The following is a 144,179-nucleotide window of genomic DNA, read 5'->3' as shown; positions in this document are numbered from 1 at the left end:
TATGGCTGTGAATGCGCAAGGAATGAGCCTACACTTTCTGTCGTTTCTCCAAGGTGTTTGCAGCATTGTGACGTATTTGTAGGCATATCATTGGAAGATTGACCATAAGAGACTACATTTACCAGGTGTCCGCCTGGTGTCCTGCGTCGAAATTGGTGCGTTATCTCCAGCTGCAAGTATTCTTCCATGTGATTCAGAGGAGAAACCAGACTTCCACGAACGATATATCATCGAAGAGATATGTGAACAACACCTTGAGGATTGATTCTAAATAACGTTTGCCATGTTTCAGTCGATATTATGGAGTTAATTTGGAAAAAAGTTCGGTATTTTGATGACTGAATTTTCGTTTTTTTTTGGTAGCCAAACGTGATGAAGAAAACGGAGCGATTTCTCCTGCACAAATAATCTTTTTGGAAAAACTGAACATTTGCTATCTAACTGAGAGTCTCCTCATTGAAAACATCTGAAGTTCTTCAAAGGTAAATTATTTTATTTGAATGCTTTTCTTGTTTTGGTGAAAATGTTGCCTGCTGAATGCTAGGCTTAATGCTATGCTAGGCTATCAATACTCTTACACAAATGCTTGTTTAGCTATGGTTCAAAAGCATATTTTGAAAATCTGAGATGACAGTGTTATTAACCCTTTCACACGTACCATCACACGGGTGTGGTCGTTCTACAGTGGTCCCTGAAGCGTACGATCACACCGGTGTGTTTAGAACACTCATTTAGAATGCTCGTTTAGAACGGCCAGTTTCGAATGACGCAACAATCAGCGTTTGAGCTGGCCACACTTTTTTCAGAAACTATTTACACAAACACAGTCCTTACAAAGTTATGTCCAGAATGTCAGCAGTTTATTTTTGGATGCATTGTTCAGATATTCACAGAAGTAAATATAGCATAACACAATCATCCTAACCGGAAAAATGTAGGCTACATTTGTCCTAGCGCTGAGGAAAGATTGACCCAACACAAGCAGTCATATTTTCTAACTCTCGGCTGACATAAACTACCATATGAATTAGCTAATAGCAATATATAATTAATCACATCACGGGTGAGCTCACCATTGATCGAAATAACTAGGTAAAACACTTTATAGAAATCGAAAGTAATCCGACGATTAGTTTCAGCGCGCAGCCATGCATTTTTTCCTCACAGAAACCGAAGATAATAAGAGAAGACGAGATGAGTTTGGTCTGTTTATAGAATGCATGTTGAAGGGGCGTGTCATCTACCGTCATTCACATCCCACTATTAATTTCCGGAAGTCCTCAAATAATTTGTGAACTCTTACTCACCTCATTTTGTTATAACATCTTTGGTCAAACAGACGTGAATCCCAGAATGCATTGTATGTCAACAAACATGGCTACACAGCTGGAATTAGCTTAGCTCATCATAATCAGTACAACCTTCAAAAAAGTATTTTACACACATAATATGTGCCCATTACAATCTGTGCAAGAATCGGAATGCATGATTTGTCACCTAGAATTGAAAACAAGTGAATAAAACCGTAAATACACAAATAATTGCCACACAAAACATTTTCTGATAGTGATTTATTGATACAAGTGGCAGTCAACCACGTAACCTCCCACTCTGCGCCATTCAGTGTTGTTGTTTATGTATGTAGCTAGTGAGCTAAGCTGTAGCATTAACAATGTCTTTCAAAAGGAGACAACTCACAAATGTGGAAATTCTGGAGATTTTTTTAAAATTCTGACAATGAGTCTGAGACATTATGAGGGGCTTGGGGTTGTCGGGTCCGTGGTGATGACCATGCTGGCTCCTCATCTCGGCAAGGGACACACTTTGTACGTGGACAATTGGTACAGCAGTCCCACACTCTTCCAGCATCTGCTCTCCAACAGCACAGGGGCCTGTGGCACAGTCAGGTCGAACCGGAAGGGGATGCCGGCATTCGGATGCAGGAAGATGCAGAGAGGGGAGGTGGAGTTCCAGGAGAACGGTCAACAGCTGGCAGTAAAGTGGCATGACAAGCGAGACGTCCATGTCCTCGCCACTGTCCATACAGCAACCATGTCGGCCACAGGGAAGGTGGACCACCTGACCGGAGAGAGATTGATCAAACCAGATTGTGTGCTTGATTATAACCTCAAAATGGGGGCCGTGGATAAGGCGGACATGATAAACAGCTTTGTGGAATGCACTCGGAAAACGACCAAGTGGTATAAGAAGATATTTTTCCATCTGATCGACACTGCTGTCCTCAACGGCAGCATAGTTCACCGCCAACTAACAGGTGAGATGATTACTGAACAAGGTATTTTTGTAATTGGATGTACAGTTCACATACAAATCCATTATGCAACTATAGTGACAATATCTCACCCACCTACCCACTGCCTCATCATCCTCTAACTTTCCTCATCCTCCCCACTCCCTCATAGGTAAAGTAATTACCTACCAAAAATACAGAGAGAACCTCATGAGAGAGCTGCTAGAGGAGCACCACACCCCTCGGCGCCCATCCACTGGGGGCCGTCCTGCTGCAGACAATCCCCTACGCTTCACTGCACGGCATTTTCCCTGCAAAGTCCCTCAAACTGCTTCTCAAGGTAGTCGCAAAGTCTGCCTGTCTGGCGCCAGGAGAAGTAAGCAGAGGAAGATGACAAAATACATGTGTTTAGCTTGTGATACACCTCTATGTATTTCACCATGCTTTGAGGAGTATCACATGCTCAAGCATTATTGAGCACATCTGCAGCAATAAGTGACTGACTGACCTGACAGGTGACCTGACATGTGACTTGCCATGATACTATGCCTTAAGAGATGGGGGTGGAAATGCAGTTGTTGTTCAGTCACTGCATGAATATTAAATATGGGTTATGCATATTCAGTTTTTTGTCCTCTAGTAAAACAAGTTGTTGAACCAACTACCAATACTGCAATAAAATAGATGACTATTACATATTGGCATATGTGTTTTCTTGCTGGGTTTTCATCCAGTAAAACTGTTAAAGAGTGTACGTTAGCATACAAAAGCTGTCCTCATTCTTCAGCTCCAAAGATGTCCAGCTCCAGTTATGATATTGGCAAATAATGTTTCTGGTTTCTGAAAGTACAGAATAAAGAGGAATTATTCATTAGAATACAATATAAGAATATAGCAATAAAACAATACTACAAAGAAGTAACATAATAAACACTGCTATAAAAAATAGTTTATTGCATTGACAAAATCACAGATTTGAGTTATAACAGTAAGAAACTAACTTTTGAGCTCCACAAGGGGGCAAGGCAGGGCAGAACAGAGCTATGCTGAATAGACCAAATAAACAAACCATGGTCATATTTTGTATTTATTTAACTAGGCAAGTAATTTAAGAACAAATTATTATTTACAATGATGGCCTACACCGGCCAAACTCGGACAACGCTGGGCCAATTGTGCGCTGCACTATGGGACTCCCAGCTGTGATACAGCCTGGATTTGAACCAGGGTGTCTGTAGTGCCATAGACCGCTGCGCCACTTGGGAGTCATAAGGCCAGGGTAGCTTCAAAATACAACACAAGCTAATAGTTTTCTGACGCAACTAGCATTGTTTTACAGAGCTAATAGAATAATGTAGCTAGGTAAGCATGATTGACAATAACACCATAAAGGTTATAAAATGTGTAACGTTACCTCACGTGTCCGCAGTTATAAGGAATATATTATGATCTACAGCTACAGCAGAAACGGCATACGGAAACTATTATTATAACTATTATAACGTAATAAGGCACTTACTTTGATAGAAACGCAGCCTGGATTTGAACCAGGGAGTCTGTAGTGACGCCTCTAGCACTGATGTGCAGTGCCTTTGACCGCTGAACCACTTTGGAGTCATAAGGCCATGGTAGCTTCAAAATGCAACACAAGATAATACTTCTCTGACGCATTTAGCATTGTTTTACAGAGCTAATAGAAGAATGTGGCTACATAAGCACGATTGACTATAACACCATCAAGGTTATGCAATGAGTAACGTTACCTCACGTGTCCGCGGTGATAAAGAATATACACAAATATATTATGCTCCATACATGCAGTACGCTACAATAGAAATGTGGAATGGAAAATGTGAACACGTGTGCAGATCCTGTTCTGACGGGAGATGAGCTGCAGACGTGAACTGCACAAACAATTGGGAAGTGCTTGGGGAATTTTGTCCGTGTCAGAAATGTCCCAAAAATTGTATTATCCGCAAAAGTAAAAATGACTATTTTTATGTGAATGAATGAGGAGGCGGAACACACCTAAATTCTGTTAGAAAATCATTTGAAATTGAAGTTAAAACAACCTATAAATATAAACAGGCTGCGTGCTTTAGTTTGAGGGCAGCACGGATAAAATGTACTGTTACGTATCAATCACATTCTGGAATGGAGAGGACATTCTAACATCACGTGCATAAAAAAACTCACGCTGGGGCGACCGTTAGAGATATTTGGAACTCACGCATGAAAGGGTTAACAAAAGGCTAAGCTTGAGAGCAAATATATTTATTTAATTTCATTTGCGATTTTCATGAATAGTTAACGTTGCGTTATGGTAATGAGCTTGAGGCTATAAATAGGATCCCGGATACGGGATTGCTCGTCGCAACAGGTTAAACAGCCACCACTAACATTGAGTGGCTGCTGCCAACACACTGACTCAACTCCAGCCACTTTAATAATGGGAATTGATGGGAAATGATGTAAAAGATATCACTAGCCACTTTAAACAATGCTACCTAATATAATGTTTACATACCCTACATTATTTATCTCATATGTATATGTATATACTGTACTCTATATCATCTACTGCATCTTTATGTAATACATGTATCACTAGCCACTTTAACTATGCCACTTTGTTTACATACTCATCTCATATGTATATACTGCACTCAATACATTCTACTGTATATTGTCTATGCCGCTCTGTACCATCACTCATTCATATATCTTTATGTACATATTCTTTATCCCCTTACACTTGTGTCTATAAGGTAGTAGTTTTGGAATTGTTAGCTAGATTACTTGTTGGGTATTACCGCATTGTCGGAACTAGAAGCACAAGCATTTCGCTACACTCGCATTAACATCTGCTAACCATGTGTATGTGACAAATAAAATTTGATTTGATATGTAAACATCCAACTTCATCTGTATAGAGTGTGTGGGCATGTGGGCTGAGCAGACATTTTCCTTAAACACAACAAAAAACATAAAGCAAAGTATTCTATGCCTTTTTAGCTCATACTCCTTTCTGAATGTACCCCCAAAAAACTGGAATCATACATTGTACACAATTTGAAGAAACACTGCTGAAATACTGTGGTTGGTTTGTATGACCTTTTAAATTAAGGTGTAGTGGCTGGTGGTGTCTACTTGGGGAGATCTGAGAAACTGAAATGGGATGAGTGGTGGCCTGACACACACCTTAGAGAAGTGTCTGATGCCCTCCCAGTCACACCATCCCAATTCACTGGATATAGCCCCTGTCCGATCGCACCAGTAACCACCATTAAATCTTAGTTGTAATGACAAACAAGGAAAAATTGTAACAAGTGCGCTGAGAGTCAGGTAGCAACTTCAGGGAGTGAGTGTTTTAATAAATGAAAGAAACAATGAACACGAAACACAAACAACGTACCGACATGAAAACAGAATCAATTACACCTGAGGAAAGAACCAAGGGGAGTGACAGATATATGGAAGATAATCAAGGAGGTGATGGAGTCCAGGTGAGTGTCCTGAGGCGCAGGTGCCCGAGACGGTGACAGGTGTGCGGGATAATCAGCAGCCTGATGAGGTCGGAGAGGGAGTGTATGTGACAAGAATAATGATTTGACATCCTTTCCTAATCCATCCAGAACTCTTGTTCATTTTACAACAAGTTTACAAGTCATAAATTAAAATATATTTATATATTGGAGTATAATTCAGTCTTCCCTTCTTCTCTCTCTCTCTCTCCTTACCAAACCCGTCCCTCTACAACCCCCCCCCCCCCCAAGCGAAGCTTATCACCACCTCCCCTCCTTGCCCTCCCTTACCCACCCAGGCCAAGTTTATCCCAACCTCTGTTTCCCCCCCTCCTTCTGAATCACATTTACACCCCTTGTACTTACTCATCCATTCTCCTTCATTCACACACAACATACTGTAACGTATACGCTGGGAGTCGGAAAGCAAGTGCAGGTGGTGAGTTTAATAACAGACGGAACATTGAACAATATAACAAACACGAGTAGCGTATAGAGATGAAACACATAAACAATACTGACTGGGGAAAGAACCTAAGGGAGTGCCAGATATAGGGGCGGTAATCAGGAATCCAGGTGAGTGTCATGAGGCGCAGGTGCACATAATGATGATGTGCGTAATGATGAGACAACTTGCGACAACGAGCACCAGAGAGGAGGAAAGAGAAAAGGAAAGGGAAAGGTGGATATCTAGTCAGATATATTGCAAGATGGCGCCGACAGAGATGGTTGCCTCGCTTCAGGTTATTAGGAAACAATGCAATTCGTTTTTTTTACGTATTATGTTATGTATTATTTCTTACATTGTTAGCCCAGGAAATCTCAAGTGCTATTACATACAGCCAGGAAGAACTATTGGATATAAAATTGATGATAACTTAACCAACATTTTGACCAGGAATACGTCTTTCCCAAAGCGGATCATTTGTTCGAACCTCCACCCTGGACATGGGATCTTATTCACGACACAAAAAAACGTGGTCACCGCATGAGAGGAAGACGGAGCGGCCTACTGGTCAGACTCAGAAGGCGAGCACACCATCCACCTCTCCCGAGCACATTACTCGCCAATGTCTAATATCTAGATAAAAAGGTGAACGAAATTAGGGCACGAGTTGCCTTCCAAAGAGACATCAGAGATTGTAACATTCTCTGTTTCACGGAAACATGGCTCACTCGGGATATGTTGTCAGAGTCGGTACAGCCACCCGGTTCTTCATGCATCGCCCCAACAGAAACAAACATCTCTCTGGTAAGAAGAAGGGCGGGGGTGTATGCCTTATGGTGTAATCACAACAACATACAGGAATTCAAGTAATTTTGTTCACCTGACCTAGAATTCCTTACAATCAAATGCCGACCGCATTTTCTTCCGAGAGAATTCTCTTCGATTATAGTCACAGCCGTGTATATCCCACCCCCAAGGAGATTCCTTGTCAGCCCTGAAAGGACTTCAATGGACTCTATGTAAACTGGAAACCATAAATCCTGAGGCTGCATTTATTGTAGCCGGGGATTAACAAAGCTAACCCGAGAACGAGACTTCCTAAATTCTATCACCATATTGAATACGCGGCACGGGCTGAGAGCATTCTGGATAATTTCTACTCTAACTTCCGTTGTGCATACAAAGCCCTCCCGCGCCCTGCCTTCGGGCAACTCTTAACATGACTCCATTTTGTTGCTCCCAGCCTATAGACAGAAACTAAAACAGGAAATGTCCAACTATCAGATTCCATGCTTCAGGATTGCTTCGATCACATGAACAACATTGATGAGCAAGTATATTAGCAAGTGCATCGGAGATGTCATACCCACTGTGACTATTAAAACATTCCCTAACCAGAAACTGTGGATTGATGGCAGAATTCGGGCAAAGCTGAAAGCGCGAACCATCGCTTTTAATCATAGCAAGGCGACTGGAAACATGACCGAACACAAACAGTGCAAGATACATTTTTTTTAACCCTTTCTCAATTTTCAAGCAAACGAAATGAGCAGCAGCTACGTTTGGCTACATACGTTAGTTGAATTCCCGCGAGAGAGTAACGGTTAAGTGGTGGTTAAGAACAAGTGTATCTTTAATTATATGTGAAACATGTATCTTTCATCAAAGTTTATGATGAGTATTTCTGTTATATGACGTGGCTCTCTGTAATTACTCCGGATATTTTGGAGGCATTTCTGAACATGACGCCAATGTAAACCGAGATTTATGGATATAAAAATGCACATTATCGAACAAAACATCAATGTATTGTGTAACATGGTGTCCTATGAGTGTCATCTGATGAAGATTATCAAAGGTTAGTGATTAATTTTATCTCCATTTCTGCTTTTGTAATTATCTTTTTGCTGGGAAGAAGCGGAACGTGTGCCCTAGACAGGTTAACCTACTCATCTGTGAATTCTTACAAGGTACCACGCCCTCCTCCCCCTTTTTCTCCATCTTTTCTTCATGCTGATGATGGGGATTTGGGCCTTGTTTTGACAAAGCAGTATATCCTTCGCGTCGGACCCATTAAAGAAAAAATCTTCATCCAGTTCGAGGTGAGTAATTGCTATTCTGATGTCCAAAAGCTATTTTCGGTCATAAGAGATGGTAGCAGCAACATTATGTACAAAATTGTTGATAAACAATGCGAAAAAAATGACTACAATTTCACTGTTGGTTCGGAGCACTTAAAACGGCAGCCATCCCCCTCCAGCGCCATTATTATATTGGCTCTATTTTATACTGTGCGCTTCCTGCCTCTGTTTGAAGAGAACTCTGATGTCTTGTGTTGCACCGATGAGTGTCCAAATTGTGTGTCAACTGCTTGAACAGACAATTCGGTGTCTTCAAAGAGTGAGGGAGAGACAGCATGGACATAAGAGAACAAATAAGAGAACAGGTGTGAAGGAGAGAAAGAAGGATGGGGAGAATAAAATAGTGTGTGTGAGAGAGAGAGAGAGATTTTATTTGATTTTTTAGGATCCCCATTAGCCGTCAGCTAGTCTTACTTGGGTCCGACACATAACGAAAAAGACATTACAGACAAAATACTTTACAATTTATGTACATTTAAAAACATTGACATGTAGTGTGTGTGTACGTGCATCTACCAGTTACACATACATTTCAGTACATACACACAATAAGTAGATCACATGGGGGAGAGGCGTTGTGCCGTGAGGTGTTGCTTTACTTGTGTTTTGAAACCAGGTTTTCTGTTCACTTGCGCTGTATAAGATGAAAGGGAGTTCCATGCCCTCATGGCTCTGTATAATACTATGTTTCCTTGAATTTGTTCTGGACCTGGGGACTGTGAAAAGGCCCCTGGTGGCATGTATGTAGGGGTAGGAGTGTGTTTGTAAGTTGACTGTGCAAAAAATAATGTTTCTTATAAAAACAAGAACAGTCAGTCTTTCCTCAACTCTTACCCAAGAGAGACTGGCATGCATAGTATTAATATTAGCCCTCTGATTGCAATGAAGAGCAAGATGTTCCTATCACATTTTAGGTATGACTCAGATGCAGACAGTGTCGTGGAAACAAACGTTTATTTCTACTACAGGGGCAGGTAAACGACAGGTCAAAGGCACGCAGGGGTCAATAATCCAGAGAGGGTCAAAGGGTCCAGAATGGCAGGCAGGCTCAGGGTCAGGGCAGGGAGAACGGTCAAAACCGGGAAGGACTAGAAAACAGGAGCAAGAAACAGGCAGGAGCAGGGTAATAAACGCTGGTAGGTTTCACAAACAAAACGAACTGGCAACAGACAAACAGAGAACACAGGTATAAATACACTGGGGATAATGGGGAAGATGGGTGGCACCTGGAGGGGGGTGGAGACAAGCACAAAGACAGGTGAAACATCAGGGTGTGACAGTTCTCCTCTGTTCTGGTCTAGCTGGGTCTTTCTTTGTGACATTTGACCATATGACTGGACAATAATCAAGATTAGATAAAACTAGAGCCTGCAGGACATGCTTTGTGGAGTGTGATGTCAAAAAGCAGTGCATCTCTTTATTTCTTTATTATCATTTCTCTCCATCTTTACAACCATTGAATATGTTTTGACCATGAGAGAGAGAGAGAGAGAGAGGAAATAAAATAACAAGGCTGAAGGAGAGAAATAGAATGGGAAGAATGGAAGAGAGAGAGAGGTGGGAAAAGTAGAAATATGTCTAGAGAAGGATGGGAAGAGTGAAAGAAAGAGAGAAAAAGAAGGAGAATGGGATGACGATGGCCTCAGGGCCCCCAGCAGAGCTCAATAGCTTTTCATGCTTCATTAGTTTTCCGAACATTATGAGAAATATTTGTCATACGGTCGCTGCCCCTGGGCTTGTTGCTTTACAAGCCACCTGATGGAAATAAGTATTTGACTTCACATGGAATTACGTGTGCTGTGATCTCCATCTTCTTGCCTTTTTCTCTAGGCTGCGTTATTTTCCTTTTTACTTCATTGTCTTACATGAAATTCAGTTGGATAATTTAATAAGTAGGCTTTGATGTTACCAATGGCAACTGTATGGACCTCTGGCATGATAGTTCAGAGATGTTAGGCTTTGACATTTGTCATAGTCACACAATGGCAGGAAGGATATTATGGTTTCTCTAACAAAAGGTGTAATTTCTTTAATAAATCCATGTCACAAAGGGACTGAGCTTTTCTTTTCTTTTCTTGTGTGTGTGTGTGTGTGTGTGTGTGTGTGTGTGTGTGTGTGTGTGTGTGTGTGTGTGTGTGTGTGTGTGTGTGTGTGTGTGTGTGTGTATGTGTGTGTGTGTGTGTGTGTGTGTGTGTGTGTGTGTGTGCGCGCGTGCGTACGGGTGTGTGTATGCGCGTGTGTCCCTTATAGAAAAGTCATGCGAAATTATCATCTTGTCTTTTCCCATGTAAATTACAATTTTCACATGTGAAATGTCAAAAGATCACAAGCTGCTACATAAAGTAATGACCAAGAATCAAGACATGCCTTTCATTTTAATAACCCAATTGCCTCTGTTACTGTATCCCTGGAGATTTAGAATATTTATCCACCAACTTAAACATAATGACATATCCTTTGTTTCTGTCCCCGTTGATCTATTATTTTCTACGGGCCACTCATGCTGGGAGTCATAGATACAGAGATAATCTTTGTACATAGACGCATGTATAGGTAGCAATATAACATTTATAACAGTCATAACAGTTAGTGATCATTTATGGTGGGACTCTATTTTCCCTCTGAGTAAGCACTGCATAGGATTATTAGCATTGTTCTAAGTCGCTCTGGATAAAAGCATCTGCTAAATGACTAAAACGTAAATGTAATAAGTGTATAACATTTAGAAGCAACAATATTTAGTAGTGACGTTATACAACGCCTAGCTACCTCACTAAGAGATTTGAGGCTCTTGGTGTAATGTTCCTACCAAAGCACAGCCTTCAATCAAAGTTTACTTGGAAATCTGTCCTGAGGACCATATTTGGATGTAGGGAACGGATACAGGGAGGGATGGATAACCCCCTTTTCATATGTGAAAGTGGTAGGGGAAAATGCGCAGACAGAGGCAGGCCACATAAAGGGCAATTGTCTTCCTAAAAACTGTGTGCAGTGTTCTTGCGTAATACTTGGGAGAGTCCCACATGTAAAAACCCCTTAGATTGAGGTTGTGTTCAATCTCCCCCTTGTTCGGCAGTTTAGTGTGTTGGGTTAGGGTTTGACTGGACTACATTACCTAGAGGACACAATTTCTGATGTACCAAATTCAGCTAAAGATCAGAATGTTTGAATATGGTGACAAGACGGGGGGGGGGGTAGTAGGTCAATGTCATAGGGTGGTGACATTGACCTCCTACCCCCGTCTTGTGAGCTGTTCAAGAATGTCATCTTTAAATATGAATTATGCTGTATAAAACAAATATGATTCCAGTTCCAGATCCCACTTTGGCTAGACTTAACCAGTTAATCTGAATATCTCGCTTAACTGGTTGAAATTTAATTAAGTGAGGCCAATATTTCTCTAAAATCTGCAAGTGAACAGAAATCACATCGGCATAGATAGGAGTGTGTGAGAGACAGAGAGAATCTCTATCTAGATGCCAGGACGTTATCCCCATCCCACAGAATGGGATTGATTCTGTAAAATGGAGTATGGATCTGTCTTTATCCACTGCCGTTTGTGTGAGGCATACTAACACTTTTGATGGATCTGTCCTTTGGGAAAGAAACAGTTGGAAAGTGATTTTTGTGTAGTTTGGGGAGGGGGGATAACCATAATGTAGTCTGATGTAGTCTACTTGTCACAGTAAATCATCAAATACATTTGATGGAATTCTAAATTGAATCCATGTCTGCTGTGAATACACTAGAACAGGGATCATCAACTAGATTCAGTCGCGGGACGATTTTTTATTGAGCGGACGGTGAGGTGGTCAGAAAAGAATTACAAATAAGTTGTAGACTGCAAATTGACCACAAGAAGCCCAAACAGATATGTTTGACTAAAACAATAATTTTAAACATTGCTTATATTTGTATACGATCAAGTCTCTCTATTATGTGTGGGAATACTTGGGAACAGATTTCCAAAATAAAAATAACTTGGAGCTGATTTCCTGGTGTTTTGTCTTTTACCATACATTTGGAAAGTATTCAGACCCCTTGACCTTTTCCACATTTTGTTACATTATTCTAAAATGGATTACATTTTTAAAAAACACACACAATACCCCATAATGACAAAGCAAAAACAGGTTTTTAGAAATGTTTGCAAATGTATTATAAATAAAAAAACAGAAATACCTTATAACATAAGTATTTAGACCCTTTGCTATGGGACTTGAAATTGAGCTCAGGTGCATCCTGTTTCCTTTGATCATCCTTGATGTTTTTACAACTTCATTGGAATGCACCTGTGATAAAATTCAATTGATCGGACATGATTTGGACAGGCACACACCAGTCCATAAGGTCCCACAGTTGACAGTGCCTGCCAGAGCAAAAACCAAGCCAAAGGAATTGTCTGTGGTGCACCGGGACAGGATTGGAGTACCGCATGAAGCTGGTTGAAAGAAGGCCAAGAGTGTCCAAAGCTGTCATCAAGGCAAAGGGTGGCTACTTTGAATAATCTAACATCTAAAATATATTTTGATTTGCTTAACACTTTTTTTATTTCCTAGTTTTGATGTCTTCTTGAATAGTAAAAATAAAGAAAAACCCTTGAATGAGTGTCCAAACTTTTGACTGGTACTGTATATATAATTATTTTTTTCAACAGAGCGACATGTCTATGTTTGTGCTCAGCCACACAGGGCTAGACATTAGAAAACAAGGGGAATTGTACACTGGCCCGCTGGGCAGTCATTAAAGTCGAATGCCACACCAATACAGAGAGTACATAATGGGGCAATGGCTTCAGTTAAAAACTTAAATTTAATTTCATTTATCGTTTTGGATTTAATGTTTATTTTCATAATTGGTCTAAGGCCTGGATTTAATCCGATCACGCTTGTAGAAAACACAGCTTTTAAAGGCAATGTTACAGCATTTGTGGAGATTGCATTCAAGGTAAATGCTAAAGATGTGAGCTCAATTAGAAATAACCTTTAGGCCTCCCAAGTGGTGCAGCTGTTTAAGGCACTGCATTGCAGTGCTTAAGGCATAACTACAGACCCGGGATCCAACCCAGGCCGTGACCGGAAGATCCATGAGGTGGCGCACAGTTGGCCCAGCGTCATCCGGGTCAGAGGAGGGTTTGGCCATCACGCTCTAGTGACTCCTGTGGCGGGCCGGTGCATACACGCTGGCTTCGGTCACCAATTGTACGGTGTTTCCTCTAACACATTGGTGCGGCTGGTTTCCGGGTTAAGTGAGCAGTGAGTCAAGAAGCAGTGTGGCTTGGCATGGTTGTGTTTCGGAGGATGTATGGCTCTCAACCTTTGCCTCTCCCGAGTCTGTACGGGCATTGCAGCGATGGGACAAGACTGTAACTACCAATTGGATATCACGAAATTGGGGGAAAAGGGGGGTAAGGTACCAAAACAAAATACAATTTAAATGTCAGATGCGCTATAACACGGATCAGAATGAATCCCATACTAAATTACTCATTGTGTCATTGTTGCCCATCCACTCAAAACTGTATGGAACTGTTATAATATAATACCAGTAGTTTAAGTCAGCCCTGAAATTATTATTACTGTTATTTTTCAGAGTCATTTTCAATAAAACAGGCATAAGACACAATGATCTGTGATTGTGATTTGAGTTGAGTTGATATCAGTTGATACTGTCTCTGTGGGTTATCCTGTGTTGTATCGCCATCTACTGGTACGTGGAAACACAACTGGAAATTCAAAGCAGAAGCAGTCATGTATTTACAGTACCAGTCAAAAGTTTGGACACACCTACACATTGAAGGGAATTTCTTTATTTGTACTATTTCCTACATTGTAGAATAATAGTGAAGACATCAAAACTATGAAATAACACATATGGAATCATGTAGTAAGCAAACAACTGTTCAACAATGTTATATTTGATTTCTTCAAAGTAGCCACCCTTTGCCTTGATGACAGCTTTGCACACTCTTGGTATTCTCTCAACCAGCTTCATGAGGTAGTCACCTGGAATGGATTTCAATTAACAGCTCTGCTTTGTTAGCAGTTAATTTGTGGAATTCCTTTCCTCCTTAATGTGTCTGAGCCAATCAGTTGTGTTGTGACAAGGCAGGAGTGGTATACAGAAGATGGTAAAAGACCAAGCACATATTATGTCCAGAACAGCTCAAACAAGCAAAGAGAAATGACAGTCCATCATTACTTTAAGACATGAAGGTTAGTCAATCCGGAACATTTAAAGAACTTTTAAAGTTTCTTCTAGTGCAGACGCAAAAACCATCAAGTGCTATGATGAAACTGGCTCTCATGGGGACCACAACAGCAAAGAAAGACCCAGAGTTACCTCTGCTGCAGAAGAGACAGTTTATTAGAGTTAACTGCACCTCAGATTGCAAATAAAATAAATAAATGCTTCAAAGAGTTCAAGTAACAGACACATCTCAACATCAACTGCTCAGAGGAGACTCCGTGAATCAGGCCTTCATGGTCAAAATGCTGCAAAGAAACCACTACTAAAGGACACCAATAAAAAGAGACTTGCTTGGGCCAAGCAACACAAGCAATGGACATTAGACCGGTGGAAATCTGTCCTTTTGTCTGATGAGTCCAAATTTGATATTTTTGGATCCAACCACCCTGTTGTTGTGAGACGCAGAGTAGGTGAAAGGACGATCTCCACATGTGGCGCATTTTTTGATTCCCACCATGAAGCATGAAGGAGGAGGTGTGATGGTGTGGGGGTGCTTTGCTGGTGACACTGTCAGTGATTTATTTAGAATTCAAGTCATACTTAACCAGCATGGCTACCACAGCAATCTGCAGCGATACGCCATCCCATCTGGTTTGCGCTTAGTGGGATTATCATTCGTTTTTCAACAGGACAATGACCCAATACACCTCCAGGCTGTGTAAGGGCTATTTGACGAAGAAGGACAGTGATGGAGTGCTGCATCAGACGACCTGGCCTCCATTCACCGGACCTGAACCCAATTGAGATGGTTTGGGATGAGTTGGACCGCAGTGTGATATGCTCAGCATATGTGGGAACTCCTTCAAGACTGTTGGAAATGCAATCCAGGTGAAGCTGATTGAGAGAATGCCAAGAGTGTGCAAAGCTGTAATCAAGGCAAAGGGTGGCTACTTTGAAGAATCTAAAAAAATGTTGATTTGTTTAACACGCCGAAGTTGGTCCCTCTCCTTGTTCGGGCGGTGTTCGGCGGTCGACGTCACCGACCTCCTAGCCATCACTGATCTCTTTTTCATTTTCCATTGGTTTTGTCTTGTCTTCCTTCACACCTGGTTCCAATCCCATCAATTACATGTTGTGTATTTAACCCTTTGCCCCTCCGACTGCCCTGTCGGAAGCTGGGTCCACGGTTTGTGGGGTCATTTAAAGTCCTGAGGAGAGTGAACAAGGTATGTTACAGGTTACAGATTTCCCCCGATTACCGCACTGTGTCTCTCCTCAGGCCGGTGGTGGCTGTACCGCTCCAGGAGTCTGAGGTGTGGGAGGTTCCTCAGCCCCCCTCTGGACATTGAGGGGGCCCCGGCGTACTCCGTTCGTTCCTTACTTCAGTACCTCGTGGACTGGGAGGGGTATGGTCCGGAGGAGAGATGCTGGGTTCCGGTGGAGGACGAGTTGGATCCTTCTATGCTGCGAGATTTCCACCGTCTCCATCCGGAACGCCCTGTGCCACGCCCTCCGGGTCATCCCCGAGGTCGGTGCAGACGCGCAGCTGGAGCCGCGCAGCAGTCCCTCTCCTTGTTCGGGCTGTGTTCGGCAGTCGACATCACCGACCTTCTGGCCATCACTGACCCATTTTTCATTTTCCGTTGGTTTTGTCTTGTCTTCCTTCACACCTGGTTCCATTCCCATCAATTACATGTTGTGTATTTAACCCTCTGTTTCCCCTCATGTCCTTGTCGGAGATTGTTCTATTGTATGTGATTGTGCTAGTATGTGTTGATGTGCGACGGGTTTTGTACCCACTTTGTTATTTTTATATATTTTGTTTTTTGGAGTTTGGTCAGCACTTATTAAATGACTCCGTTTATACCAAGTTCGTTCTCCTGCACTTGACTTCCCTGCCACCAAAACGCACCCATTACAGGTTACTTGATGAGTCCATATGTGTTATTTCATAGTTTTGATGTCCTCACTAATGTTCAATCATGAAGAAAATATTACAATTAATGAAAAATGATGAGTAAGTGTACAAACTTTTGACTGGTACTGGTACTGCATTCGGAAAGTATTCAGGCCCCTTGCCCTTTTCCACATTTTGTTTTACGTTACAGCCTTATTATAAAATTGATTTTTTTTTAAATTCCTCGATCTACACACAATACGCCATAAACAGGTATTGTTTATGGCGAAAACAGGTTTGTAGAAATATTTGCTATTTTATTACAAATACAAAACTGAAATTCTACATTTACATAAGTATTCAGACCCTTACTCAGTACCTTGTTGAAGCACCATTGGCAGCGATTACAGCCTTGAGTCTTCTTGGGTATAACGCTACAAGCTTGGCACACCAATATTTGCGGAGTTTCAACCATTCTTCTCTGTAGATCCTCTCAAGATCTGTCAAGTTAGATGGGGAGTGTTGCTGTACAGCTATTTTCAGGTCTCTCCAGAGATGTTCAATCGGGTTCAAGTCCGAGCTCTGGTTGGGCCACTCAGGGATATTCAGAGACTTGTCCCGAAGCCACTACTGCATGTCTTGGCTGTGTGCTTATGGTCATTGTCCTGTTGGAAGGTAAACCTTCAACCCAGTCTGAGGTCCTGACCGCTCTGGAGCAGGTTTTAATCAAGGATCTCCCTGTACTTTTCTCCGTTCATCTTTCCCTCAATCCTGAATAGTCTCCCATCCCCACAGGATGATGCTGCCACCACCATGCTTCACCGTAGACATGGTGCCAGGTTTCCTCCAGACGTGACGCTTGGCATTCAGGCCAAAGAGTTCAATCTTGGTTTCATCAGACCAGAGAATCAGCCTACTCAATCACTTTTTTGCTACTGTTCCCTGAATTCCTATCGGACCTTGTAGTCATAGCAGATAATATTCAAATTTTTGGTGATTTAGGAAAAGTCCACAGACCCACTCCAAAAGGCTTTCGGAGCCATCATCGACTCAGTGGGTTTTGTCCAACATGTCTCTGGACCTCCTCACTGTCACAGTCATACTCTGGACTTAGTTTTGTCCCATGGAATAAATGTTGTGGATCTTAATGTTTTTTCTCATAATCCTGGACTATCGGACCACCATTTTATTACATTTGCAATCACAACAAATAATCTGCTTAGACCCCAACCAAGGAGCATCAAAAAGTCGTGCTATGAATTCTCAGACAACACAAAGATTCCTTGATGCCCTTCCAGACTCCCTCTGCCTACCCAAGGACGACAGAGGACAAAAATCAGTTAACTACCTAACTGAGGAACTCAATTTAACAATGCTCAATACCCTTAAAAACTAAAAACATTTGTCATAAGAAACTAGCTCCCTGGTATACCGAAAATACCCAAGCTCTGAAGCAAGCTTCCAGAAAATTGGAACGGAAATGGCGGAAATGGAAATCTTTTTGTTCTAGGTTTTGTATTTCTATGTTTGGCCTGGTATGGTTCCCAATCAGAGGCAGCTGTCGATCGTTGTGTCTGATTGAGAGCCATACTTAGGTAGCCTGTTTCCCACTATGTTTTGTGAGTAGTTATTTTCTGTTTAGTGTTTTTCGTCACCTTACAGAACTGTTTCGGTTTCGTTTCATTCTCTTTGTTATTTTGTTTAGTGTTCTGAGTTTAAATAAATATGATCTTGAACACTCACCACGCTGCGCTTTGGTCCTCCTCTCCTTCCACCGACGACAACTGTTACAGTATTCCTCCAAAGCTCAGTTGTCCTGAGTCTGCACAACTCTGCCAGGACCTAGGATCAAGAGAGACACTCAAGTGTTTTAGTACTATATCTCTTGACACAATGATGAAAATAATCATGGCCTCTAAACCTTCAAGCTACATACTGGACCCTATTCCAACTAAACTACTGAAAGAGCTGCTTCTTGTGCTTTCCCATCCTATGTTGAACATAATAAACGGCTCTCTATCCACCGGATGTGTACCAAACTCACTAAAGGTGTTAGTAATAAAGCCTATCTTGAAAAAGCCAAACCTTGACCCAGAAAATATTTTTAAAAATATCGGCCTATATCGAATCTTCAATTCTTAAAAAAAAAATTGAAAAAGGCAACTCACTGCCTTCCTGAAGACAAACAATGTATACAAAATGCTTCAGTCTGGTTTTAGACCCCATCATAGCACTGAGACTGCACTTGTGAAGGTGGTAAATTACCTTTTAATGGCGTCAGACCGAGGCTCTGCATCTGTCGTCGTGCTCCTAGACCTTAGTCCTGCTTTTAATACCATCGATCACAACATTCTTTTGGAGAGATTGGAAACCCAAATTGGTCTACAATGGACATGTTCTGGCCTGGTTTAGATCTTATCTGTCGGAAAGATATCAGTTTGTCTCTGTGAATGTTTTGTCCTCTGACAAATCAACTGTAAATTTCGGTGTTCCTCAAGTTTCCATTTTAGGACCACTATTGTTTTCACTATATATTTAACCTCTTGGTGATGACATGGGAAAACATAATGTTAACTTTCACAGCTTTGCGGATGACACACAGCTGTACATTTCAATGAAACATTGTGAAGCCCCAAAATTGTCCTAGAAGCCTGTGTTTCAGACATAAGGAAGTGGATGGCTGCAAACTTTCTACTTTTAAACTCGGACAATACAGAGATGCTTGTTTTAGGTCCCAAGAAACAAGGAGATCTTCTGTTGAATCTGACAATTAATCTTGATGGTTGTACAGTCGTCTCAAATAAAACTGTGAAGGACCTCGGCGTTACTCTGGGCCCTAATTTATCTTTTGACGAACATATCAAGACTGTTTCAAGGACAGCTTTTTTCCATCTACGTAACATTGCAAAAATCAGAAACTTTCTGTCCAAAAATGATGCAGAAAAATTAATCCATGCTTTTGTTACTTCTAGGTTAGACTACTGCAATGCTTTACTTTCCGGCTACCCGGATAAAGCACTAAATAAACTTCAGTTAGTGCTAAATACGGCTGCTAGAATCTTGACTAGAACCAAAACATTTGATCATATTACTCCAGTGCTAGCCTCCCTACACTGGCTTCCTGTTAAGGCAGGGGCTGATTTCAAAGTTTTACTGCTAACCTACAAAGCATTACATGGACTTGTTCCTACCTATCTTTCTGATTTGGTCCTGCAGTACATACCTACACGTACGCTAGGGTCGCAGGCCTCCTAATTGTCCCTAGAATTTCTAAGCAAACAGCACGGTGTCCCTGGTGCGCAGGCATACCCCGGTGCGTTACATCGCAGCGCCTCGTATTGGCCGGGCTAGAGTGGGCATCGAGCCAGGTGCCATGAAGCCGGCTCAGCTCATCTGGTCTCCAGTACGTCTCCTCGGGCCGGGGTACATAGCACCAGCCCTACGCATGGTGTCCCCGGTTCGCCAGCACAGCCCAGTGCAGTCTCTTCCACCTCGCCGCACTGGTCGGGCTACGGGGAGCATTCAACCAGGTAAGGTTGGGCAGGCTCGGTGCTCAAGAGCTCCAGTGCGCCTGCACGGTCTGGTCTATCCAGTGCCACCTCCACGCACCAGCCCTCCGGTGGCAGCCCCCCGCACCAGGCTATCTCTCTGTCTTCTGTCTACAGGGTCTCCCACCTGTCCAGCGCTCCCAGAGCCTTCCTCCTCTCCAGCGCTGCCAGAGTCTCCCACCTGTCCAGAGCTGCTAGAGTCTCCCGCCTGTCCAGAGCTGCTAGAGTCTCCCGCCTGTCCAGAGCTGCTAGAGTCTCCCGCCTGTCCAGAGCTGCTAGAGTCTCCCGCCTGTCCAGGATCTTCCAGAGCCGCCAGTCAGCCAGGATCTGCCAGAGCCGCCAGTCAGCCAGGATCTGCCAGAGCCGCCATTCAGCCAGGATCTGCCAGAGCCGCCAGTCAGCCAGGAGCTGCCAGAGCCGTCAGTCAGCCAGAAGCTGCCAGAGCCGTCAGTCAGCCTAAGCTACCTCTCAGTCCTGAGCTACCTCTCGGTCCTGAGCTACCCCTCGGTCCTGAGCTACCTCTTGGTCCTGAGTTACCCCTCAGTCCTGAGCTGCCCCTCAGTCCTGAGCTACCCCTCAGTCCGGAGAAGTTTGTTTAGTCCAGTAGGGCCCTTTAGTGGGGTTGCCAATCCTAGGTTGGCGGCGAGGGTCACCGTACCTAGGAGGAGACTAAAGCGGACAAAGACTATGGTGGAGTCAGAGCCGCCACCGTGGACAAATACATCTAAATATTACCTCTTACGTATTATATATGAAGAGTTTCCTGGAGTGCACACAAAAAAACACACAAAAAAACATGATTTAGGTAATAATAATAATAATAATAATAATAATAATAAATACAAACAGTTTTTGCAAAATAACCCCTCAAATATGTTGTACAGTTTAATCGTGAATCATATTTAATTGGATCTGTAATTATTAAACAATACTTGCATGTTATGAAATGTATTCTCATAAATAATAAGGTGAACAGTAGGAAAAATTATTTTTAAACTGATGCCGTTTTTGATGCCTCAGTCGGGCAGGTGCGAGTGCACAGTTTCATATATTGTTATCACATGTTCGTTGAGCAGAACTGTCAATGTGATAATGGCCCTGTAAGTTACAATCAGGGTAATTACCACACCTGAAGGTGTAACGCAATTGAGTAGCTTTGACAATCAAATGGGTGGGTATAAAAAGGCATGCAATTACAATGCGTAATGACACACAATGGCTGCTTTGGCACTGTAGGAAGATTTGGCAAATGGAAGATTTCAGAGAAAGTGAATTTTCAGAGACCAGCAAGATTTAATGGCCAATGATGATAAGTGGCTTATGAACCGGTTCCAATTACCAAAAGCTGTTCTCCTGGATCTCCGTGCTGTAGTGGGCCCAGCATTACAGAGAAGCACCCGCAGAATCTAAGCCATGCCTGTCCCACATCAACTCCTTGGCAACCTCGTTAATAGCGTCAATGGTGTCTCTTTGCGTTTGCAGTACTGCATCTGTGAGGACATGGCCGCTGGAGAGTTGTGATGCACGAGGTGCAGTAGAGACGCTGGGGCTGGGCACACTCGGCTCCTGCTCATCTGCAGCCCCACCGACCCCGCTGGAACACGCAGCGGCTAAAAACAATAGAAAATGTCACAATTGTTTGTGTAAATAAATGTTTAAACAACTTGAATTTATGTGGTTTACTGTTTTGAAATGAGGGAATACTAATTACATACCTGGATCATCAGGTGCGTCTTGCATGTCCGTGTCCCCCTCCACCACCGTCACTACTCCACTCAGGAGGTATTCCCCCAAAATACTGTAAAGTCGCTCATCAAGGGGGTTGAGCTCCGGTGTCCCTTTTCCCCCACCTGTGGCACAAACACTTTGTCTGTGTAAGGCTATGCTCCTTTCGGCCTCCACTTTTATGTCAGACCACTTCTTTTTTATTTCTGATTGGGTCCGACCTTCTGAGCCAGCAGCATTCACAGCGTCCGCCACATGCTGCCATTCTAATGCCTTTTTGGCATTTGTAATGCCTACACTGTGTAATGCCCACACTTCACCTGGACCGCAGAGTGAAGGAAAAGCAGTCAACAAGTGCTTAGCATATTGGGAACTCCATCAAAACTGTTGGAAAAGCATTCCAGGTGAAGCTGATTTTGATGTCATAGTTTTGATGTCTACAATGTAGAAAATAGTAAAAAATAAAGAAAAACCCTTGAATGAGTAGGTGTTCTTAAACTTTTGACCAGTAGTGTACATCTGGTGTATTAGCAGCAATTATTGGTACCACGATTGTCTTCTCCGATTGACCACGAAGATTGCAATTGTTCCATTCACTATAATGGGAGATCCTGTTTTCTGCAAACCATGCCAACATAACCACAGTCGGCCTTGAACTTCCGTGGCTTCAATGAGTATGTTGAAATGCACACTAAAAAATCTATATTAAACTGTTTATGGCAGAAGGTCGAGTATAGCATTAGTCATGTTAACACCTTACTCTGCTTATCTTAAATGGCGTAAAGTCATAATTGAAGTAAGCATACGCCGATTAAAACGTGTTTTTCTGAGAAATCTTTCAAATTATTCCAAATCAAATCAATATTTATGTGTCACATGCGCCGAATACAACAGGTGTAGACCTTACTGTGAAATTCTTTCTTACAAGCCCTTTTAACCAACAATGCAGTTCAAGAAATAGAGTTAAGAAAATATTTGCCAAATAAACTAAAGTAAAAATGTAAATTCAAAGTAACACAATAACATTACATAACAATAACGAGGCTATATACAGGGGGTACCGGTACCAAGTCAATGTACAGGGGTATTTTGGATCTGCCCGTGTGCCAACAGCGGTAGGGGGAACACAGACTTTGTTTGTTTGGTTACGTTCTATGTGTTCTATGCTTCTTTATCCTTGACCATCATTTTGAGCCTAGGAGTATTGGAAAATATATAAGAGTATTGGTAGTAGTGATCATTTGTCATACAATGAATATCTTGTAATTTGTCATAGAGTAAAATAATTTGACTGGATTTCCTGAATCAGAAATGCCCTAAACTAAACTGTTGTTCTGGTCTGACCTCTCTCAATGTTATGGAGAAGGTGACCACAAATGGTGTCTAGATGCATGGAAGGGATCATTTGACCAAGAACAGTGTGAACCTGTTCTTGGTCAAATTATCCCTTCCTTGCATCTAGATGAATATACTGTATGTCAATGTAAATGTACATTCTGCCAGTGTGTGCTAAGTTGAGGGTTTTAAATTAAAGTGATAGAACCAATGTGAGGCACTAAAGACTGTCATTCTAAATTTGGGTTGGATAATTTATGAACAGTGCTAAAAGATTTGGAAAGACGAGGCTTCCTAAAATGTGAGGAGAGCCACTAGATTGTAGCTTGGGCTAACCTTGCCCCAGTCTCATTCATATCAAGGTTGGTGTAAAACTGTTGTAACATGTGTTCTCTCTCTTACCTATTAAAGTCAATATTCATCTGCCCTAGACCACATTTGGGAGATCTCGAAAGACGTGAAGATAATTGGAAATGCTAAAAGAATTGCGTAAATTGGCTCTGCAAAACAGAGAGGTTCTTGACTATCTTTTGGCAGGTCAAGGGGGCACTTGTGCAATCATTGGCGATGAATGTTGTACTTTTGTCCCAGATCACTCTTCTAATATGACTGGTCTGGCCAAATACATTACCACTGTTGCTAAGGATAATTCCCCACAACCAGAGTGGACTCCTCCCTGTTTTTTTAAGGGATCCAAAATTGCCACATGGGCTGCAGCATGTATTTTTTCTTAGTTTGTCTAAATTGTGTTATTTAATAGAAATATGAAAATAGAAGCTAAGATCAAAATACTTACATGAAAATGTAATGATTATTATCACTCAAGTGATAAGAGGATGGAATGTGATGGACATTTTTATGTTTGTACTTTTCTAAATAACCCATTTCTGTGTTCTGTTTGTGTTTTTCTATAAACCAATTTCTGTGTTCATGCAAGTGATTGAACTCCTGTGAGAAATTCTCACTGTAATATCTTCAATTTGGCAGTAGGCCCAGACCCTTGTTTTGAGAATGATATCTCAGTTTCAAGGTCTCAGCTTGGAAAGAAGAAGCCTTGTGAGGTATTGGTCTGCCACATGCATGAACCAGTATTGGTTGGTCACATGAATGAAGCAAACGTTAATTAATTCTAAATTCTATATCATAGTTTAAAGAGAACATAAAAAAACAAGGGATGATGATATATTGCATAAGTTGAATGAATGTAGACAAAAATTTGATTAGATATTGATTTACAAAGTATAAGGGGCAGTTAGATTTACTAATCAAAGATATTATGAGGTGGGTAATAGAGCCAGACGGTTGTTAGCCTTTCAGCTACAAAAATCCCAGGCTAGCAGAGTAGTCCCTAAGATAATTCATCCCTTCTCTAAAGCAGAACCAAGAGACATTGCAGAGGCATTTGGAGCATATTATAAAGACCTTTACGATTCATCAGAACAAGACCATAAACAAGAACAAAATAGAACCCTTTTGTCTAACTTAAATCTCACTAAATAATCAGAGGAAGAGGGGGCCGAAATGACACGGACAGTTACAGATAGTGAGATTGAGGAAGCCATTAAGGGATTGAAAAATAATATCACCAGGGACCGATGGATACCGAAGTGAATTTTATAAGACCCCAGTTCTGTGCAGAGTAAATACTGTGAATGTGAATTATCAAAGGGAGAGCAACCCAAAACGTGGTAGGAGGCAACCATTACAGTAATCCATATGAAAGGTAAAGGTCCTTCCCAGTGAAGCTCATTTTGGCCTTTTAGTCTTCTCCCCACGGACCTGAAATTGTTATCCACAATAATTACTGAGAGAATTCATAAACATATAGGGAAAGTGATTAACCCAGATCAGACAGGTTGTATACCTGGCAGACACATTTCCAACAATATTAGGAGAGTATTAAACATTCAATCACTGACAAAGGGTAGACAACAAACATTTAATACATCTCAGCTTAAATGGATTTCGTGCATTATAGTTGATTGGTTATACCTAAAACAAACACTATTGAGTATGGGATTCAGCCCATTGAAAGGTTACAGCTCACAATTCTTCAGCCTGAAAAGAGGAACTAGCATAATGTTCTCTAAATATTGAGCCACTGGCAGAAATGATGATGAACCCACAAATTTAAGGTAGAGTGGATGAAGGTGTGACACACAAGATATCCCTCTTTGCATATGATATTTTGCTGTATTTAAAAAATCCCTTATCCTCTATCCCTAAACTCTTACACGGTTTGAGGCGCTTTGAAGAACAGTCTAGGCATAAAGTCAGTGAAGCAAAGTCAGAAGGTATGATGATTTCAGGAAATTGGCCCTCTCAGTTGAATAAAGATGTGTCCTTTCATTGGTCTAGACAAGGGTTTAGATATTTGCATATTATTTTTAACACCCTGCGCATCACAGCTTTACTCAGGAAACTATACTAAACGGATCTCACAGATTAAGACAGACTTGGGAAGATCTGCCACTTTCTTTAATTGGTAGGGTGGAAATGGTAAGAATGAATATGTTGCCCAGATTGCTCATTCCATTTCATGCATTACCCATTCTAGTCCCTGTGTCTACCTTCAAGCTGTTTCATAAGCTTATTTCCAAATTCATATGGCAAAACAAGAGACCTAGAGCAAGACTCAAAGTGCTTTTTTTTTACCCAAAGACAAAGGTGGCCTGGGCTTACCCAATTAAAAAAATTACTTTTGGGCCACTCAATTAAAAGCTTTGGTGGCCTGGATTAATATCTATATTCTGAGAACAGTCATGGCAACCATGTTCTGCATATGTTTGGTGGGACTTTGATGGAATATTCTCCTAACCCTCAGAAAACTGGACTTGAGAAAGTTCCAATGAAATGTGTCTAGAAAATTAAAGGGCAATTCCACCACTTTCAACCTCATATTCATTATCTCCAGCACCATACCAGTGTTTACATAATACGAAAACTGCACATTTCTATGATCTGTGGTTAAAAAGAAAAGGACGTAAAAAAAACGCTTCTCTGTGACATCACAGGGTAGGATTAAAAGTAAGAAAAACTGTGGTTTTCAAAACTTGCAACAAGTTTCTAGCCAATATTTTCTTGCTCCCCACATCACTGCGAATTTCATAGTGTTTGAAAATCACTGTTTTGATTATATTATCGTGAACTTGTTAACTTTATATTTCTTTCTACAAAATGTAGAAATGCTCCCTTTTCACATATATAGTCGCTGGTTTTGTGCTAGATAATTAAAATTAAGTTGAAAAGTGGTGAAATTGCTCTTTAATATAGGATTTTCTGAGAACATGGCATCACATTTAATCTGTAACGCCAAAACATGCTAAATAGGTTCTCAGGAATTTTTGCTAGCATACATAGAATGTTCCCCTAACTAACAGAAAAGTGGGCACAAACTGGATACAATCAGGAGAACATTACAGGTAACATTACAAAAACGTTCTCTACCTAGAATTGTTTGCCGGGTTTATTGATGGTGCTAAAAAACTAACACTACAGTGGAACAAAATAGAACATTTTCACTGTAATCGTCTCCTGTAACCCACTGTGAAGACATTTCCGGTTTATATAGGCCCTACAATTCAATGTCTTCAACAACATTGAATTGACATTAATTCATTAATGAATGTTTCAAATAAAAATATATATGATAAAAAAAGTCCAAATCAAATAAATAAAAGAGTTTGGAGTGATGCAACAAAACCCCAATAATTTATTAGAAAATGATTAATGACGTATCGCTGAACATACTCAGGATAACTACTCACCCTGAATCGCCAATTGACCCCTAGTACCTCCTCCCTAGGGTACGTTGAAGCAATATGGCGAAAACACCACACAGTCTATAGGAAGGCAATTTAAAGTTATTACCATATTGCTTATTTAAACCTATCCCATTTTCTTAGCCCCTCTAGGGGTAGGGGTTTATTTTAGTTAATTTTTTATTTAACCTTTATTTATCCAGGAAGTCCTATTGAGGTCAGAATACATACGTATTTTATGAGGGAGACATGGCCACGAGCGCATTTCAATTAAAAAAATGTCATACTTCATACCACTTCATACTTAATCGGCCTTCTTTTCTGCCGGATTCTTCGCTTTCGTCTCAGTCTTCTTGTCTTCCCCAGGACCTTTGAGCTGCTTTGGCTCCACCCTCTCCCCAGTTATTGGTTCCTCGTCCTCTGTGTCTCTCATCGACTCTGTGTTTCTCATTGAGCGCCAGGCCATGCATAGACCGTAACACAAGGCACTTCCGCCGCCGCAGAAAACAACGACGAGGAAGGCGCCCAAAAGGGGCGCATTGGTAAATATATTCTGAGAGAGAGAGAGAGAGAAAGAGAGGTGTAGATTGGTGGAGTTGATCTTGTGGTCAGGGCACAGGGTTAAGGCAAAGCCATACTTTGCTATACAAAAAAATATCCATTATACAACAGCACTGATAAAATGTAATTACAGTTGAAGTCGGAAGTTTACATACACCGTAGCCAAATACATTTCAACTCAGTTTTTCACAATTCCTGACATTTAATCCCAGTAAATATTCCCTGTTTTAGGTCAGTTAGAATCACCACTTTATTGTAAGAATGTGAAATGTCAGAATAATAGTAGAGATAATTATTTATTTCAGCTTCCCAGTGGGTCAGAAGTTTGCATACTGCTCTATTAGTATTTAGCATTGCCTTTAAATTGTTTAACTTGGGTCAGTCCCACCTGCAGCAAATCACCCCCACAACATGGTGCTGCCACCCCCGTGCTTCACGGTTGGGATGGTGTTCTTCGACTTGCAAGCGTTCCCCTTTTTCCTCCAAACATAACGATGGTCATTATTGCCAAACAGTTCTATTTTTGTTTCATCAGACCAGAGGACATTTCTCCAAAAAGTACGATCTTTGTCCCCACGTGCAGTTGCAAACCGTAGTCTGGCTTTTTATGGTGGTTTTGGAGCAGTGGCTTCATCCTTGCTGAGCGGCATTTCAGGTTATGTCGATATAGTTTTGCTGTGCATATAGATACTTTCGTACCTGTTTCCTCCAAAATCTTTACAAGGTCCTTTGCTGTTGTTCTGGGATTGATTTGCAATTTTCGCACCAAAGTACGTTCATCTCTAGGAGACAGAACGTGTCTCCTTCCTGAGCGGTATGACGGCTGTGTGATCCCATGGTGTTTATAATTGCGTACTATTGTTTGTACAGATGAACATGGTACCTTTAGGCATTTGGAAATTAGACTTGTGGAGTTCTACAGTTTTATTTCTGAGGGCTGATTTCTTTAGATTTCCCCATGATGTCAAGCAAAGAGGCACTGAGTTTGAAGGTAGGCCTTGAAATACATCCACAGGTACACCTCCAATTGACTCAAATGATGTCAATCAGAAGCTTCTAACACCATGACATCCTTTTCTGGAACTTCCCAAGCTGTTTAAAGGCACAGTCAATTTAGTGTGTGTAAACGTCTGACCCACTGGAATTGTGATAAAGTGAATTATCAGTGAAATAATCTGTCTGTAAACAATTGTTGGAAAAATGACTTGTCATGCACAAAGTAGATGTCCTAACCGACTTGCCAAAAATATAGTTTGTTAAACAAGAAATTTGTGGAGTGGTTGAAAAATGAGTTTTAATGACTCCAACCTAAGTGTATGTAAACTTCCGACTTCAACTGTATGTCAAAGTGAAAATGAAAGCCTCGTGCCAACATGTTCTGTGACTTACTGTAACAGTCGTTTTGGTGTTGAACGCAATCCTTATAAAGCATTGATAGTATCCATTCCCTCCCTGGGACTGATTGAAACAAGATTATTCATGTTGTTAATGTTGGATATTACAAATGTTATTGGGTAATATACAATGTTTCGATGGACACTACACATTGCATCAAATGTATCATATTTGAACATGCTTCTCTGTGTTTTACATTTTTTAAACCTGTGTTTGTTTGAGCTTTAATGAAATTGACAGGGCTTGCACTTTGGAACAATTCTAATGTTTATATTGTGCTGGGCAAGCTTAATCAGGCACAGGTAAAGTATTTCAAAGATTTCAAATACAATTTCATCCCAGGTCAGATTTAGGTTTAGTTAGACTGACTTTAATCCGGCCCTTCGACACTCCATCGATGAACTTCACCAGCTGTTCCTTTGTCTCCACTTTGTTGGGCGGTAGGAAATATCCATCGTTAGACACGTTGAGCACGATAATAGAGGGCATGGCCAGTTCTCTGTCAACACATAGGGTTTAGGGTTAGTTGTCAACACGCTGTGTCAGTGGCAATTTCAGTGAAGCCACTACACAACACAACAATAAACAATACATTAAATGCACCATTACAGTGACAAACGGTGCCCACAAACTGCTAGGGCCTACATAAAGCTGTCCCAAAAGCAGAGCTTTCTTTTTAGCACCAGAGAGTGAATCGTTGCCACCGCTACACATGGCTATCAGCGGAGCCTTGTCTGGCAGAAAAACAGTTCATCCAGCCTTTTTTTTTAAACATAGCTGATATGGCTGACTTGCTTAAATAAATATGGTCTCTACTGACTCCTTGTGTATTCATGTAACTCGACAAGAACCGTATTCTCCCTCAATAATAAAGAATGCCGACATTTGTTTTGACTTTTGAACCATACACCAACATTATTACATTTATGTTCAGTAAATTCATCATGTTTGTTATTTTATCATTAACACAAGTAGCTCAAACTATAAGCAAGTGCAAACACATGAACTATTATAATACCCAAATTAAGGAAACCAATGAAATGCATCATTCTAACATTGCCTAAAATGATGAATAATCCTAATGAGACGTATCTAAGCAACATAACAATGAAGATGTACAAACTACGGCATAATGGAACGATGAGCAGAAAATAATCAAGCCATAATTTTGATTAAGACATGAGCTGAGACGGACGGTAGCCTAAAGTAAATTCGGAAAGTATTCAGACACCTTGACTTTTTTCCACATTTTGTTACGTTACAATCTTATTGTAAAAAGGATTAAATACATACAAATTCTCATCAATCTACACACAATACCCCATAATGACAAAGCAAAATGTGTTTTTTGAACATTTTTGCAAAAGTATTAAACATTTGGAAAGGCACACACCTGTCTATATAAGGTCCCACAGTTGACAATGCATGTCAGAGCAAAAACCAAGCCATGAGGTGGAAGGAATTGTCCGTAGAGCTCCGAGACAGGATTGTGTTGAAGCACAGATCTGGGGAAGGGTACCAAAGTGCAGAGATATCCTTGATGACAGCCTTTCCAGAACGCTCAAGACCTCAGACTGGGGTCACCTTCCAATAGGACAACGACCGTAAGCACACAGCCAAGACAAAGCAGGAGTGGCTTTGGGACAATTCTCTGAATGTCCTTGAATGGCACAGCCAGAGAACGAATTTGAACACAATCAAACATCTCTGGAGCAACCTGAACATAGCTGTGCAGCGACACTCCCCATCCAACCTGAAAGAGCTTGAGAGGATCTACAGAGAAGAATGGGAGAAACTCCCCAAATACAGGTGTGCCAAGCAAGTAGCAAAATATTCAATAAGATTCGAGGCTATAATCGCTGCCAAAGGTGCTTCAACAAAGTAGAGTAAAGGGTCTGAATACTTATGTAAATGTAATATTTCAGTTTCTTATTTTTAATACATTTGCAACAAAAAAAATCTAAAAACGTGCTATTGCTTTGTCATTATGGGGTATTGTTGATAATGGGAAGAAAAAAAAACTTAATTAATTTTAGAATAAGGCTGGCAGCGAAACAGTTCATCCAGCCTCAATTACTGCCTGGAACCTAACAAAGCGGAAAAAGTAAAGGGGTATGAATACTTTCCGAATGCACTGCTATATCCTTATTCGTTTAGCCACACAATTTAATGCATGCTATAATTTTGGCAAGCACATACCTATTCTCCTCCGTTTGTTGGTTGTGAAGGTTGATTGCTCATCTATATGCGGTGTCTAGCCACAATGTTTGGTTTCCCCAGAAGTCCCAGTTTATCAACGTTATCTAGATGTGATGCACAATTCTCATATTTTGAGTCCCTTTCAGACAGATGTTCTAAATCTTTAAACCCAGACATGGACCACCCACCCTCTCCACCAAATAGCAGGCAGGTGAAGCAAAATAGTGATTGCTTTGCGATGCTCACAGTTAGCCACTGCTTCCTTCCAACACCCTCATTGTTGAATTTGCGATTTCCAACTTGTGTAATATTTATGCCCAATGAGCACTGAGAAGATTTCTCTCTAATTTATTTTTATATGACAAGGAAAAGTATTTTCCAGTAGATAATTGATGTGATTTATGATTTCGACTGCTTATCTAGCTAGCCAGGATTTTAAAAGTATGATGTTGACATTATCAGTCCAATCAAAACTACAGCAGAATTTAACGTGATTTGACATAATTTTGTCTGTGGCCAATGACCTTTAACCTTCTTGGATGGGCATTTCTACTGTAAATCTATGGCTCTACCCCACCTGTTCTGAACCACTGTGCCACTGTGCTGTGTATGGAAGGCACTACTAGGCAGGCCAGGTCCTGGAGAACCATTGCCCGAAACAAAGATCCTAACCACACTTAACACAACAATCGCTTATATTATGTATTGATGTCAATTGTGGATTTGTGCAAAAACTCTAGCTACTTCTGAATTTTAAATAAGGGCAGAAAAGAGATATGACCACTCACTCCATGATGAGGCCATTGATGTACTCGTTTCCGTCCATGTGACCAAACTGGAATTCTCTGAGAAGACATCAGGACCATATTCATTATGATACATCGTAGCAAAACTTATTGCAAAATAAAACAAAAACAGTAATTTCTTATTGGTTCAGATAGTTCAGATAGTAACTCCCCGTTTCGCTCTGTTTCAGATAAACTCACTTGCTATAGAGGTCCTTGTATTCACTTGCCACTCTTTCCACCATGGTCTTGTAACTGGGTAGGGAGGAATATTTGATTAATAAGAATAGGCTGTTAATATGTTTTGAGTGCAATATTTATCACATGAACAAAAGTTGATTTGTAAGGGTGATCTTGTCCTAATGGAAACTTGAGATCTACATGTGTAACTTGAATTGTAGCACATATGAAGTAAATGTGTAATTCAGGTGAACTACCCCTTACATTATATTGGGATAAAAGAGATACTCATACCGGATGCTCTCCTCAGTAGGGTTTCTCTCATCCACTATAGCCAGAGCCACCAGTTTGCCTATGGTGAGGAACACACATAAAACACCAACCATTTCCTATGGTGAGGAACACACATAAAACACCAAAACATATCCTATGGTGAGGAACACAAAAAAAACAATTCTAAACACAGAAAAAACACACATTTAACTTCACTTCATAACCATCATTCACATTGGATTTTATTCCTATCTGATTCATTAAAGCCACACTGTAAGAATTAATATCAATGTAATGCACTAGTTCATACACTCACTGAATATTGAACACTGTTGCTTGCCCCCTTGTGGTAGACAAGTAGACACACAAAGACATCTATTCTATTGAAATCTTCTAATTCAAAGTTATTTACTGGTAAAGCACATCCTCTACCATGCTTGCTGTGTGTGTGTGTGTGTGTGTGTGTGTGTGTGTGTGTGTGTGTGTGTGTGTGTGTGTGTGTGTGTGTGTGTGTGTGTGTGTGTGTGTGTGTGTGTGTGTGTGTGTGCCTGTGTGTGCATGAGAGAGTGTAACATACTTGTATCTCCCATTTCATACAAAGTGTAGCTGTCAATCTGGAGGTAATTAAGGAATCGTTCACTATTGATCCAGGATGCGAGGTCCCCATCATGTTGTTCTAAGAGACAAGAGAAAGAATATAAAATATACACGTTTGTAGTCAGAGAATACTAATGTTATCCAGAGGCTGCTGAGAGTGATTCAACAACCCAAAAATACACTTCCAGACTTTCCCGATTGATCAGCAACAGCCTAAGTAGGCTACAGTATAATGAACAACTTTTAGCAAATGATCCGTTCCAAAAGATATTGTAGCTGACTATATTCTAGGGCTGCGGTGAGATTCTCTACCCTTCCCCGAAGTGTGCAATCACACACTTCCCTTCATGGATTTATAAGGAATGGACAGAGGAAAGGAATTTGGTGGAAACTCCCTCCGGACATGGTTGCACCAATCCAAAGCTTTTAACTGTGTGAAGGGGAGTGAATGAGTGGACACTTCTTGGTGAAGGGGAAATAATTGCAATCCATAGCCGTGGGAAGTTGTTTTGATCGAAAATGTTGGTGCTGATCGAAAAATAAATGTTTTAGGGAGATCTATGCAGACTAACAATAAAATTAAATTCCTAATGTGATGAGTAGCTAAGCATAGGACACGATTCAGTAACAGTATCACTGCAGCCTAAGTTCCTTTAAATCATGGCTGTTTGCAAAAAAAAGCCTGCTGTAAACAGTGCATACATTCTTTGCACTGCATAATAACAGGTGTGTCAGAGAGAGAAAACAAGTGTTGTAAATAAATTAGGTTGTTTTCACAAATAGGCCTCTTTAAAATAACCAATCTCAGTCCTCTTTAATGTGAAATTTGGGGTAAAAAAAAGCAATATACATACGTAAGTCTTTGTATTCACACTGCCCTTGCCTTTGAATGAGGACTCAACTCTTTTGCCAGTTCACTTCACCTATTTTGTGGGCCGAGTCCTTTTCCATCGTGACCAGTGAACTGAGATAAGGCGGAACTTTACCTAGCATGGACTTGTAGATGACCTGGAGCCAGTGGGTCTGGCGACGAATATGTAGCGAGGGCCAGCCGACTAGAGCATACAGGTCGCAGTGGTGGGTGGTATAAGGTGCTTTAGTGACAAAACGGATGGCACTGTGATAAACTGCATCCAGTTTGCTGAGTAGAGTGTTGGAAGCAATTTTGTAGATGACATCGCCAAAGTCGAGGATCGGTAGGATAATCAGTTTTACTAGGGTAAGTTTGGCGGCGTGAGTGAAGGAGGCTTTGTTGCGGAATAGAAAGCCGACTCTAGATTTGATTTTCGATTGGAGATGTTTGATATGAGTCTGGAAGGAGAGTTTACAGTCTAGCCAGACACCTAGGTACTTATAGATGTCCACATATTCAAGCTCGGAACCATCCAGGGTGGTGATGCTAGTCAGGCGTGCGGGTGCAGGCAGCGAACGGTTGAAAAGCATGCATTTGGTTTTACTAGCGTTTAAGAGCAGTTGGAGGCCACGGAAGGAGTGTTGTATGGCATTGAAGCTCGTTTGGAGGTTAGGTAGCACAGTGTCCAAGGACGGGCCGGAAGTATATAGAATGGTGTCTTCTGCGTAGAGGTGGATGAGGGAATCGCCCGCAGCAAGAGCAACATCATTGATATATACAGAGAAAAGAGTCGGCCCGAGAATTGAACCCTGTGGCACCCCCATAGAGACTGCCAGAGGACCGGACAGCATGCCCTCCGATTTGACACACTGAACTCTGTCTGCAAAGTAGTTGGTGAACCAGGCAAGGCAGTCATCAGAAAAACCGAGGCTACTGAGTCTGCCGATAAGAATATGGTGATTGACAGAGTCGAAAGCCTTGGCAAGGTCGATGAAGACGGCTGCACAGTACTGTCTTTTATCGATGGCGGTTATGATATCGTTTAGTACCTTGAGCGTGGCTGAGGTGCACCCGTGACCGGCTCGGAAACCAGATTGCACAGCGGAGAAGGTACGGTGGGATTCGAGATGGTCAGTGACCTGTTTGTTGACTTGGCTTTCGAAGACCTTAGATAGGCAGGGCAGGATGGATATAGGTCTGTAACAGTTTGGGTCCAGGGTGTCTCCCCCTTTGAAGAGGGGGATGACTGCAGCAGCTTTCCAATCCTTGGGGATCTCAGACGATATGAAAGAGAGGTTGAACAGGCTGGTAATAGGGGTTGCGACAATGGCGGCGGATAGTTTCAGAAACAGAGGGTCCAGATTGTCAAGCCCAGCTGATTTGTACGGGTCCAGGTTTTGCAGCTCTTTCAGAACATCTGCTATCTGGATTTGGGTAAAGGAGAACCTGGAGAGGCTTGGGCGAGTAGCTGCGGGGGGGGCGGAGCTGTTGGCCGAGGTTGGAGTAGCCAGGCGGAAGGCATGGCCAGCCGTTGAGAAATCCTTGTTGAAGTTTTCGATAATCATGGATTTATCGGTGGTGACCGTGTTACCTAGCCTCAGTGCAGTGGGCAGCTGGGAGGAGGTGCTCTTGTTCTCCATGGACTTCACAGTGTCCCAGAACTTTTTGGAGTTGGAGCTACAAGATGCAAATTTCTGCCTGAAGAAGCTGGCCTTAGCTTTCCTGACTGACTGCGTGTATTGGTTCCTGACTTCCCTGAACAGTTGCATATCGCGGGGACTATTCGATGCTATTGCAGTCCGCCACAGGATGTTTTAGTGCTGGTCGAGGGCAGTCAGGTCTGGAGTGAACCAAGGGCTATATCTGTTCTTAGTTCTGCATTTTTTGAACGGAGCATGCTTATCTAAAATGGTGAGGAAGTTACTTTTAAAGAATGACCAGGCATCCTCAACTGACGGGATGAGGTCAATGTCCTTCCAGGATACCCGGGCCAGGTCGATTAGAAAGGCCTGCTCACAGAAGTGTTTTAGGGAGCGTTTGACAGTGATGAGGGGTGGTCGTTTGACTGCGGCTCCGTAGCGGATACAGGCAATGAGGCAGTGATCGCTGAGATCCTGGTTGAAGACAGCAGAGGTGTATTTGGAGGGCCAGTTGGTCAGGATGACATCTATGAGGGTGCCCTTGTTTACAGATTTAGGGTTGTACCTGGTGGGTTCCTTGATGATTTGTGTGAGATTGAGGGCATCTAGCTTAGATTGTAGGACTGCCGGGGTGTTAAGCATATCCCAGTTTAGGTCACCTAACAGAACAAACTCTGAAGCTAGATGGGGGGCGATCAATTCACAAATGGTGTCCAGGGCACAGCTGGGAGCTGAGGGGGGTCGGTAGCAGGCGGCAACAGTGAGAGACTTATTTCTGGAGAGAGTCATTTTTTTAATTAGTAGTTCAAACTGTTTGGGTATGGACCTGGAAAGTATGACATTACTTTGCAGGCTATCTCTGCAGTAGACTGCAACTCCTCCCCCTTTGGCGGTTCTATCTTGACGGAAAATGTTATAGTTGGGTATGGAAATCTCAGAATTTTTGGTGGCCTTCCTGAGCCAGGATTCAGACACGGAAAGGACATCAGGGTTAGCAGAGTGTGCTAAAGCAGTGAGTAAAACAAACTTAGGGAGGAGGCTTCTGATGTTGACATGCATGAAACCAAGGCTTTTTCAATCACAGAAGTCAACAAATGAGGGTGCCTGGGGACATGCAGGGCCTGGGTTTACCTCCACATCACCCGCGGAACAGAGGAGGAGTAGTATGAGGGTGCGGCTAAAGGCTATCAAAACTGGTCTCCTAGAGCGTTGGGGACAGAGAGTAAAAGGAGCAGATTTCTGGGCATGGTAGAATATATTCAGGGCATAATGCGCAGACAGGGGTATGGTGGGGTGCGGGTACAGCGGAGGTAAGCCCAGGCACTGGGTGATGATGAGAGAGGTTGTATCTCTGGACATGCTGGTTGTAATGGGTGAGGTCACCGCATGTGTGGGAGGTGGGACAAAGGAGGTATCAGGGGTATGAAGAGTGGAACTAGGGGCTCCATTGTAAACTAAAACAATGATAACTAACCTGAACAACAGTATACAAGGCATATTGACATTTGAGAGAGACATACAGCGAGGCATACAGTAATCACAGGTGTTGAATTGGGAGAGCTAGCTAAACAGTAGGTGAGACAACAACAGCTAATCAGCTAGCACAACAACAACAGGTAAAATGGCGTTGACTAGGCAGGGAGGGTTGGATTAACTACACACAGAGCCTGAGTGCGGCTGGGGCCGACAGATAAAACATAAGCAAGCAGAATGGAGTACTGTGATTAATGGACAGTCCAGCATGCATCAGCTATGTAGCCAAGTGATCAGTGTCCAGGGGGCAGCGGTGGATGGGACTGGCGAGTATTATCCAGGTAAAAAAATAACTGGCTGGCTGTGCAGAAGGTAAAGCCGCTAGCAGTGGCTAACAATTACTAAATAGTTTGTAGCTAGTTAGCTGGTTAGCTTCTGGAGGTTCTTGAATGTGTTCTAAAAATTAAAAATAATAGCGATTCCGTATCACATTGGGTGAGGCAGGTTACCGGAAGGTATAATCGAATTAAAAATCGAAAAGAGATTGAAAGTAAATATGGGTCCAGTGAGTGGTTGGGCTGGCTGGGGACACGGCGATTCAGACAGTTAGCAGGCCTGTGCTAACAAGCTAACAGTTAGTAGGCCAGGGCTGAGCAAGGTAGCAGTTAGCGGACCGGGGCTAAACAAGCTAGCAATTAGCAGGCCGAATTAGCAAGCAAGCAGATAGCAAGGGCTAGAAAGTTAGTCTTTGGGGGACGTCGCGATGGGGTGAGTATGTTTATGCCTCTTCATGCGGTGACATAGATAGACCGGTCGTGGGTCCGGATATTGTAGCCCAGGAGTATGCTTCGGTGGTAGCACAGGAGCTCTGGCCGGGCTAGCTTCAAGCTAAGTGGATGGAAACGCTAGCCAGGAGTAATCATCCGGGGTTGCGGTTAGCTAGTTAGCTAGTTGTGAAGATCCAGCTGAAAATGTTCCGTTTGCGGTGGGAATCCGGGGATAAAAAATTAAAAAATAGGTCCGTTATGCTCTGGTTAGAGTCGCGTTGTTCGAACTGGCGAGAGCTTTCCGAGCTAAAGGTTAGTTGATGACCAGTTAGCTGATGACCGCTAGCAATGGTTTGCTGGTAGTTAGCTGGCTAGCTTCAGTTGAGGGGTTCCGGATCCGAAGTAAATATAAGTACTTTAGAGAAAAAAAGCAGATCCGCGCTACATTGGGTGAGGCGGGTTGCAGGTGAGTATTTCGAAGTTGAGGTTTAGCAAAATGTTTTAAAAGATATGCGAAGAAAAATATGTAAAAAAAAAAACTATATATACAAGGGACACGACGCGACGTCCGACTGCTACGCCATCTTGGAATCATTTTAACCTGTTGAGTGTAGGGGGCAGTATTTTGATTTTTGGATGAAAAACGTACCCAAATTTAACTGCCTATTTCTCAGGCCCATAATCTAGAATATACATATAATTGTCAGATTAGGATAGAAAACACTCTAACGTTTCCAAAACTGTCTAAATATTGTATGTGAGTATAACAGAACTGATATTGCAGGCGATAACCTGAGGAAAATTCAACCAGGAAGTGGCCTCTATTTTGAAAGCTCCAAGTTCCATTGAATGCCTTCCCTCCATTTAAAGGGATATCAACCAGATTCCTTTTCCTACGGCTTCCCCATGTTGTGAACAGTCGTTAGACATAGTTTCAGGCTTTAATTTTGAAAAATAAGCAAGAAAGATCACATCGCGTCAGTGGATAGCTGGGTGTCCCCAGAATTTTACTTGCGCAACAGTTTGGAGCAGCCATTGTGTCTCTCTCTCCTATTGAAAAAGCTAAATTCCCAGTTGATATATTATTGATTATATATTGAAAAAACAACCTGAGGATTGATTATAAAAAACGTTTGACATGTTTCTGTGGACATTACGGATACTATTTTCCGTCTGCGATGTCGTGACCGCTCGCGCCTGTGGATTTCTGAACATAATGCGTCAACCAAATGGAGGTATTTTGGATATAAAAATAATCTTTATGGAACAAAAGGAACATTTATTGTGTAACTGGGAGTCTCATGAGTGCAAACATCTGAAGATCATCAAAGATAAGCGATTTAATTTATTGCTTTTCTGACTTTCGTGACCAATCTACTTGGCGGCTAGCTGTTTGTAATATGTTGTCTACTGAGAGAGATGTTCTTACATAAACGCTTGGATAGCTTTCGTCGAAAAGCTTTATTGAAATCTGACACGCCAGGTGGATTAACAACAAGCTAAACTGTGTTTTGCTATATTGCACTTGTGATTTCATGAAGAAAAAAAATATTTAATTTGAATTTGGCGCGCTGCAACCCAGCTGATGTTGACGTAAATGATCCCGCTAACGGGATGGGTGCATCAAGAAGTTTTTAACTCACTCGGCTTTGGGACACTTGTGCAAATGGTGGTACACTGTACTGACTATGGTACAGCAGAGACTCCAAACTAGAGGTTGACCGATTAATCGGAATGGCCGATTAATTAGGGCCGATTTCAAGTTTTCATAACAATCGGAAATCAGTATTTTTGGGCGCCGATTTTGCCCAAAAAATAAAATAATTTACACCTTTATTTAATCTTTATTTAACTAGGCAAGTCAGTTTAGAACACATTCTTATTTTCAATGACGGCCCAGGAACGAGGCAGAACGACAGATTTTTACCTTGTCAGCTCAGGGGATCAAATCTTGAAGCCTTACAGTTAACTAGTCCAACGCTCTAACCACCTGCCTCACGAGGAGCCTGCCTGTTAATGCAGTAAGCCAAGGTAAGTTGCTAGCTAGCATTAAACTTATCTTGTAAAAAACAATCAATCAATGATTGTCGTTGCTCCAATGTGTACTTAACCATAAACATCAATGCCTTTCTTAAAATCAATACACAAGTACATATTTTTAAACCTGCATATTTAGCTAAAAAAAATCCAGGTTAGCAGGCAATATTAAACAGGTGAAATTGTGTCACTTCTCTTGCGTTCATTGCACGCAGAGTCAGGGTATATGCAACAGTTTGGGCCGCCTGGCTCTTTGAGAACTTATTTGCCAGAATTTTACGTAATTATGACATAACATTGAAGGTTGTGCAATGTAACAGGAATATTTAGACTCATGGATGCCACCCGTTAGATAAAATATGGAACGGAATAAACGTTTTGTTTTCGAGGTGATAGTTTCTGGATTTGACCTGAGGCTCGTATTTCTGTGTGTTTATTATAGTTAAGTTTATGATTTGATATTTGATAGAGCAGTCTGACTGAGGGGTGGTAGGCAGCTGCAGGCTCGTAATAGTCAAAGGTATATGGTTTAGAGAGAAATAGTCGACGCGTTATAATTCCTGTAATAACTTGCGGCTGAACTTGAAAGGGGTTCCTTCGTTATTTTACCGTTCATGTCTTCCATAGAGAATGTCTTGATCTACTTCAAATAAAGTCTGTGTTTTGTGCAAACTTAAACCACCTCGGCGTTTTGATACCCGTGTAAATCTCACTAGGATAAGGTAGCGTTTGTCAAAATATTTTCAGAAATCCACTCTACAAAAAAAATGATCTTCGCTTATATTTAGCCAATATTGATCAGAGTTACCTTGTCCTATGGATATCTACACAAGGTGGTGTAAGCCTACACGAAACACAGACCTTATTTTAAATTAATCTAAAAATATCCTATGGAATAAATGCATGAAGGAACTGCTTTTCAGATTTTGCTAGAAGGTGTCATGGGAAATATGACTCGCACTTTGGTAGTCAATTCTTACCATGTCCATTATTAAAATAGGATTTCCTGCATATAGAAATTACAGTTTTTTTTCCAACATTCATCACAGGTAACTTAAACTCTATTTTTATTCAAACAGTTGAGAGTATTTGTCTCCTAAGCAGACTCTTCAGTATCATTGTCAATTCAGAGCTGTGTGTGTGTTTTACAGATGGCAGAGAAAAGGACTATTACATGGAATTGGCACCAGGGAAAGCAAGGTGTCTTATTTGTGATAAAGATGTAAGCATGGGGTCAGCAACGGCTAAATCAAAAAATACCTCCAACCTGTGGAATCACATTAAGAACATTAAGAACACCCATCCAAAAGCCCATAATATGTATTATATTAAGTTAAAATAAAAGTGTTCATTCAGTATTGTTGCAATTGTCATTATTACAAAAATGTGTGTGTGTATATATATATATATATATATACATATATATTTTTTTTTTGAATCGGCCGATTAATCGGTATCGGTATCTGCGTTGAAAAATCATAATCGGTCTACCTCTACTCCAAACCCCATAAATCATGAGCGCACTGCTTACAAAACAGAGCTGAGAGCTCTCCGTGCAGAATCCGGCTGTTGCCACCCAACTAAATCCAGCAAAATGGACTCATTTATCACCAGAACCTCCCAACAAAGCACACAATCCTTGGAAATAATTGCCCAACAAACAGAACACAACAACTGCGATGAAATGTGTTTCAGACATAATTATGCACCATAGTGGTATTTTTTCATTTTCTCACCGGAATAGACAACCAATGACGTCATTGGTTGATTGAGCCTGCTGTCTGATATAAAAATGAATTGAGTCATGTTTTGTAGCAATTATTGTGGCCTTTGTGTTTCGCCAATTGCACGTTGACGCTAGCAGCGAGGAGATATGGTTGTCCTTGTTCAATTGAAATATTGGACTTTTCTCAACAATGTTCCTATTTTCCACGACATTGCATGTTATCTAGGTCGACTCATTTTCCCTGGCTTTGTAAAGACTACTTCCTGACAGGAGCCCTACTTCCTTGTCCAATTTTGTCCCCACCCTCAAAGGCAGGCCTTTCAAAACAGGGGCTGTACTAGTTTCTACAGGTTCATGGGAGCTATGTTACTCTGCACTCTATACGAGATTGCCAAATAATTACAATGGCTGCTTCTGATAATTCTTCTTTCCAAGAGCTGGTCGCTGAAAACGTTTTTGATGTTCTTTTACATAGGGACATACAGCCCTATTAATTTGAGCCAGAAAACACTGAAGATGAGTTGAGACAGTGAGAACAAGAATTGCGAGACCAGCAAGTAGCGATACGGTGACACAGACTCTGACTGGTGGTGCTTATGTGAATGTCGACAGAAGAGGAATGTCTGTGCCGCCACGAATTTGATCATGGACAATTGAAGTTTTGACGCACATGTGGATAGAGGGGTGCTGCTCCAGCATGTTTTTATGAACCTGTTAAGGGAATTTTTATCAATAATGACTAATTATGTATACATTTCAATCAGGACTGACTAATCAGAATACTATTATGTTACTGTATATGTATGAATTTTCTTTTTAATCCTAGTACTGAATATAATGTGTGTAAATATAATCAAGAATTAGAACAATGACATTTCTACCATGGTAGAAATTAATGAACTTATAGCCAGACTGGCTAAAAGGCTTATCTACACAAGCTGGCCTTGGCTCGGTCATAAATTATCTTAATAGGGAGAGACGATGTGAGAACCATACAGCCATTGTACTGGAGCGGAGATGAGACGGGCTAGTACTAAAACTAATGACGTCATTTTCAGTATATAACCTGTGGTAAAATGTGTAATGGGCAGTACTCTCGTGAATAAACGCTGCTGATTGACTTTAAGACTGGGCTCTGTCCATTTTATACAAATAAGAGTCATACAAATTCTTATGAATTGACAGAGTGTTTAATTTTAATTGGGTATTAAAACAGAGGAATTTAATTCCTGTAAACAGAACCTCCAAGATCAACTAGTGGTGGCAGCCTAGACCATCTGGACCAGGAGGGCAACTGACAAATGAGTACGGTGTTTTGCTCTCGTTAGCTTGCTAGCAATTTATGCTCTCTTTTTACACAAGGCAGTGTCCTTCAGTACAAAATAATTTTGTAATCGATTCAGCCATAACGGGCTTGCTGGTACTACTACAAGCCAAGCTAGCCAGCTTTGTTTGCTATACCCAACATGTACTGTAGCCTAATGATATAGCTAGTTAGATAAAGTTAGCTAGCTTTAGTGCATCTCATCAGGAGCAAAACTGGATCAATATTTTTTGTTGATGATGACAAAGAGAAAATTAATGACTTTGGCTTTATGATGCATATTAACTATACATGTGTGTGGTAGCTAGCTATCTAGCTAACGTACAGTACCAGTCAAAAGTCTGGACACACCTACTCATTCAAGGGTTTCTTTATTTTTTACTATTTTCTACATTGTAGAATCTGAAATAACCCATATGGAATCATAAAGTAACCAAAAAAGTGTTTGACAAATAGCCACCCTTTGCCTGCATTGTTTATATCAATAATGCAATGGAAAAATAGTTTAATCTATTTTTCTTGCAACAACACATTCTTCTGCAAGGGGTGCTGCCGTTTTGCCATTTTACCACAGGGGGTGCTGCCGCACACATACTTCCTGCGGCCATGAATGCAACACTGGTCTCTTACCATCATAAAGGAAGTAAGTGCCATCCTTGAACACTGCCACAGCCGGGTATTCCTTGAGAGTAACTGCCTGAGAATGACCAGAAAAGAGAGAGAATACCTCAGTCACAAAATATGATTGGAGCTCAATGTCAAGGCCCCTGGAGGCAGCGGTTCAATCCCCCATACCACCCCTCACTTTCTGTGCTGTAACCTCCTGATTTATCTCCCCATCTCCTCCTAAACCTGCCAATAAAACATCAAAATACCCTAGTATATGTTTTTATATATGTTTTTAACGCTAATGTTCAAAAGTTTGGGGTCACTTAGAAATTCTTGTGTTTTTGAAAGAAAATTAAAATAACATCAAATTGATCAGAAATACAGTGTAGATAGACATTGTTAATGTTGTAAATTACTATTATAGCTGGAAACGGCTGATTTTTTTATGGAATATCTACATAGGTGTACAGAGGCCCATTATCAGCAACCATCACTCCTGTGTTCTAAAAATGGCTTTTCTTTCAAAAACAAGGACATTTATGTGACCTGAAACTTTTGAACGGTAGTCTATATACCCAATTTCTAAAACGTACCTTGGGTAAAATGTTCCTTGCAGCAGAGAAGAAGTAAGTATGCACAATCAGTTCCTTGGCCACAGATATGTATTTCTCCTTGGGGGACAAAAGGGAAAAGGAGGAAACCTCAGACAGACTATGGCACAGATGCCGCAATAATCATTTGTTTATTGTGTCCCGTGTGATTGTGCACGCGTGCGTTCGTACGTGTGCCTGTGTGTGTGTGCGGGTGTACTCATACCTTCAAGTCGGACGGTCCACCAACGTATACAAAGAGAACATCATGTCTACTCATGACATTCTGAAATAACTGCTGACTTGGCAGTGCTCTCACCACAGGTCTAAAACAAAGGAGGGATGGGGAGAGAGATGGAGAGAGCGTATAAGGGACTGATGAAGGGAGTGAGAGACAGATGGGCAGAGATGGAGAGAGTACATCTTAAAGTAACTGTCCAATGAAAATCTTATTTTAAAGATCATAATCTGTCAATTTATACCGAAATCATGTTTACACACTTTTTGCCAGATTTACAAACGATCAAAGGTAAGACCCCACTGTAAAAAGTGCGTCGGCGCTGTCGTTCATCTGAAGTGCTTTTACTGATTTGTGCACGCTCTGGTTAGTTTAACTATTCTATTAAATTTGTCTGAAATCAAACAATGAATTTGAAAGATCAATATTTTTTTTAATTGAATGAAAGTTTCTAAATTGCTTTCAACACCTCATACACATTTGCATTGCTTAGCGGTGAAGGTAGTGTAGCGGAGGCAGCCTATGAGGAGGCATGGCTTATTTGGGCCGTGGCTTTCAGTTTGTTCTTTTAAGCCACACATCAAGTTAATTGGTTCTGTTGTATTCACCATGCAGAGTTTGCTTGTACACTAACAGCCCGCCGTCTAATAATACTTGCATAAGGGCATGTGATACTTTGAATAAGTGGCTAAATGCTAATCCTGGATGTTGTGTATCGCATTCAACCAATCAGGTTGCAGCAGTCTGTTTTTTCACCCTTAACCTAACGCAGCGCTGTATCACATTAGTGAAAACCAACACTGTTCTCATGACGGTTTTGACTACCAGAAGTGACTTTTCGTAGCAGGTCAGGAGAATTTACGCAGCAGGTTAGGAGAATTAACGTGGTAGATTATGAGAATTAGGTTCAGATTAGGAAAAGGGTAAGGATAAGCTAAAATGCAAAAATGGTCTCCGACGCGACTCGAATATATCTAGCTACAACCAGATCTGCCCTTAGAACATTCTTGGTTTCCACTAATGCAATGCTGCTAATGCGGCAGGCATAAAAGAAATGCAACCCCTGGTCTGATAGTTTTAACCTGATTGGCTGAACGTGATACATACCATCCGAGATGAGCATTTAGCTATTCTAGCATGGTGGTGGAAAATTGTGTTTCATAAGGAAAGAATGTATACTTTATCCGTTTTTTTCCCGCCTTCTCGTCAATAAATAAAGTTAAGGAGGATGTTAAAGCCTATGCAGCCTGAATGGAGAATATTTTAGGTACAAACCGGTCCACAAGGGATACTAATGTTTTTCTGGCTGCATACAATGCGTTTGGCCAGTAAGAGTTAACATCTCAATATCGCCCTCTGACGGCCTTTGGGCTGGTGAAAGTGTAAACAAAGACCATTTCATGGTGAAGCTACCTTTGTTATTCTAATATTTGTTTCACCCTCAAAATAATAGGGGCAAAATTTGAACATGCTTAGTAAATCTAGCCCTTACTGGTCATGCATACTCTGTTAAAGCCCCACTCCTTAATTTGAAAAACAATAAAGCAGCCAGCCACTTGGTTTGCCATAAAGTTGAGGGATGGGGCTGGAGAAATGTAACCAAATATCACAAAGTGGGCCTTTAGAAGTAAAATACAAGCTTTTTACAGACCATGAGCAACAACTAAACTGCCATCCTCAGTCTTACCCAGATACTCTGTCTGCAAACTCCATTATGCCATCCTTGGTTCTAGGACCTCTGTAGTTGTATTTCAAGTCATCCTTCAACCTATCCAACAGAGAATGGTAAGTTAGAATAACAAGAGCTGGGTTATGTGTTCAGTAGGGCAAATCTCAGTTCCATGTACCAACAATGAAAATACAGCTAAAATGTTCACAACTCACAACTTTATAGCGGGATAGCCTCCAACTCGAAACTCTTTTGCAAAATCTGAAACACAAATGTAAATAACTTGATATGGCTGAGGGCAGTATTGAGTAGCTTGGATGAATAAGGTGCCCAGAGTAAACTGTCTGCTACTCAGGCCCAGTTGCTAATATATGCATAGTATTAGTAGATTTGGATAGAAAACACTCTGAAGTTTCTAACACTGTTCGAATGATGTCTGTGAGTATAACAGAACTCATATGGCAGAAAAAAGCAGGCAAAAAAAATGCTTCTACTGTAAAGGAGGGGGGGATGGGAGCTGAATGAGTCAGAGGTCTGTCAGAGTGCCATGAGCTGGTCACTCGCGTTCACATGAGAGTTATCTTGCATTCCATTGTAATTCTACAGACAAAGGAATTTTCTGGTTGGAACATTATTGAAGATTTATGTTAAAAACATCCTAAAGATTGATTATATACAGTGCCTTGCGAAAGTCTTCGGCCCCCTTGAACTTTGCAACCTTTTGCCACATTTCAGGCTTCAAACATAAAGATATAAAACTGTATTTTTTTGTGATGAATCAACAACAAGTGGGACACAATCATGAAGTGGAACGACATTTATTGGATATTTCAAACTTTTTTAACAAATCAAAAACTGAAAAATTGGGCGTGCAAAATTATTCAGCCCCTTTACTTTCAGTGCAGCAAACTCTCTCCAGAAGTTCAGTGAGGATCTCTGAATGATCCAATGTTGACCTAAATGACTAATGATGATAAATACAATCCACCTGTGTGTAATCAAGTCTCCGTATAAATGCACTTGCACTGTGATAGTCTCAGAGGTCCGTTAAAAGCGCAGAGAGCATCATGAAGAACAAGGAACACACCAGGCAGGTCCGAGATACTGTTGTGAAGAAGTTTAAAGCCGGATTTGGATACAAAAAGATTTCCCAAGCTTTAAACATCCCAAGGAGCACTGTGCAAGCGATAATATTGAAATGGAAGGAGTATCAGACCACTGCAAATCTACCAAGACCTGGCCGTCCCTCTAAACTTTCAGCTCATACAAGGAGAAGACTGATCAGAGATGCAGCCAAGAGGCCCATGATCACTCTGGATGAACTGCAGAGATCTATAGCTGAGGTGGGAGACTCTGTCCATAGGACAACAATCAGTCGTATATTGCACAAATCTGGCCTTTATGGAAGAGTGGCAAGAAGAAAGCCATTTCTTAAAGATATCCATAAAAAATGTCGTTTAAAGTTTGCCACAAGCCACCTGGGAGACACACCAAACATGTGGAAGAAGGTGCTCTGGTCAGATGAAACCAAAATTGAACTTTTTGGCAACAATGCAAGACGTTATGTTTGGCGTAAAAGCAACACAGCTCATCACCCTGAACACACCATCCCCACTGTCAAACATGGTGGTGGCAGCATCATGGTTTGGGCCTGCTTTTCTTCAGCAGGGACAGGGAAGATGGTTCAAATTGATGGGAAGATGGATGGAGCCAAATACAGGACCATTCTGGAAGAAAACCTGATGGAGTCTGCAAAAGACTTGAGACTGGGACAGAGATTTGTCTTCCAACAAGACAATGATCCAAAACATAAAGCAAAATCTACAATGGAATGGTTCAAAAATAAACATATCCAGGTGTTAGAATAGCCTATTCAAAGTCCAGACCTGAATCCAATCGAGAATCTGTGGAAAGAACTGAAAACTGCTGTTCACAAATGCTCTCCATCCAACCTCACTGAGCTCGAGCTGTTTTGCAAGGAGGAATGGGAAAAAATTTCAGTCTCTCGATGTGCAAAACTGATAGAGACATACCCCAAGCGACTTACAGCTGTAATCGCAGCAAAAGGTGGCGCTACAAAGTATTAACTTAAGGGGGCTGAATAATTTTGCACGCCCAATTTTTCAGTTTTTGATTTGTTAAAAAAGTTTGAAATATCCAATAAATGTCGTTCCACTTCATGATTGTGTCCCACTTGTTGTTGATTCTTCACAAAAAAATACAGTTTTATATCTTTATGTTTGAAGCCTGAAATGTGGCAAAAGGTCGCAAAGTTCAAGGGGGCCGAATACTTTCGCAAGGCACTGTACTTCGTTTGACATGTTTCTACGGACTGTAACGGACGTTTTTGACTTTTCGTCTGGCCTGCGCGTCATGAATTTGGATTACTGGGCTAAACGTGCGAACAAAAAGGAGGTATTTGGACATAAATGATGGACTTTATCGAACAAATCAAGCATTTATTGTGGAACTGGGATTCCTGGGAGCGCATTCTGATGACAATCATCAAAGGTAAGTGAATATTTATAATGACATTTCTGATTTCTGTTGACTCCACAACATGGCGGATATCTGTATGGCTTGATCTGATAATTGCATGGTGTGCTTTTTCGGTAAAGCTTTTTTGAAATCTGACACAGCGGTTGCATTAAGGAGAAGTGTATCTATAATTCCCTGCATAATAGTTGTATCTTTTATCAATGTTTATTATGAGTATTTCTGTAAATTGATGTGGTTCTCTGCAAAATCACCAGATGTTGTGGAACTACTAAACATAACACGCCAATGTAAACTATGAACTTTATCGAACAAAACATACACGTATTGTTTAACATGAAGCCCTATGAGTGTCATCTGATGAAGATCATAAAAGGTTAGAGATTTAATTGTATCTCTATTTCTGCTTTTTGTGACTCCTCTCTTTGGCTGGAAAATGGCTGTCTGTTTTTCTGTGACTAGGTAAAAACCTAACATAATCATTTTGTGTGCTTTCGTCGTAAAGCATTTTTGGAATCGGACACTATGGTGGGATTAACAACAAGTTTATCTTTAAAATGGTGTGAAATACTTCTATGTTTGAGGAATATTAATTATGACATTTCTGTTGTTTTGAATTTGGCGCCCTGCACTTTCACTGGGTGTTGTCATACCGATCCCGTTAGCGGGATTCAAGCCATAAGAAGATAAGTAAGTAAATAATATCAATAAATATTTCTGCTGTTAATTTCAGCACTGCTGAAGGAGTGAATGCAATCATGTTGATATCCTCTATTATAATATCACATACACTCCCTATATTAATTTTAATCTGTATTAATTTGGACAGTGAAGCTAAAATGTTTTATTTGTCTTTATACTCCAGGATTTGGGATTTGAGATTAAATGTTTTATTTGAGGGTATTTTCATACATACAGCGCCTTATTCCACATTTTGTTGTGTTACAGCCTGAATTCAAAATGGAAAAAACAGATTTTTTTTCTCACCCATCTACACACAATAGGTGAACACGTTTTTTTTGTGCAAATGTATTGAAATAAATAAAGAAATATCTAATTTACATAAGTAGTCAATAATAATAGTCTCTTAGAGCTTTCCACACCTGGATTGTGCAACATTTGCCCATTATTCTTTTCAAAATTCTTCAAGCTCTGTCAAACTGGTTGTTGATAATTGCTAGACAACCATTTGCAGGTTTCGCCATAGATTTTAAAGTAAATTTAATTCACAGCTGTAACTTGATTACTTGGCCATTTTGCCTGTGCTTAGCTCCATTACGTTTAATTTCTATCCTGGAAAAACAGTCCTTAACGATTACAAGCATACCCATAACATGATGCAGCCACCACTATGTTTGAAAATATGGAGAGTGGTACTCAGTAATGTGTTGCATTGGATTTGCCCTAAACAGAACACATTATATTCAGGGCAAAAATGTAAGTGCTTTGCCACATTTTTTGCAGTATTACTTTAGTGCTTTTATTCTGTACAGGCTTCCTTCTTCTTCTATGTTAGTATTGTGGAGTAACTACAATGTTGTTGATCCGTCCTCAGTTTTCTCCTTACATAGCCAATAAACTCTAAATGTTTTAAAGTCACTATTGGCCTCATGATGAAATCATTCCTCTCTGGCAAATGAGTTAGGAAGGACGTCTGTATCTTTGTAGTGATTGGGTGTATTGCTACACCATCCAAAGTGTAATTAATAACTTCAACATGCTCAAAGGGATATTTGATGTATGCTTCATTTTTTTTTTACAATCAACCAATAGGTGCCCATCTTTGCGAGTCATTGGAAAACCTCCTTGGTATTTGTGGTTGAATCTGTGTTTGAAATTCACTGCTCGACTAAGGGACTTTACAGATGTATGTATGGGGTATAGAGATGAGGTATTAGAAAATGTTAAACACTATGATTGCACACAGAGTTAGTCCATGCAACTTATTATGTGACTTGTTAAGCAACGTTTTACTCCTGAACGTATTTAAGCTTGTCATAACAAAGGAGTTGAATACTTATTGACTGAAGGTATTTCAGATTTTCATTTTTTATTGATTATAGAATTGATTATGGTGTAGGCAAGTGACTGAAAAAAAAATCTAAATTTAATTCATTTTAAATTCAAGCTCTAACACAACAAAATGTGGAAAATATGTGAATACTTTCTGAAGGAACTATATCTGTTTTACTGTTTAGAAATGTAAAAGACTTGATGTATCTAGTCCCCCCCCATTTGAATCTGTTATAGGTATTTGGACATATTCACTTATTTTATTTATTTATTTCACCTTTATTTAACCAGGTAGACTAGTTGAGAACAAGTTCTCATTTACAACTGAGACCTGGCCAAGATAAAGCAAAGCAGTGTGACACAAACAACAACACAGAGTTACACATAGAATAAACAAACATACAGTCAACAGTCACAATAGAAAAAGTCTGGAAGGAAAGGCGGCCAAAGGGGGAATTGGCTTTGGGGGTGACAAGTGAAATATACCTGCTGGAGCGCGTGCTACATATAGTTCCTAAAACAGATATAGTTCCTTCAGAAAGTATTCACATATTTTCCACATTTTGTTGTGTTAGAGCTTGAATTTAAAATGAATTAAATTTAGATTTTTTTTTCAGTCACTTGCCTACACCATAATCAATTCTATAATCAATAAAAAATGAAAATCTGAAATACCTTCAGTGCTGCTATGGTGACCAGTGAGCTGAGATAAGGTGGCGCTTTACCTAGCAAAGACTTATAGATGATCTAGAGCCAGTGGGTTTGGCGACGAATATGAAGCGAGGGCCAGCCAACGAGAGCATACAGGTCTGGTGATAAAATGGATGGCACTGTGATAGACTGCATCCAATTTGCTGAGTAGCATGTTGGAAGCTATTTTGTAAATTACATCGCTGAAGTCAAGGATCAGCAGGATAGTCAGTTTTACGAGGGTGTTTGGCAGCATGAGTGAAGGATGCTTTGCTGCGAAATAGGAAGACGATTCTAGATTTAATTTTGGATTGGAGATGCTTAATGTGAGTCTGGAAGGAGAGTTTACAGTCTAACCAGACACCTAGGTATTTGTAATTGTCCACATATTCTAAGTCAGAACTGTCCAGAGTAGTGATGCTGGACGGGTGGGCAGGTGCGGCAAGCAATCGGTTGAAGAGCATGCATTTAGTTTTACTTGCATTTAAGAGCAGTTGGAGGCCATGGAAGGAGAGTTGTATGGCATTGAAGCTCGTCTGGAGGTTAGTTAACACAGTGTCCAAAGAAGGGCCCGAAGTATACAGAATGGTGTCGTCTGTGTAGAGGTGGATCAGAGAATCACCAGCAGCAAAAGCGACGTCATTCATGTATACAGAGAAAAGAGTCAGCCCGAGGATTGAACCCTGTGGCACCCCCATAAAGACTGTCAGAGGTCCGGATAACAGGCCCTCAGACTTGACACACTGAACTCAATCTGAGAAGTTGTTGGTGAACCAGGCTAGGCAGTCATTTGAGAAACCAAGGCTGTTGAGTCTGGCGATAAGAATGTGGTGATTGACAGAGTCGAAAGCCTTGGCCAGGTCAATGAATACAGCTGCACAGTATTGTCTCTTATCGATGGCGGTTATGATGTCGTTTAGGACCTTGAGCGTGGCTGAGGTGCACCCATGACCAGCTCGGAAACCAGATTGCATAGCGGAAAAGGTATGGTGGGATTCGAAATGGTCGGTGATTTGTTAACTTAGCTTTCGAAGACCTTAGAAAGGCAGGGTAGGATAGATATAGGTCTGTAACAGAGTGTCTACCCCTTTGAAGAGGGGGAAGACTGCGGCAGCTTTACAATCTTTTGGGATCTCAGACGATACGAAAGAGAGGTTGAAAAGGCTAGTAATAGGGATTGCAACAATTTCGGCTGATAATTTTATTATGTCTAGCCCGGCTGATTTGTAGGGGTCCAGATTTTGCAGCTCTTTCAGAACATCATCTATCTGGATTTAGGTGAAGGAGAAATGGGGGATGCTGGGGCAAGTTGCTGTGGGGGGTGCAGGACTGTTGACCGGGGTAGGGGTAGCCAGGTGGAAAGCATGGCCAGCCGTAGAAAAATGCTTATTGAAATTCTCAATTATCGTGGATTTATCGGTGGTGACAGTGTTTCCTAGCCTCAGTGCAGTGGGCACCTGGGAGGAGGTGCCCTTATTCTCTATGAACTTTACAGTGTCCCAGAACTTTTTGGAGTTTGTGGTACATGATGCACATTTCTGTTAGAAAACGCTAGCCTTTGCTTTCCTAACTGCATGTGTATATTGGTTCCTAACTTCCCTGAAAAGTTGCATATCGCGGGGGCTATTCGATGCTAATGCAGAATGCCACAGGATGTTTTTGTGCTGGTCAAGGGCAGTCAGGTCTGGAATGAACCAAGGGCTAAATCTGTTCCTGGTTCTACATTTTCTGAATGGGGCATACTTATTTAAGATGGTGAGGAAACCACTTTAAAAAAATAACCAGGCATCCTCTACTGACGGAACGAGGTCAATATCCTTCCAGGATACCCAGGCCAGGTCAATTAGAAAGGCCTGCTCGCTGAAGTGTTTTAGGGAGCGTTTGACAGTGATGAGGGGTGGTCGTTTGACCGCAGACCTATTACGGACGCAGGCAATGAGGCAGTGATTGCTGAGATCCTGGTTGAAGACAGCAGAGGTGTATTTGGAGGGCAGGTTGGTTAGGATGATATCTATGAGGGTGCCCGTGTTTACAGATTTGGGATTGTACCTGGTAGGTTCATTGATAATTTGTGTGAGATTGAGGGCATCAAGCTTAGATTGTAGGATGGCCGGGGTGTTAAGCATGTCCCAGTTTAGGTCACCTAACAGCACGAGCTCTGAAGATAGATGGGGGGCAATCCATTCACACATGGTGTCCAGGGCACAGCTGGGGGCAGAAGGTTGTCTATAGCAAGCAGCAATGGTGAGAGACTTGTTTCTGGAAAAGTAGATTTTTTAGTAGAAGCTCAAATTGTTTTGGCACAGACCTGGATAGTATGACAGAACTCTGCAGGCTACCTCTACAGTAGATTGCAACTCTGCCCCCTTTGACAGTTCTATCTTGTCAGAAAATGTTATAGTTAGGGATGGAAATGTATATATTATAGTCTATTGAAGTATTCAAAAGTGTAGTATTTGGTCCCATATTCCTAGCACGCAATGAATAGATAAAGCTTGTGACACTACAAACTTGGTGGATGCATTTGAAGTTTGTTTTGGTTGTGTTTTGGATTATGTTGTGCCCAATAAAAATGTACGGGAAAAACAAATCAAATGCTATTTGTCACACGCACCGAATACAACAGGGGTAGTACACCTTACTGTGAAGTGCTTACACACAAGGCCTCAATCAACAATGCAGTTCAAGAAATAGAGTTAAGAAAATATATACTAAATGAACTAAAGTCATATTTTTAAATAAAAAGTAACAATAACGAGGCTACCTGTACCGAGTCAATGTGCGGGAGTACAGGTTTGTCGAGGTAATTTGTACATGTACAGTACCAGTCAAAAGTTTGGACACATGTACTCATTCAAGGGTTTTTCTTTATTGTACTATTTTCTACATTGTAGAATAATATATGAAGACATCAAAACTATGAGAAAACACATATGGAATCATGTAGTAACAAAAAAGCATTAAACAAATCAAAACATATTTATATTTGAGATTCTTCAAAGTAGCCAATCTTTGCCTTGATGACAGCTTTGCACACTCTTGGCATTCTCTCAACCAGCTTCATGAGGTAGTCACCTGGAATGCATTTCAATTAACTGTTGTGCCGTCTTAAAAGTTAATTTGTGGAATTTCTTTCCTTGTTAATGCGTTTGAGCCAATCAGTTGTGTTGTGACAAGGTAGGGGTGGCATACAGAAGATAGCCCTATTTGGTAAAAGACCAAGTCCATATTATGGCAAGAACAGCTCAAATAAGCAAAGAGAAATGACAGTCCATCATTACTTTAAGACATGAAGGTCAGCCAATCCGGAAAATTTCAAGAACTTTGAATGTTTTGTTAAGTGCAGTCGCAAAAACCATCAAGCGCTATGATGAAACTGGCTCTCATGAGGACCGCCAGAGGAAAGGAAGACCCAGAGTTACCTCTGCTGCAGAGGATAAGTTCATTAGAGTTATCAGCCTCAGAAATTGCAGCCCAAATATATGTTTCATAGAGTTCAAGTAACAGACACACCAGCATGGCTACCACAGCATTCTGCAGCGATACGCCATCCCATCTGCTTTGCGCTTAGTTGAATTATAATCAGATGACCTGGCCTCCACAATCACGTTTGACAGTGATGAGGGGTGGTCGTTTGACCGCAGACCCAATTGAGATGGTTTGGTATGAGTTGGACCGCAGAGTGAAGAAAACGCAGCCAATAAGTGCTCAGCATATGTGAGAACTCCTTCAAGACTGTTGGAAAAGCATTCCTGATGAAGCTGGTTGAGAGAATGCCAAGAATGTGCAAAGCTGTCATCTAGGCAAAGGGTGGCTACTTTGAAGAATATAAAATATATTTTGATTTGTTTAACACTTTAGTAAAAACAAATAAAAACCCTCTTCACGACTGTCTTGGTGTGTTTGGACCATAATAGTTTGTTGGTGATGTGGGAACTATCGACCCGCTGCACTACAGCTCCGTCGTTGTTAATGGGGACCTGTTCAGCCCTCCTTTTCCTGTAGTCTACGATCAGGTCCTTTGTCTTGCTCAAACTGAGGGAGAGGTTGTTGTCCTGGCACCACACTGCCAGGTCTCTGAACTCCTTCCTATAGGCGGTCTCATCGTTGTCTGTGATCAGGCCTACCACTGTTGTGTTGTCAGAAAAAAATTAAGATGGTGTTGGACTCGTGCTTGGCCATGCAGTTGTGTGTGAACAGTGAGTACAGGAGGGGACTAAGCACACACCCCTGAGGGGCCCCAGGGTTGAGGATCAGCATGGCAGATGTGATGTTGCCTACTCTTAGCACCTGGGGCGGCCCGCCAGGAAGTAAAGGATCCAGTTGCAGAGGGAGATGTTTCGTAAAATCATTAATTGTGTCAGTTTGTGCGGTAAATAATGCAATTGACTTCAATGGCTAAATTCTCAGAATGGGGCGGAAGAAAAATGTCTTGCTGAAATGACATGGAAAGACTTCAAATGAATATTGAAAGGAGTGTATGTAAATATTAATGACCTATTCATCTTCATGAAGCCATTGTTATAGTAAAGTTATGGTTTTATATGACTAAATATCTCAAACATTTTGACATAGTTCAGTACATGTACAAGGTAAGATAAATCTAATGTAATGGCTGACAGGTTTAGGCCAACATGGCGAGAGAGATCATTCTTCAAAATGTAATCCTGCTACTTAAAAAAATATTCACAATGAGAGAGAGAGAGAGAGAGAGAGAGAGTAGCTAACCAGTTAACCTACTCCACTCCCTCATACAGGAGCAGATAATAGGGGATTTGAAGGTTTAACAAAGCCGAACAGCACTGAAAATGCTCACTACACTGTTAGCCCATCTGGTTTGCATGGCTTACCATCTGTTGCACAAAACACACGTACATACACACAAACATGCACACAGTTGGAAGGGCTTTTAAAGCTTCACTAAGCCTATTAGTGTGAACAGACTGACCTAATCCTGGCTCTGTGGGCCTAAATGTGACAGGGCACTGTGACTGGTTGCCTTATTGCACAATTTGGTAAACCCTTCATCTATGATGAACATAAGAAAACTTTCTCAGAGACCATTTATATAATGGATGGATCAAGTGGTGATAAGTGACAACGATATAGGATAGTGGTTATTAAGAGAATATTCGGTCAATAGCAGTTGACAAGTCTGTATTTCAGCATAGTTTCGGTAGGCTAAGCCTTCAGAATAACTACAAAATACATGCAAAATGTATTATACAGATTATTATATTATTACAAGATTTTTAAATATGCAGATATTCTGTCACTATTGTATATTGACCAACCAGCAGATGTCAGTGCTGCCTGAGACTGATTTAAAACCTTCCTTGGTTTGGTTTTGGTTTGGGATGCATTTTGCTCCAGTAACTTTTCAGCAACTAAGAAACTATTTGGATGAATTCACACTTTCTATCCCAGTCCTTATGATCTAAACAGTAAAAGCAGGAGTACTTGTTGTAGTATGATGAACTACAGTACCCATAATGCCCTGTATCAGATATCCAATTTTATCTTTAAAAAGATGTTCCTGAAGCTATGTCAATGGTGTCCTGTCTCCTTACCAATACATGGTGTCACAGTGGGATCCGAACAGAGAGACCGTACCAAAATATCTGTATTTTCTTAAAGCAGGCTCTGAGAAGGCATTAATTGAAGAAAACTAAATACTAATGGCTAATTAGGTGTTAGATATTCCTCTATTTTTCAACACAGTTTTCCTGTTTTATCCTCTTCCTCTTCTCCAGTATCTTTCTCATCAGTACAATACTTATTCCGCCAGGCAGTCAGTTTTGTATTCTGTTAGTCACCTTATATTGCTGTAATGTTGTTTATTTTTTAAACTGTTTTTTAACAGTTTTTTTTACTGTTGTTCTGCCATATGTCTTGTCTTTTTGTTCTGTCTTAACTTAATGTGCAAATCAGATAATTCGACTCACTGGTGTGGGCTGTGGCGTCGACCTTGCCCACGTTGACTGGAGACCCCATACTTTTCAGCTCAGCCCCGATTTCATACCACACTGGGTCCAGCTGCTTGCAATAGGTACACCAGGGAGCGTAGAACTGACACCAAACATGTGGGGCACAATCACCACAATTTAAAATGCATTTATATTTCTGCTCTCAAATTGTCCCCTCTTGCATTCTCTTGATGTTTCCCTAAAGTATACAATCCGTTTTCACATATTATTAGGGGTTTTCTTGTGTATAAAATTGCATCCATACTTACTTGTATAAGCCATATCTCATCAGGCATTCGTGTGTCTTTAAACCTGCAAATTAGTAAGAGAAATCAACAACCATTGGTAAATCTAAACAGTGAAAATGCATTTTATGATAAACTTTTCACAATCCTTTCTAGGTACGGGTATGTAGCCTTAACATTTTTAAGGACCATGGACAGAGGATGACATGTGTGCCTTGTCAAGTGGTGTGGGTAACAGCAATCTACTTTCATATTTCGTTATTTGGCGGATTTTTTATTGTTATGGAATTCACAGACCAAAACGTATAGTCTGCCATTTCAGCATTATTATCAAAGCAATAACTAGCAACATCTTTCTAATTAATAGAAATAACTTACGTGTCATCGAGCTCTTCAACGAAGGCTGAAACCGTAGCTATACTCAACAAAAACGTCAAAGAAACTAGAGGCATACAGAGTAAATATTACAATAAGGACACAACTGACACAAACCAACTGGAACAAATTAAAACAGGCTATTATTGCTCGTTAAGAACATTAAGCAATTAACTGGACCGTCATGATAAATTCGAGTAACCTACAAAATACACGGTCGCCTAATCAACATCGCAAGTTTGTATTGACATTAATTAGTAGCCTACCTGTACACAAGACGACAAACTTTTTATTTTCCATCATTTTCACGCAATGATTTATCCAATAAATAATCAATCAGCGATTTCACTAGTGAAGCACTGATCCGGTTCGGTTTCTCCGCTGCCGTTTGTCTGCTGCGCTTAGATTGTTGAGCAACAAGGCCACAAATCCTGGAACAGTCTGTCAGAGTAAAAGCCCCCTTTAAAATGGAACGTTCTTGGATGGTCAACCTGGTCTCATAGCCTTTCGTATTGCTCTGTACATAAATGCATTGTACTTAATTTTACTACGATATTAATAGTATTAATTTGTGTATGTCTATCACCCATATCGTATGATCTGTTACAAATCACAATTCATATTATATGTTACGAATTTGCATAACGTAGAATATGTTGTGAATTTGTAAATGTACTATATATTACAGATTTGCAAAACGTATGATATGTTACGAATTCTAGCTAGGTGGCAGCTAGCTAATGTTAGCTAGGCTAGGTGTTAAGGTTAGGTTCAGGAGTTAAGTTAAATAATTAGGTTAGGGGAAATGTTGGCTAAAAGGGTTAAGGTTAGGCGACGGGTTAGCTAACATGCTAAGTAGTCGCAAAAGTAGTAAGTAGTTGAAAAGGTGCTAATTAGCTAAAATAGTCTGTGATGTGATTCAACCTTGCAACTTTTGGTTGCTAAACATTCGCATCAAGTAACCATCTGTCTTATGTAACCATACCACCCTTAACATATCATACTAATTTGAGTGTCTCAGGTGTACATTTATTAAGTTACGTCTAGTCTATGAGACCAGGCTGGAATGGGTGATCTCACTCGGATGTAGGCCTGTTTGAAAGACCGTGTATTGGATTTGACATTGCATAGACTGCAATGTAATTTTTCGCTACACCTGTTAACATTTGTATTGGTGGGTCCGCAAATGTTAAAGCTTACAGAGTGGCTTTACATTATTTCCAGGACTTTTAATAATATGACATAGGTGGCAGCAATAAACTAAGTGTAACACAATCTTGCCACCCTTCATTTGGATATGGATGTGTTAAATGGTTCATCAAAAACTTCATCCTACCTTGATTCAAACAGAGTAGTGAAAGAATACAAATAATGTGGTTCACTCTTTATTCAAAATGTAAGTCTAGTAATTTATTTGAAATATCTATCAGCAAACTATCATCAAAATAAAAATAGGCCTATAAATACATTGAGAAAAAAATTGCAAACAATAACAGAAATGTTAAAGAAATATCCATATAGAAAAACATTGTGTAGCAATCTAATAAAGAGATTATGACAATTTTCACAATACAATTACAGGGAATAATAGGAAACATAGGCTTTTAGCGTTTTTGTTTTTGTCGTTGCCTGTTTTGCATGTTATTTTGGCATTAATACGTGTCACATATCAGTTTGCAAACAATGTAAAAAATTAATGAGTTAATAAAGCTGCATACAAACATGGTCTCTTTTTTTTGCTTTCTTGAGTAAGGCAGCTCCAAAATGCTTTCTGTGGTGGTGGGGCAGCCAGCAGAAAATACGGAGCATAGGAGTTGGTCATGTTCTCTAGTTTCACAGTGATTGGCTCAGTGTTCTGTCACTCATGGGGACACTACACACAAAATCTACGGGGAGAGCTCGGAAAGTCAAGCCATAGAGTTACATTAGAAGTGCCCATCCAAGAAGGCTCAAGGTCATTGGCCACAGATAAAATTACGTCAAATCACATTATATCTACCGTAGCTTTGATTGGCATGATCATGTCAACATCATACTTTCAAAATCTTAGCTAGAAAGCTAGACAAGCAGTCATCATCATGAATCAAGTTGACAATCTACTGGCAAATCATTTTCTATCCTTGTCATATGAAGAGAAATTATAGATAAAATGTATCGGTGCTCATCGGCCATTGGACATAAACATTACACAACCAGTTGGAAATCCCAAATTCAAAAATGAGTGGTTTGGAAGGAAGTGGCTAACTGCAAGCGTTCCAAAGCAATCACTAGCCTGCTATTCAGTGGAGAGGATGTGTGGTCCAAGTCTGGGTTTAAGGGTCTCTTTTCCAAGCTTAAAAGGATAAACACTCAAATGCTAGCACCATGGGTCAGAAAATGTTGAATACATTGGCCATGCTGTCAATCCAGCATGACTTCTGCCGTGTTCAAAACAACTAGATACTCGGAACTGGGAAATCTCAGACTTCAGTGAGTTCAAGACAACTGGGGACTTGGAACAAAATGAGCTCTGACTAGGAAAATACATTTTGAACGGTAATCCAAATCGGAATTCCAAGTCAGGAACTCGGGTCTCTTTCTAGAGCTCCAACCTGAAGATCACTGGGGTCATGACTCAACCTTGTTTTTTTGTTGTCTTGAAAGCACCATACATCCAGAGAATGCCAGACTTTGATGACAAAGTTTGCTGACAAAATTTACCCACAAGAAGTATCGCCGCGCCAACAAGGTGAGTCCAAAAATGTAATGTATGCTGCTGCATAGATTATGTAATATACCAGAGAGATATATATACAGTAGCTAAGAAAGTAATACTAAGTGTATGTTGTGTAGTAAGCTCTTAGTAGCCCATGTGTCTCACACTAATAATTTGGTCTATTTACCCCTCCTAACTTAGCCTACGGTTCTGACTTGGTGTAACCTAACCATGTAACCTATAGCCTGTTTTAGAGAAATATCATCATCGAATATTGTAAGAGCTTTCATTGTCTTCTTACATGCCCCATTATTTATCCTACGCTTCTGACTTGGTGTACAGGGAGAATACTGTCGCTGTACATTTCGAAATTAATGAACAAATAGTTATATTGACTACGTCCATCTTATTTCACTCATTAATGTCTTAATTGAAATTAAGGATTGCCTCTTATCCGCTTATCATTCCCGTATGCCATATTTTGTATATCTCAATTGTCAGTAGAAACCACATTTGTTTAAGCAAGTCAGCCATATCAGCTATGTTTTTTAAACTTTTTTGTAAATGAGGATGATTTAACTGTTTCGCTGCCAGACAATGCTCCTCTGATAGCCAGGTGTAGCTGTTGTAAGGATTCAATCCAGGGTGCTGAAAAGAAACCTCTGATGTTGGGACAGCTTTATATAGGCCCTACAGTTTGTGGACACCGTTTGTCAATGTTATAATGCAAGTAATGTATTGTTTAGTGTTGTGTTGTGTAGTGTAGTGGCTTTCCTGACATGCAGCTTCTCAGTCAGTGAGCGAGCACTGCAATTCCTCTTCCAACTACATACAGTCCCCGAACCCACATCAGATCTATATTGTACATACTGATCAATGCATTTCTAGGTTGTTATTGATCATACCTCTGACTGCTCTATTTTCATACTCTGGTTGGCACTGGTTGTCTCTGTTGTGTTGTGTTGGTGGTGGCAACTCATCAATGAAAGATAAAAAACTGTAATTGACATACCAAAGGGATAGTTCACCTACATTACAAAATTACAAAGTAATTTAATGCAGATGCTACCATGATTATGGATAATCCTGAATGAACCGCGAATTATGATAAGTGAAAAAGTTAGACGCATAAATATCATAGCCCCAAGGCATGCTAACTTCTCACCATCGCAATAACAGGGGAGGTTAGCATTTTTGGGGGGGTGTGCCAGAACCCCGGAGTCGCCTCTTCACTTTTGTCATTGAGACGGGTGTTTTGCGGGTACTACTTAATGAAGCTGCTAGTTGAGAACTTGTGAGACGTCTGTTTCTCAAACTAGACACTAATGTACTTGTCCTCTTGCTCAGTTGTGCACCTAGGCCTCCCACTCCTCTTTCTATTCTGGTTAGAGCCAGCAGTAGACAGCATTGTACGAGTTCAGTTTCTTGGCAATTACTCACATGGAATAGCCTTCATTTCTCAGAACAAGAATAGACTGACGAGTTTCAGAAGAAAGTACTTTGTTTCTGGCCATTTTGAGCCTGTAATCGAACCCACAAATGCTGATGCTCCAGATACTCATAGTATAAAGGCCAGTTTTATTGCTTCTTTAAATCAGAACACGAGTTTTCAGCTGTGCTAACGTAATTGCAAAAGGGTTTTCTAATGATCAATTAGCCTTTTAAAATTATAAACTTGGATTAGCTAACACAACGTGTGATTGGAACACATGAGTTATGGTTGCAGATAATGGGCCTCTGTATGCCTATGTAGATATTGCATTAAAAATCTGCCGTATCCAGCTACAATAGTCATTTACAACATTAACAATGTATACACTGTATTTCTAGACCCACTCCCATTTGCATACAACCCCCACAGATGATGCAATCTCTATTGCACTCCACACAGCCCTTTCCTACCTGGACAAAAGGAACACCTATGTGAGAATGTTATTCATTGACTGCAGCTCAGCGTTCAACACCATAGTACCCTCAAAGCTCATCAATACCCTGGGACTAAACACCTCCCTCTGCAACTGGATCCTGGACTTCCTGACGGGCCGCCCCCAGGTGGTAAGGGTAGGTAATAGAGGTCGACCGATTATGATTTTTCAACTCCGATACCTATTCCGATTATTGGAGGACCAAAAAAGCCGACACCGATTAATCGGACGATTTTTAAAAAATGTATTTGTAATAATGACAATTACAACAATACTGAACACTTATTTGAACTTAATATAATACAACAATAAATTCAATTTAGCCTCAAGTGAATAATGAAACATGTTCAATTTGGTTTAAATAATGCAAAAACAAAGTGTTAGAGAAGAAAGTAAAAGTGCAATATGTGCTATGTAAGAAAGCTAACGTTTCAGTTCCTTGCGCAGAACATGAGAACATATGAAAGCTGGTGGTTCCTTACCACATGAGTCTTCAATATTCCCAGGTAAGAAGTTTTAGGTTGTAGTTATTATAGGAATTATAGGACTATTTCCATCTATACCATTTGTATTTCATTAACCTTTGACTATTGGATGTTCTTATAGGCACTTTAGTATTGCCAGTGTAACAGTATAGGTTCCGTCCCTCTCCTCGCTCCTCCCTGGGCTCGAACCAGCAACACAACGACAACAGCCATCATCGAAGCAGCATTACCCATGCAGAGCAAGGGGAACAACTACTAGAAGGCTCAGAGCGAGTGACGTTTGAAACGCTATTAGCGCACGCTAACTAGCTAGCCATTTCACTTCGGTCACACCAGCCTCATCTCGGGAGTTGATAGGCTTGAAGTCATAAATAGCGCAATGCTTGACGCACAACGAAGAGCTGCTGGCAAAGCGCACAAAAGTGCTGTTTGAATGAATATTTACGCTCCTGCTTCTGCCTACCACCGCTCAGTCAGATACTTAGATACTAGTATGCTCAGTCAGATTATATGCAACGCAGGACACGCTAGATAATATCTAGTAATATCATCAACCATGTGTAGCTAACTAGTGATTATGATTGATTGTTTTTTATAAGATAAGTTTAATGCTAGTTAGCAACTTACCTTGGCTTACTGCATTCGCGTAACAGGCAGTCTCCTTGTGGAGTGCAACGAGAGAGAGGCAGGTCGTTATTGGTGCAACTAGTTAACTGTAAGGTTGCAAGATTGGATCCCCCGAGCTGACAAGGTGAAAATCTGTCGTTCTGCTCCTGAACAAGGCAGTTAACCCACCGTTCCTAGGCCATCATTATCTGACTTGCCTAGTTAAATAAAGGTATAAAAAAAAACGGCAAATCGGCGCCCAAAAATACAGATTTCTGATTGTTATGAAAACGTGAAATCGACCCTAATTCATCGGCCATTCCGATTAATCAGTCGACCTCTAGTAGATAACAACACATCCGCTACGCTGATCCTCAACACAGGGACCCCTCAGGGGTGCGTACTCAGTCCCCTCCTGTTCACTCATGACTGCACGACCAGGCACGACTCCAACACCATCATTACATTTGCCGATTACACAAAAGCAATAGGCCTGATCACTGACAATGACCAGACAGCCTATAGGAAGGAGGTGACAGGACAACAACCTCTCCCTCAACGTGATTAAGACAAAGGAGATGATTGCGCCCCCGTTCTCATCGACGAGGCTGAATTGGGTTGAGAGCTTCAAGTTCCTTGGTGTCCACATCACCAACAAACTAACATGGTCCAAGCACACCAAGACAGTTGTGGAGAGGGCACGACAAAACCTATTCCCCCTCAGGAGACTGAAAATATTTAGCATGTGTCCTCGGATCCTCAAAAGGTTCTACAGATGCACCATCGAGAGCACTGGTTGCATCACTGCCTGGTATGGCAACTGCTCGACCTCTGACCGCAAGGCACTACAGAGGGTAGTGCAAACGGCCAAGTATATCACTGGGGCCAAGCTTCCTGCCATCCAAGACCTCTATACCAGGCGGTTTCAGAGGAAGGCCCTAAAAATGTTCAAAGACTCCAGCCACCCTAGTCATAGACTGTTCTCTCTGCTACCGCAAGGCAAACGGTACCGGAGTGCCAAGACTATGTCCAAGGGGCTTCTAAACAGCTTCTACCCCCAAGTCATAAGACTCCTGAACATCTAGTCAAATAGCAACCCAGACTATTTTCATTCCCCCCCTCCCTTCACACCACTGCTACTCTCTGTTGTCATCTATGCATAGTCACTTTAATACAGTGCCTTGCGAAAGTATTCGGCCCCCTTGAACTTTGCGACCTTTTGCCACATTTCAGGCTTCAAACATAAAGATATAAAACTGTGTTTTTTTGTGAAGAATCAACAACAAGTGGGACACAATCATGAAGTGGAACGACATTTATTGGATATTTCAAACTTTTTTAACAAATCAAAAACTGAAAAATTGGGCGTGCAAAATTATTCAGCCCCTTTACTTTCAGTGCAGCAAACTCTCTCCAGAAGTTCAGTGAGGATCTCTGAATGATCCAATGTTGACCTAAATGACTAATGATGATAAATACAATCCACCTGTGTGTAATCAAGTCTCCGTATAAATGCACCTGCACTGTGATAGTCTCAGAGGTCCGTTAAAAGCGCAGAGAGCATCATGAAGAACAAGGAACACACCAGGCAGGTCCGAGATACTGTTGTGAAGAAGTTTAAAGCCGGATTTGGATACAAAAAGATTTCCCAAGCTTTAAACATCCAAGGATAATATTGAAATGGAAGGAGTATCAGACCACTGCAAATCTACCAAGACCTGGCCGTCCCTCTAAACTTTCAGCTCATACAAGGAGAAGACTGATCAGAGATGCAGCCAAGAGGCCCATGATCACTCTGGATGATATGCAGAGATCTACAGTTGAGGTGGGAGACTCTGTCCATAGGACAACAATCAGTTGTCCTAACGCAAAACGTTATGTTTGGCGTAAAAGCAACACAGCTCATCACACTGAACACACCATCCCCACTGTCAAACATGGTGGTGGCAGCATCATGGTTTGGGCCTGCTTTTCTTCAGCAGGGACAGGGAAGATGGTTAAAATTGATGGGAAGATGGATGGAGCCAAATACAGGACCATTCTGGAAGAAAACCTGATGGAGTCTGCAAAAGACCTGAGACTGGGACGGAGATTTGTCTTCCAACAAGACAATGATCCAAAACATAAAGCAAAATCTACAATGGAATGGTTCAAAAATAAACATATCCAGGTGTTAGAATGACAAAGAAAACACTAAATAACTGGTCAGAACGTGAGGGGCAGCTCAGGACTGAGGGGCAGCTCAGCTCAGGCTGGCTGACAGCTCTGAGAGCTTCTGGCTGGCTGACGGCTCTGAGAGCTTCTGGCTGACTGACGGCTCTGGCGGATCCTGGCTGAATGGCGACTCTGGCAGATCCTGGCTGACTGGCGGCTCCTGGCAGACTGGCGGCTCCTGGCAGACTGGCGGCTCTGGCGGCTCCTTGCAGACTGGCGGCTCTGGCGGCTCCTTGCAGACTGGCGGCTCTGGCGGCTCCTTGCAGACTGGCGGCTCTGGCGGCTCCTTGCAGACTGGCGGCTCCTTGCAGACTGGCGGGAAACTCTGGCAGCTCTGGACAGATGGGAGACTCTAGCAGCTCTGGACAGGCGGGAGACTCTAGCAGCTCTGGACAGGCGGGAGACTCTAGCAGCTCTGGACAGGCGGGAGACTCTAGCAGCTCTGGACAGGCGGGAGACTCTAGCAGCTCTGGACAGGCGGGAGACTCTAGCAGCTCTGGACAGGCCACCGGAGGGCTGGTGCGTGGAGGTGGCACTGGATAGACCGGACCGTGCAGGTGCACTGGAGCTCTTGAGCACCGAGCCTGCCCAACCTTACCTGGCTCGATGCCCACTCTAGCCCGGCCGATACGAGGAGCTGGAATGTATCGCAACGGGGCATGCACCCTTACTGGGGACACCGTGCGCTCCACAGCATAACACGGTGCCTGCCCGGTCCCTCTCGCTCTCCGGTAAGCACAGGAAGTTGGCACAGGTCTCCAACCTGGCGTAGCCACACTCCCTGTGTGCCCCCACCAATACATTTTTGGGGCTGCTTCTTGGGCTTTCTTGCCAGTCGCGTTCCCTCATATCGTTGGCTCCTCTCTCCGGCTGCCTCCACCTGTTCCAATGGTAGGCGATCCCTACCAGCCAGGATCTCCTCCCATGTGTAGCAACCCTTGCCATCCAAAACGTTATCCCATGTCCAGGAATCCTGACATTGCTGCTGCTGCTTCTCCTGCTGCACTTTGGGTCGGCGATATTCCCCTGGCTTAGCCCAGGGTCCTCTCCCCTCTAGGATTTCCTCCCACGTCCAGGAGTCTTGTGTCCTCGGCCGCTGCCTGTCACCACGCTGCTTGGTCCTGTTGTGGTGGGTAGATTCTGTCATGACAGATTTCCTCCTCTTCCTCTGAAGAGGTGTAGCAAGGATCGGACCAATATGCAGCGTGGTAGGTGTCCATGTTATTTAATAAGAAAACTCAACATGAACACAAATACAAAATAACTAAGTGAACTGGCAACGAAACAGTCCCGTGTGGCACAAACACAGACACAGGAAACAATCACCCACAAAAGCCAACACAAAACAGGCTACCTCTGATTGAGAACCATATCAGGACAAACATAGAAATAGACAAACTAGACATACAACATAGAATGCCCACTCAGCTTACGTCCTGACCAACACTAAAACAAAGAAAACACAAAAGAACTATGATCAGAACGTGACAGTAATAAAGTACACTTGGTTGGTTTTAATCCAGAAATGATAGCAAAAGTATCTAGTTCCTCTATGTGGCCGTGGATAGACTGTAATTGTGGTTTTAAAAGATAACATGAATCATTAGCGTACAATGACACCTTAGTTTTTAAGCCACGGATTTCTATTGTTTGATCTAATCTTAACAGCTAACATTTCGATGGCAATAATAAACAGATATGCCGATAGTGGACAACCTTGTTTTACTCCTCTAGATAGTTAAAAACTTTGAGATGTAGCCTTTATTTACTATTTTACACCTAGATTTACTATACATAACTTTAACCCATTTTATAAGAGATTGAAATATTCTAGGCATTTATATATAAACTCCCGTCGTACTTTATCAAAAGCCTTTTCAAAATCAGCTATGAAAACCAGGCCTGGTGTCCCTGATATTTCACAGTATTCTATTGTTTCCAGTACTTGTCTTGTATTATCTCCAATGTATCGTCCATGTAAAAAACCTGTCTGATTAGGATGAATAATATCTGACAATACTTTTTTAATTCTATGCGCCAAGCATTATGCTAGGATTTTTGCATCTGAAGTGTAAGAGGTCTCCAATTGTTTTAATGGACTGGATCTTTATATATACCACTTGGGTCCTGTTTCAGTAATAATGATGTCAGACCTTCTTGTTGCGTATCTGATAATCTACCATTTATATAGGAGTGGTTAAAACATGCTAATAATGGTCCTTTGAGTATATCAAAAAAAGTTTTGCAAACTTCCACTGGTATGCCATCCAGCCCTGGAGTTTTCCCATCCTTAAAGGCCCCAATTGCATCAAGCGGTTCCTCCTCTGTAATTTGGCCTTCACATGAGTCTTTCTGTACAGATGTTAATTTTACATTATTAATAAGAAGAAAATCCATACAATTCGTTTCAGTTAGTGGAGAGGGAGGAGCCTGAAACGAAAACATATTCTTAAAGTACTTTACTTAACCAAAATAATAAAGAAAACAAAGATAACTAAGGCCAGGGCGTGACAACTTTCCTCTTTCATAATATCATTTGGTGAATCATGCGTGACTCCATAATTTGTAACAAGTTTCAATACATTTTTTTTGGTAGCATTTCTATATTGAAGATTGAAAAATAATTTGGTGCATTTTTCCCCATATTCCATCCAGTTCACTTTATTTTTATAATATATTACACTGGATCTTTCTTGAATAAATTCCTCCAACTTATTCTGTGCCTCTATGGTACCGTTTTCATTGCTATCTAACTGTACTGTTAGTCCTTCCATTTCCTTTGTTAATATGGACTCTTTTGATCTAAATTGCTTTTGTTTTACAGATGACTACTGAATTGCATGGACTCTAAAGGCACACTTAAAAGTGTCCCATACAATATGGGGATCTGCTGTACCTATGATATGTCTGGGAAAAAGTCAGTTATACATTCTTCTGTCCTAGCTCTAAACAATTTATCATCTATCTCATTAGCAGCTTTGAGAATTTCCTTGTGTAGTATGCTCTCCCTTTAGGGGGCTTTGGCTTTGCAGGACCAACCCTGCCAAGCAGGCTCAGAATCTTGAGGAGGCAGTGCTGCTCTTGGCCTCTGACCTCATTTTGGCTGCATACACACCGCTTACAGCAGGCACATAAAACAGTTAGGGACTTCTCCTTAGTATCTGGGTCATTCAGGTGGCTGTCTAGGGTATAGGGTCGTGGACCGTACCATTAAAATAGGATCATAAATAAATAATTAGATATAATTTATTTTAAAAAATGTAGTTCCCCATGATAGGACAGTAAATAAATTAAACGTATAATTTATTTTAAAACTGTTCCACAATCATAGGACAATATAAAAGACATTGTGGCAGCAGACTTTGTGAAAATTAATATTTGTGTCAGTCTCAAAACTTTTGGCCGCGGGTGTAGTGTCCAAATACGCATTTCCAAACGCTCCGATTGGTTGGGAATAGCAGCGTTATAATGGGCGAGGGATAACTAAGGTAGGCTGAACAGCCAAACTAATGGGACTTAAGGGACTGTGAGGGAAAGTCAGGTAGAGAGGAGGAACAGGACAGATTATTTTACAGGCCTACTGCATAGAAAATGTATGTTTGGGAAAGTGAAGGAGAGAAAGTGCATTGGTGTGACTACTTTTGGCCGGTTATGATAACATTGTCGCACTGATGCATTGCAAATGGTGGCACAGGACATACAGAGATGAACACAGTGAAAAAGCAGACCCAATGGAATTGACAACCATTACAAAAATGGAAATCACTTGCAAACCACTTAAGCAATGAGGCAATGACATGCTGTAAAAGATGTGCAGGCTAAACTTTGTTGTTGAATTACTACATTTAAGTATGAATTACTATATTATTTCTCGTTAGGCCTACATTTACATTTAAGTATTATTTGCAGTTGTCACTATGACAATGAACACACACTGTAAGCACTGAATGGTCTGAACCAGCGTCTGTGAGTTAGAGACCTCATGAATGGTCTTGTGTTAGCACCTTTTTAATAGGTGGCTTGCAGTAGGATAAGTTGATTGAAAGGGTAGGACTGTAGAACGATAAACTTTCCTTTAGAGTGGATGCTCGCCAACGTTTTACAGTTACTGTATGTAGCCTATAGTTGATCATTAGTTGTCGTTATAGTTATTGGCTTGCTGGATGGCCCAGGCCTTAATTAACTATACAACAACACTAACGTTATTATCACAACAGAACTAGCCTACTATAAAGTCTACTTACACTAATTCATGTTTACTTGACTTTTATTCTCCTAAAATTGACTCTTTCAAATAATTGACTCTGGCAAGTTTGGCACCGGCGTGCTGCAGTAGAGAGGTAAAGCGGAAGTCGAATCCATCACTTCTGTTATTTGGTTGTGCTCATAGCAACGTTCAAAAATGGGGTGGATTTGAGATTAAAAATTACATTTACATGTCGGCTATGCCCGGAAAAGCCCTTGTCTGGAGCAAAGGATCCCAATTTCAAACTCTCCAAAAAAGTGTTCCAAATTCAAAAAAACTGGCAATAATGAATATTACATGAAAAAATATTGTATGTAGTTTCTTGCAATTGTCCTCTCTGACTTTAAATAATGTCTCTCTCAAAACTGTGATCCCTAAAAAATGTGTCCGGGGATTTGGTCAACTCCGTCAGATTTGTCTAAAATCCTACATTTATCAGGAATGAGCAGGGTCAGTTACACCATAAGGACCCCTTCTCCAGCCAGCCTGTTCTCTCTGTTCCTGCACGGCAAGCGGTACCGATTCAACTTCAGAAACTTCACAGAAAATGATTTGGTAATTATTATGTAATTACCAATTACCATTTAATTTCTAAAGAAATATCAAGTATTGTGAGGTATAGTAAAATAAATGTGCTTGTTTAATATGATTAAAGACATTTCAAGACCAGGTTCATGTTCCATTAGGCCACACAATGGAAAAGGAAGTCCAGGTAGTCCCTCTCAATCAGTCAGTTTTCTTTCGTTTGGTGCCTACTGAACATGACCCAGTAAAGGTTATTTGTCAGGATTACTGGACCCTTCCTGCAGAGACAGAGGATTTGAGACGTTTGGGTGTCCTTGGTCCCAATACGTGGGATGGTTCAGAAGAGTGGTGCTTGCGCACATGGCGCAGCAGCAGCTGGCGATCCGGTGTAGCGTACGGACAGAGGTGGCAGGGGAAAGACTCGCCTGTGTGGTGGCGTCGTGCGTGGAGATCTAAGCTCTTTTTCTGGATGCTACAGAAAGATTGAAAGAGAAAGAGGGAGATAGTGAGAGCGAGACAGAGACAGACAGGGAGGGAGAGAGCTAACTCACAGTGTTGGCAGTGTGGCAGACTGGCGAGGCACACAGAGTAGGTCATTGAGGAATAGAGATAGAGTTAGCAAACGATTAACATGAACTCTAAACATACATTAGTGGGTGTGTGTGTGGTTACCTGCTGTAGGGACAGTACTGGCAGCAGTAGGGCCTCTCCTGTGTGTGCGTGCGGGAGTGTCGGCGCAGGGAGCTGCTGTCGATGGAGGCGTAGGGACACTGAAGGCATTTGAAGGGCTTCTCACCTACAGGTAGATAGTTGACAGCTCAGAGGTCACAAAGACAGTAAGGCTTCAATCGGAACCTTTTATCACATATTATTGTCACACTAAAAACTCTTGGTGGGCTCAGAACATTGTTTTTCAGTTTGAAAAGCTGGCTTTTCACTAGTCACTACAGTGGGTATTTAAAGGCAAGTACAACAATCTATGTGACTGTGGCCCTCAAGGACAGGTTGGGAACTCTGCCCCCCTTGTATAGTAGAAAGACATTTTTAAACCCAAAGCTGCTGTAGATAACTGTTTTATTGGGCCAGAGTAGGTAGCTACTTAAAGGGCAATTTCACCACTTTTCAACCTCATTTTCATAATCTTCAGCAAAAAAACAGTTACTATTATGGGGTTCAGTAGCTTTCCAACTATAGACAAAAACAATTTTTTGCTCAGAATCAAACTGCAAATTATTACTCTGTTGCCCAGTGCACCCCAATTCCTAAAGAAAATGGCTGCATTATATAGTAAATATTGCTGTCGGCTTTCCTGCATGTTTCTCGGGGTGGCCCTACCTGGGAGAAACACTGAATTCCCCTAAACATTGTGTTTGTTATGTATATTTCATGTCAGTGGAATGGAAAATTGACCTATATGGGATGAACATTTCAGTCTTCAATCTGATGGCATATTATGCAACTTCACTACTGTTACCATGGCCACACAGCTCTCAAAGTCATTGCTGGGAGAGAAGGTGCGGGAAAAGTTTTCTAATAAATTTGGGCAACATCCCCCCCGCCCCTTGGTAAGAACCAACGCACAATGGGCAAATAATTGAGGGTCCAGTTACTCCTCCAACAGTGTTCCCGACACTGGATTTTGCATGTCCAGCTATTCTGGACTTGTCTCTTTACAATACAAATGTAACACTCCAAAACGTACACATTTCCCACATGTCACACACACAGTAATATGTGCCTTACTACACAGGTAGAACATTGAGGTACAACAATGTAATGAATAACACCAGTGTGTGTGTGTCCTTGTGCGGACTACAGTACCAGCTAGGATGATTGAATATGGTCTAAAGATGTTACCTGTATGAACACGGAGGTGCTGTACCAGTGAGGCCTTGAGCCGGGTGCTGTAGTGGCAATGGGGACACTCAAAGGGCTTGTCCCCCTGGTGGATGCCCATGTGGCGACGCATGGTCAGCTTGGTGGAGAACTTCCTGTCATGGCAGGAAACAGGGCTCATTGAGATGCATTTACAACCTGGTCATACTTTAAATAAACAACACGTTATGAAGGCTTTATATGTCATTCAGAAAGTCTTTATAAGCCCTACATCAATGCTTCAGAAATTGTGTATACATTAGGCCTTAAAGGTTGTAGTTTGTTTAAAGTGGGCTTCCTCTATGCATGTCTCTCAAACACACACTGTAGCATTTACTTGATATGTGCTGCAACTATACCACCATAAAGTGGCAATGATTCTATGAAAGTTTTACACATAGAATTAGAACACTAGAATGAACATGAACCTTATTTTAAACCACATTTCCATCCACAGCTTTTGTGCATAAAGTCATACCATATATTTAAAAAAATCATGACAGCTGTGATTGAAACAGGAAGTTTCAGTACAATTTTGTAAATGCCGACAGATAATTTGTTCGTTTGACATGGTGGGAACTTTTTGTGTTGGTAAAATTAATTATGTAAGAAATGTCAGTAGAAATGCTTTTATGCGCAAATATTGATATAATAACCATCATATCAAAGTAAACTTTGACTCCCACTACAACTCGTCGGGAAAGCATGCATTTTACTAGGCTACAGATGTAATAAGTTATGATGAACTGATGAGCTTGATGCTCCTTTACAAAAAATATCGAGGGTCTTATTCTGGTGACATGATGATCGATGCTTGGCAAACTAAAATATTATTGCTCTTATCATAATAATCTCATCATTTAGACTAGCCTACCTGCACTGTATCCGTTATTGGCTAGAGCACACGTGCCAAGACCAGAGAAGGCACATTTGCTATTTAACCCAAAGGTTTTTGTGATGCAAAATGTGATGCAAACACATTGAACTTTAGATTTTTATTTTGAACATGAAAACTTAAGCGAAAAATTACTTTGTGTGCACTACGCCATCACGCACTAATTTCTATCCGCACAAAGTCCGTTTGGTGGAGACACCACTGGTGAAAAAAAATGTATTTTCTTAATGCATATTTTAGAATATTTGCATTAAAATCTGTCACCAATTGGATTGAAACCTAGCTACTGATGCAGTAAGGCCAATGGAACTCGATCCAAACAATGCAAACGCACGGGGAAAAGATTTGACGAATATCCACTTTGTTAAAATCAGATTTGTTGAATGTGCACCAATCTGGCATCCTTCTTCTATCCGCCATGGTCTCCGTTCAATTGACCTCTTTACCGCATCTATGATGGTATGAAAGGTCAGCCATTTTGGAAAGGGAGTTGTTCAACTATGATTTGCCAGTGCTGTGCTAAGAATCTTAAAAAATGCATAGTTTTACACTATCTGCACTGTATGTTTGTTAGCTAGCTAGCCATCCAGTTAGCTAGCTAGCCATCCATTTCCATAAATGTTTCTAAATAACTGCCAATATGGCAACATTCCATTTGTACAAAACCTGTATAAACAGTATTTTTAATTGTTAAATGTGATACGCTGTGTGTAACATCCATTTGTAGTTTACTCCGCTACTTGAGTCGTCATCATCTATGTCAGTCAGTCAGTCAGTCACTCACCTCACTCACTCCACACAGACCTAGTACCACACCATCACTTAAGGAGCGCTCTACCAGTGCTGGCAGGGGCCTAAATCAGTATGTTGTTTGTGCAACAGTATCTTCTAAATCAAAGAGGAATAGGCGAAGCATGAATATGTTGGCTACATGAATAAAGATTTAATGTAACCAAAGATTATAGGGTCCCCTAAGAAACACAGAACATCACTTTGGTTCCTACCCTGTCACAATAACTCGTCCATGGCATTTTCATTTGTTGTCATGTCAAACAAACAACACTGTATTCAAAGTGCCCAGTATTATTTATATTCTAACTATAGACTTGTTCATCCAAGTGTTTTGATCTATATCACAATTGCAACATTTGGTTAAAAATAAGGCCTATTTTTTTTGCCCATATCGTGACAGTGTGGAAATGAAATGCTGAAATGGATGGAAATGCAGGAAATTATTTTAGGTTGAAGTTGAATTGAACAGTATAAAACAATCACTCAGAATGGAGAAAGACCCATTGAAATAATTTAGAATGTATTTGTTGCCACCCTAGGGTCACGTACTACTCAAAGCAAATGTAGAACTTTTATTAATCAAAAACATAAAATACTGTCAAATAGTCATACCGTAAAATTAAAATACCATATATGATATGATATTTTGGCCATATCGCCCAGCCCTAATCACATGCCTTACTTTTATTTTCCTGCACAAGTAAAAGCAGGAAATGCATCACCTATGCCTCTACTACCATTCATTAGACTGGTTTGGATTTCTCTCTGACCACAATGGCTGCCATTTTCAGACCATTCTGGAACTTTGAGGGGTTTAATTTAATAGGATCTCTATGGTTTTTACGGCCCAGTTTTATATGGTACTGAAAACACACAGAAAAGGAAATAAACAAACAAAGCTTCTGCAATACTCTTTTCTTCCACAACAAACTGTACTCTGACCCCTTGTGGTAAAATGTGTTACTGACACTTCTGAGTGACTGTACCTGTTGCAGAGGGCACAGCAGAACTCTTTCCTCCCTTTCTTCCTCACCGATTCCTCGGCTTTCTGCCCTTGCTCCTCTCTGCGCTCCTCTCTGCCCTCCTCGCCGTCCTTTCTTCCCCTCTGCTTCGGCCTCCACGTATTCCACTTTTCTGGCTCCACTCCTTGCAGATCTTGTGGGTAATTACTTTCGTGGGTGAACTTCCTCAAAGCACACCTGTGAGTTGGAGATGGCAACGTTAAATGGACAATCTGCACTTGAAAACAACAACAAATCGCTCACGACGCCATTGTCGTTTTGGTAAACAGCTGAGGGATGGATGGGTTGTCGAAATATAACCAGTCTCAAATTCATAAAAACAGCCATTAATGCAAGGGCTGACCATCCATGAGATCAAACTTATAGTTTTAACCATTTGAGGCTATAAAATGTTTGTTCTAAAAAAGCTTACAGTGCATCCGGGAAGTATTCAAACCCCTTTACAGCCTTATTCAAAAATGGATTCAACTGTTTTTTTCCTAAATCAATCGACACACAATACCCCATAATGGCGAAGCAAAAGAAATTGGACACACCTGATTCCAGGGTTTTTCTTAATTTTTTACAATTTTCTACATTGTAGAATAATAGTGAAGACATCAGAACTATGAAATAAGACATACGGAATCATGTAGTAAGCATAAAAGTGTAAAATCAAAAAATATATATATTTGAGATTCTTCAAAGTATCCACCTTTTGCGTTGATGACAACTTTGCACACTCTTAGCATTCAACCAGCTTAATGAGGTAGTCACCTGGAATCCATTTCAATTAACAGGTGTGACTTGTTAAAAGTGAATTTCTGGAATTTTTTTCCTTCTTAATGCGTTTTAGACAATCAGTTGTGTTGTGTCAGGGTAGGGGTGATATACAGAAGATAGCCCTATTTGGTAAAAGACAAAGCCCATGTTATGGGAAGAAAAGCTCAAATAACCAAAGAGAAACAACAGTCCATCACTACTTTAAGACATAAAGGTCAGTCAATACGGAAAATTTGCAGTTGCAAAAACCATCAAGCACTATGATGAAACTGGCTCTCATGAGGACCGCCTCAAGAGACATTGTGAATCAGGCCTTCATGGTCCATTTGCTGCAAAGAAACCACTACTAAAGGGACTCCTGAGTGGCGCAGCGGTCTAAGGCACTGCATCCTCAGTGCTAGAGGCGTCACTACAGACCCTGGTTTGATTCCAGGCTGTATCACAAACGGCCGTTATTGGGAGTCCCATAGGGCGGCGCACAATTGGCCCAGCGTCGTCCGGGTTACGGTTTGGCCGAGGTAGGCCGTCATTGTAAATAAGAATTTGTTCTTAACTGACTTGCCTAGTTTAATAAAGGTAAACAAATAAGAAGTAGAAGAGACTTGCTTGGCCCAAGAAACACGAGCAATGGACATTAGACCGGTGGAAATCTGTCCTTTGGTTTGATGAGTCCAAATTGGAGATTTCTGTTCCAGCCACTGTGTCTTTGTGAGACACAGAGCGAGGTGAACAGATGATCTCAGCATGTGGTTCCCACCGTGAAGCATGGAGGAGGTATGATGGTGCTTTGCTGGTGACACTGTCAGTGATTCTGCAGCAATAAGCCATCCCCTCTGGTTAGCGCTTAGCGGGACTATCATTTGTTTTTCAACAGGATAATGATCCAACACCTCCAAACTGTGTAAGGGCTATTTGACCAAGAAGGAGAGTGATGACCTGGCCTCCACAATCACCCGACCTCAACCCAATTGAGATGGTTTGGGATGAGTTGGACCGCAGAGTGAAGGAAAAGCAACCAACAAGTGCTCAGCATATGTGGGAACTCTTCAAGGCTGTTGGAAAAGCATTCCAGGTGAAGCTGGTTGAGAGAATGACAAGAGTGTGCAAAGCTGTCATCAGCTACTATGAAGAATCTAAAATATATTTAGATTTGTTAAAAAAAACTTGGTTACTATATGATTTGATGTCTTCACTACTATTCTACAATGTAGAAAACAGTAAAAATAAATACAAACCCTTGACTGAGTAGGTGTGTCCAAACTTTTGACTAGTACTGTAACTATTCAGACGCTTTATTCAGTACTTTGTTGAAGGACCTTTGGCAGCGATAACAGCCTTGAGTCTTCTTGGGAATGATGCTACAAGCTTGGCACACTTGTATTTGGGGGTTTCTCCCATTCTTCTCTGCAGGTAATCCATCTCAAACTCTGTCAGGTTGGATGGGGAGCATCACTGCAGAGCAATTTTCAGGTATCTTCAGAGATGTTCGATCGTGTTCAAGTCCGGGCCCCTCAAGGCATTCAGGTTTCTTCAGACCAGATAATCTTGTTTCTCATGGTCAGAGTCCTTTAGGGGCCATTTGGCAAACTCCAAGCGGGCTGTCGTGCCTTTTACTGAGGAGTGGCTGGCCACTCTACCATAAAGGCCTGATTGGTGGAGTGCTGCAGAGATGGTTGTCCTTCTGGAAGGTTCTCCCATCTCCACAGAGGAACTCTGGAGCTCTGTTATTAGAGACCATTGGCTTCTTGGGCACCTCCCTGACCAAGACCCTTCTCCCCCGATTGCTCTGTTTGGCCGGGCGGCCAGCTCTAGGAAGAGTCTTGGTGGTTCTAAAACGTGCTTCTACACCTGCATTGCTTGCTGTTTGGGGTTTTAGGCTGGGTTTCTGTACAGCACTTTGAGATATCAGCTGATGTACGAAGGGCTATATAAATACATTTGATTTGATTTGATTGGGGAACTTCAGTGCTGCAGACATTTTTTGGTACCCTTCCCCAGATCTGTGCCTCGACACAATCCTTTCTCGGAGCTCTATGAAAAATTCCTTCAACATCATGGCTCGATTTTTTCTCTGACATGCACTGTCAACTGTGGGACCTTATACAGACAGGTGTGTGCCTTTCCAAATCATGTCCAATCAATTGAATTTACCACAGGTAAATTTCTACCACTAATCAAGTGGTAGACACATCAAGGATGATCAATGGAAACAGGATGCACCTGAGCTCAATTTGAGTCACAAGGGTCTGAATACTTGTGTAAATAAGGTATTTATGAAATTTCATTTATAAACAAATTTAAAAACTGTTTGAGACAAAAGTTATATTCTTCACTAATCAATGGGTATACAGTATATCTTTACCAAGTATATTATCAAGTCCAAAATGGTTGTACCAATACCAGATTGCCCCTTTAATGGTCAAAGACGTATGGTTGAGATAATCAACTCTCTCAACTGTGTTCAAAGACCAACTTGTGAAAATTCATTCAAATAGATTTTATACAGTATTCCCATTAAAATTCTTTAAAAAGTCAATTTTTCCTGAAAGCCATTTGATTGAGCCATTGTGCCATGTCTAATCATTGATTACTTCACAGAATAGAGGGAAGAAGGATGCATTTTTATGAAACTCAAATATGGCATATGTCCAGACCAAATGCTTTTTAAATATTTTGGGTGCACACAATGAGTAGGTTGGTTTGTTGCTCTCAGACTATGGCGCAGGAAGTGAACAGGCAAACTACTTACACAACATGGGTGCTCAGTCCATCCGGGTTTGTCAGTCTGTCCCCAAAGGCTTTGTGCTCTGAGAGAATGTGTTTGTGCAGTTTGTCCCACGACTTATCTGGAAGACAGACAGAGATGGTACAGCTGGGTAAAATTTGTATCATCTGTATTAATGTAAATGTGTTCATCGCTGAATAGAGTTGGAAAGCTGCTGGTAATTTACCAAAGTTAACAGAATCTTTGGTAACTTTGGTAATTAAAGACACACTCCTGATATTTTCCTTTTGAAAAACAATATCCCAAGAATAAATACAGTACTGTATACACATAGGGTAAAAAAAAATACATTGCGCAAATAGTGTACTTTTTAGATTGAATGTCCTTCTTGAAGCTTGCAGTTCTAGGAGTTGTTCTGATCGTGGTATTGTCGGTCCCCACCCTTTCTTGCGGGAACAATTAGCTTGAGTTATCAGGCTATGGTTTGGAGGGCTACTCCGATCCAGACTCATTGCGGAGAAGAACTAATGTACGTGAGCGTGGCTTTTAGTCGGAGCAAGGAGTCTGGGTAGCCAGTCAACCCAAACCCCACACCAAGCCCAACCCAATGGCCAGTATACAGTACCAGTTTGACAAATTGTATGAAGCTGCAACTCAGAGCATTGTTTATTCAGACTGTGTAATGTACTGTCAGTGTTTTTTGTGATGTTTTTGTTTTTTCCCCCTGATCAGAGAAATTAGCAATTGAAGTCGCATGCGTTTCCCCCCAAAATGAAGTGAAAGTACCAGCTACCGGGATGTTCCTGCTTTTATCCATTTTGCTGGTCTCTTGTGTAATCAAATGTATCACAGCATTTTCTTTGCAGCTTTGGGTAGACAACCAATAGCTTTTTGTGTGGTTATCCTCACAAGTTAAGCCAGTCCCCCATGAAAGCAATTCATTTTGTCCTTCTCTTAGCAACCCAACTCTCCTTGAATATGTCCAACATGTGGCAGCTCTCTGAGAGGGCTATGCCTATGGTGCAATTATCATATGAAGCCCAAAAATGTGATGGAGAAATGGGTTATTGACTAAACACAACCCAATACCATTACAAAACACTATACAGTGTATGTTTGGGACTTTTACCATTGAAAACCCTTAGAGACAATAACATAACTGCTGTAGCCTAACGGTTTGCTGTAGTCTAAGGGAATAAACTACACACAGGGGCAGTTTCCTGGACATAGATTAAGCCTAAGGGAAGGAAAAACTGAATTGCTTTCATTGAGGACTGGCTTGAATTGTGAGGATGATCACAATTTATTTTCATCACAAAAGCTATTGGTTTTCTACCCAAGGTTTGAAAGAAAATGTGATACATTTAATAAACACAAGAGACCAGCAAAATGGATAAAAGGGTGTGGCAATAGCAGGAACAGCATCTGGTGAGCAAAACCTTGTACTTTGACACTTATTTATGGGGGAAAATGCAAGCGACTTCAATTAATACTCTTTCTGAATGGGCAAAAACCATCACCAACAATACTCCAAGCAGCAGCTTCATACTGTCAAACATAGAAAACTGATACTGTATATTGGCCGTTGGGGTGGGCGGCTTAAAAAAAAAAGTCTTACTCATTGTTAGGATGAAGTTTTGTCCAAATCAGATGTTACGTACTATATTTATTGAATGTTATCTGAATCCTATAAATTAAAATTGCCAATTTGGGTGCAATCAATTAGATTAAATTCTTCAGAGATCAAATGATATTTTAACAAAACAATATTGCAGAAATGCTTATCTTATTAGTTTCTAACTACAGAAACAATTTCAGAACAATCTTAAATGTTGGGTGTCAAAATCCTCTCCCATTTTTTGAGGTGGAACTACCCCAGAGATAATTACAGACATCTGTGATAATATGTACCCAAATAGTACCCAAAAAGGCAACCGGATGTCACCTGATAAAATAAAAAGAACTTGACAGATACCAAAATTTGAGTAGTTTACTGGTAAAGATTCCAGTAATAAACCCCCCCTTTGCAACGCTATCCCGGAACAAGTTCAATGTTAGGTGGAATAGAAGGGTAAAATTGGAATAAACACTGGAACAGATCCTCACCACTGTAGTCACAGTGCTGGCACGTGAAGCATTCTTGAGGACTCCGCCGTTGACTGTGGTGCCGCCGCTCATGTGCATCCCGGGACTTAACACTCCGGAACTTCCGGAGACAAACCTGGCAGCCATGGGGCCTTGACCCCCTCTCTTTCTCTTTTTTCCCTCGCCGCATCCTCTTCCCGTGGGCCCTCCAGTGGCGCTCCATCTCCCCCCACCCGGCCGACGTCCAGCCGCACTGAAGGCACTTGAAGCCCCTGTCCCCGTTGTGGCATTTAAGGTGGACCTCAAGCAAGTGTCTAGAGGTCAGGGTGGCGCGGCAGAGGACACAAAACAGTGACCTCCGCTGCTTGGAGCCATGAGGAGGAGGGGACTGCTTTCCCTGGGACTGGGGCATTTTGTCATCCATCTTGTCATCCAGGGAGGTGTCTGACTCCAAACCCTCTTGCCCGATGGGAGTTGAGGGAAGCTGGGTAACCGCTCGGCCTGAGAGGCCCTTGTTGGCTGTGGAGATGCGACAGAGGCCCAGGGTCATGAGGTGAGCTGACTGGGCCATTTCATCATCCTTGGCCTCGTTTATCACCACCGAGCCCATTGGACACGACAGGTTGACGGAGTCGGCAGCATCCAATCGGAACACGCTCTCCTCTTCGTCCTCCTCACCATGTCTCTCGTCCTCCTCAAACAAAGTGCTCACCTGTATAGGACCAGAGCAGGATAAACAAAACTGATTCTCAGCTACAAATCTGTGAATATATTGCCTACATAGAATTGGAAATTACTAGTCCACCTTTAGTGACGAATCCACTCGACTGGAATTTTCACTGCATTTGAAACACAATTTTTTCCCACTCCAGTTAAACTTCTCTCTTACCTCACAGGTCTGTGCAACGTGGAGGCTCCCGTCCGAGTTGGAACTCAGGGCCATGTCACATGACTGGGGACTGATATTGGGCAGCATGCCGTACATGGGCAGCAGGAAGGACATGCGCTCCAAGCCCATATGATCCATCTGGTCATCATCAGCATCCTTTGAGACAGAATGGAGGTCATCCTCCAGGTTGTAGCCTGGGGAGCCATTTTGGTCCAGTTCATCATCATCATCATCTTCTCTGTCAACTCCCACCCCTGTCTCAAGGCCATTGTCCTTCTCAAGACAGGGAAGACCAGGGCAGGAGGAGGCTCCTAAATCGTGCCTCTCCAGTACGTGTGTTTGGATACTGCCTTTTAGGCCACTGGTGAACTGGCACACTCTGCAGCGGTAGACTTCAACCAGGAAGGCTTCGACTAAGGAAGCCACTTGGGCCTCCAGCCCCTTAGCAGTGACACAGTACAAGGAGGTGACCGTCTCTTCTGGAAGGTGTAGTGTGACTGGCCTGATGTCCTGGAAATCATAATTGACTGGACTCATCATCTGGGTTGAGCTAACATGGGGAGACAGAGGGATTGCATGAGATTAGCATAACTAAAATGTTGGGGATGCAACATTAGCTTCGTTTGAACTACACTTGTCCAAGCCATACTCCGATTAAGCAAGATATTCTGTATTCAAGAGAGATAATGAATAGAGAAAGTCTTGCTTAGTGTCTAACCTTACACTTGTTGACCATGCATAATAGGAAGAACTTAGTCATAGCACTACAAGTCAAGTTGGCTAGCTGTGGAAAATGCATGCATGCGAAACTGAAATCTACAATAAATACAAACACATGCACGTAGGTAGATAATGAAGAACACACACTGAATTTGCTGAAATATGCAACGTTTCTATTTACCACGATAGCTAGTTAGCGTTCATTACGTTTGATAAACATGGAATCGCGCTGAATTAAACTCGCTCGTCACCACATAGCCAAATTCCAGGTAGCTAGGTAGCTAACGTTACCTAGATCTACAATACATATACGACAATAACGTCACATTTATATCAGCGATGAGTTCATGCCGTATGAAATGTAAACACGTCCGAAACGAACTGGATCCCAGCTGCCAATGAGCCAACCTGCTGACTTTTTTAGGGACCACTGACTGTTAGTGGAATAGTTCGTTTCAGTGCAGTAAATCACATTTTGTCTTATTGACTTATAATTATATAATAGTGTGTCACATCAAATATAGGCCCAAAGAAGATTCATTATTTCGAAATCTCTTATATAGGGGGTACAGAAAAACGCAAAATTGTCATTACTTTTACAGACAGTGCCTTGCCTTGTCTTCCTATCCATTGCGCATGTCCAAAGTTAACAATGAAAATGGCTGCTATGGGTTTCATACCTGGCGACGGCGAGAGAAAACAAGCGTAAGACATTTTTAAAATTGTGTTTTAGGCAAGATGTATAGTTGTCGCGATAGGGTATTCTGCGTGTGGTCGTAACTAAAGTTAATGAGAAAAAAAATAATATCGTATAAAACAGAGAGCCTGTTTCAGTACTGTAGCTAACTAACGCGGCTAACTACAGTAGCTAACGTTAGAAGAAATTAGAAGACATTTGCCGTTTGTAATTGAAACTAGCTAACTTAGTTATATAGCTAGATGTTTAACGTTATTTAGGTAGGTAGCTAACGTTATGTAGCTATCTTCCAAGTCAATGTCAGTTATGAAACTCGGAGAAATACTCGACAAGTTTAGACTAATTGAATCAGGTGTGCTTGTTCAAGACTAGAACACAATTGTGAAACGACTGAGGGTCCCCAAGGAAAGGTCTGAGAAACACTTAAGTTGCACCACTAACGTTAGTAGTTGTGGAATAAACCAGCATTAGTTGTCAAATGAATCAATTACAATAGACCTTCCCAATTGACTAATCATTACCCTTTCCTATATCTTTTTCGTTCGCAGTGGAGAGGATGCAGGGAGCTCAGAGAGGAGTGGCAATGAAGAGGAAAATGAGGACCTGTCATGTGAAGAGGAGGAAGAAGGAAGTGCCGGGAAGGTCGAAGCCGGTTCATTGAAGCTCCGCGTCGCCGTGAGCTCGGCCCAGACCAAGAAGAAGAAACACAAGCACCGCAGCAAACACAAGCGACAGAAGCACGTCTCCCCAGAGGTCAAGGAGCGGCGCCACGGGCACCGGCACAAGCACAAGAGGCACAAGCGTAAAGACAACCCCTCAACCGATGTCTTCTCAAACTGTGGCGATGACGACGCTTCCCTGTACTCCTCCTCTGCCAAGCACCCAAGACTGGAAGATGATGAGATGGCACTTCTGGAGGAGCTGGAGAAACAGAGGGCCCTGATCCAAGCCGAGCTAGACAGTGAACTGACTGAGGGGGGCAGGGGGGTACAGTCGGACATGGGGCTCATACTCCAGGGCTACCACTCTGATGAGGATGGGGAGCTTCAGGTGGAGAGGGAGCACAATGGGCAGCACTGGTGTATAGGGGCAACAGGTCCCGGGTCCGGCTCACAGACCGCTAAGGACACCTGTAGAGGACGGCGAGAGTCGACAGATGCCGGAAAAGCTAAGCAGAGCAATCCCAATAAAAATGCCAGTAAGAGCAGGACAGACGGGAAGACCAAGGATCGGATGAGAGGACGGAGCACGTCCAGGGATAGAGACGGCAGAAGACATTCCAGGAGTTCAGTGTGCTTTAGGTCTCCTCCTGGCACCAGCAAGCAGCCTTCCCCACCGGCTCAGAGCAGAGGAGCCCAAAATCAGGAGCCCAGCGGCAGCAACCACAAGTCACCCGAGCACTACAAGGCCAGGTGGCCAGATAAGGAAGGGGACAAGGACAAGAAGGCGACCAAGTCCCCCGCCAAGGACGCTTCCTCTGGGAAGGAGAACCGCTCTCCAGGCCTGCGAGGGAGGCCGCCAGGCCCCGCCCTCCAGCTGCAGCGCAGCACGTCCCCATCACAATGTCAGAACTCCCTGGACTCATCCTCAGGCCCCCAGGCAGCTGAGCGAAGGGCCATGTCACCGTCACCACCCAGAGGGGGTCACCCACGCTCCCCGGAGAGTCGAAGGAGAGTGATTGACCGACTGAGACTTCCACCTGGCAGGTCAGAATTTTTGGGGGCCAAATATCAATTCCAAAACAAACACAGGTGTGTCATAAACATATACACATCCGTCATAAACACACACATTCATTTGTGTTAAATACAGATAAACACGTGCTATTGTTTTCGAGGAGGAGATGTGTCCTCTCGCAACCAGGTACAGAATCCACAAATGAATTTACCGGTAACATATTGTGATAAAACCATCAGCTCCTGGGTTATCACTCTCCTCCCGGGATAGACCATGAGCATTGGAATGGGAAGCCCTGGAGTGTATTAATTAGTGTACACTGTAATGCCTTTTTTTGCAACAGAAAATGTTTTGAAACTAAAAGTAGCGTTTCTTATCAGGCAAGTTCAGGTGAGACCCCATTTTGTCCGGTTGCTTCCATTTGGTTTCTAGTGAATACACCCCTAGTAATGTGAGGGGAGGAGGATACTTGCAATATCACTGTTATTGCCGGTAGACCCTTGACAGCTATCAGCAGAAACAGTGCCAATAAGAAAAAGTGCAGATGTTAGTGCAAGAAAGACAAGTACTTAATTGCTATATGGGAGATAGCACTTTACATGTCGTCATGCCACGATATTCCCAAACAAACACGGTCCATTGTACATCATCCCCACATTGAATCCTGTCCAAATAAAATCAGACCGACTTTAGGTAATGCATGGAGAATATTGAATGTGTAACACCTTATCCTTTTGTCACGTGATCTTCAGGATGTGGAGCCAGGAAGAGGCAGGGGTCCGTAGGGACACTAGCCCGGCCCTAGGTGCCCGGCGACGGTTCAGCCGCTCACCTTTCAGGCGGAGATCGCGCTCTCCCAGGAGATGCAGCAGGTCACCATTCAGGAGGAGGTGGGTGGAGGACAGGTTCAAAAGTGTTTTTTAGTATCCATATTGGTGCATGTCTCATTATCTGTATAACCACTACCTGTGTTATGTATTTGAGTCTAAAACTACAGATGCAGTGCCTTTGGAAAGTATTCAGACCCCTTGAATTTTACCACATTTTGTTACGTTACAGCCTTATTCTAAAATGGATTAAATAAAGAAAAATCCTCAGCAATCTACACACAATACCCCACAATGACAAAGGGAAAACAGCTTCTTAGAAATGTTTGCAAATGTATTAAAAATAAACAACAAATGCCTTATTTACAAAAGTATTCAGACCTTCTGCTATGAGAGTTTGAAATTGAGCTCAGGTGCATCCTGTTTCCATTGATCATCCTTGATGTTTCTACAACTTGATTAGAGTCCATCTGTGGTAAATTCAATTGATTGGACATGATTTGGAAAGGCACACTTCTGTCTATATAAGGTCCCACAGTTGACTGCATGTCAGAGCAAAGCCATGAGGTCGAAATAATTGTCCAAGACTCTTCCTAAAGCTGACCGCCTGACCAAATTAAGCAATCGGAGGAGAAGGGCCTTGGTCCGGGAGGTTACCAAGAACCCGATGGTCACTCTGACAGCGCTCCAGAGTTCCTTTGTGGGCATTGGAGAACCTTCCAGAAGGAAAACCATCTGTGCAGCACTACACCAATCAGCCCTGAATGGTAGAGTGGCTAGACAGAAGCCACTCATCAATTAAAGGCACATGACAGCCAACTTGGAGTTTTCCAAAAGGCACCTAATGGACTCTCAGACCATGAGAAACGAGATTCTCTGGTTTGATGGAACCAAGATTGAACTCTTTGGCCTGAGTGACAAGCGTCACGTCTAGAAGAAATCTGGCACCATCCCTACGGTGAAGCATGGTGGTGGCAGCATCATGCTGTGGGGATGTTTTCTGGTGCAGGGACTGGGAGACTAGCCAGGATCAAGGGAAAGATCAACGGAGCAAAGTACAGAGAGATCCTTGATGAAAATCTCCGACTGGGGCAAAGGTTCACCTTCAAACAGGACAATGATCATAAGCACACAGCCAAGACAATGCAGGAGTGGCTTCGGGACAAGTCTCTGAATGTCCTAGAGTGGCCCAGCCAGAGCCCGGACTTGAACCCGATTGAACATCTCTGGAGAGACCTGAAAATGGCTGTACAGCTACGCTCCCCATCCAACCTGACAGAGCTTGAGGATCTGCAGAGAAGATTGGGAGAAACTCCCCAAATACAGGTGTGCAAAGTAGAGGTCGACCGATTTATGATTTTTCCATGCCGATACCGATTATTGGAGGGCCAAAAAAAGCCGATACGATTAATCGCCTGATTTTCATTTATTTATTTGTATTAATGACAATTACAACAATACTTAATATAATACATCAATACAATCAATTTAGCCTCAAATAAATAATGAAACATGTTCAATTTGGTTTAAATAATGCAAAAACAAAGTGTTGGAGAAGAAAGTAAAAGTGCAATATGTGCTATGTAAGAAAGCTAACGTTTAAGTTCCTTGCTCAGAACATGAGAATATATGAAAGCTGGTTACTTTTAACATGAGTCTTCAATATTCCCAGGTAAGAAGTTTTGGGTTGTAGTTATTATAGGAATTATAGGACTATTTCTCTCTATACCATTTGTATTTCATTAACCTTTGACTATTGGATTTTCTTGTAGGCACTTTAGTATTGCCAGTGTAACAGTATAGCTTCCGTCCCTCTCCTCGCTCCTCCCTGGGCTCGAACCAAGAACACAATGACAACAGCCACCCTCGAAGCAGCGTTACTCATGCAGAGCAAGAGAAACAACCACAGGCTCAGAGCGAGTGACGTTTGAAACGCTATTAGCCCGCTCTAACTAGCCAGCCATTTCACTTCGGTTACACCAGCCTCATCTCATCTTGGGAGTTGATAGGCTTAGTCATAAACAGCGCAATGCTTGACCCACAACGAAGAGCTGCTGGCAAAACACACAAGTGCTGTTTGAATGAATGTTTAGGCGCCTGCTTCTGCCTACCACCGCTCAGTCAGATACTTAGATGCTTGTATGCTCAGTCAGATTATATGCAATGCAGGACACGCTAGATAATATCTAGTAATATCATCAACCATGTGTAGTTATCCTGTGATTATGATTGATTGGTTTTAATAAGATAAGTTTAATGTTAGTTAGCAACTTACCTTGGCTTACAACATTCGCGTAACAGGCAGTCTCCTTGTGGAGTGCAACGAGAGAGGCAGGTCGTTATTGTGTTGGACTAGTTAACTGTAAGGTTGCAAGATTGGATCCCCCGAGCTGACAAGGTGAAAATCTGTTGTTGTGCCCCTGAACGAGGCAGTTAACCCACCATTCCTAGGCCGTCATTGAAAATCAGAATGTGTTCTTCACTGCCTTGCCTAGTTAAATAAAGATTAAATAAGGTGTATAAAAAGAAATCGGTGTCCAAAAATACCTATTTCCGATTGTTATGAAAACTTGAAATCGGCACTAATTAATCGGCCATTCCGATTAATCGGTCGACCTCTAGTGCGAAGCTTGTAGTGTCATACCCAAGAAGACTTGAGGCTGTAATCACTGCCAAAGGTACTTCAACAAAGTACTGAGTAAAGCATCTGAATGCTTAGTGGCAAGAAAAGGTATGTAAGCCCTTTGGAAATACCTGGATATCTGCATAAAATGTGAACTGATCTTCATCTAGGTCACAACAATAGACATACAGTCTGCTTAAACTAATTACACGCAAACAATTATACGTGTTCATGTCTATTGAACTCAGCGTGTAAACATTCACAGTGCAGGTTGGAAAAAGTATGTGTAACTGGTAGACCCTCCTTTGGCAGCAATATCCTCAACCAAACGTCTTCTGTAGTTGCGGATCAGACCTGCACAATGGTCAGGAGGAATTTTGGACCATTTCACTTCACAAAACTGTTTCAGTTCATCAATATTCTTGGGATGTCTGGTGTGAACTGCTCTCTTGAGGTCATGCCATAGCACCCCAATTGGGTTGAGGTCAGGACTGGGCCACTCCAGAAGGCGTTAGGGCCACTCCAGAAGCCCCAAACCATGATGCTCCCTCCGCCATACTTTACAGGTGGGATGAGGTTTTGATGTTGGTGCGCTGTGCCTTTTTTTCTCCACACATAGTGTTGTGTGTTCCTTCCAAACATCTCAACTTTAGTTTAATCTGTCCACATATTTTGCTAGTAGCGCTGTCCAGGTGCACTTTTGCAAACTTCGGACGTGCAGCAATGTTTTTTTTGGACAGCAGTGGCTTCTTCCGTGGTGTCCTCCCATGAACACCATTCTTGTTTAGTGTTTTACGTATCGTAGACTCGTCAACAGAGATGTTAGCATGTTCCAGAGATTTCTGTAAATCTTTAGCTGACACTCTAGGATTCTTCTTCACCTCATTGAGCATTCTGCGCTGTGCTCTTGCAGTCAGTCGTCTTTCCAGGAGTAGCAACAGTGCTGAACTTTCTACATTTAGAGACCATTTTGTCTTACCATGGACTGATGAACATCAAGGCTAGATACTTTTGTAACCCTTTCCAGCTTTATGCAAGTCAACAATTCTTAATCTTAGGTCTTCTGAGATCTCTTTTGTTCAAGGCGTGGCTCACATCAGAAAATGCTTCTTGTGAATAGCAAACATTTTGTGAGTTTTTTTTATTTTTATTGGGCAAGGCAGCTCTAACCAACATCTCCAATCTCGTCTCATTGATTAGACTCCAAGTTAGCTGACTCCTGACTCCAATTAGCTTTTGAAGAAGACGGTCGGGAGTAGGCTACAGTACTTGGCTATTTTGCTAAAGAATCCCTCTGTCGTGCGGGAGACAGGTTCAATTCTCTGATGGGGAGGAAGGAGTAGGCTGTCCTTGTAAATAAGAATTTGTTCTTAACTTACTTGCCTACCCAAACAGATTCAGTGAAAATAAAAATCTCATTGATTTATCAAGACCAGTCCGCATGCTTGTCTCAGAGCAGCGCGAAACAGTGCTAAAATAGTTGTAGGCTATTGCTTCAAATCCTATTGCTTCTAACTTCAATATGCTCTTCAAATAAATAAGACAATTTTTAACAGCACATTACTCAAAACTAGTGGCGGCCAACACCGGGAGACCCATGAGGCGGCTTTTGGATTTAATTCTGAATCCTCTATATGTAATTATTGGCAGTCACGTCATATTTTTCGATATACTGTAGGCCTACCATAGACTCAGTAGTGTTGAGTAATGTGCTGTTAAAAGTGGTGTGGGTCTTATTTGAAGAGCATATTGAAGTTGGAAGCAATAGAATTTGAAATACAGGGTGGTGTTGGTAAAGGAATATTGTCCTGCTAATAGCCCATAATGGGCTATAATATTACTGTACGTGGTGTCCAGGTCAGGAAAACCAAAGCATTTCTTAATTAAAGACTATCAGAAAGAATGTTGGTACTTATTTGTTTTGATCCAAAGCCATGAATGAGTGAGTCACTCAGCTTTATGTAGGTGCCGGGCTATATGACTTTGCCATCAACTTGAAAATATATAACAATATTTTGGAGGTTATTTTGTTTTTTAAAAAACGAAAGTGAGCGATTGTAATCTGAATAAAGGCCAAAACATTTATTTCTGTTTTTAGAGGGAGAGAAATGCTGGGCCAATTGTGCGCCGCCCTATGTGATTCCCAATCAGGGGTCGGATGTGATCCATTATATTTTTTGTATTTTCTGGTGGATTAAACTACAATTGCAACCAATCACGGCCAACATAACTACCAGCTACCTGCTAATAGCCATGATGGTGCTGGACAACGTGACCATGTGCGTATTTTCCAGTGAACAACAATTTCTTTACCTTCATTAGACAACTTTGTTCCAATATTTCTGTAATTCAGTGATATTTATTCCCATAGTAATTTGTTATGGATCCATAACTAAGTAAACATCTGCATTTTGAAAAGGTATTTTTTTTTTATCATTATTTATTAACGAAAGCATAAAGATACGGATAGAGAAATACAGTACTGCAAAGTATATGCTTTTACATTTAGATAATAAAGCATTTAAAGCGTTTTGCATATATAAGCCACCTGAATTTGTTTATTAGGCTATAGCAGAACAGCACAACGGTCCGGACCGCCCTTGCTGTGCCTGGGTAGCAGTTGATCAAGTTCTGTTGTCAGAGGAATGGGAATGTCAGGATGAACCGACGACCTGATGAAACTGCCAGGTATGTTGACTCTGAATGTCGGAGGTGGAGTTCCAGAGCTCACTGGTGTGCCTGGCATTGTGACTCCATCTCGTTCCTCGCCCTCTTCAACGCGTCATTCTCCGCCAATGCCACCTGGCTCTGGACCAACGCATCAGCTGTCGCCTGTATCTGCCCTCAGATGTTTATCTTTCTGCTGGTCTGCCTTCAATGGCTCGATCTCTGTCTTCAAAGTTTGAATCTGATCCATGTGCACCTTCATCAGGTGAGCAGAATGGTACCGCCCTGAGCCCCCATCGATTAGTGGCCTATGAACAGGTACAGTAGGCGGCAATACTGTAAAGTAGGCCTAATAATGCAAAAAACCATGCTTAAATCGACTGCTGGTCTTTACTGTATGCTGCACATTTTTACATTGTATTCCATTTCCAGCGAGACTATTCAAGCCATCGACTCACTGATGAATGAAGATTCTGAGCGATCGGCAAAGGCAATCTGTAATCTGCTGGCATCACGGCACAACATCAACATTGCTCTAATCACTGTCAGAAGACAGTTGAAGAAACTGGCGTGGACTTATGGAAAGGCTCGGTAAGACATATAAATATATATTTTTTTAAACATCACTCCCCCCCTTGAACATTAACCATGTTTGTTCGCTTGTTTTGTACTGTTCTGTAGGTTCGACCCGATAATTTGTCTGACGAACAAAGAACTTTCCGTCCTGCGGGTCCAGGCATGGATCAAATCTGGCAAGACATTCAATGTCATCTTCACAGACAAATCAACCGTGGCCCTTGAGAAATTTGCTTAAAATTGCTACAGAAAAAAGAAAGAAGGTTAAGCAAGCCGAGTCCCAAGCATCCGCTCAAACTCGACGTGTGTGGGGCAATTTCTCGCCAGGGACCAGGCCCAAATTTGATTTTTGATGGTTAGCTTGGCTATTTACAAATCAAAAGGTACATCAAATATTGTAGCCTACAACGCACGGACTGCTATGTGTTCCACAATTCACTGTTGCCTCCTTTTTCAGGTGTCATGGATCAAGATTTCTTTGAGGAAGAAATCAAGAGATATGCTGGACCGTAAGTCAGTGAGGTGTTTCTGGGACCACATTGTTTCTTTCAAGGTCACTTGCTCTGAGACCTTGAAGTAGTGGTTCCCCTTGCTCTGCAGGGGCCGTGGCTTTTGTGGAGCGATGGGTAACGATGCTTCGTGGGTGACTGTTGTTGATGTGTGCAGAGGGTCCCTGGTTCGCGCCCGGGTATGGGCGAGGGGACGGTCTAAAGTTATACTGTTACATTTAGGCCTATGTACATGTATATTTCTAGTGTTGTACCTAATGTTGGCTGTTAGGCTAAATGTTTTTTTTTTTTTTTTTTCAAATGCGGACAATGACCCAAAACACACTGCCGCCCGGGTTTGCATTGCAAATGAGGGCATAAACTGAGTCAAGATGCCAGCAGATTTGATGTAGTAAAATAAAGGTTAAATAAATAAGACAACACCTCTGGTATGCCTACAGTATATCTAAAAATGTTTTTTATTAATCTCATCTTGTAGGTCTACTGATTTTAAACCCGATCGAACTTGTTTGGCATCAACTGAAAATATTAATCCATATCTCTGCCAAGCCTACAAGCAAAGATGAACTGGTGAAGGACATCAAGACATTTTGGCAAGAGAAATTGATGATACTACAATGCAACAAATACATTGATCATCTCAGCGTGGTTGTGGAGCTGGGTGGAAGTGCAACTAAATTGTAGTTTAAATAACCATCTGCATTTTGAATGCCTTTTTTCTAGTTATTTTATTAACAAAAGCATGAAGATGTTGATGAAGAAATACTGTACTGCTGTTTTCAGTTATAAATGTAACACTTCAGAGTACTTAAGCGTTGAATACATTGCAGGTAGGGGAATGTTCGCACTTTAGTAGCCAGGCTATAAAAGAGTCTATTGTCCTGCTAATCGGGCAACAAGTGTTTGAAAACCTGTTTTCATAATTCCACCGTCTGTCCATCACTACTGTAAATAAAAACACTATCTTGTTTACATTCTTTATTGTAACCATAATGTCACAAATAATTTGTATATACCTTTCCAATTACTTTTAGAGTTTGGGATTAATTTGATTAATAATATGGTGTTTCTAATTCCAAGAAAAACAAAAAACCCTATGCGTTTCCATTAGGATGAAACGGAAAATATGGTGCTGTACAATGTGACTGTCGGGAGTAGGCTACAGTATTTAGCTAAAGAATCCCGGGTACCGGGGTTCAATTTCCCGGATGGGGACGAAGGATTAGGCTGTCCTTGTAAATAAGAATTTGTTCTTAACTGACTTGTCTAGTTTAAAGGTTACACTGAGAGTATAACATTTCTACACCCTTATTGTATAATTGTAGTCTAACCAATACCCAAACGGAGATTCAGTGAAAATATGAATGTCATTGGTTTATCAAGACCAGTCCCCATACTTGGCTCAGAGCAGCGTGAAACGGTGCTAAAATAGTTGTAGGCTATTGCTTCAAATCCTATTGCTTCCAACTTCAATATGCTCTTTAAATAAGACCTACACCACTTTTAACAGAACATTACTCGACACTAGTGAGACTTATGTCGCTTACAGTATTTCGGAAAATATGACATGACTGCCAATAATCACATATAGAAGATTGGAGGATATTTCTGTAATTCAGTGATATTTATTCCCATAGTAATTTATGGATCCATAACTAAATAAACATTGGCATTTTGAAATAGTATTTTTATTTTATTATCGATAAGTAGCTATTATTAGTTACATTGTTTTAGTTTGAACGTGCAGACTAGCACTAAGAACAGTGGGAACGTTTCCCTAGTCAGCACCATTATTAGTGCGATGCCCCTTAAAGTGTTCTGTACTACCCAGGATGGGGGTCCACCCCTACCCTCGTGCCTTGAACCTCACACGCTTTCAGTGGTTACAGCTGGAGAACTGCAAGGCAATCCCATTGTGCGCCACTTGGGAGATATGACCAATATATTGTCCTGCTAATAACAGGGTTAATAATATATCTGTGAGAATATACAAGGGGCTTTTATATAATTCAAAATTAATAATAATCGTTTTGTTTAAAAATATATATAATTTGGAGATTTCGTTGTCAAATAATGTAAAATGAGCCAGAAAAAGGCCATTCTTGAATATGGGGAGAGACATTGTTGCCAATTTGTAAATAAAGCCAGTTTGTTATTTAGAATGATTTTTTTCTGTTTTTAGAGGGAGAGAAACCAAAAACCTACTGTCATCTTATGGGTCTCCCAGTCGAGGTCAGCACGGGTATTGAACCAGCATCTGAGGCAGTGTCTTAGACCTGGTCTGGAGCAATGAAGTGGTGACGCAGGGTACCGTACTAATCCACAAATTACCTCTAAGTACCGCAGTATAATCGCAAAACTTTTAGTGGAGCAAGTGAGTGTGATATTTCCGTTTTTTATTTTTTATAAATTAGCAAACATTTATAAAAACCTGTTTTTGCTTTGTGATTATGGAGTATTGTGTGTAGATCGATGAGGAAAAAAACTAATTGAATCTATTTTAGAATAAGGCTGTAACGTAACAATGTGGAATTGTCAAGGGGTCTGAATACTTTCTGAAGACACTGTAGGTCACTAGTCCTATTGTCTGTGCATTGAAGGTCTGCTTAGACTGAAACTTCATTCTTTATATTGATATTTAAATACAATAACGATTTTTATAATGGAGAGAATTGCAACTCACATAAGTTTTGGGTTATGAAATTTTGATTATAAGGTGTTTTGTTATTCTTGAAGATTCAATGGTAATAGCTATACCATTAATATAAATTACCATTGATCAGCAGGATGTCTTCCATATTGTACCTGTAAGATGCTCAGGCTTTTTCTTCGCTCTTCTCCATAGGTCGTTGGATCGGTTGGGACGGAGGCTGCGGTGGCGTTCCAGATCCCAGGAGAGGAGATGGAGCCGGGACAGAGAGGACAAGTTCAAAGGCAGCCTCTCGGAGGGAATGAGGGTCGACAAGGAGGACTCTGAAGATGAAGTGTAGGCAGTGCACTAAGGAATTTTAGTTGCTTATACCTTATGAAAATAATACTTCTGTATCATGTCCCCTAATCTTTTGAATGGGCATAACGATTATATCATAACATTTGTGGAAACGTAGTCATTTAAGGTGTGTATTTATACAATTATATTTGTGTTTGTGGATACATTTACTTCTGCCAGATGCCATTTATAAGTTTTGCCTTGAAAACGCTTAAAAAACCTACAAATGTTCAAAAACTGGAAAATGACAGATCACTTTAATAGGGTATTGCTTACCTCAGATTTTGTCTGAGTGTTGACTGTATGGTTCATACACATGATTCAACATTAATCAATTTCAGTCTCAATTAACCACACCATTTTTGTTTTAGGGCAGGCTTTTTGTAATATAAGCTTTTGTTAATGAGTGTGGGGAGGATGACCACATTGTATGTGTTCGTCGAGAGTTGACGTGGTGTTTCCTGTCCAGGCTGGAAGATTACGATGTGGATGAGGAGGACGAGGAGGCTCTCATTGAACAGAGGAGGCTACAGCGCCTGGCCATCGTCCAGGTGGGTGATAAGACCTCAATAATATCATCCTCGATGCACTGACATTACTTTAAACAGAGCCATAAACAGCCGTTTAATGTCATGATATGCCATTTACCCTGTATTATTGGTTATTGTCATCCACTGCATGCACACATGGCACACACAGGTGTTTGATTGTTAGTTCATCATGTGTGTACATGTTGGCGTGCCTGTGCTTGGTATTCATGCTTATATTGTGTGTCTATCTGTGTTCCCATGAACAGAAGTACAAGGGAGGGAACGAGGGTAGTAACATGTCGGCACCATCGGAGCCCGGCAGCCCCCAGAGCAGCCCACGCAGCCGCTCGCCATCGCCAGATGACATCTTGGAGCGCGTGGCGGCCGATGTCAAAGAGTATGAGCGGGAAAACGTGGACACCTTCGAAGAAAACATCAAGGCAAAGCACAACTTCATCGAACAGGAAAAAGACGGTACACTGGTGTGTGTGTGTGTTCACCAAACCTGTGGAAAACTAAGACATATGAAATACTTTCAGATACTTGAGCCACATTTGATTTAATTTGCTCAGTACAAACACCATGAAGTATGTATTGAAAGTATTTGACATATGCATTTGACGCAGGTGCGTGTGCGTGTTTTTTTCATGCTGATAGAAGCTCATGCTGGTACATGAATCAGTAGTGGGGATAGAAACTAGAGTGCGACCGATTAATCGGAATGTCCAATTAATTAGGGGCCGACTTCAAGTTTTCATAACAATCGGTAATCAGCATTTTTGGACACCGATTATGGCCGATTACATGTTATGCGAGTGCAGCAAGGAGCCAAGGTAAGGTGCTAGCTAGCATTAAACTTATCTTATAAAAAACAATCAATCTTAACATAATCACTAGTTAACTACACATGGTTGATGATATTACTAGCTTATCTAGCTTGTCCTGCGATGCATATAATCGATGTGGTGCCTGTTAATTTATCATTGAATCACAGCCTACTTCGCCAAACGGGTGATTTAACAAGTGCATTCGCTAAAAAAGCACTATTGTTGCACCAATGTGTACCTAACCATAAACATCAACGCCTTTCTTAAAATCAATACACAGAAGTATATATTTTTAAACCTGCATATTTAGTTAAAATAAATTTATGTTATCAGGCAATATTAAACTAGGGAAATTGTGTCACCTCTCTTGTGTCGCGGTCGCGGAGTCACGGTATATGCAACAGTTTGGGCCGCCTGGCTCGTTGCGAACTAATTTTCCTGAATTTTACGTAATTATGACATAACATTGAAGGTTGTGCAATGTAACAGCAATATTTTGACTTATGGATGCCACCCGTTAGATAAAATACGGAACGGTTTCGTATTTCACTGAAAGAATAAACGTTTTTTTTCGAAATGATAGGTTCCGGATTTGACCATATTAATGACCTAAGGCTTGTATTTCTGTGTGTTATTATATTATAATCAAGTTTATGATTTACTAGAGCAGTCTGACTGAGCGGTGGTAGGCAGCAGCAGGCTCGTAAGCATTCATTCAAACAGCACTTTACTGTGTTTGCCAGCAGCTCTTCGCAATTCTTCAAGCATTGCGCTGTTTATGACTTCAAGCCTATAAACTCCCGAGATTAGGCTGGCAATACTAAAGTACCTATTAGAACATCCAATAGTCAAAGGTATATGAAATACAAATGGTATAGAGAGAAATAGTCCTATAATAACTACAACCTACTTCTTACCTGGGAATATTGAAGACTCATGTTAAAAGGAACCACCAGCTTTCATATGTTCTCATGTTTTGAGCAAGGAACTTAAACGTTAGCTTTTTTACATGGCACATATTGAACTTTTACTTTCATCTCCAACACTTTGTTTTTGCGTTATTTAAACCAAATTGAACATGTTTCATTATTTATTTGAGACTTAATTGATTTTATTGATGTATATTATATTAAGTTAAAATAAGTGTTCATTGTTCATTCAATTGTCATTATTACAAATATATATATAAGAATTCATTGTGTAAAATAGGATATGACATAATGAATAATGGACTTTGGAACTACATTTGTAACTCGATCACCATCAAAAGTATTAGTCTGAAGCCATGCAAAATAAGACAAATTATGTTTCTATTAGAGGTCGACCTATTATGATTTTTCAAAGCCGATACCGATTATTGGAGGACCAAAAAAGCCGATACCGATTAATCGGACGATTTTTATATATATATATATATATATATATATATATATATATAAAAATATAAATGTTTTATATATATATATATATATATATACAGTGCCTTGCGAAAGTATTCGGCCCCCTTGAACTTTGCGACCTTTTGCCACATTTCAGGCTTCAAACATAAAGATATAAAACTGTATTTTTTTGTGAAGAATCAACAACAAGTGGGACACAATCATGAAGTGGAACGACATTTATTGGATATTTCAAACTTTTTTAACAAATCAAAAACTGAAAAATTGGGCGTGCAAAATTATTCAGCCCCTTTACTTTCAGTGCAGCAAACTCTCTCCAGAAGTTCAGTGAGGATCTCTGAATGATCCAATGTTGACCTAAATGACTAATGATGATAAATACAATCCACCTGTGTGTAATCAAGTCTCCGTATAAATGCACCTGCACTGTGATAGTCTCAGAGGTCCGTTAAAAGCGCAGAGAGCATCATGAAGAACAAGGAACACACCAGGCAGGTCCGAGATACTGTTGTGAAGAAGTTTAAAGCCGGATTTGGATACAAAAATATTTCCCAAGCTTTAAACATCCCAAGGAGCACTGTGCAAGCGATAATATTGAAATGGAAGGAGTATCAGACCACTGCAAATCTACCAAGACCTGGCCGTCCCTCTAAACTTTCAGCTCATACAAGGAGAAGACTGATCAGAGATGCAGCCAAGAGGCCCATGATCACTCTGGATGAACTGCAGAGATCTACAGCTGAGGTGGGAGACTCTGTCCATAGGACAACAATCAGTCGTATATTGCACAAATCTGGCCTTTATGGAAGAGTGGCAAGAAGAAAGCCATTTCTTAAAGATATCCATAAAAAGTGTCATTTAAAGTTTGCCACAAGCCACCTGGGAGACACACCAAACATGTGGAAGAAGGTGCTCTGGTCAGATGAAACCAAAATTGAACTTTTTGGCAACAATGCAAAACGTTATGTTTGGCGTAAAAGCAACACAGCTCATCACCCTGAACACACCATCCCCACTGTCAAACATGGTGGTGGCAGCATCATGGTTTGGGCCTGCTTTTCTTCAGCAGGGACAGGGAAGATGGTTCAAATTGATGGGAAGATGGATGGAGCCAAATACAGGACCATTCTGGAAGAAAACCTGATGGAGTCTGCAAAAGACCTGAGACTGGGACGGAGATTTGTCTTCCAACAAGACAATGATCCAAAACATAAAGCAAAATCTACAATGGAATGGTTCAAAAATAAACATATCCAGGTGTTAGAATGGTCAAGTCAAAGTCCAGACCTGAATCCAATCGAGAATCTGTGGAAAGAACTGAAAACTGCTGTTCACAAATGCTCTCCATCCAACCTCACTGAGCTCGAGCTGTTTTGCAAGGAGGAATGGGAAAAAATGTCAGTCTCTCAATGTGCAAAACTGATAGAGACATACCCCAAGCGACTTACAGCTGTAATCGCAGCAAAAGGTGGCGCTACAAAGTATTAACTTAAGGGGGCTGAATAATTTTGCACGGCCAATTTTTCAGTTTTTGATTTGTTAAAAAAGTTTGAAATATCCAATAAATGTCGTTCCACTTCATGATTGTGTCCCACTTGTTGTTGATTCTTCACAAAAAAATACAGTTTTATATCTTTATGTTTGAAGCCTGAAATGTGGCAAAAGGTCGCAAAGTTCAAGGGGGCCGAATACTTTCGCAAGGCACTGTATATATATATATATATATATATATATATATATATATATATATATATATATATATATATATATATATATAAAACATTTATATTTTTATAAATAATATTAATATATATATATATATATATATATATATATATATATATATATATATATATATATATATAAAAAAATATATATATATATAAAACATTTATATGTTTATATATATATAAAAATCGTCCGATTAATCGGTATCGGCTTTTTTGGTCCTCCAATAATCGGTATCGGCTTTGAAAAATCATAATAGGTCGACCTCTAATAGAAACATAATTTGTCTTATTTTGCATGGCTTCAGACTAATACTTTTGATGGTGATCGAGTTACAAATGTAGTTCCAAAGTCCATTATTCATTATGTCATATCCTATTTTACACAATGAATTCTTATTTATAAATCAAATGTATGGCCTTTTGACATCAGCAGTATTCACAAAATGCTTTTACAGTTTAACAGTGCTTATAACTGTACTCCCTTTCTTTTTTAGAAGGAACCAACCCGAAAAAAACATCCGCCCCTGATATGTTCACTGAATCGGATGACATGTTCGCCGCCTACGATGTGAGTACTCCTCCTGTTGCTATGATTCCATTCCGATTCTGACCACCATGACGTGTACGAGTCTTCAACTTTTAATTGAAGTTGTTTATGGAATAGGATTCTGGCAGATAGTTGCACAGTGTGGTGTCCGGGTCACCTTTGTATTACTGTCAAAACAAGCTTCTGTCAGTGGTAACTGTAAACTGGGCCACAGCGTTTTCTCTGGTGACATTTCTGTGAGAACTGCTAGTTCGATTCAGAGTCTGGGTTTCACGTAAATCATTAACTGAGGTCAGTGGGGAACTTGCACATTGATCCCAAGTCAGAATACCACCTCAACTGTGTCTGAATAGGTTTTGTATTGCAGCCTGACAGTCAGACCTGGGTTCAACAAGTATTACACTGAACAAAATTTAAACGCAAGTGTTAATCCCATGTTTCATTAGCTGAAATAAAAATCCCAGAAATTTTCCATACGCACAAAAAGTTGATTGCTCTCAATTTCTGTGCACAAATTCATTTACATCCCTGTTAGTGAGCATTTCTCGTTTGCCAAGATAATCCATCCACCTGGCAGATGAGGCATATCAAGAAGCTGATTAAACGGCATGATCATTACAGAGGTGCACCTCGTGCTCGGGACAATAAAAGGCCACTCTAAAATGTGCAGTTTTGTCACACAACATAATGTCACAGATGTCTCAAGTTTTGAGTGAACATGCAATTGGGATGCTGACTACAGGAATGTCCACCAGAGCTGTTGCCAGAGAATTGAATGTTAATTTCTCTAATATAAGCTGCCTCCAACGCCGTTTTAGAGAATTTACGGTACGTCCAACCGCAGTACGTCCAACCGGCCTCAACCACAGACCGTGTGTAACCACGCCAGCCCAGGACCTCCACATCCGGTTTCTTCACCTGCGGGATCGTCTGAGGCGGGGTGGGGGGTGGTGCTGAGGACTATTTGTGTCTGTAATAAAGCCCTTTTGTGGGGAAAAACTCATTCTGATTGGCTGGACCTGGCTCTCCAGTGGGTGGGCCTGGCTGCCAAGTGGGTAGGCCTATTGAACTCCAAGGCCCATCCATGGCTGCACTCCCAGCCCAGTCATATGAAATCCATATATTTCCATTAATTGATTAATTTCAATTGACTGATATCCTTTTATGAACTGTGACTCAATAAAAATGTTGAAATTGTTGCATGTTGCGTTTATATTTTTGTTCAGTATAGATTATTTTTATTCTATGAGTGTTTGATTAAGCCTGCTTATGGCGCCAGATGGACGTGATTTACGCTTTTGGGACTATTAATTTGGTTCCATTGCGCCAGGCAAGCTCAATCAAGCACACTTAATAATAACTTATTACTTGAAAGGATATATTTATTTTTTGTTGTTGTTGAAAAAACATTGTTTTTTTTACTAAGTGATTTGTGGTCACTGCAGAGTGCAAGGCTTCGAGCAGCAGGCATTGGGAAGGACTTTAAGGAGAACCCCAACCTCCGAGACAACTGGACAGACGCAGAGGGATACTACCGTAAGTCTATGTGGCACAAAGTTCCTTCCTTCCTTTGTTCCTACCTTCATTTGTTTGTTAGATTGTTAGTTCATTAATCACTCATAGTGAAGTGTTTTGGTTAGATCTATTCTGTTGTATGTTGATATGTTTGTGCACAATTGTGTATTTTTAATCTACATTATCCGTCAAAATTGTTAGAAGAGAAGGTTCCCTATCCATAACCAGCTAATATATTCTGTCTTTTGATGTTTGACAGGACTAAATATCGGGGAGATACTGGACAAGCGGTACAGCGTGTACGGCTACACGGGCCAGGGGGTGTTCAGCAACGTCATCCGCGCCCGAGACGTGGCCCGCGCCAGCCCTGAGGTGGCCATCAAGATAATTCGGAACAACGAGCTCATGTGAGTGTCAGTCTACCAATAGTTAGTCCTGGGCCCTGTTCAGCAACTAAATGGAGGGAAACAGGGGAGATATTACCTGAACTTGCCTTTTGCTCGGTGTGCACCACTGAACACAACTCATCAAACTCATAATGTGAACTTTCCCTCAGCATTATGCCTTTGTTACATGGAAGAAGCTTCTATTTAATATTTTTACAAGGGTAGCCACCTTCCTCCTGGAGGGATGGGTGTGTAGGCTTTTGTTCTAACCAGGCTCTAACACCGGATTCCACTAACCTCTACTTCCTTAGCTGAATCGGGTCTGTCAGAGCAGGGTTGGAACAAAATACTGTGTATTCATCATTGCAACGGAAACCGTTTACTCTAAATGGGAAATGTTTTCCAATGAAAATTTTAGTTTCTATTGGACAAATGAATGTATGACCCTCCCAGTTTGGTTCCGTTTGCTTCTGTTTGGTTCCTAGAGTAAATGGTAAACGGTTTCCGTTGCTAAATGTTTTGCAACAGACGAATGAATACTCCCCAGTACACCCAGTAGCTCTCCAGGTGGACCTGTCCTACTGGGACGCCAGTGTGTCCATAACTTGAGACTCATCCCAGTGATCTCTCTGTCCTAACAGGCAGAAGACTGGGCTGAAGGAGCTGGAGTTCCTTAAGAAGCTCAACAATGCTGACCTGGACGACAAGTTCCACTGTCTGCGGCTCTTCCGACACTTCTACCACAAGCAACACCTCTGTCTGGTCTTCGAGCCTCTCAGGTACACCAACATGGCCACTTGCTCCCCTAGATTGAGTACAGTGTTTCCCCTTTCACTGTATAGGCAGTAAGGCTTACCCCATTTAGCTGACTGGTAGATTGTTTGGTCGATTGGCTGTTGGTCGCCCGAGATTTCTTTAGTCGAGCAGTTGCATGGTGTACCTCTATCTGATTCGCGCCTGTCTGAGTGGATTCATCCATTGTAGGGGCCGTGGGGATGGCACAGTCCACTCTAAGACATTTGCTACTCAAATTGTATATGGTTATGTAAGAACAATGGTGCAACACTAATACAAATTATATTGTTTTATAACAAATGCGCTTTTCTCCCCGTCGGATAGCGGTCGCTGTCCTCGGTTCTGAAACGCATCAGTGCGCTGTTGAATTGGCGCCTTTTCCTAGACCATGTTGCTATGTGCATAATAGCAAAGTTAACCAGCATATTGGTGTTGAGAACAATGCGGTAGAGGCAGCAGCGGAGTTAGGAGTTGAGAAAACAGCCCCTGCCTTAATTGTCTAAGAAAAGTGAAGGAATCCCCAACTTAATTGGGTCTGTAATCAATAGCTTAATTGTTAAATGTGCCTGGCTTTATAAATCATCCATATATACTGTATCTACAGAAATAAGATAGATCCTGCTTCTGTTGCCTGTTGGAGTGTTTAATTGCCTACTGATTCCGTTAGCCCCAAGCCTCACGCAACCACAACATGTCGGATAAACAATTTCACAAATACGTCTGTTTTTAATCTTTGCAACGCTGTAATAAAGGCTTTACACCTTTTTTTGTTAGAACAGCCTCTCGGGTATTTATAATTTATTCACACGGTTCCATATTGTCCTGAAAAATAATATAATAGCCTTTGTTTTTCTTGATCCTTATTGTTATTATTACTATTATTGTAATGTCATTAGCATTAGTAGGCATAGTATAGCGGCCTTGTATAACAACCATCGAGCTGTAGGCCTAAGGGCGTCAGCACGCTTCAGTTCGGCTGGCGGCTAGTCAAAGTCAGCTTGGCGGACTGAACACGTGTGCTCGCAAAAAAAGCAGAAATATTACTGTTTTTCCATTTTGAGACAGATTGTGACAGATTAAGAAATTTGTCATAAATTGATGTTTTTGCCGAGGAGATCTTAGATGCACAATTTTACATATAACTAAGATGTTTGGTGCAGTATTTCTAAATGAAAAAATATGCATGAAAATGAATCTTCTCTTGTTGAATGACAACAGACTTTACTGAAGAATCCCTTCTGTTGACCACAGACAAAGGGGCGTAGACTTCGGCTATCGGCTTCGGCTACCGACATCGGCTTGCCTGAGAATTTTTTTTGTGTGTCTGAATAACCGAAAAAAAACTTACTTAAAAAGTGAAATACTGTAGCAATGTTATCAAAAAATTTAACTCCAAGCTAGAAGTATCAGAACACCTAGAAAGGTAGTTCTATCCTTAAATATGACTGGGAGAAGCGTCAAGAATAAGAAAGCAATTATATTCCATAGTACACTAGAACACAGCAAATATGAACAACAACAGTCTAAAAATAGCTGACGGCAATTGAGCAAAATGTCTACTAGATGACAGCAAATGGACCCATCACGACCCTACAGGAAGGGTGAGAAATCCATATCTTCATTTAAACCAGGGTACTTAGTGGCCTGTAATTTGTAAATAAAAAAACTTTCACTTTGGTTTAACTGTTTAAGACGGTCCCCTTTTCTAATTGAGGCCGGAACATGATCAATACCCATAGCTTGTAGGGAGGCAGGGTTGCCATGGTGTAAGGACTTGTAGTGCCTTGCCATGGTGTAGTCTTCATTGCCTACCCGTATGGCGTACTTGTGTTCCACTAAGTGGTCTTGAAGGCGTCTCTTTGTCCGTCCAATGTAGAACACCTTGCACTGTGGACATTCCAATCTATAGATGACATGAGGGATTTTGCAGTTAATGAAATGCTCAACGTAATACTCCATTTTAGAAGCTGTGTCACCAAAATACTTTTTCTGTTCAATATTTCTGCAATGGTTGCATTGGTTACATTTAAAAGAGCCTTTGGGTTTGTGGTCAAGCCAAGTTTTTTCAGAGTCACCCAGAAGATAACTGTGGACTAATTTGTCATTTAGGGTAGGACATCTCTTAAAGCTTATGACTGGTGGCTCAGGAAAGACTTGGTGTAGTAGCGTATCACTTTGGATGATTCCCCAATTATTTTTAATGATTATTTTAATGTTCTCTGCTTCAGTGCTGTATTTTGTAAGAAAATATACTCTCTCCGATGTATCACGAGGCACTCCCCTTCGCAACAAGTTCTCTCTGTCAAGTAATCCAGCCCTTATACCTGCATCTTTGAGGTAGCCCCGTTTCAAGAAGCGATTCTCCAATTCAGCACATTTGACATTGTAGTCTGTTTCCTGATTGCAAATTCTACGGACTCTTTGGAATTGGCCATATGGAATGTTTTATTTAGCCTTTTGGGGTGAAAGCTATCTGCCCTCAGAATGGTATTCCCATCTGTAGGCTTCCTAAAGATTGATGTGTGCAAACAACCTTTGTCATTTTTACTGATGTCGAGTTCCAAAAAATTGTTTGTTGTTATAGTTAGTTTGATGTTGGGGTTAATGCTGTTAAGGTATTGGTGGAAGGAAATAAGTTCATCTTCTGAGCCGGACCAAACAAGCAAACATCATCAATATAGCGTCCCCACCATATTATCCGGTCAAAGAAATGGTTATTAGAAGGATCCAAAATGAATTTATTTTCCCATTTACCCAAGTACAAACCAGCGTAGGAAAGGCTGTAGCAAGCTCCCATGGCACATTCTTTGACCTGTTTAAAAATACAGTCCTGAAAGATGAAGATGTTATGATTAAGAGTCCATTCAGTCAGTGAGACAATTAGTTATGTAGGAGGCACCTCAGTTTCAGGCTGGGTACTCAATAAATGGTGCATAGCTGCCAATCCTTGTTCATGTTCAATTGTGGTGTATAGAGACTCCACATCCATGGTGACTAAAAGGGAAGCTGTACCTATATTGTTAAATTCCTTAATTTTATTCAACACATCTGTGGTATCTTGAAGATAGGCTGGGAGTGACGCCAGAAAAGGATTGATAAAGTAATCAATGAACTTACTTTCATAACCACTAATGACTGGTCTGCCTGGGGGGGTTTCAAGATTCTTGTGGACTTTTGGAAGAAGATAAAAAGAAGCCATACGCTGACTGACATTGAAAATAAATTTGAACTCACTGTCTGAAATGTAGCCATTCTCCTTAGCCTCTGTGAGGATCCCTTTCAATTCAGTTTTTAGGTCCTCTGAAGGGTTGAAGGTAAGCGATTGGTAGAATTCATCATTGTCTAATTGTTGGTAGGCTTCTGTCACATATTTGTCTTTACTCCACACTAGAGGTCGACCGATTAATTGGGGCCGATTTCAAGTTTTCATAACAATCGGAAGTCGGTATTTTTGGGGAGCCGATTAAAAAAAATATATTTAAAAAAGTATACCTTTATTTAACTAGGCAGAACACATTCTTATTTTCAATGACGGCATAGGAACGGTGGGTTATCTGCCTCGTTCAGGGGCAGAACGACAGATGTTCACCTTGTCAGCTCGGGGATCCAATCTTGCAACCTTACAGTTAACTAGTCCAACGCAATAACGACCTGACTCTCTCTCGTTGAACTCCACAAGGAGACTGCCTTTTACGCGAATGCAGTAAGCCAAGGTAAGTTGCTAGCTAGCATTAAACTTATCTTATAAAAAACAATCAATCATAATCACTTGATAACTACACATGTTTGATATTACTAGATATTATCTAGCGTGTCCTGCATTGCATATAATCTGACTGAGCATACAAGCATACAAGTATCTAAGTATCTGACTGAGCGGTGGTAGTCAGAAGCAGGCGCGTAAACATTCATTCCAACAGCACTTTTGTGGTTTTGCCAGCAGCTCTCCGTTGTGCGTCAAGCATTGCGCTGTTTATGACTTCAAGCCTATCAACTCCCGAGATGAGGCTGGTGTAACCGAAGTGAAATGGCTAGCTAGTTAGCACGCGCTAATAGCGTTTCAAACGTCACTCGCTCTGAGCCTGTGGTTGTTTACCTTGCTTTGAATGGGTAATGCTGCTTCGAGGGTGGCTGTTGTTGTTGTGTTCCTGGTTCGAGCCCAGGGAGGAGCGAGGAGAGGGACGGAAGCTATACTGTTACACTGGCAATACTAAAGTGCCTATAAGAAAATCCAATAGTCAAAGGTTAATGAAATACAAATGGTATAGAGAGAAATAGTCCTATAATTCCAATAATAACTACAACCTAAAACGTCTTACCTGGGAATATTGAAGACTCATGTTAAAAGGAACCACCAGCTTTCATATGTTCTCATGTTCTGAGCAAGGAACTTAAACGTTAGCTTTCTTTCATAGCACATATTGCACTTTTACTTTCTTCTCCAACACTTTGTGTTTCATTATTTATTTGAGGCTAAATTGAATTTATTGATGTATTATATTAAGTTAAAATAATTGTTCATTCAGTATTGTTGTAATTGTCATTATTACAAATAAAAAATATTTAAAAATCAGCCGATTAATCGGTATCGGCTTTTTTGGTCCTCCAATAATCGGTCTCGGCGTTAAAAATCATAATCGGTCGACCCCTACTCCACACTACTGTTGCGCCACCTTTGTCTGCTTTTTAACCACAATCTGTTAATTTTTGGACAATGATTGAACTGCATCCCTCTCTGTCTTCGAAATATTATCTTGTGTTTGGTTGGAGTAAATTTTACCCTTAAACAGATTCTCCACATGAAAATTCACCTTTTTGGCAAATGTATTTAGTGTGGCATTCTGGACGATGGGACAAAAGGTGGACTTGGGCTTACAAGGTGTTTTGAGGGCAAAGAAACTGCCTGACCTGAGACACTGGTGGCTGTAGTTGGAGAGATGTTTTGCTTGTACCAGGCCTTCAGATGTAGATTCCCGTAGAAACGAAATAGGTCAATCTTTGTATTAAATTCATTAGTTGAGTATGTGGGGGGGGTAAAGGACAGTCCTTTAGACAAGACCCTTACGCAATCATCAGAAAGGGGTTCTCCAGAAATGTTGATCACAGCCTTGTTCTGGTCCTGCTAAGGGTGGTTGGATAGTCTTGATTTCTTCCTCCCCCTCCGTGTTGGCCTCTTCCGCGCCCTCTCCTTGTCTTGTTGAGGATCCTGCGTGACTCCTCTTCCCGATCTAAAAAATCTTGGGAGGAGCTGGCCTCTGAGTGTCTGGGGTGATCCTCATTGTCACTGCTTGTAAAGTTGAAAAATAAAGATCTACTCTTCCTCCTCTGCGGATGTGATTCTGAATTCTTGCTCATTGGTTTTCTCCAGGTAAAGACCTTGCCATCTCTATAGTCTACTTCACAAATTGTTGTCATTTATATGTGCAAATCTCTTTCGGCTTGGAAGTATGCAGACATCTTAAGAGCGCATCCTATTTAGTCTTAAAACTGTAGCTTACTTAGGCCTATATTTCAATACTTATATAGGCTACTGTATTCATTCATTCATGTCATCACACAGCAGACGAGTCATCCATGATTTGAAATGCAATCAAGCATTTGGTTTTAAAATAAAATAATGCAAACCTTGAATAATTTGCGTAGAAAATAAATAAACAGTTCCATTTCGGAAATTGCATTCACAAAATAATCTTTGCTGTAATAAAGGCTTACTGTTTACATTGTTCCAAATGGTCAGAGAAATGATATTGTAATCTAACAACACCTGTTTTGCACACATAATATGCATGCAGCATTTGCTCCTTACCTTTTTATTGATTTTCCACAACTCGTCAAATTTATTCCACACATCTGACTTCCCCATTATCTCCTGAGCAACCAGTAAAGTCTAGTTTGTCACGCCCTCTGCATCCATTTTGCATGCATACATGTCACGTAAAGAAAGCAAGGGTTGAGGGAATAGGGAATGTTTTCCCTAAACAAATTAAGGATTTCGGTAACAGAACTTTTCAGTCAGAAATGGCTGTAATTATGTTTCGACTTCAGCAACACAGACAGCGCGATAAACACTGTTGATGTTCTGTTGTGGTCACTGCGTTAGAGAGACAATGGGTGCTAGTCACTCGCTGTACATTTTTTTTAACACACTTCAGCAATTCTATGCCCGGCACCATCAAATCAATTGTGATTGGACTCCCTCAAGTAATTTATGTGTCTTAATTATTTCATCAAACACTGCACTCCAAGCATCAGACAAGCTTAGTGCATATAGTTGATTTGATTAAAATACATAGGATGTGTCTATACAGTGCATTCGGAAAGTATTCAGACCCCTTCGCTTTTTCCACATTCTGTTTTGTTACAGCCTTATTCTAAAATAGATTTTTTTTAAATCATCAATCTACACCAGGCCTGGGCAACTCCAGTCCTCAGGGACCTGAGTGGTGTCACACTTTTGCCCCAGCTAACACACCTGATTCCAATAATCTACTCATGATCTTCAGTTAAAAATGCAATTAGTTTAAATCAGGTGTGTTTGCTAGGGATGGGGGAAAAATGTGACACCAGTCAGGTCCCCGAGGACTGGAATTGCCCAGACCTGATCTACACATTACTCCATAATGACAAAGGGAAAACAGTTTATGGAAATTTCATAAATACCTTATTTACATAATTATTCAGTCCCTTTGCTATGAGACTTGAAATTGAGCTCAGGTGCATCCTGTCTCCATTGATCATCCTTGAAATGTTTCTACAATTTGATTGGAGTCCCCCTGTGGTAAATTCAATTCATTGGATATGATTTGGAAAGGCACACACCTGTCTATAGAAGGTCCCACAGTTGACAGTGCATATCAGAGCAAAAACCAAGCCATGAGGTCAAAGGAATTTTCCGTAGAGCTCCGAGACATGATTGTGTCGAGGCACCACCAAAACTATTCTTAGAGCTGGCCACCTGGCCAAACTGAGCAATCGGAGGGAGAAGGGCCTTGGTCAGGGAGGTGACCAAGATGGCGCTGACAGAGGGGGTCGCCTCGCTTCTAGTCCAGAGGAAACAATGCCGAATTGTGTATTTTTATGTATTATTTCTTACATTGTTTGCCCAGAAAATCTTAAGTGTTATTACATACACTTAAGGGAGAACTATTGGATATCAGCGCGACCGGCAACTTAGCAACATTACGACCAGGAATACGACTTTCCCGAAGCGGATCCTTTGTTTGCACCACCATCCAGGGCATTTGATCTGATTCCAGAGGCTGACCCAAAACGTCGCCACAGAAGAGAGAGACGAAGCGGCCTTCTGGTCAGACTTCGGAGGCGTGCACACCACCCACCGCTTCCGAGTTTATTACTCGCCTATGGAATTGTAATATACTCTGTTTAATGGAAACATGGCTCTCTCAGGATATGTTGTCGGAGTCGGTACAGCCACCGGGATTCTTTATGCGTCGCACCAACAGAAATAAACATCTCTCTGGGAAAAAGGGCGGGGTGTATACTTCATGATTAACGACTCATGGTGTAATCGTAACAACATACAGGAACTCATGTCCTTTAGTTCACCTGACCTAGAATTCCTCACAATCAAATGCCGACCATATTATATCCCAAGATAATTCTCGTTGGTTATTGTCACCGCCGTGTATATCCCCCCTCAAGCCGATACCACGACGGCTCTCAAGGAACTTGACTGTACTTTATGCAAACTGGAAACCATACATCCTGAGGCTGCATTTATTGTAGCTGGGGATTTTAACAAAGCAAATTTGAGAACAAGGCTACCTATATTCTATCAGCATATTGATTGTAGCACTCGTGCGGGCAATACACTAGATCACTGCTACTCTAACTTCTGCGATGCATAAAAGGGCCTCCTCTGCCCTCCCCTCGACAAATCTAACCACAACTCCATTTTGCTCCTCCCGTCCTATAGGCAGAAACTCAAATAGGATGTACCCGTGACAAGAACTATTCAACGCTGGTCTGACCAATCGGAATCCACGCTTCAAGATTGTTTTGATCAAACGGACTGGGATATGTTCCGGGTAGCCTGAAAATAATATTGATTTATACGCTGATTCGGTGAGTAAGTTTATAAGGAAGTGCATTGAAGATGTTGTACCCACTGTGACTATTAAAACCTACCCTAACCAGGATAGATGGCGGCATTCGCACAAAACTGAAAACGCGAACCACCGCATTTAACCATTGAAAGATGACTGGGAATATGGCAGAATATAAACAGTGTAGTTATTTCCTCTGCAAGGCAATTAAACAGGTGAAATATTGGTATAGGGACAAAGGAGAAATTCAACGGCTCAAACACGAGGCGTATGTGGCAGGATCTACAGCCAATCACGGACACCGACGTCTTGCTTCCAGACAAACTAAACACCTTTGCCCGCTTTAAGGATAATACAGTGCCACCGACGGAACCCACTACCAAGGACTGGGGGCTCTCCTTCTCTGTGGCTGACGTGAGTATGACATTTAAACTTGTTAACCCTCGCAAGGCTGCCGGCCCAGACAGCATCCCTAGCCGCGTCCTCAGAGCATGCGCAGACCAGCTGGCTGGTGTGTTTACGGACATATTCAATCTCTCCCTATCTCAGTCTGCTGTCCCCACATGCTTCAAGATGACCACCATTGTTCTTGTACCCAGGAAGGCAAAGGTAACTGAACTAAATGACTATCGCCCGTAGCACTCACTTCTGTCATCATGAAGTGCTTTGAGAGACTAGTCAAGGATCATATCACCTCCACCTTACCTGCCACCCTAGACCCACTTCAATTTGAATACCGCCCCAATAGGTCCACAGCCGATGCAATCGCCATCACACTGCACACTGCCCTATCCCATCTGGACAAGAGGAATACCTTTAGAAGAATGCTGTTCATTGACTATAGCTCAGCATTCAACACCTCCGAGCTCATCATTAAGTTTGAGGCCCTGGGTCTCAACCCCGCCCTGTACAATTGGGTCCTGGATTTCCTGAATGGCCGCCCCCAGGTGGTGAAGGTAGGAAACAACATCTCCACTTCGCTGGGGCCCCACAAGTGTGCGTGCTCAGTCCCCTCCTGTTCACCCATGACTGCGTGGCCATGCATGCCTCCAACTTAATCATCAAGTTTGCAGACGACACAACAGTAGTAGGCTTGATCACCAACAAAGCCGAGACAGCCTATAGGGAGGAGGTGAGGGCACTTGGAGTGTGGTGTCAGGAAAACAACCTCTCACACAACGTCAACAAAACAAAGGAGATGATCGTAGACTTCGGGAAACAGCAGAGGGAGCACCCTCCTATCCACATCGACGGGACAGCAGTGGAGAAGGTGGAAAGTTCCTCGGCATGAAATCGTGGACAAACTGAAATGGTCCACCCACACAGACAGTATGGGGAAGAACCTCAGCAGGCTGAAGAAATGTTGCTTGTCATCTAAAATCCTCACAAACCTTTACAGATGCACAATTGAGAGCATCCTGTCGGGCTGTATCACAGCCTAGTACGGCAACTGCACCGCCCACACTCGTTGTCACAGGAAGGCCAAAAAGAAAATCAAGGACGACAACCACCACCCAACCCACTGCTGGTTCACCCCGCTACAATCCAGAAGACAAGGTCAGTACAGGTGCATCAAAGCTGGGACAGAGAGACAGAAGCTATTTTTCAATCTCAAGGCCCTGATGGCTCTGACTGTTAAACAGCCATCACTAACACAGAGAGGCTGCTGCCTACATACAGACTTGAAATTATTGGACACTTTAATGAATAGTCACTTTCAATGATGGCACTTTAATAATATTTGCATATCTTGTATTACTCATCCCATATGTATATACTGTATTTTTATACCATCTATTGCATCTTGCCTATGCCGCTCAGTCATCGCTCATCCATATATTTATATGTATTCTCTTTTTCCATCCCTTTACTTAGACGTTTGTGTATGAGGTAGTTATTGTGAAATTGTTTGATTATTTGTTCGATATTTCTGCACTGTCGGAACTAGAAGCACAAGCATTTCGCTACACTCGCAATAACATCTGCTAACCATGTGTATGCGACCAATACAATTTGATTTGATTTGATCAAGAACCCAATGGTCACTCTGACAGAGTTCCTCTGTGGAGATGGGAAAACCTTACAGAAGGACAACCATCTCTGCTGCACTCCACCAATCAGGTCTTTATGGTAGAGTGACCAGACAGAAGCCACTCCTCAGTAAAAGGCACATGGAAGCCCACTTGGAGTTTGCCAAAAGGCACCTAAAGGACTCAGACCATGAGAAACAATATTATCTGGTCTGATGAAACCAAGATTGAACTCTTTGCCCCCAATGCCAAACGTCACATCTGGAGGAAACCTGGCACCATCTCTACGGTGAAGCATGGTGGTGACAGCAGAGACTAGTCAGGATTGAGGGAGAGATGAACGTAGATCCTTGACGAAAACCTGCTCCAGAGCACTCAGGACCACAGACTTGGGCGAAAGTTCACCTTCCAACAGGACAATGACCCTAAGCACACAGCTAAGACAATGCTGAAGTGGCTTCGGGACAAGTCTCTGAATGTCCTTGAGTGGCCCAGCCAGAGCCCAGACTTGAACTGATCGAACATCTCCGGAGAGACCTGAAAATAGCTGTGCAGCGACGCGCCCAACCCAACCTGACAGAGCTTGAGAGGATCTGCAGAGAAGAATGGGAGAAACTCGTGAAAATACAGGTGTGCCAAGCTTGTCGCGTCATTCCCAAGAAGACTTGATGCTGTAATCGCTGCCAAAAGTGCTTCAACAAAGTACTTAGCAAAGGGTCTGAGTACGTATGTAAATGTGATATTTCATTTTTTTATGTAATAAATCAGTTACAATTTCTAAACCTATTTTTGCTTTGTCATTATGGGGTATTTTGTGTAGATTGCTGAGGATTTCTTTATTTAATTTTTTTTAGAATAAGGCTGTAACGTAACAAAATGCTGAATAAGTCAAAGGGTCTGAATACTTTCCGAATGCACTGTATATGGAAAATTACACATTTAAACATTTCAGCCAATCAATTGGTCGAAAGAACAGACTCTCAGTCTACCAATATTTTTGGGGGGTCAGGGGCAGTCCTAATAGGCAGTGTGGGTCTCCGCATAGGTCTGCTCTCCCTTTCTTTGTAAAGTAATTTGGTTTCAATTGAACAAGCCCCAGCTGCTGATTTTGGGAAGCCTTTGCACCCTGCCCTAAAAATAATATTGGGGAAAGTGAACATAGAGTCTGTAAAGAGATGGTCTTGTTGATGCAAAGATACTGTTTGACATCTGAGAAAGTCTGCTGGTTCATCCTTGGGAGCAATTTCAAAACGCCTGAAGGTACCACGTTCATCTGCACAAACAATAGTATGCAAGTACAAACACCAAGGGACCACGCAGCCGTCATACCGCTCAGGAAGGAGATGCGTTCTGTCTCCTAGAGATGAACTTACTTTGGTGCGAAAAGTGCAAATCAATCCCAGAGCAACAGCAAAGGACCTTGTGAAGATGCTGGAGGAAACTGGTACAAAAGTACCTATATCCACAGTAAAACGAGTCCTATATCAACATAACCTGAAAGGCCGCTCAGCAATAAAAAAGCCAGACTATGGTTTGCAACTGCATATGGGGACAAAGATCGTACTTTTTGGAGAAATGTCCTCTGGTCTGATGAAACAAAAATAGAACTGTTTGGCCATAATGACCATCGTTACGTTTGGAGGAAAAAGGAGGAGGCTTGCAAGTTGAAAAACACCATCCCAACCGTGAAGCACGGGGGTGGCAACATCATGTAGTAGGGGTGCTTTGCTGCAGGAGGGACTGGTGCACTTCACAAAATAGATGTCATCATGAGGGAGGAAAATTGTGGATATATTGAAGCAACATCTCAAGACATCAGTTAAAGCTTGGTTGCAAATGGGTCTTCCAAATGGACAATGACCCCAGGCATACTTCCAATGTTGTGGCAAAATGGCTTAAGGACAACAAAGTCAAGGTATTGGAGTGGCCATCACAAAGCCCTGACCTCAATCCTATAGAAAATCTGTGGGTAGAACTGAAAAAGCGTGTGCAAGCAAGGAGGCCTACAAACCTGACTTTGTCACGCCAGCTCTGTCAGGAGGAATGGGCCAAAATTCACCCAACTTATTGTGGGAAGCTTGTGGAAGGCTACCTGAAACGTTTGACCCAAGTTAAACAATTTAAAGGCAATGCTACCAAATACTAATTCAGTGTATGTAAATGTGATGAAAGAAATTAAAGCTGAAATAAATCATTCTCTTCTATTTTTCTGACATTTCACATTCTTAAAATAAAGTGGTGATCCTAACTGACCTAGACGGGGAATTTTTACTTGGATTACATGTCAGGAATTGTGAAAAACTGAGTTTAAATGTATTTGGCTAAGGTGTATGTAAACTTCCGACTTCAACTGTATACTGTATACACACACACACACATACACACTACTGTTCAAAAGTTTGGGGTCACCTAGAAAAGTCCTTGTTTTTTAAAGAAAAACACCTTTTTGGTCATTAAAATAACATACAATCGATCATAAGTACAGTGTAGACATTGTTAATGTTGTAAATGACTATTGTAGCTGGATTTTTTTAATGGAATATCTACATAGGCTTAGAATGACTTAGAATATGTGGACAACTACAAATACCTAGGTGTCTGGTTAGACTGCAAACTCTCCTTCCAGACTCACATTAAGCAGAGGGCACTGGACAGTTACTTTACAACTTTATGCAAACAGGAAATTAAGTGGGGTGACAGGCAAGTGGTAAAAACAATGGGAAGGGTGGTCACAGGGATTGAACCCTGGTCTCCAGTGGGATATGTGATATGCCAGGGAGTGTTACCACTACGCCATAGCTTTGCACAATGCACCTCTAGATTGTAAGTGTCATCTCTCTCTACTCCTCAGTATGAACCTGCGCGAGGTACTGAAGAAGTATGGCAAAGACGTGGGCCTCCACATCAAGGCGGTGCGCTCTTACAGCCAGCAGCTCTTTCTGGCCCTGAAGCTGCTGAAACGCTGCAACATCCTGCACGCCGATATCAAACCTGACAACATCCTGGTGCGTCTCCTCTAACCAACCAAAGCACCCAGAGAGAGTCAATAACACTACAAAAATACATGTTTAAAGCAGGTTTTGGTTTAGAAAATTGTATTTGTGTCACGCCACAATGATACAATAATACAGATTTGTTTGTTTTTAAACACATTGTGAACCACTCAAATGTAGTTTTGAGACTCTAACAATCATTTTCAAACATGGTAAAGGCGTCGTCTCTAATTCATTACATCATCTATACACATGTATGCATAAACAAAAAAACTGAGTACATAAGATAAAAGGACAATTAAGCACTTATAAAGAAACATCTCCATTGTGGGATAATGTGGCAGGCTTTGGCGCAGGCATTTAAATGATTATTACTTGACGATAAAATGTCACCCAATTTATTATTTTAATCTAGACTGTTAATTATAATTTTGTCTGGACAGCTGACTAAAAACATCATCCCTAATGTTGTTTTATAACCCACAGTAAAGCAAGACATGAGCTTCTGTTTCAATTGAACCCTTGTTCCAAGAAGTACCTACACGTTTATCTAAGGGAATGTTTGTGTATCGACGAGTCTCAATGGCGAGAGGGGCCACTCCACATCTAAATTTAACAAAAGAGCTTTGATATTACTTCGATAAAACTGTGTGTACATAGGCAGTAAGTGCACAGTTTATTACTTTCAGGTTTGTTTATCAGTTGGTACCACTTTAGTTCATTGTGTTCATAAAAGCGCTGATTCAAAAGCATTTTAGGTATTTCTAGAATACACTCTGGCTTTGACATTTTTCTTTGTAACATCACAAGCCCATACAAATACACTTTAACACGTTCATTTGGCATACTGCAAAATCTCTGCAAATGTTTTTAAATGCATAGCCACTAGTGATGCCATAGAGTTTTCCAGCCCATATCACCTTGAATAGCAGCACAAAGGTAACATCTGCAGGCACGGTTAAAAACAGCATTAACACAAGTACAATTTATCTGCCCACATACTGCTGCAGCATAGGTAATAATAGGAAGCACCAGTGATTCAAACAGTTTAGTGAAACATTTAAAAGGTAGGCCACCCATTCCTTACCATGGCGCAGCGGTCTAAGGCACTCCATCTCAGTGCGAGTGGTGTCACTACAGTTCCTGGTTCGAATCCAGGCTGTATCACATCTGGCCGTGATTGGGAGTACCATAGGGCGGCGCATAATTTGCCCAGCGTCGTCCGGGTTTGGCCAGGGTAGGCCGTCATTGTAAATAAGAATTTGTTCTTAACTGACTTGCCTAGTTAAATAAAACTATTTACACTTCACAATGACGGCATCAAGGGCACGATTTGCATCGTTAGCTATGCACTTAATCCAAAACTGAATTAATAATCACCCCCAGATACTTGTACTCACTGACAACATCTGTGGCAGGACCACAGGAGAAAATAAGGTGTTCTAGGCACTGATGAATTCCTACCTAAGTTTTGTGTACATTGATGTTCCATTTGTATTGTTCACACCAGTTAAAAGCAATATGATATTTTTTTTAACTCATCTTCAGTTTCAGAGATCAATACGATGTCATCTGTATATAAAAGAGTAGACACTCGTTCATTGTTAAGACCTTTTCCTCGAGCTTTGATGGCCAGAGTGAGATCATTAATGTACATTGAGAACAGAATAGGTGATTAAAAGCAACCCTGTTTCCCTCCAATGTCAACAGGTAACCAGTCAGTTAGGCAGCCAGTTAGACAGTTCATATTATCATACATAAGGCATTTCAGGATGTTACCATTTAGACCAATTTGACTCCAGCTTGTCCCATATGTCATTGTGGTCAAAGGCTTTAGAGAAATCTATTAAAGAACAGTAAGTGGACTTGTTCATTTTTTTTTTTGAATCTGATTGTGGTAAATCGGGTGGTGTATTCCAGGCAACTTTGTTTCTTTCTGAACCCATTTTGCGCATCTGCTATATTGTTGTATGATTCTGAATGATCCATTATGCTGTCTTGTTGGCATTATGACCCAGTTGCACTGATAACTGAGGCACTCTGCCCTGACCTGTTTTGCCCGGTCATGTGACCAGCCGTGGCCCAGTGCACCTCAGTTTAGTCTAATTGTGTGAACAATGTGATCTTTTGGGGGGGATTAACACTGTTAACTAGAGATGACCGTTGTACAATGTCAATGCTCTGAATATAAATTAGATACAGTACATTTAAAATTGTATCACTTACCTAAGAGTTTAGTTTACAGCAGGGTTGTCTCACTTGCTAACTAGCCAGTAAATAACTAGATGCTTGCTGACTAGTATTTACTGACCTGTGACTGTGGCACGCAGCACTCCTTTTCCACAGTGACGTAATAGTGGAATAGGGTTATTCACTTCTGCATCTCAGTTCTTTTGATAGCATGTGGTTTGTCATTGTGCTTGAACTCTACAATAAATGCATTTGGTGGAAGGGGAATGCTGGGAGATTAGCCATCACCATTGACCTTTTGAAACATGTTGGCTGGAGTTTTACATAGGTCGAGTGGCATATTTTTTGAATAGTTTGTTTTCAACAGGTCAACGAGTCGAAAACCATCCTAAAGCTCTGTGACTTTGGTTCAGCGTCGCACGTGGCAGAGAATGACATCACGCCCTACTTGGTCAGCCGGTTCTACAGGGCGCCTGAGATTAGTGAGTCTTCGCTTTTCTTATTCACTTTTGTGTTCTTCTCCTTTGTTCTTTTTTATTTTCTTCTCTTTGGATTGGTTTAGAATTAATCCTCTTAACTTTTTAACAAACTACATTAACTACATTAAACTAATCACCTCTCATCAAGTCCTTGATTAGTTGAATTAGTGCATCCAGAAGCTCTCCACAACCAGTTGGTGACCACTGCTGTAGGTCTTAACTTGTAGGGAAAATGTACAACTGTCATGTTTAGTCGGCACCAAACGGAAGAAAACAGATTATTTTTTATATTTTTGAGAAGGTGTGCCTTTATGAGCACATCACTGATCAAACATACTCATTTGCTATGGTTTGTCATAGTCCCCTAAAGCCTACATCTTTCCTTGCAGTCATCGGGAAGCCTTACGACTATGGGATCGACATGTGGTCCGTTGGCTGCACTCTGTATGAGCTGTACACGGGCAAGATACTTTTCCCAGGGAAAACCAACAACCACATGATTAAGCTCGCCATGGACATCAAGGGCAAGATGCCCAACAAGGTGAGACCAACTGTACTGTAGGGTCCATCCAGAAACACACCCTTCCCCCTACTACTGGAAATGTACAGAAAGAAAAACTATTCAGAAGTGAAATAAGAATTCTGAAATATCAATGAAGTTTCCTATCAATGAGGAAACTTGAAACTTGAGTTTCTGGTTTCTTCCTGGACAGATAAATTTGAAATGGAATTGACCCCAACTGATATCTTTCTACCCCTTCACAGATGATCAGGAAAGGCGTGTTCAAGGACCAGCACTTTGACCAGAACCTCAACTTCCTGTACACAGAAGTAGACAAAGTCACTGAAAGGGTAGGTTGTTGTCTCAGAGTGGGAATGTTTGCATGAAAACCCCTCTGGTATCAGTATCAGTCAACTGATTTTAGACTGAACAAAAATATAAATGCAACATGAAATGATTTCAAAGAATTTACTGAGTTACAGTTTAAATAAGGATATCAGTAAATTGAAATAAATTGATTAGGCCCTAATGACTGGGAATGGGCGCAGCCCTGGGTAGGCCCGTGGTCTGCGGTTGTGAGGCCAGTTGGACATACTGGCAAATGATCTAAAACAACGTTGGAAGCGGCTTATGGTGGAGAAATGAACATTCCATTTTCTGGCAACAGCTCTGGCGGGCATTCTTGCAGTCAGCTTGCCAATTGCACGCTCCCTCAACTTGAGACATCTATGACATTGTGTTGTGTGACAAAACGGTACATTTTAGTGGCCTTTTGTCTGTCCCCAGCATAAGGTGCACCTGTGTAATGATCATACTGTTTAATCAGCTTCTTGATATGCCACAACTGTCAGGTGAATTGATTATCTTGGCAAAGGAGAAATGCTCACTAACAGGGATATAAAAAAAATGGTGCACAAAATTTGTGTGTATGGAACATTTCTGGGATCTTTTATTTCATCTCATGAAACATGGGAACAACACTGTACATGATGCCTTTATATTTTTGTTCAGTATATATCCATTTTGTGCAAAGTTAGCTACGCCCATTGTTCATTCTCCTTTTCCTGCTATTCCAATCACCCCCTCTACATCTCTATGCCAATTTTATTATTTTCTCTCGCCTTCTTATGAAATGGTTTGTTTTCCTCCCTGGTTCTTTCTCGACACTGATCCCTTTCGCCACACCCCACCCAACCCGCACACTCATATCTGTTCCGCTTTTCATCCTGACTCCTTCTCTTCTATCTTTCTCTCTCTATCGCATGCCCTCCCTTTCTTTCCTGACTCCCCTCTTTCCATCCCCCCTGTACCACCTCTGTCCTTCTTCTGTCCCATCTATCCACAGGAGAAGGTGACAGTGATAAGCACCATCAACCCCACCAAGGAGCTGCTGGCTGACATGGTGGGCTGCCAGCGTCTCCCTGAAGACCAGCGCAAGAAGGTTGCCCAGCTCAAGGACCTGCTGGACCTGACCCTTATGCTGGACCCAGCCAAGAGGATCAGCATCAACCAGGCCCTGCAGCACCCCTACATCCAGGAGAAGATATTCTGAGCATCTCTTACTGTACCACTCACAGTCATGCATTGATTGATTGACACATCCAGAAGCTAGTACTGAGTCCCTAGTTTGACTATGGTTGGACCCCACCCCAGCCCAAGAAATGTATTTATTTGAGCTGGCAGACTCTGCTGATGGAGAGGAAGTAGTATTATCTTTCTTCCCCTGTTTGAACAACACACACATGCTCTCCCGTTTTACATTGATCTAAGGACTTGTATTATATAACCATAGTAGGGGTGTGAACATTTAAATGTTTAATCGAAATGGAATCCTTAACGTTAAGGGAAAAAATGTAATTGTGTTTTTTTTATTTTCTACAAAATTTAAATCCCAGTGCAGTTATCACAAAACTACCACTAACAGGTCCTGATCATCATAAAGGGAATAGGCCTACCTAACACAACAATGCTGTAACGTTAGTAAGAGGGGATATGCATCCGCACATCATCGTCGTTAACAGTTTCAAAAAAAGTTCTTATTACAGTTGGTATGCATCTGTTTTCAATGGACTATTTGAGTTGTGAGGTCATTTGTTAAATGAAGAACTGCAAACGCCATTTGAGCCACGACTCTACTGCCACGCTACTGAAACGGGTGCGTCTTTCTCATAAATTTCGCAGTTTACTCCCATTTCAACAGGGTGTTATTCCTTTTATAATGGTAGTTGAGACATATAGTTAACAGCATTAGAAAGCTAAAATGATTCCCTTTTTAACCAACCTGTATTTAGTGGGATTTCTTTTGCCCTGTGTTTTATTTGTGAGCTTAAACTTGGTGGCAGGCTTTTGTTAATCATGAAATAAAGTAGGCCCCTAGACTATTGAATACACAATTTGCCTTCATCAAAATAATGTTTTTGTTTCATATTTTATTATGGAACCTGCTTAGGTTTAGGGGGGGGTTGTAACCTATTCTAAATGGAACACTATAGTAGTTCACAAAAAAGCCTAAAATAGCACTGCAGTTATTCCAAATCTGCAGCGCGTGGCTGGAACACATTTCCCTACGTTAATCAAACAGTCCATTTTGAATTTGTGATAAAGCTGTCGTGATTCGGCAAGGAATGTAGTTTGTCTACAGTTTTGTTTGTGTATCCCATCAGTTCGATACATTTTTATAGGCATTAATACTATGAAATTGTGAAAATTATGATAATGCCCTTTTAGTGTAAGAGCTGTTTGAGAAGACAGCCTGAAATTTCAACCTGTTTTGGTGAGATGAAGTTTTGGCCTGCCTGGTGACATCACTGGGTGGGAAATTAGTTAAGACCAATAAGAAAGAGTTCCAAACCTCTCTTTCAATAACGGTTAATTTTCCGTTTTCCCTTCCCCACTAAGAGCACTCCCAGACAGTCCCAGCAAAATTCTTGCTTGTGAAATTGCTGTTAGCTAAGAAGCTATTTTTGTTTCTTTTTGACCATTTTAATTGAAAACATTCACGGTAAGGTACTTAATTGTTACCCAGAAATTATTTGATATTGAGATAAAAATGGCTGTATTAGACCTTTAAGGCCTAATGGGAGCTTGGGTGCATGTGTGTAGAGGGAGCGGTCGGATCGTAATTTCACCTGCAGAAGCCCATTCCAGATGCCACCTACTGTAAGCCCACGGTAGAACTTAATTCCCCCCTAGCGGTCATACCATGCAATATGATTTGACATGGAATTTTGTTAAATGTTCTTATCGTTTTAACGGGGGAAACTTTTTTTTTTAAAATGGCAGTTTAAACGTTAAGAAATATTTTCCATTTGTCACATCCCTAAACCATAGTAGGGCTCCAAGCAGAATGTCTGCTTTACAACATATTTTCCATCTCTGCCTACCTGCAAGCCAGATAAAAAGCTTATAATGACGCATAACTATCTCATGGACAGTAAGGCACTCATAAAGAGTTTGAGTTTCATCCACTTGGATTTTCAGTTTTTGATTGGCCCCTTGCAGGTGACTGAAGGTGGATGATATTGTAGCTGTAAAAATATAATTCTGATTGTTGGGGTTTACTGTCATTCGTGAGTTGCCAAGGCTGTGACGAGCAGGGAGGATGTCCAGATAATGATCACAGTTATTTAACTTGGGCTTTGTTTGATTGGTCGCAACCCAATTGTTCGTAACCCAATGCCCTAAACCTTTTGAATGGCATGTTTGTACAGTCTGTAGAAGGTGAAGTCTTGCAGACTTGGCAGCTCCTTTGACTTACTATTATTCTGTGCGGTTATTACCTGTCATGCCCTGTGTTGTGTTGTGTTGTGGTGCAGGGCCAGCGTAAATGCTATTTATATCCACGTCTCCCCCAGGTATTGAAAACCCAGAGTGCTCCCCCACTCACCCCGTCCCCCACCCTGGTGTCTGTGCAGGCCCTGGTCTGCATGCCCGTTCTGCCGCTGCCTGTAGGTCTGTCAGTGCTGAAAACCCAAACGGTTGGGGGTCCTTGGGTCCTACTTGAGCCCACCTGCAGGGATGGCCCCTCATGTTTAAAGCAGATTGTATACCACTTTCAGTACATTGAAGGTAAGCTATCCCCCCTCTTCCAAAAACAAAACCCATCAACTTCACCTGGTTATTACCTCGTATGTTTATTTATTTTTAAAATATATTTCAATATTGTACACATTGTTTTAGCCAGATGCCCCCATAGACATGGTTTACATGTTGTTTAAAAATATGTCAAAGACAAACTGGATAAAAGTAAACTTAATCAAGTCACGCACCCAAATTGTGGAGAGGAAGTTGGGTCGGGTATTGGGGGGGCTGCATTCAACAAGCTATGATGGACAAGAGCACCTTCAGTGTACTTATCTTAATGGAACAGCTCAGAATTTCTTGCTCTCCTGTAACGAATACCTTTTTGTTTTTCATGTGTTCCCTTGATACAATGTTAGAAACTGCATGTGAGGATAGCAGTCTTGCTATGTATTCAAACTCATGTGTTGCAATTATTTTAGGCATGTTCCTCTAAAAAATAAGGATATTTAAGTGTTTTGTTTCCCTCTATCATTGGTTTTCATGTTTTGTATGACCATGTTGTCTTTTGATACAGGGATATTTCTTCTCTGAGCTTTGAGTCTGCTTGTTATGAGCGGTAATTGCCTCTACTTTATTTTGTGTTATATATTTTAATGTTCTTATAGGAGCAAAACAGAAATAAAAGAGCCCACACATGTGTAGCTGATGGAGAATTTATGCCTTTTCCACAAATGTCTTCCCTACATACACATGCCAATGTTCAGGCCCCTTTAAGTGTCTAACAATTAACCAAAATTCTGTATTTTTAAAACTAATCCACAAACCTTAACTAGAATACTTTCGTTTTCATCAGCTTTTTGTGCAGTTTTTAGGCTGGAATCCCAACTTGATTTGTGCGCATAACTTGATGAACACAGATCTCAAGTTAGGATTTGGCACTTGTATGCTAAATTTAGTTTCAAACCAAATAAGCAAAAGACAACACAAAAAATGTATATTTTTGTGTGCTTTTATTTACTGACACTAACTGATGTTTGATGTTTTTCCCAACAATGATGTTTCCTGTGGTGGCTGAGAGCGAGACAGAGCCCAGCACCTTCTCCAGCCTGGGCTCCACTTTCAGAGAGACAAGACCTCCACAAAGCCACTTATCAAGGTCATTTTTGATGGCATGGGTAGATACAAAAAGTAAACAACACTGGGGTGATAGAAAAGACAAGATGGGGAATCACTTTCACTTACTATTTTATTAAATGCATTTATAATAGACACTCATAATAACATACCTTAAAAGTTTGTTTCCATACGTTTTCTCTCACAATACTTTTATGGCCTCCTTCCTTTTCTCCACATGACATCTACTCTTTCTGGTTAAAAATAGAATTCCAAGCTGCTCATATACCTGACTGTGGATATTTGGTTAATCATATGGCTCTAAACTAGTTCCAGATTGCTACAAGCAAGGCTTCAGGTATCTTGTCTTTTAACTGTGTTAAAGTTGAACCAAGATACTTTTCATTTGTTCTCTATATATTCTAGGTGCTACCACTTTAGAGAAGAAACTCACAAGGAACCTCATCTGGACAAAGGTTTCTGTTCTGGAGATAGTTACTGTATTTGTAAAGGTGGAGTCGTCAATATGACAATCATACAAAACGGGGCAAATTACTGCATACATAAATCAACAACAGTATTCAAATCTTCTGAGATTGCTACTTGAGGCTTTTCCCAATCTGGGCTAGGCTCAAGGGAGGGTGCAGATTGGGAAGAGCCAATTAGTTTTAGCATATTTCTCATTCTGTTTTCTTTAAGCAGAAAGAAGCCCTGCTGTGTATGATGTAATTTTGATAAGTCAACCTTTTATAGTCATGATGTCATGATCTGATTTGCTGTTATTTTTTCAAACATGTTAGCAGAAACTACTGTAGTTACCATAATGAACCAGTATTGGACACACCGGGTGATATTTTGGACCCATTATAGACATTTGAGATTTGTTCATGAACTCAATGCTTTGCTTATGGATTCTGAGCAAAGCCAAATAGATGGCAATCGTATTAGGTAATTTAGATTGAACATATGTTACAATTTGGCTAAATCTATGCCAAAGTGACCATCAACAATAAGGTAATACCTTTTCTTGTTATTGATAAATATGGCCAGATTCATATCACTGTGTTAATGTTGCAATTTTGTGTTTATTTTTCAGGGTAAGTCAGAACTTATTTTCCCTGTCTTGGTTTCATCAGTCTCCTTTTTCTGCTTTGGTGCCCATGTAAGACTCAAGGCCAGAGAGATGTTCAACAATGGGCCCTGTAGATATTTCTCAGAAACATTTTAAAACAGAAATGTATTAAAACATATGTAACACTTTTGTCCATGTACTTAACTTTATTTGTGTAATCCAACCCAAATAATTGGACACCACTTTTTCCAATATATGATAACACATCTATGCATATTTTGTCTGCTGTTGAGAACATAACTTGTATTCATTTTCACGTGTATTTTAATATAATAAACATGTCTGTGAAAAATATTTGGTATAGTCCGTGCCTATCTGATGATCAGTAAAATATCTTTGGTAATAGCTTACTTGGACACTGTCAAAGCCTACATAATCATGTAGCCATAATGACATACTGTCACAAAAATCCTGACTTAGCCTGTCTGCTTAGGTGTAAGCTCTTAGATCGCAATATCTACTAAGCTAACATATGGAATTGTTTTAAGATGTTCATAAAATGTATAATTTTGCCATTTGATTTAACATTTTCAGACCCCTGTAGGTATAATGGAGAAAAAAAAGTGCCTTTACTGCTAGAGCCCATAGAAATGCATTGAATAACACAGTTGTACATGGCAAAACATGCAGTGGGAAGGTGTGTGTTGAGGAAGAATGGCGCCAAGTATAAACCATGTTCTGCTGTCACTGATAGCTCAGAAATGGAACCTGAGGAGAGAGGATGAATTACCTGTGGTGGCAGGTGTTGTGAAGACCTCTAACCCTTGCCCCAGGCCAAGTGGGAGTGACATTTTTGGAGAAAGTGGATACCTGCCTTTTGGCTGATCCAAATGTAGTTTAAGGCTGGGTAGAAAATACGTTGTGTACTGTTAAATTGGTGAAGGTAGTTCGAAGTGGACTTAATTTTCTGTGTTCTGTCCAGAGGGAGGGGGTGCATTGCGTCACGCAACTAGGGACAAGACCTGTTGCTTTCCGTAGCAGGACGCCTTTGAAATGAGTGCCGTTAAATTCCCTGTGTCTGTGATACCCACTGTTTGGTGCGACGCAGAACTGGTGGCGAGCTTTGTGAAATAGAAGACATTGTTTGTCCTTTTGCATTTTGAAGCAGTCTTTACCTAATAAAACGTTGGTTATCCAGTGAGAGCATTTGTGCCGATCCCACTAATTTCTTTCAGATGCCAGGCTTATGGTCATGTTGCAATAGTGTGAAGGAGGGAGATTCCAAGGTGTGAGCAAGAGGGCAAGGAAAGTGTACAGTCATGGCCAAAAGTTTTGATAATGACACAAATATTAAATTCCACAAAGTTTGCTGCTTCAGTGTCTAGATATTTTTGTCAGATGTTGCTATGGAAAACTGAAGTATAGTTATAAGCATTTCATAAGTGTCAAAGGATTTTATTGACAATTACATGAAGTTGATGCAAAGAGTTAATATTTGCAGTGTTGACCCTTCTTTTTCAAGACCTCTGCAATCCGCCCTGGCATGCTGTCAATTAACTTCTGGGCCACATCCTGACTGATGTTAGCCCATTCTTGCATAATCAATGCTTGGAGATTGTCAGAATTTGTGGGGTTTTGTTTGTCTACCCACCTCTTGAGGATGGAACACAAGTTGGGATTAAGGTCTGGAGAGTTTCCTAGCCATGGACCCAAAATATCTATCGATGTTTGTTCCCCGATCCACTTAGTTATCACTTTTGCCTTATGGCAAGGTGCTCCATCATGGTGGAAAAGGCATTGTTCGTCACCAAATTGTTCCTGGATGGTTGGGAGAAGTTGCTCTCGGAGGATGTGTTGGTACCATTCTTTATTCATGGCTGTGTTCTTAGGCAAAATTGTGAGTGAGCCCACTCCCTTGGCTGAGAAGCAACCTCACATATTAATGTTCTCAGGAGGCTTTACTGTTGGCATGACACAGGACTGATGGTAGCGCTCACCTTGTCTTCTCCGGACAAGCTTTTTTCCGGATGCCCCAAACAATCGGAAAGGGGATTCATCAGAGAAAATGACTTTACCCCAGTCCTCAGCAGTCCAATCCCTGTACCGTTTGCAGAATATCAGTCTGTCCCTGATGTTTTTCCTGGAGAGAAGTGGCTTCTTTGCTGCCCTTCTGCACTGCGTGCAGATGCACTCACACCTGCCTGCTGCCATTCCTGAGCAAGCTCTGTACTGGTGGTGCCCCGATCCCACAGCTGAATCAACTTTAGGAGACGGTCTTGGCGCTTGCTGGACTTTCTTGGGCGCCCTGAAGCCTTCTTCACAACAATTGAACCGCTCTTCTTGAAGTTCTTGATGATCCAATAAATGGTTGATTTAGGTGCAATGTTACTGGCAGCAATATCCTTGCCTGTGAAGCCCTGTTTGTGCAATGCAATGATGACGGCACGTGTTTCCTTGCAGGTTAACCATGGTTTACAGAGGAAGAACAATGATTCCAAGCACCCTCCTTTTGAAGCTTCCAGTCTGTTATTCGAACTCAATCAGCATGACAGAGTGTTCTCCAGCCTTTGTCCTCGTCAACACTCACACCTGTGTTAACGAGAGAATCACTGACATGATGTCAGCTGGTCCGAAATGCAGTGGAAATGTTTTTGGGGGATTCAGTTCATTTGCATGGCAAAGAGGGAATTCATCTGATCACTCTTCATAACATTCTGGAGTATATGCAAATTGCCATCATACAAACTGAGGTAGCAGACTTTGTGAAAATGTATATTTGTGTCATTCTCAAAACTTTTGGCCATGACTGTAGTAACGGTGGAGAAAACTAAATTGTGGGGGTGCCCATGTTGCTTGAAAAAATTTCAGTCTCTCGATGTGCAAAACTGATAGAGACATACCCCAAGCGACTTACAGCTGTAATCGCAGCAAAAGGTGGAGCTACAAAGTATTAACTTAAGGGGGCTGAATAATTTTGCACGCCCAATTTTTCAGTTTTTGATTTGTTAAAAAAGTTTGAAATATCCAATAAATGTCGTTCCACTTCATGATTGTGTCCCACTTGTTGTTGATTCTTCACAAAAAAATACAGTTTTATATCTTTATGTTTGAAGCCTGAAATGTGGCAAAAGGTCGCAAAGTTCAAGGGGGCCGAATACTTTCGCAAGGCACTGTATATATATATAACTTCTGACTTCAACTGTGTGTATATATATATATATATATATATATATATATATATATATATATATATATACTGCTCAAAAAAATAAAGGGAACACTAAAATAACACATCCTAGATCTGAATGAATGAAATATTCTTATTAAATACTTTTTTCTTTACATAGTTGAATGTGCTGACAACAAAATCACACAAAAAGTATCAATGGAAATCAAATTTATCAACCCATGGAGGTCTGGATTTGGAGTTACTCAAAATTAAAGTGGAAAACCACACTACAGGCTGATCCAACTTTGATGTAATGTCCTTAAAACAAGTCAAAATGAGGCTCAGTAGTGTGTGTGGCCTGCACGTGCCTGTATGACCTCCCTACAATGCCTGGGCATGCTCCTGATGAGGTGGCGGATGGTCTCCTGAGGGATCTCCTCCCAGACCTGGACTAAAGCATCCGCCAGCTCCTGGACAGTCTGTGGTGCAACGTGGCGTTGGTGGATGGAGCAAGACATGATGTCCCAGATGTGCTCAATTGGATTCAGGTCTGGGGAACGGGCAGGCCAGTCCATAGCATCAATGCCTTCCTCTTGCAGGAACTGCTGACACACTCCAGCCACATGAGGTCTAGCATTGTCTTGCATTAGGAGGAACCCAGGGCAAACCGCACCAGCATATGGTCTCACAAGGGGTCTGAGGATCTCATCTCGGTACCTAATGGCAGTCAGGCTACCTCTGGCGAGCACATGGAGGGCTGTGCGGCCCCCCAAAGAAATGCCACCCCACACCATGACTGACCCACCGCCAAACCGGTCATGCTGGAGGATGTTGCAGGCAGCAGAACGTTCTCCACGGCGTCTCCAGACTCTGTCACGTCTGTCACATGTGCTCAGTGTGAACCTGCTTTCATCCGTGAAGAGCACAGGGCGCCAGTGGTGAATTTGCCAATTTTGGTGTTCTCTGGCAAATGCCAAACGTCCTACACGGTGTTGAGCTGTAAGCACAACCCCCACCTGTGGACGTCGGGCCCTCATACCACCCTCATGGAGTCTGTTTCTGACCGTTTGAGCAGACACATGCACATTTGTGGCCTGCTGGAGGTAATTTTGCAGGGCTCTGGCAGTGCTTCTCCTGCTCCTCCTTGCACAAAGGCGGAGGTAGCGGTCCTGCTGCTGGGTTGTTGCCCTCCTACGGCCTCCTCCACGTCTCCTGATGTACTGGCCTGTCTCCTGGTAGCGCCTCCATGCTCTGGACATTACGCTGACAGACACAGCAAACCTTCTTGCCACAGCTCGCATTGATGTGCCATCCTGGATGAGCTGCACTACCTGAGCCACTTGTGTGGGTTGTAGACTCCGTCTCATGCTACCACTAGATTGAAAGCACCGCCAGCATTCAAAAGTGACCAAAACATCAGCCAGGAAGCATAGGAACTGAGAAGTGGTCTTGTCACCACCTGCAGAACCACTCCTTTATTGGGGGTGTCTTGCTAATTGCCTATAATTTCCACCTGTTGTCTATTCCATTTGCACAACAGCATGAAAAATGTATTGTCAATCAGTGTTGCTTCCTAAGTGGACAGTTTGATTTCACAGAAGTGTGATTGACTTGGAGTTACATTGTGTTGTTTAAGTGTTCCCTTTATTTTTTTGAGCAGTGTATATATATAAATGTCAAAAACATGATGAAGGTCATGTCCTTTGTGTATCAAATAAAGCAGACATTACCTTTCACAAGGGCGAAACACAAGGGCGCATGAAACAATCTGTCCAAATAAACAGGACTACAACTGTCCGGAAAAATAGCGACCACAATAATAAACCAACAACATAAAACAGAGAACAAGCCCGCACAATAGCCAGCAGGCCTAGTGCCCTTAAATAGCCTACAAACAAAACTAAACTCAAAACAGGTGTAACCAATTAGACGAAACTAACAGAGACAAAAGGAAAGGGAATCGATGGCAGCTAGTAGATTGGTGACGACGACCGTCGAGCGCCGCCCGAACAGGAAGAGGCACCATCTTCGGCGGGATTCGTGACATGACTCGTGACTTAACTTGGGCTTGAGCCTTTTGACTCGACCTGACTTACCCTCCCCAAGCCCAAATATTAAAAAGTATGCTATTAAAAAAAAGTGTGCAGCACATCAACTCTTCATTTAACGGATTACAGTTTGAATCGGACAGCAGCCCATCAAATTTTGCCAGCTGAGAAAAAGTTGTGCGTGGCAGTGCAGAGGAATGTCGGCGGGTGAATTTAGATGGAGCCCTTGGAAAGATGATACCCCAAATTATTATTTTTGGATATAAAGACAACGCTGTATCAACAAAAAAATGGATTGTAACTTGCAAAACATGCGGGAAGAAAATTACAGATGGAGGCACAACAATTTCCAACTTTGTTCAACATTTGAAGCTGCAAAAAGAATGGTAAGTCGTGGCTAATATAGCCGACAGCTATATAATTTATAACTTTACTAGTATAGCATATAGGCTAATGTAATGTTAAATCAATGAGCCTCCCCACAGTCAGTCAGTATGGGAACGAGATCATTGTACCCAAGATTGAGCTACAACTGGCTAGGCAGTTGGTAGTCTAAATCCTGCCTGATGTTACTGATGTTCCTAAAACCATTGACATGCGTTAGCCTACTGTATCCACACTGAGTGAGTGAGAGTGTGAGAGTGTGTGTGTGTGTGTTTTAAGGTTGGGCGATTGTGCACATGCCTACATCGACAGATTGCGCCCCACAGCGATCCTCAATAGTCGATCATGGCTACCCATGATTTCCTTGGAAATAAAGTTTCTTTGGAAAGTAAGAAATACATACAGTGCCTTGCGAAAGTATTCGGCCCCCTTGAACTTTGCGACCTTTTGCCACATTTCAGGCTTCAAACATAAAGATATAAAAAATATATAAAACTGAAGAATCAACAACAAGTGGGACACAATCATGAAGTGGAACGACATTTATTGGATATTTCAAACTTTTTTAACAAATCAAAAACTGAAAAATTGGGCGTGCAAAATTATTCAGCCCCTTTACTTTCAGTGCAGCAAACTCTCTCCAGAAGTTCAGTGAGGATCTCTGAATGATCCAATGTTGACCTAAATGACTAATGATGATAAATACAATCCACCTGTGTGTAATCAAGTCTCCGTATAAATGCACCTGCACTGTGATAGTCTCAGAGGTCCGTTAAAAGCGCAGAGAGCATCATGAAGAACAAGGAACACACCAGGCAGGTCCGAGATACTGTTGTGAAGAAGTTTAAAGCCGGATTTGGATACAAAAAGATTTCCCAAGCTTTAAACATCCCAAGGAGCACTGTGCAAGCGATAATATTGAAATGGAAGGAGTATCAGACCACTGCAAATCTACCAAGACCTGGCCGTCCCTCTAAACTTTCAGCTCATACAAGGAGAAGACTGATCAGAGATGCAGCCAAGAGGCCCATGATCACTCTGGATGAACTGCAGAGATCTACAGCTGAGGTGGGAGACTCTGTCCATAGGACAACAATCAGTCGTATATTGCACAAATCTGGCCTTTATGGAAGAGTGGCAAGAAGAAAGCCATTTCTTAAAGATATCCATAAAAAGTGTTGTTTAAAGTTTGCCACAAGCCACCTGGGAGACACACCAAACATGTGGAAGAAGGTGCTCTGGTCAGATGAAACCAAACTTGAACTTTTTGGCAACAATGCAAAACGTTATGTTTGGCGTAAAAGCAACACAGCTGAACACACCATCCCCACTGTCAAACATGGTGGTGGCAGCATCATGGTTTGGGCCTGCTTTTCTTCAGCAGGGACAGGGAAGATGGTTAAAATTGATGGGAAGATGGATGGAGCCAAATACAGGACCATTCTGGAAGAAAACCTGATGGAGTCTGCAAAAGACCTGAGACTGGGACGGAGATTTGTCTTCCAACAAGACAATGATCCAAAACATAAAGCAAAATCTACAATGGAATGGTTCAAAAATAAACATATCCAGGTGTTAGAATGGCCAAGTCAAAGTCCAGACCTGAATCCAATCGAGAATCTGTGGAAAGAACTGAAAACTGCTGTTCACAAATGCTCTCCATCCAACCTCACTAAGCTCGAGCTGTTTTGCAAGGAGGAATGGGAAAAAATGTCAGTCTCTCGATGTGCAAAACTGATAGAGACATACCCCAAGCGACTTACAGCTGTAATCGCAGCAAAAGGTGGTGCTACAAAGTATTAACTTAAGGGGACTGAATAATTTTGCACGCCCAATTTTTCAGTTTTTGATTTGTTAAAAAAGTTTGAAATATCCAATAAATGTCGTTCCACTTCATGATTGTGTCCCACTTGTTGTTGATTCTTCAGTTTTATATATTTTTTATATCTTTATGTTTGAAGCCTGAAATGTGGCAAAAGGTCGCAAAGTTCAAGGGGGCCGAATACTTTCGCAAGGCACTGTAGATATTTTTAAAAGCATTCATGATTTGCGTAAATGTAATATACTAACTATTACTCTTGTTAAAAATATGAAATGATAATACATTTGGTGAAGAGCACATTATGACTTGTTTAGGACTCGAAACTCAAAGTTTAGGACTTGACTTGATTCTTGACGGTCTTGACTTGAGAGTTGACTCGGACCGACCTGTCTTAACTTAGGACTTGACTAGGGTGCTAAGACTTACTTGTGACTTGTAAAACAATGACTTGGTCCCACCTCTGCGAATCGTACTACACCGGCTCTGGCGCTCGTCAGATGTGGCAGGGCTTGCAAACCATTACAGACTACAAAGGGAAGCACAGCCGATGTCACGCCCTGACCTTAGATATCTCTGTTTTTCTATATATTTTGGTTAGGTAAGGGTGTGACTAGGGTGAGTACTCTAGTTGTTGTATGTCTAGGGTTTTGTCATCTAGTGTTTTTGTATGTCTATGTTGGCCTGATATGGTTCCCAATCAGAGGCAGCTGTTTATCGTTGTCTCTGATTGGGGTTCATATTTAGGTAGCCATTTCCCCATTGTTAGTTGTGGGATCTTGACTATGTTTAGTTGCCTGTCTGCACTAAGTTGTATAGCTTCACGGTTCATTTGTTGGTTTTGTTAAGTGTTTCATTCATTAAAAGAGAATGTACGTATACCACGCTACGCCTTGGTCTCACTCATACGACGATCGTGACAGCCGAGAGCTGCCCAGTGACACGAGCCTACCAGACGAGCTAAACTACTTCTATGCTCGCTTCGAGGAAAATAACACTGAAACATGCATGAAAGCACCAGCTGTTCCGGATGACTTTATGATCACGCTCTACACAGCTAATGTAAGACCTTTAAACAGGTCAACATTCACAAGGCAGCAGGGCCAGGCGGATTACCAGGACGTGTACTGCGAGCATGTGCTGACCAACTGGCATGTGTCATCACTGACTGTAAGTCTGTAATACCAACATGTTTTAAGCAGACCACCATAGTGCCTGTGCCCAAGAACACTAAGGTAACCTGCCTGAATGACTACCGACCCGTAGCACTCACGTTTGTAGCCATGAAGTGCTTTAAAAGGCTGATCATGGCTTACATCAACACCATTATCCCAGAAACCCTAGACCCACTCCAATTTGCACACCACCCCAACAGATCCACAGATGATGCAATCTCTGTTGCACTCCACATTGCCCTGTCCCACCTGGACAAAAGGAACATCTATGTGAGAATGACTACAGCTCAGCATTCAACATGGACCTATGGACCCTGGGACTAACACCTCCCTCTGCAACTGGATCCTGGACTTCCTGACGAGCCGCCCCCAGGTGGTAACGGTAGGTAACAACACATCCGCCACGCTGATCCTCAACACAGGGGCCCCTCAGGGGTGTGTGCTCAGTTCCCCCCTGTACTCCTTGTTCACTCATGACAGCACGGCCAGGCACGACTCCAACATTTGTCGATGACACAACAGTGGTAGGTCTAATCACCGACAACGACGAGACAGCCTATAGGGAGGAGGTCAGAGACCTGGCCATGGGGTGCCAGGATAACAACATCTCCCTCAACGTGATCAAGACAAAGGACATGATTGTGGACTACAGGAGAAAGAGGACAGAGCACACCCCCATTCTCATTGACGGGGCTGCAGTGGAGCAGGTTGAGAGCTTCAAGTTCCTTGGTATCCACATCACCAACAAACTAACATGGTCCAAGCACACCAAGACTGTCGTGAAGAGGGCACGACAAAACCTATTCCCCCTCAGGAGACTGAAAATATTTTGCATGGGTCCTCAGATCCTCAAAAGGTTTTCCAGCAGGGGCCTCCCGGGTGGCGCAGTGGTCTAAGGCACTGCATCGCAGTGCTAGCTGTGCAACCAGAGACTCTGGGTTCAAGCCCAGGATCTGTCACAGCCGGCCGCGACCGGGAGGTCCATGGGGTGATGCACAATTGGCCTAGCGTCGTCCGGGTTAGGCAGGGTTTGGCCGGTAGGGATATCCTTGTCTCATCGTGCACTAGCGACTCCTGTGGCGGGCCGGGCGCAGTGCACTGTGTTTCCTCCGACACATTGGTGAGCCTGCCCCCCTATCTTTACACCACTGCTACTCTCTGTCATCTATGCATAGTCACTTTAATAACTCTATCTACATGTACAGTACATATTACATCAACTAACCGGTGTCCCCGCACATTGACCCTGTATCGGTACCCCCCTGTATATAGTCTCGCTATTGTTATTTTACTGCTACTCTTTAATTACTTGTTACTTTTATCTCTTATTCTTATCTGTATTTTTTTGAAACTGCATTTTTGGTTAGGGGCTCGTAAGCATTTAATTTTGTAATGTTGTATTCGGCGCGTGTAATTAATGAAATTTGATGTTACAAATCACATCACCAGTTAGCAACTGGCTAATTACATTGATTTGCTTTGGAATGTCTAGCCAGCATATTATGATTTTGGATTAGATAAACAAATGTAGTTCACTAGCTGGCTACGTTACCTCAGCTCGACTTATTTTCTGCAGCGCTGATGTTGGCTGATCTTATGCCTTCCTTTGTGAAGTGAAGGGGAAAATCAATGGAATAGTATCACTTTTCAATGTTCGACAACCTGGAAAACCCATCAGTTGAGACTTCATTTCCGTTTCGAAATCCTCCGGCTGAGAGTGCTTGCTACAAACACACATTTTGATATTTCTCCACATCAACTGGATACAGCAGGGCGGTACTACATCCTGAATTCATTATGAATTCTGGATATTGTGGTTTGCTTACAACCGGGAAACAAGATGACACACAGAAATGCTCGTATTTGCTTATAGTGAGGACATATTTGATTTTATGACACATATGATATGTTAATAACATATTAATGGACAAATATAGTGAAATAGAGCATTGGTGAAATTTCCCTTTAAAAAGAGGATACTGGTGATACTGGTGATGAAGGAGGACGGTCTGCAACATATACAAACCACTGACCTTGATGAGGTTTACTTTCCACACTACAGCATACCATTAAAGATGGCCTTAAATCTGCCGATAATCTCAACAAAGACTTTTCCAAAGCCTCCATCACTGTCTCCCACTACTGCAAGTCAACATTTGCACAGGATCTCCTTGAACATGAGTATCGCCTGCAACCAGCCGCTGTCACAAAGTGGAATCTCAACTGAAAATGATTCATTCAGTTCCTAATGCAGATGAAGAAAATCTTGACACATTGGCTGTCATGAAGCTATCCAAGCACGAGAAGTACGTCCTCACTAATGCTGTGGACATCCTAACCCCGTTTGAGGTTGCCACAGACTGTGTGCAAGGATCCAACATCGTCACAGCCAGCTGCATCATTCCATGCATCACAGGACTGATTAAACATCTTCTCACTTGCTCTAACAGGTACAATAGAAAAACCTGGAAGAAGCAGTTAACAAGTGCCTGACTACTTTATGAGCAGAAGAAGTCATACCAGATTGCATCAGTCAGCACTTTAAACTGGCATGGTGCAATGTCACTGAGAATGCTGCCCCTACTTTAGACATCAATGATCTTGCCACAAAGTTCACCAGCACAACACAGGATGTCCCACACAGTGAGCCACCACCACGAGTGAAGAATCGATTGAACACACTGTTTGGTTAAACGGAACAACCAAGCACATCTGCATGTACTCGAAACACCAGAAAATTTGAGGAGTACCTCATCCCCCTTTTCTTCCACCGGTTTGACATTCTGGAATACACACAGTAACACATACAAATATATACAAAAGTATGTGGACACCACTTCAAATTAGTGGATTCGGCTATTTCAGCCACACCCGTTTCTTACAGGTGTATAAAATTGTGCACACAGCCATGCAATCTCTATAGACAAACATTGGCAGTAGTATAGCCTAACTGAAGAGCTCAGTGACTTTCACGTGGCACCGTCATAGGAGGCCACCTTTCCAACAAGTCAGTTCTTAAAATGTCTGCCCAGCTAGAGCTGCCCCGGTCAAATGTAAGTGCTGTTATTGTGAAGTGGAAACATCAAGGAGCTACAATGGCTCAGCCATGAAGTGGTTGGCCACACAAGCTCACAAAACGGGGCCACCGAGTGCTGAAGCATGCATCGTCTGTCCTCAGTTGCAACACTCACTACTGAGTTCCAAACTCCAAAATTGAAGCAATGTCAGCACAATAACTGTTCGTCTGGAGCTTCATGAAATGGGTTTCCATGGCCGTGCAGCCGCACACAAGCCTAAGATCACAATGCCAGGCGTCAGCTGGAGTGGTGTAAAGCTCGCCGCCATTGGACTCTGGAGCAGTGGAAACACTTTCTCTGGAGTGATGAATCACTCTTCACCATCTGGCAGTCCCCGACGGACATCCACATACTTTTGGTCATGTAGTGTAACTAACACTGAGCAGAGTTGCTTCTGAGTACCTACATGTCCCCAACATCAACCGCCGCTGTGGAGCGTCTTTTCAGCGTTGGAGGCCGTATCTCTCTTTACCAGGTGGTGTCAGAGGAAGGCCCTAAAAGTTGTTAAAGACTCCATCCACTGAAGTCATAGACTGTTCTCTCTGCTACCGCACTGCAAGCAGTACCGATGCATCAAGTCTGGAACCAGCAAGACCCTGAACAGCTTCTACAGCCATAAGCCATAAGACTGCTAAATCGTTAAAGGTGCAATATGCAGAAATCGCTACACCCTTTCCTGGTTGCTAAAATTCTAATAGTTAGCCTAATTTCAGTTTGTGACAAAACAAGCAGTCATTGTGTAAAGAGTCATTGGACCATCTAAACCTGTGAAATATATTTTCCATAACCAAAAATATTGTATTTTCAACTGTTTGAAGCTTGTGTACAAGACTGAAAGTAAAAGACGCAAAAACGGAACTTAAGCACGGGAATCATAGAAATAGCTCTCATAGACCAATTCTACCGCTTCTTAGGCTTGCTTTCAATGAGATTGACAGATCTATAACTCGCATTTCTATGTGAATTTGGTCAGTCTGCCAAAAAGTTATATTTTGCAGCTTTATATAGTCCAGGTAGCTATTTGGTTAACTTTCTGCATTGACCCGTTTTGCAACTCATCACAGTACGCTGCAGTACGCTGCTGCTACTATTTACTAATTTATTCCTAATTATACAGTATGTACAGTGGGGCAAAAAAGTATTTAGTCAGCCACCAATACTTATTTTCCACCATAATTTGCAAATAAATTCATTAAAAATCCTACAATGTGATTTTCTGGATTTTCTTTTCTCATTTTGTCTGTCATAGTTGAAGTGTACCTATGATGAAAATTACAGGCCTCTCTCATCTTTTTAAGTGGGAGAACTTGCACAATTGGTGGCTGACTAAATACTTTTTTGCCCCACTGTACATATCTACCTCAATTACCTCATACCCCTGCACAACGACTCAGTACTGGTACCCCTTGTATAAAGCAGAGTTATCTGTTTCATTGTGTATCTATTATTACTTTTATTATTACTCGTTTGACTTTTCTATTATTTCTCTATTTTCTTTCTCTCTGCATTGTTGGGAAGGACCTGTAAGCATTTCACTGTTAGTCCAAATAAATCAAATCAAATTTTGTCACATGCGCCGAATACAACAGGTATATAGGGGCCTTACAGTGAAATGCTTACTTGCGAGCCCTTAACCAACAATGCAGTTTAAGAAAAATACCCCCCCAAAAAGAAAGTAACAAATAATTAAAGATTAGCAGTAAAATAATAATAGCTAGGCTATGTACAGGGGGTACCGGTACAGAGTCAATGTGTGGTGGCACTGGTTAGTCAAGGTAATTGAGGTAATATATACATGTGGGTAGAGTGGGGGGCAATGCAAGTAGTCTGGGTAGTCATTTGATTAGATGTTCAACAGTCTTATGGCTTGGGGGTAGAAGCTGTTTAGAAGCCGCTTGGACCTAGACTAGGCTCTCCAGTACCACTTGCCGTGCCTGTTGCTTACGAATTATGTGACAAATACAATTTTATTTGATCAGACTACATCACTGCTCAATGTCTGACAAGATTTTTGAAACCCTGATGTTTTTTAAATGGAAAATGGCTTCTTGTTCTCTTTCATGAGACACCAATGTAAAGTATAAGCCATATTTTTTTATTAAAAAGCAAAATGAGGCCTTTACATGTTAAGTAGTTTGTTATTTCAAATGAAACTAATGAGTACATTCACAAATATTTTAAAATACATCCAAATAATTCAAATATTTATTTGAAAATACTATCTTTCAAATACTTCCAACAATATGTATTTGAAGTAATTGTAAATACATACCAATACTTTCTAAATGGCATTTAAGAAATACAGTGCCTTGCGAAAGTATTCGGCCCCCTTGAACTTTGCGACCTTTTGCCACATTTCAGGCTTCAAACATAAAGATATAAAACTGTATTTTTTTGTGAAGAATCAACAACAAGTGGGACACAATCATGAAGTGGAACGACATTTATTGGATATTTCAAACTTTTTTAACAAATCAAAAACTGAAAAATTGGGCGTGCAAAATTATTCAGCCCCCTTAAGTTAATACTTTGTAGCGCCACCTTTTGCTGCGATTACACCTGTAAGTCGCTTGGGGTATGTCTCTATCAGTTTTGCACATCGAGAGACTGAAATTTTTTCCCATTTCTCCTTGCAAAACAGCTCGAGCTCAGTGAGGTTGGATGGAGAGCATTTGTGAACAGCAGTTTTCAGTTCTTTCCACAGATTCTCGATTGGATTCAGGTCTGGACTTTGACTTGGCCATTCTAACACCTGGATATGTTTATTTTTTAACCATTCCATTGTAGATTTTGCTTTATGTTTTGGATCATTGTCTTGTTGGAAGACAAATCTCCGTCCCAGTCTCAGGTCTTTTGCAGACTCCATCAGGTTTTCTTCCAGAATGGTCCTGTATTTGGCTCCATCCATCTTCCCATCAATTTTAACCATCTTCCCTGTCCCTGCTGAAGAAAAGCAGGCCCAAACCATGATGCTGCCACCACCATGTTTGACAGTGGGTATGGTGTGTTCAGGGTGATGAGCTGTGTTGCTTTTACGCCAAACATAACGTTTTGCATTGTTGCCAAAAAGTTCAATTTTGGTTTCATCTGACCAGAGCACCTTCTTCCACATGTTTGGTGTGTCTCCCAGGTGGCTTGTGGCAAACTTTAAACAACACTTTTTATGGATATCTTTAAGAAATTGCTTTCTTCTTGCCACTCTTCCATAAAGGCCAGATTTGTGCAATATACGACTGATTGTTGTCCTATGGACAGAGTCTCCCACCTCAGCTGTAGATCTCTGCAGTTCATCCAGAGTGATCATGGGCCTCTTGGCTGCATCTCTGATCAGTCTTCTCCTTGTATGAGCTGAAAGTTTAGAGGGACGGCCAGGTCTTGGTAGATTTGCAGTGGTCTGATACTCCTTCCATTTCAATATTATCGCTTGCACAGTGCTCCTTGGGATGTTTAAAGCTTGGGAAATCTTTTTGTATCCAAATCCGGCTTTAAACTTCTTCACAACAGTATCTCGGACCTGCCTGGTGTGTTCCTTGTTCTTCATGATGCTCTCTGCGCTTTTAACGGACCTCTGAGACTATCACAGTGCAGGTGCATTTATACGGAGACTTGATTACACACAGGTGGATTGTATTTATCATCATTAGTCATTTAGGCCAACATTGGATCATTCAGAGATCCTCACTGAACTTCTGGAGAGAGTTTGCTGCACTGAAAGTAAAGGGGCTGAATAATTTTGCACGCCCAATTTTTCAGTTTTTGATTTGTTAAAAAAGTTTGAAATATCCAATAAATGTCGTTCCACTTCATGATTGTGTCCCACTTGTTGTTGATTCTTCACAAAAAAATACAGTTTTATATCTTTATGTTTGAAGCCTGAAATGTGGCAAAAGGTCGCAAAGTTCAAGGGGGCCGAATACTTTCGCAAGGCACTGTAGATTCCAATAGGGCCCCACAGTGGAGGTGTCATAATACCCATAAAACTTCAAACAGGGAAATTTGTTCCAATAATTTTTCCTCCATTCATTTTTCCCATAGTAAATTTTAGAAACACTTAAAATAAGGGCTGTGTTTCGTGTAGGCTTACCCTGGCTTGATGTTTTGATAACCGTGTAAATCTCTCACCGGACAAGGTGACTAGAAGTCTAATCATGCAACGCAACCCTCAAGGCCATGCCACACCGACAAGTCCATTCATAGATAGTACATAGTTGCCACCATAATTAAGTGAGAATACGCAAGAGGTCGACAATGAAAAGTATAAAGTTAAAGAGCACAATAAAAGTTGAAAAACAAAAGTTAAAACACTCAGTGAGCCAAAAAGATCAAAGGTCTTAATAATTCGGTATATCCCGATGATTAAAAAAAAATGTCCCCCCTTTTTCAGTAACTATTAACAGTTGAACAGGGGGTTGTTATTACAAGATTAAGGTTTTCACAAAATATGTGGTAATTGTTGCTCCAACACTCCATTCTATAACACTGATGTCTTTTCTGCAGAGGAGTGATAAAGAACCGCATAATGTTTTCCTTCCAAATTCCCTCAGTCAATGAGCTTGTTGGTTTCCATTGTGATTGGCGCAAGGTTTCCCACTCCACAAAAATGACCATGTTACCCTCCCTGGAGAATTTTGCTGCATGTTTCTGATTTACATGCAGATATTAATATTGTACTATAGTCTCCGACTTAATTAAAGGGGTGACATATTTGGAGATACTGTATCTATGGAAATCTTGACCTTCTAATCTTTGTCTGTCTTAGTACTTGGAAGCTTTGGAGTGCCCCCCTTGTGTACAAAAGTACAGCAGGCTGAGAGAATGGGATTGATTGTTGATAGGTCACTCCTTTAGATGGAAAACCAAGCACAGTTTTGGGTATGAAATCATTTTGATAATTTGATCAATTATCCAAAAGACATTTGGCTCAATCAAGCTATGACTTATTGACTCATTTTGAGCAACATGTGCTTTTCTTCATCTCATAGGAAATAAATCCTGGTGGAGGGAAAAGTTTGCGCATACATGTATTAGACAAGTCTGTTGGGAAACCAGGCTGCTGCTTCCCTATTTGGCCACTAGATGGAGTCAATGAACTACCACATGAGTATGCCTCCAGCACCAGCCCCTTCTGCTATGTAGCCCTGTTAGGGCCGTTAAGCTTTGCAAACAGATAAGAGTTGTGTAATACTTTTTGACAGCAACAAAACAATCTGTCGGTGGGAATTGTGTCTGTGCATGACTCCATGTATTTGTGCATTTGTGAGGGACTGTAGATGTTTATTTCTTAATGCACATTTGAGACACAATAACAGTGACCTAAATTGTTTTAAAGACATGGGTATATTTACAATGATTATGTTGAGAATTGTCATTGTGAACATCATAGGCATCATAGGCATTTTATACAACTTTTTGTTTATGACAATTTCACTCTCACTGTGAATGCTTAACATACTCATCACAAATATGGTATTTCCTACTTAGAAAGTATTTAAAAGAATGTATAAGTTTATTGACATGCTCCTGACAGAGAAATTGATACAAATAATATCCATAACATAGAGATGGATAGAGGGTACACTTGCCAAAAAAGCGGCAGAGCTTTACACGTTTTCAGACTATACACAATCCAGCACAGTAGGGGATGGTATGGACCTTTTCCGTTTGTTTACAAACTGCTAATAAACTTTAAAATGGAGATAGTCCACATTGGCGCTGCCCATGCTGTCACAAAATCCATCATTGCAAAGAAAAGAGGTGTCTTCTCTTTCCCATCTCTCTGCTTTCTGAACAAATGCAAAAAAAAAGACACGAAAACAACATGGCTGAATTGGCAGAACATTATAGACCACTGCAAATGCATTAGACCAGTACAGGACCAATGTTGTCATGGTTAGCTCTTTCCAATCCCTGGCATCGTGAAACACAAACCCCCAACCAGACTGTGAATGTCCATCCAGCAAAATTGAGAAGTCACTAGGAAAAATGAGAAGGTCTTTGGACCAGCCAAAGAAGAGTCTCATCATAACCAACGCTTCTAGCAATGTACCCAAGAGGTCTTTGTCGACATTCCCCCAGCTCTCAGAAAGGGACCTCTTCCTTCCCCATGTCACTGCCTCAGCCTCAACAATGGTTGGATAACCAAAGAAGGTAAAAGTCTAATGCAAGAGTGGGCAACCGGGGGGGGGGGAAACATTACAACCTCTGCATCATGGAATAGAGAGCAAACAAGTTTGTACAGACCTCAATTATTATGAGGGACTTCTGGTCGCAAGTGAAAGGTTGTACTATGACCATGCCTTCAAAGCGAGAGTGCTTGTGTGGTGTCCGTGTCGGACATAACTGAGGAGCGCCCGGGGCCTCCCTGGATCTTGCGGAGTTTCCCCTTGGCCGGCCAGCAGTGGTAGATGCGGAGAAGCTTGAGGATGTCTCTGCGGAAGCGTACGCCCACAAACACATACAGGAAGGGATTGAGGCAGGCGTGCGTGTAAGCCAGGCTCTTCAGCACCTGGCCGACCACATTGAACCGCTTTGCCGCACTGCAGTCTGTCTGAGTGCTGTTGGCCGCCTGGGTGGCCTCCATCACCAGCACGCTGTTGTACGGCAACTGGGAGAGGACAAACACAGCCACCACCACCAGGATCACGCGCAACGCCTTGTGTTTCTGGAAGCTGCGGGTTTTGAGCAGGGTGCGGATGATGCCGGCGTAGCAGAACACCATGACCAGCAGGGGCAGGCAGAAGCCCATGCAGATCTGAAGCCCCAGGACCATGATCTTGGTGCGGTTGTCCTGGTTACTCCAGTAGACCATGGTGCAGTAGCCCCGGCCCTCCAGATTCTTGACATTGGCGAACATGAACTCAGGCAGGGCCAAAGCCACGGCCAGTAGCCAGACGCAGGCGCACACCAACTTGCTGCAGCTCAGGCGCTGTCTCTTGGAGTTCTGGGCCATGGTGGTCTGGACGATGACCACGTAGCGATCAACGCTGATGCAGGTGAGCAGCAGCATGCTGCTGAAGAAGTTGATCTTGTAGAGGGCCGAGGTGACCTTGCAGAGACCCGAGCTGAAGTTCCATCCCTGGGTGGCCTCCACGGCCCAGAGGGGCAGAGTGCCCAGGAAGAAGAGGTCGGCCACAGCTAGGTTCAACAGGTAGACATCGGTCATGGTCTTGAGACGCTTGCGGAAGTGCAGGTAGATCCAAACCACGGTCAGGTTGCCCAGGCCGCCCAGGATGATGATGGTCCAGTAGAGAGGTGGTTCGTACTGGCCTCGGAATGCCCTGACGGGAGATTTGTCGCACATAAAGTCTTCCAGATCGTCCTCACCAGCCGTGGGGGTGAAGCTGGAGTCATAGTCATACACCTGTGAATGAGACAGGAAAGCATACTGTAGCTTGTTGGACATGTGGACCAATTGTGCAAGTAAATGATACGAGCTCAAAACACAGTATAGACCAGGGGTCTCAAATATTTTATTTCATAAGAGCGACAAAAAAAAACGTATGTAATTGATCACTTGAAACAGTTATGAATTAAAATAATACAAATTTGATGTGAAAAAAAATGCTTTTTCATACAAATATAACACACACAATCTTTTACACAGTAGTAACCAATATATAAGTTGTTTACCTCTGAAGCCATTGGTGAAGTCACCAAGTCACCTATAATTGGCATCTAAAAAGAGAAGGAAGAGCAAAACAACGTAGTCAGGAAAATAATGCACAGCTATTCAACATATGTCATTGTGTAATATTGGCAGGCCT

General features: G+C 41.5%; 4 protein-coding genes and 2 long non-coding RNA genes across 9 annotated transcripts in view; 3 read left to right on the top strand and 3 right to left on the bottom strand.

Annotated features, from left to right (window-relative positions):
• Positions 1–24,983: 24,983 nt before the first annotated feature.
• Positions 24,984–57,931, bottom strand: LOC139386943 (protein disulfide-isomerase tmx3a-like). The gene is made up of 16 exons (XM_071132846.1): positions 57,787–57,931; positions 57,524–57,587; positions 57,170–57,212; positions 56,880–57,003; positions 45,951–45,996; positions 45,754–45,834; positions 44,055–44,154; positions 43,832–43,909; positions 43,260–43,326; positions 32,790–32,888; positions 32,234–32,291; positions 31,961–32,014; positions 31,763–31,819; positions 29,145–29,274; positions 28,770–28,838; positions 24,984–27,372 (listed from the first exon to the last, which is right to left on the bottom strand). Exons 1-16 carry the CDS (start codon positions 57,821–57,823, stop codon positions 27,124–27,126), a joined length of 1,356 nt encoding a protein of 451 aa, XP_070988947.1. The 5' UTR covers positions 57,824–57,931; the 3' UTR covers positions 24,984–27,123.
• Positions 57,932–68,723: 10,792 nt separating this feature from the next.
• LOC139386952 (zinc finger protein 84) lies at positions 68,724–82,413 on the bottom strand. Of its 4 annotated transcripts, none has more exons than XM_071132858.1 (8): positions 82,163–82,413; positions 81,262–81,811; positions 80,394–81,084; positions 78,312–78,408; positions 74,765–74,977; positions 72,074–72,207; positions 70,889–71,012; positions 68,724–70,688 (listed from the first exon to the last, which is right to left on the bottom strand). In XM_071132858.1, exons 2-8 carry the CDS (start codon positions 81,799–81,801, stop codon positions 70,481–70,483), a joined length of 2,007 nt encoding a protein of 668 aa, XP_070988959.1. In that variant the 5' UTR covers positions 81,802–81,811; positions 82,163–82,413; the 3' UTR covers positions 68,724–70,480. The 4 variants fall into 4 exon arrangements, with proteins under 4 accessions (XP_070988959.1, XP_070988960.1, XP_070988961.1 ...); XM_071132859.1 differs by having other exon boundaries at positions 82,129–82,381; XM_071132860.1 differs by having other exon boundaries at positions 82,189–82,381.
• Positions 82,414–82,632: 219 nt separating this feature from the next.
• LOC139386574 (serine/threonine-protein kinase PRP4 homolog) lies at positions 82,633–121,161 on the top strand. Its single transcript, XM_071132231.1, has 15 exons — positions 82,633–82,686; positions 83,227–84,384; positions 85,108–85,245; positions 94,403–94,543; positions 95,016–95,097; positions 95,343–95,550; positions 99,528–99,601; positions 101,026–101,116; positions 101,355–101,502; positions 102,123–102,260; positions 115,224–115,377; positions 117,923–118,037; positions 118,424–118,575; positions 118,800–118,886; positions 119,882–121,161. The coding sequence occupies exons 1-15, from the start codon at positions 82,634–82,636 to the stop codon at positions 120,086–120,088; spliced, it is 2,946 nt and encodes a 981-aa protein (XP_070988332.1). The 5' UTR covers position 82,633; the 3' UTR covers positions 120,089–121,161.
• LOC139386575 (uncharacterized) lies at positions 90,327–92,534 on the top strand. The gene is made up of 6 exons (XR_011629072.1): positions 90,327–90,493; positions 90,738–90,790; positions 90,905–91,063; positions 91,154–91,403; positions 91,506–91,557; positions 92,036–92,534. It is a non-coding gene; the product is annotated as an uncharacterized lncRNA (long non-coding RNA).
• A 1,289-nt stretch (positions 121,162–122,450) lies between the features above and the next one.
• LOC139386576 (uncharacterized) lies at positions 122,451–125,096 on the top strand. Its single transcript, XR_011629073.1, has 4 exons — positions 122,451–122,604; positions 123,134–123,715; positions 124,099–124,148; positions 124,769–125,096. It is a non-coding gene; the product is annotated as an uncharacterized lncRNA (long non-coding RNA).
• A 16,573-nt stretch (positions 125,097–141,669) lies between these two features.
• LOC139387059 (C-C chemokine receptor type 9-like) overlaps positions 141,670–144,179 on the bottom strand; it is a 3,063-nt gene continuing 553 nt past the window's right edge. Inside the window, exons 2-3 of the mRNA XM_071133042.1 lie at positions 144,046–144,090; positions 141,670–143,776 (exon numbers count right to left, since the gene is read on the bottom strand). Coding sequence (XP_070989143.1) covers positions 142,715–143,776; positions 144,046–144,090 — 1,107 coding nt within the window. The 3' untranslated portion in view covers positions 141,670–142,714. The remainder of the gene's footprint in view (positions 143,777–144,045; positions 144,091–144,179) is intronic.

Source organism: Oncorhynchus clarkii, chromosome 28 (genome assembly GCF_045791955.1).
Source record: "Oncorhynchus clarkii lewisi isolate Uvic-CL-2024 chromosome 28, UVic_Ocla_1.0, whole genome shotgun sequence".
Lineage (NCBI taxonomy): Eukaryota > Metazoa > Chordata > Actinopteri > Salmoniformes > Salmonidae > Oncorhynchus > Oncorhynchus clarkii.
This window is presented reverse-complemented; position numbering and strand designations above follow the sequence as displayed.

Coding starts and splice junctions, on each gene's coding strand:
- LOC139386574 (XM_071132231.1), top strand. CDS start 82,634: ATGAAAATGGCTGCTATGGGTTTCATACCTGGCGACGGCGAGAGAAAA. Junction 102,261..115,223: donor CTGGTCTTCGAGCCTCTCAG/GTACACCAACAT, acceptor TCTACTCCTCAG/TATGAACCTGCGCGAGGTAC. Junction 118,038..118,423: donor CTACAGGGCGCCTGAGATTA/GTGAGTCTTCGC, acceptor CTTTCCTTGCAG/TCATCGGGAAGCCTTACGAC.
- LOC139386943 (XM_071132846.1), bottom strand. CDS start 57,823: ATGATGGAAAATAAAAAGTTTGTCGTCTTGTGTACAG. Junction 43,910..44,054: donor GTGGACCGTCCGACTTGAAG/GTATGAGTACAC, acceptor TTGTCCCCCAAG/GAGAAATACATATCTGTGGC. Junction 32,015..32,233: donor CCTACTGAGGAGAGCATCCG/GTATGAGTATCT, acceptor CTCCCTACCCAG/TTACAAGACCATGGTGGAAA.
- LOC139386952 (XM_071132857.1), bottom strand. Junction 72,208..74,764: donor TGCTGTGCCCTCTGCAACAG/GTACAGTCACTC, acceptor CTGCCATGACAG/GAAGTTCTCCACCAAGCTGA. Junction 71,013..72,073: donor GCACCTCCGTGTTCATACAG/GTAACATCTTTA, acceptor ATCTACCTGTAG/GTGAGAAGCCCTTCAAATGC.